General features: G+C 45.0%; 1 protein-coding gene across 4 annotated transcripts; it reads right to left on the bottom strand.

Annotated features, from left to right (window-relative positions):
• Positions 1-317: 317 nt before the first annotated feature.
• Positions 318-71,465, bottom strand: SLC19A3 (solute carrier family 19 member 3). Of its 4 annotated transcripts, XM_038752704.1 has the most exons (8): positions 71,266-71,465; positions 70,657-70,834; positions 47,731-47,799; positions 32,298-32,458; positions 21,855-22,689; positions 10,956-11,148; positions 8,067-8,208; positions 318-1,197 (listed from the first exon to the last, which is right to left on the bottom strand). In XM_038752704.1, the coding sequence occupies exons 4-8, from the start codon at positions 32,445-32,447 to the stop codon at positions 1,018-1,020; spliced, it is 1,500 nt and encodes a 499-aa protein (XP_038608632.1). In that variant the 5' UTR covers positions 32,448-32,458; positions 47,731-47,799; positions 70,657-70,834; positions 71,266-71,465; the 3' UTR covers positions 318-1,017. The 4 variants fall into 4 exon arrangements, with proteins under 4 accessions (XP_038608632.1, XP_038608624.1, XP_038608652.1 ...); XM_038752696.1 differs by lacking the exons at positions 47,731-47,799; positions 71,266-71,465 and having other exon boundaries at positions 70,657-71,261; XM_038752724.1 differs by lacking the exons at positions 47,731-47,799; positions 70,657-70,834; positions 71,266-71,465 and adding an exon at positions 70,518-70,563.
• Positions 71,466-101,767: the final 30,302 nt, after the last annotated feature.

The following is a 101,767-nucleotide window of genomic DNA, read 5'->3' as shown; positions in this document are numbered from 1 at the left end:
TTCAAATCCCGGCTCCGCCAATTGTCAGCTGTGTAACTTTGGGCAAGTCACTTTACTTCTTTGTGCCTCAGTTACCTCATCTGTAAAATGGGGATTAAGACTGTGAGCCCCCCGTGGGACAACCTGATCACCTTGTAACCTCCCCAGGGCTTAGAACACTGCTTGCACATAGTAAGCGCTTAATAAATGCCATCATTATTATTATCTACTTAAAACAGGCAACCCAAATGCTAATACTAGTTCAGGGTCAGGATGAACTATCTACTCATCAGGGTTAAAAAAGGAGCTGGGATTTTGGAACTATCCGTCAGTCTTAATCAGTTAATACTTTCTCCTTTTATTAAAAGATCATTCACTCTTCCAAATACTGACTTTTTATCATTCATCATACGATACTACGTAGCTCCAAGTTATGCCATTGAAAAGTGAAGTTTCACAGAAGAGACGTTTCAAGAAGTCTTCCACCGTGAATGCTTAAATGAATACTTTTGGAGGATGATCTTAAAATATACAGCGCTCCTTGATGTTCAAAGAAGTTTCTACCAGTGATGGAATCCCATCCATTTTGGGGGAGTGCAGGGTGGTGACGGATACCCAGTGTTGTTTCTCTGCTGCTGTGCAGCCCATGCCAGGTGTCGGCCAGGTTATGTAGTTTAACAGATGAATGGTCCAGGCAGGATTCCTAGAGGGAAAGGTAGGGATGTCAGGCTTCCATGAGGATGGAAGTCTAAGAGATTCCTCCGTTTCCACGGTCAGAGGCAGAATCCTGGGTTTGACTGAACTCCATCATTCTTGCCAGGCCAAACAACAGTCGGAAGTGATGAATCCCCCATTTTCTGAAGGCAACCAAGTTCGATCCTTAGAGCAGCTGTGCTAGAGCGTCTGGATTTTGGTTAAAGTATCATATAAGCCTTGTCATCCGAGAAGATTAGAAATAACAACTGAGCGAAGCACCGTACGTTTTCAGTCCGACGAACCCGGAGAGCTGCCCGGTAGGTACTGGGAGGCTAGTGTTAATTAAGCGGTGAAGCCGGCTTGGATTTGCGCTGTCGGTTCTCCTGATATTTGGTCGTGTGAGTTCTGGCCTGTGAGAGGGATCGATCTTTCTTTTCCACATTTGGCTGAAATGATGATGTAAATACTTCTCCCTAAGAAAATTCCAGCTACGACTGCAAAGTAGCCGCCGTAAACTAGAAACTGAGAAAACACAAGTGCAATTAAGCAACAACCTGAATTGCGTGCATTTCGTTCCCTGCTCCTCCCCCACCACGAAGATAGTATAAGGTTGATATCATTTCATTAAGCAATTGACAAATCATTCATTTAAAAAATGACGAATACTGCTGCCCTCATTATATATCGTGAAATTCCCCTCGTTCAGCATTTCCGTCTAGAAAACAGAACAAAAGCAGGAACTAGCAGCATCAGACAAGAAAGAAAGGTTTCCAAGGGAGTAGATTTACATTTTGTCTCCTTTAGCTCCCAAGTTCAACACACTAGGCCAAGTCTTTTTTGAGGGGGCTTTGTCAATGTAAATTAATTTTCCTCCCACTTTTCTCCCACGGATTTTACAAACCATCAAATCTTGCTAATTTTCCCAAACAGAAAACATTAAAAACCCAACTATCTGAAGCATCAGAAGCTCTACTGCCAGAGGTATTATGCATAGATAGGTCTTTGCCATCTTTAACTCTCATTTTGTAATTTCTCAACCCTGGTTGGAAACCCGGGCACCTATTATACAGGAAGAAAATGGAAAGAAGGAGAATCCCAAGCAGTTTTCATTTATTTAGGTTGCTGTGGTTTTCCTTCCATTGGCCTGATCCTTCCTTTTCTCTGCTGGAGATGTAAAGTACGTCTTCAGCAGAGAACAATTTAACCCAAGCCCTCCCTGGATCCGCCTCTGGAACTAGGCATAGGAAATCATTCATCATCATCATCATCAATCGTATTTATTGAGCGCTTACTGTGTGCAGAGCACTGTACTAAGCGCTTGGGAAGTACAATTTGGCAACGTATAGAGACAGTCCCTACCCGACAGTGGGCTCACAGTCTAAAAGGGGGAGACAGAGAACAAAACCAAACATACTAACAAAATAAAATAAATAGAATAGATATGTACAAGTAAAATAGATAGAGTAATAAATATGTACAAACATATATACATATATACATTCCCTTGAAGCTGGTTAAACTCTTTCCCCTCAAGTGCAAAAGCAACCAACGAGGCAGCCCTGCCAGCCCCAGGTTTGGTAGAATGAGTTGACTAGGCATTGGAGAGGGCAGTTCCTGCCCAGGGCACTCTGAGTGCCAGGGGGTAAAGCTGGAGAAGAATCTTTAGTACTTTCCAAGCGCTCAGTACAGTGCTTTGCACACAGTAAGCTGATGGTTACTGCATTATGACTGTTTTGACACCTGTCTACATGTTTTGTTGTCCGTCTCCCTCTTCTAGACAGTGAGCCCGTTGTTGGGTAGGGACCGTCTCTATATGTTGCTGACATACTTCCCAAGTGCTTAGTACAGTGCTCTGCACACGGTAAGTGATCAATAAATATGATTGAATGAATAAGCGCTCAATAAATGCGATTGAATAAGCGCCCAATAAATAGAGTTGAATGAATCTTTCATCCCTCAGAAATCTGTGCTGAGGCCAGACGACTACCTTCCTGAAATTTCAATTAGGTCTGGCATATTAGCCACATTTGCTAACGGTGGGGAATGTAGTAGATTGAATAGAGAAGCAGCGTGGCTTAGTGGAAAGAGCATGGGCTTTGGAGTCAGAGGTCATGGGTTCAAATTCCGGCTCCACCACATGTCTGCTGTGTGACCTTGGGCAAGTCACTTCTCTGAGCCTCAGCTACCTCATCTGTAAAATGGGGATTGACTGTGAGCCCCACGTGGGACAACCTGATCACCTTATATCCCCCCCAGCACTTAGAACAGTGCTTTGCACATAGTAAGCGCTTAACAAATACCATAAAAGAAAGAAAGAAAGCCTTACAAAAGCAATTCCTTTGGCCCAGTATTCAGTGACAACTGCAAATTTAATCGGAAGAAAATGCAAACTCATTTTCCCCACGGTTAACTCATTTCAGAAACCTGGATACAATCATGTACGAAAAGATCAACTTCATGTCGTTCATCCAGAAATACTGGGTAATACCACTGGCTGCAAATCAGTCTTAATCTTTGTGAGTTCAGCTTTGACTAAGCTATTTTCCCACCCTATCTGGGAGTAGAAATTGTTTCGCTTCACTTTCCATTTTTGAGTATATTCTCTGGAGAGGAACAGAGGGTGGGCATTTGCAAATATCCTTGCCAAGAGGAAATCACCTGAAAATGGACTGTCTGGTATAAACCTGGTGACTGCCCCCCTAGCTATTTAGACAGGATGCTGCTGCAATTTCAATGAATGACAATACCTTTTAAGAAGGTATTTTTTTTTTCCAAACAAAAACCTGCCCAACCATAAAACCATTTGCCATCAGTATTTCTGGATGAATGAGATGAAATCAATCTTTTCTTACATGATCTAGGTTTGTGAAATGAGTTACCTGTGGGAAAATGAGGCCGCATTTTCCTCTGATTTCATTTGTAACTGTCACTGAGTAATGGGCAAAAGAAATTGCTTTTCTCCGACTGTTCTGAGCATAGTTTCTTCTCAAACTTTTTAACAGGCTTCCTTTCTTTTCCTACTTCCCAAAAGCTTAGTACAGTGCACTGCACACAGTAAGTGCTCAATAAATATGATTGAATGAATGAATGAATGTTCTTTAAAATGTTTCTTTTCTTAGCCGAGAGGCTTCCATTCATTCATTCATTCAATCATATTTATTGAGCACTTACTGTGTGCAGAGCACTGTACTAAGCGCTTGGGAAGTACAAGTTGGCAACACATAGCCAGCCTCATTTAGAACCCGCACCCTTACAGTTTCAATCAATCGGATGTATTTATTGAGCACCTACTTTCATTCATTCATTCCTTCAATCGTATTTATTGAGCGCTTACTGTGTGCAGAGCACTGTACTAAGCGCTTGGGAAGTCCAAGTTGGCAACATGTAGAGACGGTCCCTACCCAACAGCGGGCTCACAGTCTAGAAGGGGGAGACCGACAACAAAACAAAACGTATTAACAAAATAAAATAAATAGAATAAATTTGTACAAGTAAAATAGAGTAATAATAAATATACAAACGTATATACAGGTGCTGTGGGGAGGGGAAGGAGGTAAGGCTGGGAGATGAGGAGGGGGAGAGGAAGGAGGGGGCTCAGTCTGGGAAGGCCTCCTGGAGGAGGTGAGCTCTCAGTAGGGCCTTGAAGGGAAAGTCCTTCTGTGTGCAGAAGCCCTTCTGTGTGCAGAGCACCATACTAAGTACTTGGGAGAGTGCAATATAAAAAAAAATTGTGGTATTCATTAAGCACTTACTATGTGCCAGGCACTGTACTAAGCACTGGGGTAGATACAAGATAATCGTCTGGACAGTTTTCACTTTAATTCTTTCCCCTGCCCTTTCCACTCCTTCAATGATTGCCACTCATCAGAGTTAGAGATGAGCAAATTCATTCATTCATTCATTCAATCGTATTTATTGAGCGCTTACTGTGTGCAGGGCACCATACTAAGCGCTTGGGAAGTCCAAGTTGGCAACATATAGATATGGTCTCTACCCAACAGTGGGCTCACAGTCTAGAAGGGGGAGACAGAGAACAAAACAAAACATATTAACAAAATAAAATAAATAGAATAAATATGTACAAGTAAAATAAATAGAGTAATAAATAAGTAAATAGAGTAATAGAGCAAGTGGTACAGCAGCTGGAGCAGGCGAGAAGAGGGATTACTGCTGCTGTCGCCATTGGTGCTGATCACCTGGGGTCCATGTGATCCATGTATTACAGTGGTTACCGGGCCGCTTCTTGCTGAGGTCAGGACTTGGAGGAATAGTCTGCAGGTTTTTTTTTTTTTATTTAATGGCATTTATTAAGCGCTTACTATGTGCAAAGCACTGTTCTAAGCACTGAGGAGGTTACAAGGTGATCAGGTTGTCCCACGGGGGGGCTCACAGTCTTAATTCCCATTTTACAGATGAGGTAACTGAGGCACAGAGAAGTGAAGTGACTTGCCCAAAATCACACAGCCGACAATTGGCGGAGCCGGGACTTGAACCCCTGACCTCTGACTCCAAAGCCCGGGCTCTTTCCACTGAGCCACGCTGCAGTTGCTCTCACTCCTACCGTCTCTGCTTCTTGCTGAGCACTCACCATCCGTAGCGAGAGACCGGAAACTCGTCTCTAGACTGTAAGCTCATTATGGGCAAAGAACGTGCCTACCTACTCTGATTTTTTTTTATGGTATTTGTTAAGCCCTTTCTAAAATGGTATCAAGTGCTTACTCTGGGCCAGGCACTGTACTAAGCGCTGGGGTAGATACAAGATCATCTTCTAGATTGTGAGCTCATTGGGTAGGGATTGTCTCTGTTGCCGACTTGTAATAATAATAATAATAATAATGTTGGCATTTGTTAAGCGCTTACTATGTGCAAAGCACTGTTCTAAGCCCTGGGGGGGGGGGGGGGTAACAAAGTGATCAGGTTGTCCCACGTGGGGCTCACAGTCTTAATCCCCATTTTACAGATGAGGTAACTGAGGCTCAGTGAAGTTAAGTGACTTGCCCAAGGTCACACAGCAGACATGTGTGGAGCCGGGATTCGAACCCATGACCTCTGACTCCAAAGCCCGTGCTCTTTCCACCGAGCCACGCTGCTTCTCCTCAAGCAAGGGACTTGTACTTCCCCAAGCGCTTAATGCAGTGCTCTGCACACAGTAAGCACTCATTAAATACGATTGAATGAATGAATTGGATTGGACATAGTCTATGTCCCACATGGGGCTCACAGTCTTCATTCCCATTTTACAGATGGGGTAACTGAGGCCCAGAGAAGTGAAGTGACTCACCCAAGGTCACCCAGCAGACAGGTGGCGGAGCTGGGATTAGAACCCAGGTCCTTCTGACTTCCAGTCTACCAACCCTGTTGTATTTTCCCAAGTGCTCAGCATACAATGTGCTCAATAAATTAATTAATGATGGTATTGTTAAGTGCTTACTATGTGCCAAGCATTGATTGATTGTAAGGGCTGCTATTCCTGCAGCTACTCCCCTTCAACACTTGCTCCATCCTTGAAAACCTCTGTTGCAAAGACTCAGCTACTGAAATAGATACTTCAAGTGGTTCTTAATATACTTGACCATATTTTTAGTCTGTACTTTACAGAGGTTTCCCTTTAAGTTTATCCTTTCCTGCTTAACTCTGCCCTCTCCTCTGCCAGGCAAAACTATTTCTCCTCCCTTGTTGATACCAGTGCCCATCATCCCCGTCAGCTGTTCCGCACATTTAACTCCCTTCTCAGGCCCCCTGTTCCTGCCCCTCCTCCTCCCCTCACCCCCAACGATTTGGCCTCCTACTTCATTAGTAAAATTAACACTATCAGGTCTGAGCTCCCCAAAGCCACCCCTCCCCCTTCTCCATCCCCCCCCCCCCCCCCCCCCCCCAGCTTTCAACCCTCTCCGCTAGTCTCCCATCCTGACTTTGGGCAAGTCACTTCTCTTCTGTGTGCCTCAGTTCCCTCATCTGTAAAATGGGGATTAAGACTGTGAGCCCCAAGTGGGACAACCTGATCACCTTGTATCCCCCCAGTGCTTAGAACAGTGCTTTGCACATAGTAAGCGCTTAACAAATACCATCATTATTATTATTATTATTATTATTATTATCCTTCCCAGCAATATCTTCAGATGAGATCTCCTCCCTCCTCTCAAGTGCTTCTCCGGCCACCTGTGCTTCTGACCCCATTTCCTTTCATTTTATGAATTCTCTCGCTCTGTCCCTCCTCCCCTCCTTCACTTCCATCTTCAACTGCTCACTCTCCACTGGTTCCTTCCCCTCTGCCTTCAAACATGCCCATGTCTCCCCCATCCTAAAAAGACCCTCTCTTGACCCCACCTCCCCTTCTAGTTACCGCACTATCTGCCTCCTACCCTTCCTTTCCAAACTCCTAGAACGAGTCGTCTACACTCGCTGCCTCAAATTCCTCAATGCCAACTCTCTCCTTGACCCCCTCTAATCTGGCTTCTATCCCCTACACTCCACCAAAACTGCCCTCTCAAAGGTCACCAGTGACCTCCTTCTTGCCAAATCCAACGGTTCCTACTCTATCCTAATCCTCCTCGACCTCTCAGCTGCCTTCGACACTGTGGATCACCCCCTTCTCCTCAACACGCTATCCAACCTTGGCTTCACAGACTCCATCCTCTCCTGGTTCTCCTCTTATCTCTGGCCGTTCATTCTCAGTCTCCTTTGCGGGCTCCTCCTCCCCCTCCCATCCCCTTACTGTAGGAGTTCCCCAAGGTTCAGTGCTTGGTCCCCTTCTGTTCTCAATCTACACTCACTCCCTTGGTGAACTCATTCACTCCCATGGCTTCAACTATCATCCCTATGCTGGTGACACCCAAATCTACATCTCTGCCCCTGGCTGTCGACCTCTGGCCCACATCCTTCCCCTGGCCTGGAATGCCCTCCCTCCACACATCTGCCAAGCAAGCTCTCTTCCTTCCTTCAAAGCCCTACTGAGAGCTCACCTCCTCCAGGAAGCCTTCCCAGACTGAGCCCCCCTTTTCCTCTCCTCCTCCCCATCCCCCCCGCCCTACCTCCTTTCCCTCCCCACAGCACTTGTATATATTGTACAGATTTATTACTCTATTTTATGTGTACATATTTACTATTCTATTTATTTTGTTAATGATGTCAATCTAGCTTTAATTCTATTTGTTCTGACAATTTTGACACCTGTCTACATGTTTTGTTTTGTTGTCTGTCTCCCCCTTCTAAACTGTGAGCCCGTTGTTGTGTAAGGACTATCTCTATATATTGCCAACTTGTACTTCTCAAGTGCTTAGTACAGTGCTCTGTACACAGTAAGCGCTCAATAAATATGATTGAATGAATGAATGAATGAATAACCCAGCCATGAACAGGTACAATAGGAGAACAAGAGAAAAGAAACTTACCTGAAGGTTAATATCAAGGCCCAGGCCTTTGGGGTCAACTATAATCACCGTTATAATAGTCTGGATCACCAAGGCAGCAAAGGTGTTGACTCCAAACACTAGTGCGTAGCGTTCCATGCTTAGATTGACCGCGATCTGAAACCTAATATTGAACACTAGATGAAAATGGCAAAAGATGAATAAAAAGATAATATTCTACTCACATAATCCCATGTGGGAAAGTGACTGTGTTTGAACTAAGTAACTTGTATCTACCCCAGTGCTTAGTGTTTGACACATAGTAAGCACTTTGCAAATACCATAAATAAGGGCTTTGCACCATAAAAAAAGATAACCATGGAAATGAAAATGGATACATAAAAATTTGCACCTAAAGTCAACACTGTATTTCCTAATGATTTGCCTTTGTTAGTCTGAGTTGGGTGTTTTCCTTTGGAAGTTCCGTTTTTCACTACTAAGTATGATGTCTTCTAAACTGTGAGCCCGTTGTTGGGCAGGGACCGTCTCTATATGTTGCCGACTTGTACTTCCCAAGCGCTTGGTACAGTGCTCTGCACACAGAAAGCGCTCAATAAATACGATTGAATGAATGAATGTCTGTTAATTTTCCCATTTCCTGAATTTCTTCCAGCTGCCTAAAGGCAATCGGGTGTAGGAAAATCAGAAAACTTAAACTGGTGAGAGTTCTATTTAGAAATACCCTGGAGGTAGGAGGAAATGCTTAGTACAGTGCTCTGCACACAGTAAGCGCTCAATAAATATGACTCAGTGAATGAAACGCAAGATTGCAGAGACAGAGAAAGTTTGGGGCTGGTGAGGTAGTTTTGGGAGAAGGAGCGGGGCTCAGTGGAAAGAGACCGGGCTTTAGAGTCAGAGGTCATGGGTTCAAATCCCAGCTCCGCCAACTGTCAGCTGTGTGATTTTAGGCAGGTCACTACACTTCTCTGGGCCTCAGTTCCCTCATCTGTAAAATGGGGATTAAAACTGTGAGCCCCCAGTGGGACAACCTGATCACCTTGTAATCTCCCCAGTGCTTAGAACAGTGCTTTGCACATAGTAAGTGCTTAACAAATACCATTATTATTAATATTATTCTGCAGAGGTGATCACTGAAGCCTTAAGAGCCGATGAGTTCACAAGGGAGTGAAAAGAGAAAGAGGCCCAGAACAGAGCCCTGAGGGGACTAACGGTTTTTAAGGAGTGAGAGGCAGAGAAAGAACATGTTGAAAGAAACAGAGAAGGGATGGCCAGCGTAAAAGGTGGTAGAACCAGGAGTGAACTATCAAAAAAACTAAGGTTACGTGGTTTTTTCAGGAGAAGGGAGTGGTCTGCCGTGTCTGAAGTAGCCAAAGAGCCTGTTAAATTCAGTGGGGAGAGGGTCATTGATAATCTAGCCCCTTGTGGGCAGGGATAGTCTCTATTTGTTGCTGAATTGTATTTTCCAAGCGCTTAGTACAGTGCTTTGCACACAATAAGCACTCAATAAATACGAGTGAATGAGTGAATCTTGGAAAGTGCAGTCTGTGGAGTGCTCTCTATTCACCCATTTTTTTTTTTTTTACCTCTATTCACCTTTCTTTACCCTTTATTGCCCCATTTATTCCCCACACCCTCAGCCCCACACCACAAGCGCATATCCATAATTTTTAATTTATATCAACGTCAGTCTCCTCCCCTAGACTGCAAGGTGGTTGTAGACAAGGAAAATATCTACTAACTGTTATATTGCACTCTCCCATGTGCTTTATACAGTGTTCTGCACACAGTAAGTGCTCAATAAATACCATCAATTGATCAATTGGAGCGAAGGGGCGAAAGACAGAGGATAACGGCTGAAGAAGGGAGTTGGAGAGGGAATGGAAGCAGCAGAGGTATACGACCCATTTGAGGAGTTTGGACAGGAATGGGATGAGGGAAATGGGGTCATAGTTGGAGGGAGCAACTTTGCGGGGATAGGGGAAATGTGAGCATGCTTGAGTGCAGTGGGGAAAAAAATCAACAGAGTAGTGGTTGAAGATATCAGGAAGGGAAGGAGAGGTGTTTAAGGGTTGTAGAAGGTGAGGAGGGATGAGTTTAGGGGCACAGGTGGAGAGAGGGTAGCTATACTGACCATTTGTCTGGGACACCTCAAAATTTGCTGGAAAATTTTCTTTCCCGTGCCATTTTTTGGTTTAATATGTGTAGGCTGGTAGCATAAATAGGTTTTAATTAGCACCTCCGATAAGAAAAGCTGAAGTTACAGTGGATCATACAGAGGAATAAAGAAACTGAGGGAATATAGGGAAGGGTGTTTTATTCAGTCAATCAGTCAATGTATTGAACACTTACTGCATGCAGAGCACTGTACTAAGTGCTTGGGAGTGTACAATATATGTATATATGTTTGTACGTATTTATTACTCTATTTTACGTGTACATATCTATTCTATTTATTTTATTTTGTTAATATGTTTTGTTTTGTTCCCTGTCTCCCCCTTCTAGACAGTGAGCCCACTGTTGGGTAGGGACTGTCTCTATATGTTGCCAACTTGGACTTCCCAAGCACTTAGTACAGTGCTCTGCACACAGTAAGCACTCAATAAATACGATTGATTGATTGATACAATATAACAAAGTTGGTAGACTATTCCCTGCCCTCAGGGAACTTCTAGACTGTGAGCCCGTTGATGGGTAGGGACCGTCTCTACATGTTGCCAACTTGTACTTCCCAAGAGCTTAGTACAGTGCTCTGTACACAGTAAGTGCTCACTAAATATGATTGAATGAATGAATGAACGAATGAACTTACAGCATAGGGGGGTTGACAGACATTAATATAAATATGTATTATTGAATTGGAATTAGGCAGAGTTGATTTAGAATTAAAAATAAAAAATAAATACTACTTACACGGCTATTGTTATCAGAAGGGTATAACCTGACTTGAAAATCAAGTACCCAGCATAGCATTCCCAGATGTTTTTAGTGAAATGCATGAGAAATAGGGCACCGGCATTTATTGCGGAGAAGATTCCCAAGGCCAGCTCTCCCAAAAGATCCCAGTTGACATGCACATATCCTACTGCAAAGGCTGCCAAAGCACCTGGAAGAACAAGGAAATAAATATCTGGTGATATTATGTCTGGCTGTAGGCAGTCTTCTCACCAGCCACAAGCCCAGTAGTCAGTCAGCGATTGTATTTACTGAGCGCTTACTGTGTGCAGAGCAGTGTACTAAGCACTTGGGAGAGAACAATACAACCATAAAGGATAGTAATTCTATTACTATAGAACTCCGACCACACGGGCTCCTCCTCCCCCTCCTATCCCTGTACTGTAGGGGTTCCTTAAGGGTCAGTTCTTGGTCCCCTTATGTTCTCCATCTATACTCACTCCCTTGGTGACCTCATTCGCTCCCACGGTTTCAACTATCACCTCTACGCTGATGACACCCAAATCTACATCTCTGCCCCTGCTCTCTCTCCCTCCCTCCAGGTCCGTATCTCCATTTGGATGTCTGCCCGTCATCTAAAACTCAATATGTCCAAGACTGAGCTCCTTATCTTCCTTCCCATACCCTGTCCTCTCCCTGACTTTCCCGCCACTGTAGACGGCACTACCATCCTTCCCGTCTCATAAGCCTGCAACTTTGGTGTCATTGTCATCCTCGACTCCGCTCTCTCATTCACCCCACACATCCAATCCGTCACTGAAACCTGCCGGTCTCGCCTCCACAACATCGCCAAGATCTGCCCTTTCCTCTCCATCCACACCGCTACCCTGCTTCTTCAATCTCTCATCCTTTCCCGACTGGATTACTGCATCGGCCTCCTTTCTGATCTCCCATCCTCCTGTTTCTCCTCGCTTCATTCTATTCTTCACTTTGCTGCCCGGATTATCTTTCTACAGAAACTCTCTGGGCATGTCACTCCCCTCCTCAAAAATCTCCAGTGGTTGCCTATCAACCTTCAAATGAAGCAAAAACTCCTCACTCTAGGCCTCAAAGCTCTCCATCACCTTGCCCCCTCCTACCTCACCTCCCTTCTCTCCTTCTCCAGCCCAGCCCGCACACTCCACTCCTCTGCCACTAGCCTCCTCACTGTGCCTCATTCTCGCCTGTCCCGCCGTCGACCCCTGGCCCACGTCCTACTTCTGGCCAGAATGCCCTCCCTCCTCACATCTGCCAAACTAGCTCTCTTCTCCCCTTCAAAGCTGTACTGAAAGCTCACCTTCTCCAGGAGGCCTCCCCAGACTGAGCCACCCCCTTATCCTCTCCTCCTCCTCCCTCCTTCTGCCCTCTCCCTTCCCCTCCCCACAGCACTAGTGTATATTTGTACATATTTATTACTCTATTTTATTAATGATGTGTATATAGCTATATTTCTATTTATTCTGATGGTATTGACACCAGTGTACTTGTTTTGTTTAGTTGTCTGTCTCCCCTTCTAGACTGTGATCCTGTTGTTGGGTAGGGACCGTCTCTATATGTTGCTGATTTTTACTTCCCAAGAGCGTAGTACAGTGCTCTGCTCACAGTAAGCGCTCAAAAAATACGACTGAGTGAATGAATGACCGCAGAGTGATCCCCTTAGATTTGAATTTATCTTCCAGATTTTTTCTAAAATGTAAAATATTACATTGGCCCCACATAAAATTATTCTTTAAAATAGCTCCAAGTTCACCCAAACCTTACTGATTTTGTCGGCACTGAGTTCTTTGTGAGCAGCGATCATACATATTCTAATGATTTCATCAGTCAAATCCTTCCATTTTATAATCTACTCTCTCTCATCACTCACTCATCTTCAAGGTCCTGTTCAAATCACAACTCCTCCAAGAAGCCATCCCTGACTAACTTCTCATTTCTGGATCCTACTCACCCTCTTCTCCGTTTTGCCTAAGCACTTGGAATCTGTACCTCCTTGGAATCTGTACCTTTTAAGCCATTTGATATTCACCCACTCCCAGCTCCCCATCACTTTTGTCTTGTGCCTTTGAGTCGTCTCCGGCCCGTAGCAATACCATGGACACATCTCTGGGCACTTCTCCTATCTGCAATTTAATGATGATATTTGTTAAGCCTTTGCTATGTGCAAAGCACTGCTCTAAGCACTGGGGAGGTAATAAGGTGATCAGGTTGTCCCACAGAGGGCTCACAGTTTTAATCCTCATTTTACAGATGAGGTAACTGAGGCACAGAGAAGTTAAATGACTTGCCCAAAGTCACCCAGCTGGCAGGTGGCGGAGCTGGGATTTGAACCCACGACCTCTGACTCCAAAGCCCGGGCTCTTTCCACTGAGACACGCTGCTTCTGCAAAATTAATTAATTACTTTTAATTTATTTTAATGTCCATCTCCCCCTCTAGATTGCAAACCCTTTGTGGGCAGGAATCATGTCTACCAACTGTAGTTTCTCAAGCACATAGTACAGTGCTCTGCATACAGTAAATGCTCAATAAATACCACTGATTAGCTGATTATATACTGAGCATAAAATACCAAACTTCTTCTGAAAGTAGTCTCCATTTTCTGCCTCTACTTTGTCTTCTCCAATTTTCTCCTTGACCCCTCGACCCCCAAATCTAATTTCCACCCCCTTTACTCCACAGAAGCTGTTCTCATTAGGGTCAATAATGACTTCCTTCTTGCCAAATCCAATAGCCTCTATTCTATCATAAACCTCCTCAACCTCTTAGCTGCCTACAGCATTGTAGACCCCTCTCTTCCCCTGGAATCACTATCTAACCTTGGTTTCACTGGCATTGTCCTCTCCTGGTTCTCCTCTTATCTCTCCGGCCATTCATTCTCAGTCTCCTTTGCGGGCTCCTCCTCCTCCTCCCATCCCCTTACTGTAGGGGTACCTCAAGTTTCAGTTCTGGGTGACCATCTGTTCTCCATCTACACTCACTCCCTTGGAGAACTCAATTCACTCCCGTGGCTTCAAGTACCATCTCTACATGGATGATTCCCAATTCTACCTCTCCAGTTCTGACCTTTCTCTTTCTTGGCAGTCTTGCATTTCCTTCTGCCTTAAGGGCATCTCTGCTCAGATGTCCCGTCGACACCTCAAACTTGAAGAGGTCGAAACGGAACCCCTCATCTTCCCTCCCAAACCCTCTCCTCCCCGTGTCTTTCCCATCACCTTCACCTTCTCCACTGTACTCAACTCCCTCGCTCCTCTGTCCCTTCTCCAATCTCATATCACTAACATGCCCCCCGGATCACCTCCATAGTACACCTCCTCTGCTCCTGTGCTTGAGCTGCAGAGGATGGTTAGTGGAGGTCCAGACATCAGTCTGATCTTGTCCACCTTAAATTCATTCTTGTCTTATGCCGTCGAGTCGTTTCCGACCCTTAGCAACACCACAGACACATCCCTTCCGGAAAGCCCCGCTCTCCATCTGCGATCGTTCTGGTAGTGGATCCGTAAGACTTTTCTTGGTAAAAATACAGAAGTGGTTTACCATTGCTGCCTTCCACGCAGTAAACTCGAGTCTCCGCCCTCGACTCTCTCCCAGGCCACTGCTGCTCAGCATGGGTGAGTTTTGACTTGTAGCAGATTGCCTTCCACTCACTAGCCACTGGCCACTGGCGCTTAGTACAGTGCTCTGCACATAGCAAGCGCTCAATAAATACGATTGATGATGGCCAAGCTAGGAATGGAATGGGTAGGCCTCTGCTTGACTCTCTCTCCCATAGCCTGGACTGGTAGAGGAGTCACGGTCTAAATTTGTACTGAAAAACCAAGATTAAGTGAGCTTTTGCCCTTCTATTCCATGGGAGGATTCGGCCCTCCCTGAGCTCACCTTAGCATTCATTCATTCTTACCTCCTTCCAATTCTGCCCTCTCTTCTCCCTGACAATACTTCTTCCTAATTCACTCCCATACCTACTGCCCCCACCAGCTGTTCCAGACATTTAATTCCCTCTTCAAACCTTCTGTCCTACTGCCCCCTTTTCTGCCAATTGTCAGCTGTGTGACTTTGGGCAAGCCACTTAACTTCTCTGTGCCTCAGTTACCTCATCTGTAAAATGGGGATTGACTGTGAGCCCCCGTGGGACAACCTGATCACCTTGCAACCTCCCCAGTGCTTAGAACAGTGCTTTGCACATAGTAAGCGCTTAATAAATGCCATTATTATTATTATTATTATTATTATTATCTCATTCCCCTAATGAACTGGCCACACATTTCATTAAGAAAATCGAAACCATCAAGCATGATCTCCTTAAAATATCTCCTGATTATCTTGTGCCCGCCCCCCCCCCCCCCCACCTTTGACTTTCCCTATTTCAGTCAATGGTATTTATTGAGTCCTTACTATTTGCAGAGCACTGTACTGGGTGCTTAGGAGAGGATCACAGCAGGATTAGCAGACATGTTCCCTGCCCATAAGGAGTTTACAGTCTAGAGGGGAAGACAAACATTAATATAAACAAATAAGTAATTTATAACGTAACTTAAAGGTATGAACGTAAGTGCTATGCTTCCTGCAGTATCTCAAGAACACATCTCTTGCCTCCTCTCAAAACCTACCTCCTCCGCCTGTGCTTCTGACCCATTCCTTCATGTCTTATTAAAACAATCTCCCACTCCCTTCTTCGCTCCCTGACTGCTGTCTTCAACCATTCTCTCTCCAGTGGCTTCTTCCCCGCTGCTTTCAAACACGCTCATGTCTCCCTTATCCTAAAAAAACCCTCCCTTGACCCCACGGCTCCCTCCAGTTTTCGCTCCCATCTTCCTCCTACCATTCCTCTCTAAACTTTAGAGAGTTATTTACATTTACTGTCTCTACTTCCTCTCCTCCAATTCTCTCCTTGATCCCCTCCAATCTGGTCTCCAACCCCTTCACCTCCCTCTCGAACGTCACCAATGACCTTCTTCTTGCCAAATCTACTCTATCTTAATCCTCCTCGACTTCTCAGCTACCTTTGATGCTGCGGACCACCTCCTTCTCCTGTAAACTTCATCCAACCCTGCCTCCACTGATACCGTCCCCTCTTGGTTCTCCTCCTGGCTCTCTGACTGCTTCTCCTCAGTCTCTTTTGCAGGCTCCTGTTCTTCCTTCCACCCTTTGACAGTGGGTGGTCCCTCTTGAAGAACTAAATCGATCCCGAGCCTTCAACTATCATTTCTACACAGATGATTCCCAAATCTACAACTCCAGCCCTGACCTCGCTCTTTCTCTGAAGCCTCACATTTCCTCCTCCTTAAACTAAACAATAATAATAATAATGGCATTTATTAAGCGTTTACTATGTGCAAAGCACTGGGGAGGTTACAAAGTGATCAGGTTGTCCCACGGGGGGCTCACAGTCAATCCCCATTTTACAGATGAGGTAACTGAGGCCCAGAGAAGTGAAGTGACTTGTCCAAAGCCACACAGCCAGCATTTGGTGGAGTCAGGATTAGAACCCATGACCTCCGACTCCAAAGCCTGTGCTCTTTCCACTGAGCCATGCTGCTTCTCTAAACTAAACACGCTTCTAGGCTCTAAACTGTTTCTCTTAACTAGTGTCCAAGACAAAACTCCTTATCTTCCCAACCAGTGTCCTCCCTGTCTTTTCCTGTCTTTCCAGGCCTTTCCAGACTGAGCCCCTTCCTTCCTCTCCCCCTTGTCTCCCTCTCCATCCCCCCATCTTACCTCCTTCCCTTCCCCACAGCACCTGTATATATGTATATGTTTGTACATATTTATTACCCTATTTATTTATTTATTTATCTTACCTGTACATATCTATTCTATTTATTTTACTTTGTTAGTATGTTTGGTTTCATTCTCTGTCTCCCCCTTCTAAACCGTGAGCCCGCTGTTGGGTAGGGACCGTCTCTATATGTTGCCGACTTGTACTTCCCAAGTGCTTAGTAGAGTGATTTGCACACAGTAAGCACTCAATAAATACGATTGATTGATTTCCCATCGCTGTAGACAATATCACTATCCTCCCTATCTCATGGGACTGTAACCTTGGCGTGTCCTCGACTCATCTCTCTCATGCAACCCACATACTCCATCTGTCCCCAAATCCTGCAGCATTACTAAAACCTACCCTTTCGTCTCCATCCAAACCGCTACTACACTGATCCAAACATCCTATCTCACCTTGATTCTTGCATCAGCCTTCTGGCTCACCTCCCTGCCTCCTGTCTCTCCCCACTCCAGTCCATACTTTGCTCTGTTCTTGGAATCATTTTTCAAAAAAACAGTCTAATCGATGCCTCCCCTTTCCTCAAGAACCTCTAGCAGAGCCCATCCACCTCCGCATCAAACAGAAACTCCTTACCATCGGCTTTCAAACACTGTCAGCTCATCCCCCTCATCCTTTTCGTCATGTATTTCCTACAATAAGCTTGCCGGTATCCTTCACTCCACTAATGCCAATCTATTCACTGTACCTCAATCTTGACTATCTCATTCACAACCCCTGGCTCCCTCCCGCTTCATATAAGCCACCACTTTCTCCACCTTCAAAGCCTAATTAACATCAAATCTCCTCCAAGACTAAACCCTCATTGCCCCTACTCCTTCTTCCTTCTGCATCGCCCTTGCATTTGGATCTGTACCCTTTAAACACTTGATATTAGCCCCTCCTTTGGCCCCACATAAATTACGTTCCTACCTGTGATTTATTTTATTAATAATAATAATAATGATAATGGCATTTATTAAGCACTTACTACATGCAAAGCACTGTTCTGTATCTGTCCCTCTAGACTATAAACTCCTTGCGGTCAGGGATCGTGACCACGAGATTGTACTCTCCTAAGTTCTTAGTACAGTGCTCTCCACACAGTAAGTACCACTGCCTGATTGTTGGAGCACTATGTGCAAATCACTGTACTAAGCACTTTGGGAGTACAGTAGAGTTAGAAATGGGAATCAGCATGGCCTAGTGAAAAGGGTCATGGGAGTCAAAAGGCCAGCTCTACCACTTGTCTGCTGTGTGACTTTGGGCAAATCAATTGCCTTCTCTGGGACTCAGTTTCCTCAATTGTAAAATGGGGATTCAATACCCGTTTTCTCTCCCACTTAGATCATGAGCCCCAGGAGGGACAGGGATGATGTTTAATTCCCTCCTGCGTATTTTCTCCCAGCACTTAATAGAGTTCTCTAAACCCTCTAAGTGCTTAATAGATACTTATTATTGCCATCTGATTAACTTGTATCTACTCCAGGGCTTAAAACAGTGCTTGACACATAATAAATGATTAGCAAATAGCATAGAAAAAATGATCCCTGCCCCTAAGGAGTTTACAAACTTGCTCTTAGTACAGTGCTCTGCATACAGTTGCTTGGAGCTGTACTCAGGTAGCCAAAATGGCACAGAGAAAACTGAGCCCATTATTGGGTAGGGACCGTCTCTATATGCTGCCGACTTGTACTTCCCAAGCACTTAGTACAGTGCTCTGCGCACAGTAAACGCTCAATAAATATGATTGAATGAATGAATGAGTGTGGATTGGAAAAACCATGATTAGCTAGAAGGCATGTATTAGTCATTTTGATTTTAGTACTATATCAACTATCTAAATTAACTTCATCCTCTAGACTGCAAGTCATTGTGGGCAGGGAATGTATCTGTTGTTATACTCTCCCAAGTGCTTAGTGCAGTGCTCTGCACGTAGTAAGCGCTTACTAAATGTGATTGAATGAATTGAATGATTGAATCATGAAGAGCCGCAAAAGTTTGACTGCTTCATGTCTACAAAAGGCTGAGGAGTCAATATTGATGTGCATATAGCCATAATTCTATTTATTCTGATGATTTTGACACCTGTCTACATGTTTGGTTTTGTTGTCTGTCTCGCCCTTCTAGAATGTGAGCCCGTTGTTGGGTACCGTCTCTATATGTTGCCGACTTGTATTTCCCAAGTGCTTAGTACAGTGCTCTGCACACCGTAAGCGCTCAATAAATACGATTGAATGAATGAATGAATATTTATCAGCTCTTACTGTGTACAGAGCACTGTACTAAGTGCTTGGGAGAGAACAATACAACAGAATTAGCAGACCCGTTCCCTGAAGGGAGGAGATTGGTTTACTCCTGTTTTCCCTTTACTTTTAGGTGGAGTTTTACAAAAAGACCTCACCAGTTCCCAGTTCCCAGTTGTAAATCAGGAGCTGTTCCCCAAAATGGTTCTCCCTTCACCTTCCTCTTGCTTGCCTAGGGGTGTGCTCTTCTATCATTTGTTGAGCACCTGTTCTGTCTTTTTCACACCCTTTCCTTCCCCCTTGGCCTCCCCATTATAGAGAAATTTGAAAGAGAGGGAATAGAAAAACAATTTCCTCTCATAGTCAGCAACATCATCTTCAAACCAAAGGGAAATTCCAGACAACTCCTTTCCTTAAGGGCCACCTACATGTATGTATACATGCGGGCATGAACACACACACACTTTGTTTTTCTGTCTCCATATGAAAAAGATGCCGATGAGCATCCATCAATATCAAGAAGTAGAAGTTTTACATTTCGCTTTCCGTTTCTGCATGTCTCAGTGAAGAACAGGCACATTGGGGAAAACAACAAAACTCTAATTACAACGAAGACATTTTCAAGGAGTATTTTCTGTGCGTAACATTATATCTGGCAAAAGTTAAGTAAAATATGCAACTGGCTAGGATCTTAAATAATAACAATAATAATGATGATGATACTAATTGTTAAGTGCTTACTATGTGCCGAGCATTGTTCTAAGTGCTGGGCCCACTGTTGAGTAGGGACCGTCTCTATATTTTGCCAACTTGTACTTCCCAACCGCTTAGTACAGTGCTCTGCACACAGTAAGTGCTCAATAAATACAATTGAATGAATGAATGAACAAGGTGATCAGATTGTCCCACATGGGGCTCACAGTCTTCACCCCCATTTTACAGATGAGGTAACTGAGGCCCAGAGAAGTGAAGTGACTTGCCCAAAGTCACGCGGCGGATAAGTGGCGGAGCCGGGATTAGAACTCATGACCTCTGACACCCAAGCCCGGGGTTTTTCCACTGAGCCATGCTGTAAAGCCCTTCTCCAACCCCTTACAGTACTTCAAGATGCATTTCCTTCTTGAGAGTTTTGTGGGAGGGTCAGATATGGGGGTAGCCATTTGGCCAGATGCTGGGGGTTTTTTTTTATGGTATTTGTTAAGCGCTTACCATGTGCCAGGCACTGTTTGAAGTGCTAGGGGAAAAATATAAAGTAATAAGATTGGGCACAGTCCATATCCCACAGTCATTCATTCTTCTGCACATTAGAGAAGCAGCGTGGCTCAGTGGAAAGAGCCCGGCCTTTGGAGTCTCAGGTCGTGGGTTCGAAACCTTCCAGACTGTGAGCCCACTGTTGGGTAGGGACCGTCTCTATATGTTGCCAACTTGTACTTCCCAAGCACTTAGTACAGTGCTCTGCACACAGTAAGCGCTCAATAAATACGATTGATTGAATCATGGCTCTGCCAATTGTCAGCTGTGTGACTTTGGGCAAGTTACTTCACTTCTCTGTGCCTCAGTTCCCTCATCTGTACAATGTGAGCCCTCCATGGGACAACGTGATCACCTTGTAACCTCCTCAGCGCTTAGAACAATGCTTTGAAAATAGTAAGCACTTAATAAATGCCACTATTATTATTATTATTCAGTCGTATTTATTGAACGCTTACTGTTTACAGAGCACTGACTCACAGTCTTAATCCCCATTTTACAGCTGAGGTAACTGAGACACAGAGAAGTTAAGTGACTTGCCCAGGGTCACACGGCAGAAGAGTGGTAGAGTGGGGATTTGAATCCAGGTCCTTCTGACTCTGATTACTAGGCCATGCTGCTTCATGTGCTGGGTTAACTCCTTTTTTATAATAACCCCCTCTGCTAAAACGTATTCAGTTTCGAGATTAATTTGAAATTCATCTTTCAAAGCAAGCCGCAGTGTTTTCTACCAGATGACGACAATGAGGAAACAGCCTCAACTTCTACTGAAACAAATCGCTAAACCAAAGGTCGAGGCATTTTCTAGACTGTGAGCCCACTGTTGGGTAGGGACCGTCTCTATATGCTGCCAACTTGTACTTCCCAAGCGCTTAGTACAGTGCTCTGCACACAGTAAGTGCTCAATAAATACCATTGAATGAATATTCAAGTAGTTACTGATTTTTATTAGTCTGATAATATTTGCCATTTACTCTAACGGATTAATTCAGTGCCTCTGAAGAGGACAGTGGGAAATAGCAATGTCACTCTGGGCAGGGAATGTTACTGTTTATTGTTGTACTATACTTTCCCAAGTGCTTAGTACAGTGCTCTGCACAGGGTAAGTGTTCAATAAATACAATTGAATTAATGAATGAATGAATAATGTCTCCATTTTGCAAGGATTGTGGTTGGCTTGGTTTTAAGTCAGTGTGTAGCGGGCATGCACACACGTACATAAACCCACACAAATGCACTTTCTCTCTCTCTCTCTGTCTCTGCATCCTTCTGTTATTTCTATAACTTTTATTTCAATGAATGAATGAATGTATTCATTCAATTGAATGAATACAATTCATTCAATTGTATTTATTGAGCGCTTACTTGGGATTTTCTTTCATTCATTCATTCATTCAATCGTATTTATTGAGCGCTTACTGTGTGCAGAACACTGTACTAAGCGCTTGGGAAGTACAAGTTGGCAACATATAGAGATGGTCCCTACCCAACGGCGGGCTCACAGTCAAGAAGTCATCTTTCCAACGAGCACCGCCTCAGCTCCACGCCGAAAGCGTCGAGAAGTGCCCGGGGAGGGTGTTCTGTCATCCTCTAGGCAAAGAAAGGAAAAACCGCGTGCACCTACTGCAAAATGTTGCAATGGCTTCCACTGCTCCGTTATAGACGGCGGCGTTTTGAGACGGTGCCTTGTGATCCCACAAAAGCTGCACGTAATTCACCACTTGATTGTAGCCCGCGGTGGCTGCTGCCCACCACAAAGACCAGAAAAAAAGATGCTTCGTGCAGTAGCATTCCTTTATATCTTGGCACCAATGTAGAAACACTCTCAACACAGGGCCCCGTCTCCGGGAGTCGTTCTCACACCCTTCTTGCCCACTCCCGTCCTGGGCGGGTGATCCAGAGGTGACTTTATCCCGTAGGCTCGGAGGCTGACCGCCAGAATCAGAGCCGCGTGATACTAGGTCGCTGACCGTTGGCAGCTCCTGGCAGATCTCTGGGGTGGATTTTCGATGGAAGAACATGCTTTTACTGGGCATCGGTAGAAACAACGAAAGAATAAATGCCACAGATACAGAGGCCAGGCTTATGGCGTTGAGGTAAAAGTAAGAGACGCCCGCTAAGGAGACCAACACCTGTCCCAGCACCGAACCCGTAGTGTAGGCAACCAAAGTGACGGTTCTACAGTAGCTAGTCACTTTCTGGTAATGGTCCGAGCTGACCACGCTATAAATGTAGGAATAGTAGGCCACTTCTGTGGCTGTGACCACGCCATAGAAAAACTCCACGGCTTGCATGGCCAGGACTCCTGGGGCCAACAGGAGCAGCAGCCAGGTGATTATGAAGCTGATTCCCTGCAAAACGATGACGGGCTTATAGCGCACGTAATCCGTGAGGACGAACACGGGGAGCAGCAGCAGCAGATAGGAGTATGTCCACACGGGGAAAACGTGATTGGTAAGCTGCAAGTTAAAACAGACGACAAACGGTGAGAGTGAATGAGCTGGAAGGGAAAGGAACCTTGTAACCTCCCCAGCGCTTACAACAGTGCTTTGCACATAGTAAGCGCTTAATAAATGCCATCCAAAAAAAAAAAAAAAGGAACGAGTCTGAGGATGCAGAAATCGAGGGAATTCTGAACAGGAAGATGCTGGAATGTGTCTGTTATAGTGTTCTATTGTATGCCCCCCATCTTACCTCCTTCCCTTCCCCACAGCACCTGTATATATGTATATATGTTTGTACATACTTTTTACTCTATTTATTTTATTTGTACATATCTATTCTATTTATTTTATTTTATTAGTATGTTTGGTTTTGTTCTCTGTCTCCCCCTTTTAGACTGTGAGCCCACTGTTGGGTAGGGACTGTCTCTATATGTTGCCAATTTGTATTTCCCAAGCGCTTAGTACAGTGCTCTGCACATAGTAAGCGCTCAATAAATATGATTGATGATGTTGATGATGATGATGCTCCCCAAGCACTTAGTACAGTGATGATGATGATGATGGCATTTATTAAGTGCTTACTATGTGCAAAGCACTGTTCTAAGCGCTGGGGAGGTTACAAGGTGATCAGGTTGTCCCACGGGGGGCTCACAGTCTTCATCCTCATTTTACAGATGAGGGAACTGAGGCCCAGTGAAGTGACTTGCCCAAAGTCATACAGCTGACAATTGGTGGAGGCTGGATTTGAACCCATGACCTCTGACTCTAAAGCCCGGGCTCTTTCCAGTGAGCCACGCTGCTCTGCACACGGTAAGCTGACTCACCGACTGACCGAAAAGCATGGGATTTTTGGTTCTGGAGAAGCGGCGTGGCCTAGTGAAACAAGCCTGGGGCCTGTACTTCAGGGGACCCGGATTCGGGCACTTGCCTGCTGTGATACTTTGGCAAGTCTCCCAACTTCTCTGTTCCTCAGTTACCTCATCTGTAAAATGGGGATTCAATACTTATTTTCCCTCCAATTTAGATAGCAAATCCAGTGTGTCTGATCTGATTATCTTCTATCTATCGTATTAGAGAAGCAACGTGGCTCAGTGCAAAGAGCCCGGGCTTTGGAGTCAGAGGTCATGGGTTCAAATCCCGACACCACCAATTGTCAGCTGTGTGACTTTGGGCAAATCACTTAACTTCTCTGGCCCTCAGTTCCCTTATCTGTAAAATGGGGATGAAGACTGTGAGCCCCCGTGGGACAACCTGATCACCTTGTAACCTCCCCAGCATTTAGAACAGTGCTTTGCACATAGTAAGCGCTTAATAAATGCCATTATTATTATTATTATTACTCAGTCCAGGGCTTGGCACGGGTACTTGCTTAACATTATTATAATATATTATATTATTATTATTAATATTGTTGTTCTTGTTGTTATTTCATTTGACACCAGCGCTTAGAACAGTGCTTTGCACATAGTAAGCATTAAATAAATGCCATTATTATTATTATTATTATTATTATACCTGACAGGAATGAAAGAAAGCTGATTTTCAAGGCTGTAAATCTGCTGTGCTGGGCAGCAGCGGCATGGGAGAGAACCAAGGACGGAGACTCAAGCTTACTGCGTGGAAGGAGGCAGTGGTAAACCGCTTCCATATTTTTTCCAAGAAAACTCAATGGATCCACTATCAGAACAATTATAGATGGAGGTGGGGCGTTCCGGGAGAGATGCGTCCATGCCACTGCTATGGGTCGGAATCGACTCGACGGCATAAGACAAGGCAAGGCAGTCTTATTGTTTGGAAAACAAAGGTTGGCGGTTATGCAAAGACAGCAATGCAGGAGGGGTTACTCTTCTAAAATATCTCTTCTTCCACCCATCCTGAATTCTCCGTAATCATTCTGGCTCTTAGCAGGTGTGGCGCCTAGTCCCCGAGCTGAGTTTCCTTATCCCTACTGTCTCATGTCTCTCCTGATCTTAACCTTCTCTAACTTCTCCTGTCTTCCCTGGTGTAGAGAGAGTAGAGAGCCAGCACTGACCCTGAGGATTCAGCCTCCCGGCAGTATCCAGGGATGGAGGGGCAGGGAGGCCTGTCCCTTACCCTCGTTAACCCAATCCTTAGCATCATCAACCCCCATGCTCCACCTTCAGCGAGACCAGAATCGACAACCCTCTGTCTCTGACGCTCCAAGCTGTGGGGAGATCGCAGTAACCAGAGCCTCTGGGGTTAGTCTGGAAAGGTTTCGCGGAGGACGAGGGGGCTTTTTGGGAAGGGAGCGATCAAACTCTGGGCAGGCAGCTGTGGGAGGTTATGGATTCACCGCCCTTAGAGGAAACGTTGAACCCCTGGGTGGAGTTTCCACTTATTATTATTACTGTGGTATTTGTTGAGCGCTTACTATGTGCCAAGCACTGTTCTAAGCACTGGGGTAGATACAAGGTAATCAGGTTGTCCCATGTCCCATGTGGGGCTCCCAGTCTTAATCCCCATTTTGCAGATGAGGTAACTGAGGCACAGAAAAGTTAAGTGGCTTGGCCAAGGTCACACGGCAGACAAGTGGCGGAGCCGGGTTTAGAACCCATGTCAGGAGGCCTTCCCAGACTGAGCCCCCTCCTTCCTCTCCCCATCACCCCCCTCTCCTTCCCCCCGTCTTACCTCCTTCCCTTCTCCACAACACCTGTATATATGTATATATGTTTGTATATATTTATTACTCTATTTATTTTACTTGTACATATCTATTCTATTTATCTTATTTTGTTAATATGTTTGGTTTTGTTCTCTGTCTCCCCCTTCTAGACTGGGAGCCCACTGTTGGGTAGGGAACTGTCTCTATATGTTGCCAACTTGTTCTTCCCAAGCGCTTAGTACAGTGCTCTGCACACAGTAAGCGCTCAATAAATACGATTGATTGATTGATTGATTGATTGTTCTCTGAGTTCCTAGCCCAGGTTCTTTCCACTAAGCCCCACTGCTTCTCTATGACTTTATCAGAAAGTCCTGGAGATGCACTCCTGGAGATAGGTGCTGAGGGGGAGCATTGTTACTGAAGATGCACATACTACATCAGCAACCAGAGGGTCTTTCCTTTCTAATAATAATAATCATGGTATTTGTTCAACACTTACTACGTGCCAAGCATGCACTAAGTGCTGGGGTAGATATAAGGTCAGACAGAGTCCCAGTCCCATAAGGGATTCACCAAGTAGGTGGGTGATCAGGAATTTAATCCCCATTTTACAGTTGAAGAAATCCAAGCCCAGAAAAGTCAAGTGACTTGCTCAAGGTCTCACGGCAGGTAAGTGGGAGAGCCGAGATCAGAACCTGGGACCTCTGACTCCCAGGTTCCCGCCTGCTTTCTGCTTCCAGCCTGGCAGAAGCTAGGTGGGATCGCAGCATCAACGAAGGAAATAGCTATGCTGCTCCTTAAGTTCCCCCGACAAATTCTTGTCCATTTGTGGGGGCCCACAGTTGGGGAAGTAGTGAATAAATAATAATAATAATGATGGCATTTGTTAAGCGCTTACCACGTGCGAAGCATTGTTCTAAGTGTTGGGGGGGATACAAGATAATAATAATAATGGCATTTATTAAGCGCTTACTATGTGCAAAGCACTGTTCTAAGAGCTGGGGAGATTACAATCAATCAATCAATCAATCAATTGTATTTATTGAGCGCTTACTGTGTGCAGAGCGCTTGGGAAGTACAAGTTGGGAACATATAGAGACAGTCCCTACCCAACAGTGGGCTCACAGTCTAGAAGGGGGAGACAGAGAACAAAACCAAACATATTAACAAAATAAAATAAATAAAATAGATACGTACAAGGTGATCATGTTGTCCCACCGGGGGATCACAGTCTTAAGCCCCATTTGACAGATGAGGTAACTGAGGCCCAGAGAAGTTAAGTGACCTGCCCAAAGTCACACAGCTGACAATTGGAGGAGCCGGGATTTGAACCCATGATCTCTGACTCCAAAGCCCAGGCTCTTTCCATTGAGCCACGCTGCTTCCCTAATTCCCTAATATTATTCATTCATTCAATCGTCATTATTGAGTGCTTACTGTGTGCAGAGCACTATATTATTACTATAATTACTATAATTATTATTATAATAATTATATTACTATATTATTATTTATTACTCTATTTATTTATTACTCTATTTATTTATTTATTACTCTATTTATTTATTTATTTTACTTGTACCTATCTATTCTATTTATTTTATTTTGTTAGTATGTTTGGTTTTGTTCTCTGTCTCCCCCTTCTAGACTGTGAGCCCACTGTTGGGTAGGGACTGTCTCTATATGTTGCCAGCTTGTACTTCCCAAGCACTTAGTACAGTGCTCTGTACACAGTAAGCGCTCAACAAATATGATTGATTGATTGATTGATATTAAGCGCTTGGAAAATACAGTTCGGTAACAAAAACAGACAATCCCTGCCCAACAATGGGCAAGATGATCAGGTTGTCCCACGTGGGGCTCACAGTCTCCATCCCCCTTTTACAGATGAGGTAACTGAGGCCCAGAGAAGTGAAGTGAGTTGCCCAAAGTCACACAGCTGACAAGTGGCAGAGCCGGGATTAGAACCCGTGACTTCTGACTCCCAAGCTTGATTGATCCAGACCCATAGCCTCATCCCACTCTTTAGGTGGGGTCCGGGTAGTGTTATAATAATGGTAACAGTTACAGGGCACGGTAGACCTGGGAACCTGGTCTGGGAACTTCACTGGGGTGACCCCTCAGGGCTGACCTGATGGGGAAAGCGGGTCAGGTCTCCCCAATCAATCAATCAATCAATCAATCCTATTTACTGAGTGCTTACAGTGTGCAGAGCACTGTACTATGCACTTGGGAGAGTTGGTAGTCACGTTCTCTGACCACAACGAGCTGACCCTCAGTGTTCCTCTCCTGTTAGACTCAAACCAACCCCTAGAACCCTCAAATATTGGATCCCGGGAGGGAGTTTGGAGACTCACATTTTCACGCTGGGACTGGAGGGGAGCCCCGGGAGATTCTCGGGATTGACCAGAGGCTATAGTCTGAGCGGGTCTTGGGACGGTCCCCTCTCCACAAGCACCCCGAGGCAAGTGGGTGCCAATGAGGTATCACCCTAGCCTATGAGGGGTGTCATCAGGAATGGGTGCCCGGAAATATGGAGGCTGCATAAGGGACCACTGAAAGAGGGCCACTTAATAATAATAATAATAATAATAATAATAATGGCATTTGTTAAGCGCTTACTATGTGCAGAGCACTGTTCTAAGTACCGGATAATAATAATAGTGGTAATAATTATGGTGTTTGTTTAGCACTTAGAATGTTCCAAGCACTGTTCTAAGTGCTGGGGTAGATAATAATAATAATAATAATAATGGCATTTATTAAACACTTACTATGTGTAAAGCACTGTTCTAAGCGCTGAGGAGGTTACAAGGTGATCAGGTTGTCCCACGGGGGGCTCACAGTCTTCATCCCCATTTTACAGATGAGGTCACTGAGGCCCAGAGAAGTGAAGTGACTTGCCCAAAGTCACACAGCTGACACCCTCCCCCCCCACCCCGCCCTTCTAGACTGTGAGCCCACTGTTGGGTAGGGACCGTCTCTATATGTTGCCAACTTGGACTTCCCAAGCGCTTAGTACAGTGCTCTGCACACAGTAAGCGCTCAATAAATATGATTGATTGATTGATTGATTGATAAGTGGCGGAGCCGGGATTTGAACCCCTGACCTCTGACTCTAAAGCCCGTGCTCTTTCCACTGAGCTACGCTGCTTCTCTATAATAATAATAATAATAATAGTAATAGTAATAATTATGGTGTTTGTTAAGCACTTAGTATGTTCCAAGCACCGCTCTATGTGCTGGGGTAGATGCAAGGTAATCATGTTGTCCCACATGGGGCTCACAGCCTTAATCCCCATTTTACAGATGAGGTAACTGAGGCACAGAGAAGTTAAGTGGCTTGCCCAAGGTCACAGACAACAGACAAGCGGTGAAGCCGGGATTAGAATCCACATCCTCTGATTCCCAAGCCCGTGCCCTTGCTAGACTGTGAGCCCGCTGTTGGGTAGGGACTGTCTCTATGTGTTGCCGACTTGTACTTCCCAAGCACTTAGTACAGTGCTCTGCACACAGTAAGCGCTCAATAAATACGATTGATTGATTGTTTGATTGCTGCTAAACCGCTTTGCTTCTTCTCCTGCTTGGTAACCAGTTCTATAATGGGGAAGGTTCTGCAAGTATATTAGGGCTGGAGTCAGTGACCTGACAAATGAAAATCAGGCCAATGTAGTTCCATATAAAAGAAATGGCTTAAAGGGATTATTTCCAAGCCTTTATCAAGATGTCTTTTGCATCCCTTGTAACTTGAGGACTCAGAACTTGGGGATGATTTTCTATTTGGCAAGGAGCAAATGAGAAAGACCTTATTCTCCCTCCCTTTCTCCTTGCCTACACATCTGGCTCCGCATCCCCTAAGTAATAATAATAATAATGATGGCATTCATTAAGCACTTATAATAATAATAATAATAATAATGGCATTTATTAAGCGCTTACTATGTGCAAAGCACTGTTCTAAGCTCTGGGGAGGTTACAAGGAGATCAGGTTGTCCCACAGTGGGCTCGCAGTCTTAATCCTCATTTTACAGATGAGGGAACTGAAGCACAGAGAAGTGAAGTGACTTGCCCAAAGTCACACAGCTGACAAGTGGCGGAGCCGGATTAGAACCCACGACCTCTGACCCTCAAGCCCGGGCTCTTTCCACTGATCCTCACCCCACCCCAATTCCTACAGTATTTATTGAGTGCTTATTATGTGCAGAGCACTGTACTAAGCATTTAGGAGAGTATAATAGAACAGAGTTAGTAGATATGTTTCCTGCCCACAGCGTGCTCACAGAACTTACATACAATCATATTTATTGAGCGCTTACTGTGTGCAGAGCATTATACTAAGCACGTGGGACAGTACAATATAAACTCTATTTTACTTGTACATATTTACTATTCTATTTATTTTGTTAATGATGTGCATCTAGCCTTATTTCTATTTGTTCTGACGACTTGACGCCTATCCACATGTTTTGTTGTCTGTCTCCCCCGTGGCTCAGTGGAAAGAGCCCGGGCTTTGGAGTCAGAGTTCATGGGTTCAAATCCTGACTCCGCCAACTGTCAGATGTGTGACTTTGGGCAAGTCACTTAACTTCTCTGGGCCTCAGTTACCTCATCTGTAAAATGGGGATTAAAACTGTGAGCCCCCCCGGGGACAACCTGATCACCTTGTAACCTCCCCAGCGCTTAGAACAGTGCTTTGCACATAGTAAGCACTTAACAAATACCATCATTATTATTATTATTCTAGACTGCGAGCACATTGTTGGGTAGGGACCGTCTCTATATGTTGCCAACTTGTACTTCGCAAGTGCTTAGTACAGTGCTCTGCACACAGTAAGCGCTCAATAAATGTGATTGAATGAATGAATGAACAACATAACAGATTCCCTGCCCACAGTGAAGGAGAGACAGACATTGATATAAATAATTACAGTAATGTACATAAATGCTGTGGGGCTGGGAAGGGGAATGAATAAAGGGAGCAAGTCAGGGTGATGCAGAAGGGAGTGGGAGAAGAGAAAAGGAGGGTTTAGTCAGGGAAGGTCTCTTGGAAGAGATGGGCCTTCAATAAGGCTTGGAAGGTGGGGAGAGTAATTGTCTGTCGGATATGAAGAGGGAGGGCATCCTAGGACAGAGGCAGGACTTGGGTGAGAGGTTGACAGCGAGATGGGGAAATCGAGGCACAGTGGGAAGGTTGGCCTTAGAGGAGGGAAGTGTGTGGGCTGGGTTGTAGTTGGAAAGTAACATGGTGAGGTAGAAGGGGGCAAGGTGATTGAGAACTTTAAAGCCAATGGTGATAAGTTTCTATTGGATGAGGAGGTGGATGGGCAACCACTGGAGGTTCTTGAGGAGTGGGGAGATGTGGACTGAACTTTTTTTAGAAAAATGATCCGGCTGGCAGAGTGAAGTATGGACTCTAGTGGGGAAGAGACAGGAGGCTGGGAGGTCAGCAAGGAGGCTGATACGGTAATCAAGGTGGACTAGGATAAATGCTTGGATTAAAGTGGTAGTAGTTTGGATGGAGAGGAGAGGATGGATTTTAGCAATGTCGTGGAGGTTAAAGCGACAGGATTTAGTGATCGATTGAATATGTGGGTTGAATGAGAGAGAAGAGTTAAGGATAATGCCAAGGTTATGGGCTTCTGAGACAGGAAGGATGGTGATGGTGAATGTCTATAGTGATGGGAAGGAATGGGTTTGGGTGGGAAGATAAGGAGTTTTGTTTTTGACATATTAAGTTGGAGGCGATGGCAGAACATCCAGGGAGAGATGTCCTGAAGGCAGAAGGAAATGTGAGATTGCAGAGAGGGAGAGAGATCGGGGCTGGAGATGTAGTTTGGGGAATCATCTACATCAAGGTGGAAGTTGAAGCCGAGTGAGCGAATGAGTTCTCCAAGGGAGTGGGTGTAGATGGAGAATAGAAGGAGACCCAGAACTGAACCCTGAGGGACGCCCACAGTTAGGGGGAGGGAGGCAGAGGAAGAGCCTGGGAAAGAGACTGAGAGTGAGTGTCCAGAGAGACAGGAGGAGAACCAGGAGAAGAAAGTGTCAGTGAAGACATACGTATCCTTAAATTCTGTTGCTTTCCCTACTGGTAATATTTTTAATGTCTGTATCCCTCGCTAGATTGTAATCTCCGTGAGGGCGAGGATGTATCTACCAACTCTATTGAACTCTCCTGTGTACATCAATCAATCAATGGTATGTATCGAGTACTTACTGTGTGCAGAGCGCTATACTAAGAGCTTGGGAGAGTACAAAACAACAGAGTTGGTAGACACGTTCCCTGCCCGCAAAGAGCTTCTAGTCTAGAGGGACATAGTACAGTGCTCTGTCCTCAGGAAGCGCTCCTGCAAACTGCTCCTGACCTAAAGGGCAAGTTGGGCAGAAAGGCAAGGTAAGCTCGTTGTGGGCAGGGAATGTGTCCTTTTATTGTTATAGTGTACTCTCCCAACCGCTTAATGTGGTGCTTTGCACACAGTAAGTGCTCAATAAATATGAATAAAGCACTCTCCCCACCGCTTAATATAATAACATTTATTAAGCGCTTACTATGTGCAAAGCACTGTTCGAAGCGCTGGGGAGGTTACAAGGTGATCAGGTTGTCCCACGGGGGGCTCACAGTCTTAATCCCCATTTTACAGATGAGGTAACTGAGGCCCAGAGAAGTTAAGTGACTTGCCCAAAGTCACACAGCTGACAAGTGGCAGAGCCGGGATTTGAACCCATGACCTCTGACTCCAAAGCGCATGCTCTTTCCACAGTGCTTTGCACACCCAATAAATATGAATGAAGCTATTTAAGAATGATATGGGAATTCTGGAAGGGGGGAAGCAGCTGGAGCAGGGTTTAGAACAGTGCTTTGCACATAGTAAGCACTCAGTAAATGCCATTATTATTATTATTATTATTATTATTATTATTATTATTATCTCACATAAAGATGGGTAAGGCCCCGTGACCTACTGATGTGTGGCCGGATGACCTGTTCATGTTTACTCACCTCACTGAGGGTCAGATTTTTATCTGGCCCGGTTAAATAAGGAGTGAGAAATGGCTCGGATGGTCTCATCATGGAGAAAAATCCAAATAAACAGAGGATGGTCGTGGGGAAAATCCAGCTGCTCCTCTGAACTCTCTTGCAGCAATCCATGTTTGGCCAAACTGAAACAAAACAAACGGGCATGAATGGCTAGTTGGGGTGGGACACACTTAAACAGGTTCACAAGTTCCTCCAGCCCCTGCCAGGCAAAATTTGATCTCCCTCTGGGCTGTGAGATCACTCTGGGCAGGGATTGTGTCTGTTTGTTGTTATATTGTCCTTTCCCAAGCGCTTAGTATAGTTGTACTTCCCAAGCGCTTAGTACAGTGCTCTTCACACAGTAAGTGCTCAATAAATACGATTGAATGAATGAATGAAAACAGATTTATTACTCTATTTTACGCGTACATATTTACTATTCTATTTATTTTATTTGGTTTATATGTTTTGTTTTCTTGTCTGTCTCCCCCTTCTAGACTGTGAGCCCGCTGTTGGGTAGGGACCGTCTCTAGATGTTGCCAACTTGGACTTCCCAAGCGTTTAGTACAGTGCTCTTCACACAGTAAGCGCTCAATAAATACGATTGAATGAATGAATGAATACAGAGTTATTACTCTATTTTACGCGTACATATTTACTATTCTATTTATTTTATTTGGTTTATGTGTTTTGTTTTCTTGTCTCTCTCCCCCTTCTAGCCTGTGAGCCCGCTGTTGGGTAGGGACTGTCTCTAGATGTTGCCAACTTGTACTTCCCAAGCGCTTTGTACAGTGCTCTGCACACAGTAAGTGCTCAATAAATACGATTGAATGAATGAATGAATGCTCTGCGCACACACACACACACACACACACACACACAAGTAAACGTTTGAGAAATAGGATTGACTGACTCCTCTGCCTTCTCTTCCCCTCTTCTGATGAAGGGTGTTCCCCACACCTCTCTCAGTCCCCCGTATCCTCAGCCGCGTCTGAAACTAATTCATTGTAATCTTCCGCTAAGGACTCACTATGAAACCCCAAGAAAATCCTTCTACCAGACACTTTTCTTAAAGATTCCATTTTTATATTTCTCTGTGTCTCCCCCATTACAGTATAAGTTCCTCGTGAGCAGGGAATGGGTCACTTTTTACTTATGTACTTCCCAAATGCTTATTATAGTGCACTAAATGAACAATACTATTACTCATAATAATTATTTCATTTCATTTTCTCTTATCCATCCTGTGCCTATATCACATAGTCATTCATTCATTCCTATTTATAGAGCGCTTACTGTGAGCCCATTGTTGCAGAGGGACCGGCCCTCTGTGTGGCCAACTTGGACTTCCCAAGCGCTCAGTACAGTGCTCTGCACACAGGAAGCGCTCAATAAATATGACCGTCGCTAGGTGTTACTGACTTGTACTTCCCAAGCGCTTAGTACAGTGCTGTGCACACAGTAAGCACTCAATAAATAATGATGATGGCATTTATTAAGTGCTTATTATGTGCAAAGCACTGTTCTAAGTGCTGGGGAGGTTACAAGGTGATCAGGTTGTCCGACGTGGGGCTCACAGTCTTAATCCCCATTTTACAGATGAGGTAACTGAGGCACAGAGAAGTTAAGTGACTTAATAATAATAATGATGATGATGGCATTTATTAAGCGATTACTACATGCAAAGCAGTGTTCTAAATGCTGGGGAGGTTACAAGGTGATCAGGTTATCCCACAGGGGGCTCACAGTCTTCATCCCCATTTTACAGATGAGGGAACTGAGGCACAGAGAAGTTAAGTGACATAATAATAATAATAATGGCATTTATTAAGCACTTACAATGTGCAAAAAAGTGTTCTAAGCACTGGGGAGGTTACAAGGTGATCAGGTTGTCCCACGTGGGGCTCACAGTCTTAATCCCCATTTTACAGATGAGGGAACTGAGCCACAGAGAAGTTTTGACTTAATGATAATAATAATGATGGCATTTATTAAGTGCTTACTATGTGCAAAGCACTGTTCTAAGCCCTGGGGAGGTTACAAGGTGATCAGGTTGTTCCATGGGGGGCTCACAGTCTTCATCCCCATTTTACAGATGAGGGAACTGAGACCCAGAGAAGTGAAGTGACTTGCCCAAAGTCACACAGCTGATAAGTGGCGGAGCCGGGATTTGAGCCCACAACCTCTGACTCCAAAGCCCGGGCTCTTTCCACTGAGCCACGCTGCTTCTCTACTACTACTACTGTTGTTACTATTATTCTTACTACTATTACTTCTACAACAAAAGCCCCCTCTGTCATATCTCCCTTTAACTCTTCCTCGTTTTTTTCCTCTGGCAATTTTGGGATAGCGACTCTCACATTAGTTCTCTCCCCCGCCCCTCGAATCCTGTCTTGTCTTATGCCGTCGAGTAGTCTCCAACCCATAGCGACGCCACGGACACATCTCTCCCGGAAGGCCCCACCTCCTTCAGCAATTGCTCTGGTAGTGGATCCAGAGGGTTTTCTTGGTAAAAATATGGAAGTGGTGTTACCATGGCCTCCTTCCGCGCAGTCAACTTGAGTCTCCGCCCTCGACTCTCTTCTGTGCTGTTGCTGCCCAGCACAGGGGAGTTTTGACTTGTAGCAGATTGCCTTCCAATCAATCAATCAATCAATCGTATTTATTGAGCGCTTACTATGTGCAGAGCACTGTACTAAGCGCTTGGGAAGTACAAATTGGCAACACATAGAGACAGTCCCTACCCAACAGTGGGCTCACAGTCTAAAAGGGGGAGACAGAGAACAGAACCAAACATACCAACAAAATAAAATAAATAGGATAGAAATGTACAAGCAAAATAAATAAACAAATAAGTAAATAAATAGAGTAATAAATATGTACAACCATATATACATATATACAGGTGCTGTGGGAAAGGGAAGGAGGTAAGATGGGGGGATGGAGAGGGGGACGAGGGGGAGAGGAAGGAAGGGGCTCAGTCTGGGAAGGCCTCCTGGAGAAGGTGAGCTCTCAGCAGGGCCTTGAAGGGAGGAAGAGAGGCTAGCATTCCACTCACTAGCCACTGCCCAAGCTAGGAATGGAATGGACGGGCCTCTGCTTTACTCTTCCTCCCCTAGTCAAGACTGGTAGAGGACTGGAAACTCGCCAGGTGTGACCCTGAGAGGGGCTCTAACCCTAGAAAAACCCAAGAATATTCTCATTTTTCCTCCAGAACAGCCTCTCTTTCCCTTCTGTCTTGCCCCTTTCTGCTTTAGGGTGTGGCCACCCCCTCTCAAAGAACTTCCCCTGGGTCCTAGGAAGAGGTGAGGTCTAGGGATGAATTTATGCTTACTCTCCCTCCCTTCCTCATTTTCCCCTCATCTGACTGATTACCCTCTATTTGCTCCCTTTCCCTGCCATCCTTTCTGCACAGGAAAAAGCTTTCTCCACAAGTCAATCAATCAATCAATCGTATTTATTGAGCGCTTACTGTGTGCAGAGCACTGTACTAAGCGCTTGGGAAGTACAAGTTGGCAACACATAGAGAGAGTCCCTACCCAACAGTGGGCTCACAGTCTAAAAGGGGACTTTTACAAGTCTACAAGTCCTCTTGGTTTCTTTCCCTGAAAATCCTCACCTCACCCCTTTCCTCCCCTTCTCTTTGAGATGTGCCTGAAGCCCTTGGCTTTCTGATTCTTTAGGTGACAAACATGACTTTGAATTATAGCAGTAAATATTAGTCAATCAATCAATCAATCGTATTTATTGAGCGCTTACTGTGTGCAGAGTGCACAGTCAATGATAATATAATAATCAAGAATCGAGAATAATAGAATGAATAGAAATCAAATCTTTAACTTATTTTATTTCCTCATTCCACATGTACTGGACTGGCCATCTACTCTGAGAAGAGCATTCAATCAATTATATTTATTGAGCGCTTACTGTGTGCAGAGCACTGTACTAAGCACTTGGGAGAGTACGGCATAACACAATTGTACTGGGCATCTACTGTGTGTAGAGTGCTGGACTGGGAATTTTTGCCAAGAAGAGAAGGGATGATTGGATAATATTACTGGTTATTAACTAAGAGTGGGACCATTGCCATAGATGGCAAGCTTGTTGTGAGCAGGGAACATCTACCAACTCTGTTATAATGTAATAATAATGGCATTTATTAAGCGCTTATCATGTGCAAAGCACTATTCTAAGCGCTGGGGAGGTTACAAGGTGATCAGGTTGTCCTACGGGGAGGCTTACAGTCTTAATCCCCATTTTCCAGATGAGGGAACTGAGGCACAGAGAAGTGAAGTGACTTGCTCAAAGTCACGCAGCTGACAATTGGGGGAGCCGGGATTTGAACCCCTGACCTCTGACTTCAAAGCCCGGGCTCTTTCCACTGAGCCACGCTGCTTCTCCATGGATGGAAAGGAGATGGGGAGGCAGAGGTGGGGCAAGGAGGAAGTGGGAGGAAGGGGCTAAGTGTAGAGGAGAAAAGAGATGGGGGAAAAGGAGGAGTACTTGCCCAAGCACTTAGTACAGTGCTCTGCGCACAGTAAATGCTCAATAAATACCACTGATTGATTGAGTAACCTGACCAGATGAAAGTCTGTTCCTGCACTGAGAAAACCTCTATCTCCAACGGACTCCAACCGAACCAGCAGTGTGCCCTAGGGCTTGGAAGTCAGAAGGACCTGGGTTCAAATCCTGGTTCCATCACTTGTCTTCTGTGCGACCTTGGGCAAGTCAGTTCACTTTTCTGTGCCTCAGTTCCCTCATCTGTAAAATGTGGATTAAGACTGTGAACACTATGTGGGACAGGGACTGTGGCCAACCCGATTACCTTGTATCCACCTCAGCGCATAGAAAAGAGCCTGGCATATAGTAAATGCTAAACAAATTCAATCATTCATTCAATTGTATTTATTGAGCACTTACAGTGTGCAGAGCACTGTACTAAGCGCTTGGGAAGTACAAGTTGGCAACATATAGAGACGGTCCCTACCCAACAATGGGCTCACAGTCTAGAAATGCCATAAATGCCATAGAGAAGCAGCATGGCTCAGTGGAAAGAACCCGGGCTTGGGAGCCAGAGGTCATGGGTTCTCATCCCGGCTCTGCCACTTGTCAGCTGTGTGACTTTGGGCAAGTCACTTCACTTCTCTGGGCCTCAGTTCCCTCATTTGTAAAAAGGGGATTAAGACTGTGAGCCCCACGAGGGACAACCTGATCACCTTGTATCCCCCCCCAGCACTTGGAACAGTGTTTTGCACATAGTAAGCGCTTAACAAATGCCATCATTATTATTAATACTACTACTAATAATAATAACACCCCTGGGAACATTTACCACCTTCGTATAGCAGCATCCAGTGCCCCGCTCTTCAATGCCTGTATAGATAGGGCAGCAGGGATTTAAGGAGGAGCATGTTGGGGCCGCTACCCACTCAAGAACGTGGGGAAGCTCTGATCATGACTGGAGCCAGGTGGGAGCATCCTAAAGGGCCCCTTTACCCCTGCCCTTGTTGGACTCTGTATTTTATACTTTCTTTCATATGTCATATATAATATTATTATCATGCATATTATCATAATTAGATATCATCATGTGTTATTACAATTATATCATATATTATTATGTATTATAATGTAATAATATAATATATTATAGTATACATTATATAATATATGCTACATATCAATATTATATTGTGCATTAATTATTATTGTGTTATGATTATATAAAAATAGAATTATATGTAATGATGATTAATATGTGATATAATTATAACATTACAATGAATAATATTAAAACACCATGTCAGTATTTATTATATGTTATTATGACATTATGATTGTATTATATATTGATTATTATATTATTATAAGCCTATGAATATATAATTATATGTATTGTATAATAATAATAGTAAAGCACATTTGTTAAGCGCTTACTATGTGCCAAGCACTGTTCTAAGCACTAGGGAGGATACAAGGTGATCAGATTGTCCCACGGGGCGCTCACAGTCTTCATCCCCATTTTACAGAGGAGGGAACTGAGGCCCAGAGAAGTGAAGTGACTTGCCCAAAGTCACATAGCTGACAATTGGAGGAGCCGGTATTTGAACCCATGACCTCTGACTTCCAAGCCTGGGCTCTTTCCATTGAGCCGCACTGCTTCCCTAATTTTATACTATGTACTATATTATATATAATAATTATATAATAATGACATTTGTTAAGCGCTTACTATGTGCAAAGCACTGTTCTATGAATTATGTCATCTTTCCTATCTGGTCTGCGGCCAAACCTTTCCCCATTTTATTCTTCAACTGCTAGGCCCTGGATGCCAGGCACCTAATCTTTTTGTCACTGGTCTGTTTATTCTCATCCCTTCATACTGTGTGGCATCATCATCATCATCAATCGTATTTATTGAGCGCTTACTATGTGCAGAGCACTGTACTAAGCGCTTGGGAAGTACAAATTGGCAACATATAGAGACAGTCCCTACCCAACAGTGGGCTCACAGTCTAAAAGGGGGAAGTACTGCATGCAGTGAGTCTTTGATGACCACTTTAAACACTTGATAAACATTTAACTTTGCCTTCTGTGTGACCTTGGACAAGTCACTTAACTCTTCTGTGCCTCAGTTACCTCATATGTTGCCAACTTGTACTTCCCAAGCGCTCAGTACAGTGCTCTGCACATAGTAAGCGCTCAATAAATACGATTGAATGAATGAACGAATGAATCTGTAAAATGGGGATTAAGACTGTGAGCCCCTTGTGGAATATGGTCTGTTTGATTAATTTATATCTTCTCCATCGCTCAATACTAACAATAATAATAATTCTGGTATTTGCTAAGAGCTTACTATGTGCCAGGCACTGTACTAAGCGCTGGGGTGGATCCAAGCAAATTAATTTGGAGAAGTAGTGTGGCTCAGTGGGAAAAGTGTGGGTTTGGGAGTCAGAGGTCATGGGTTCTAATGTCGGCTCTGCCACTTTGTCAGCTGTGTGACTCTGGGCAAGTCACTTCACTTCTCTTTGCCTCAGTGACCTCATCTGTAAAATGGGGATTAAGACTGTGAGCCCCACATCGGACAACCTGATTACCTTGTATTCCCCCCCGCCCCCCGCCAAGTGCTTAGAGCAGTGCTTGGCACATAGAGCTTAACAAATACCATTAAAAAAAAAGTTGGACACAATCCCTGTCCGAAACAGGGCTTACAGTCTTCATCCCCATTTTACAGCTGAGGTAACTGAGGCAGAGAGGAATAAAGTGAATTACCCAAGGCAGGCAAATTGCAATGTAGGGATTAGAACACATGACCTTCCGACTCCTACGCCTATGCTCTATCCACTATGCCATGCTGCTCCTCAGTATAGAACACACAGTAAGTGCTTAACAAATACCATTAAAAAATTATTATTATTATTATTATGGTATTTATTAAGTGCTTACTATGTGCCAAGCGCTGGGGTAGATACAGGGTAATCAGGTTGTCCCATGCTGGGCTCACACTTTTAATTCCCATTTTACAGATGAGGTCACTGTAAATGAGGTCAGATGAGGTCACAGCACTGTACTAAGCGCTTGGGAAAGAACAATACAACAATGAGCAGTGACAATCCCTTCCCACAAGGAGCTCACAGTCTTTGAGGGTGGAGTAATAATAATGATGATGGCATTTATTAAGCGCTTACTAGGTGGAAAGCACTGTTCTAAGCACTGGGGAGGATCCAAGGTGATCAGATTGTCCCACGGGGGGCTCACAGTCTTCATCCCCATTTTACGGATGAGGTTACTGAGGCACAGAGAAGTTAAGTGACTTGCCCAAGGTCACACAGCAGACAAGTGCGGAGCTGGGATTAGAACCCACTTCCTCTAACTCCCATGGTCTTTCCACTAAGCCATGCTGCTAAACAACACACACATACACACACACACACTAGGGTTAGGGTTAAGATTAGTTTAGGGATGAGGTAATAGGTAAAGATGGAGCTAAAGATTTGGTTTTAGGTTTGGGGTTAGGATTAGCTCTTGCAGGAGTGGAGAAGCCTCAGGGCTAAAATCTAAAACCTAGACCGTAAATTCGTTGTAGACACGGAATCTTTCTATTCATTGTTGTATTACACTCTCCCAAGAGTTTAGTACAGTGCTCTGAATAATAATAATAAATAATGATGGCATTTGTTAAGTGCTTACTATGTGCCAAGCACTGTTCTAAGCGCTGGGGTGGGGAGGGAAATAACAAGGTAATCAGGTTGTCCCACATGGGGCTCACAGTCTTAATCCCCATTTTACAGATGAGGTAACTGAGGCCAGAGAAGTGAAGTGACTTGCCCAAAGTCACACAGCTGACACGCGGCGGAGCCGGGATTAGAACCCATGACCTCTGACTCCTAAGCCCGTGCTCTTTCCAGTGAACCACGCTGCTTCTCTGAACACTGTAAGTGGTCAATAAATTCGATTGAAGGGATGAATTATTTATTCGTATTGATGTCCGTCTCCCCCTCTAGACTCCCTATGGGCAGCAAATGTGTCTGCTAAATCTGTTGTAATAATAATAATAGTGATGGAACTTATTAAACGCTTACTATGTGCAAAGCAGTGTTCTTCTAGACTGTGAGCCCACTGTTGGGTAGGGACCGTCTCTATATGTTGCCAACTTGTACTTCCCAAGCACTTAGTACAGTGCTCTGCACACAGTAAGTGCTCAATAAATATGATTGATTGATTGATTCTAAGCGCTGGGCCCACTGTTGGGTAAGGACTGTCTCTATATGTTCCCCCCCTTCTCCAACCCCCCGGCTCTCAACACTCTCTGCTACTCTCCCATCCTTCCCAGCAGTATCCTCAGAGGAGCTCTCCTCCCTGCTCTCAAGTGCTACTCCGGCCACCTGTGCTTCTGACCCCATTCCCTCTCATCTCATGAAATCTCTCGCTCCATCCCTTCTCCCCTCCTTAACTTCCATCTTCAACCACTCACTCTCCACTGGTTCCTTCCCCTCTGCCTTCAAACATGCCCATGTCTCTCTCATCCTAAAAAAACCCTCTCTTGACCCCACCTCACCTTCTAGTTATTGTCCCATATCCCTCCTACCATTCCTTTCCAAACTCCTTGAACGAGTGTCTACACGCGCTGCCTCGAATTCCTCAACAACACTCTCCTCGACCCCCTCCAGTCTGGCTTCCGTCTCCTACATTCCATGGAAACTGCCCTCTCAAAGGTCACCAATGACCTCCTGCTTGCAAAATCCAACGGCTGATACTCTATCCTAATCCTCCTCGACCTCTCAGCTGCCTTCGACACTGTGGACCACCCCCTTCTCCTCAATACGCTATCCGACCTTGGCTTCACAGACTCCGTCCTCTCCTGGTTCTCCTCTTATCTCTCCGGTCATTCTTTCTCAGTCTCTTTTGCAGGCTCCTCCTCCCCCTTCCAGCCCCTTACTGTGGGGGTTCCCCAAGGTTCAGTGCTTGGTCCCCTTCTGTTCTCGATCTACACGCACTCCCTTGCTGACCTCATTCGCTCCCACGGCTTCAACTATCATCTCTACGCTGATGACACCCAGATCTATATCTCTGCCCCTGCTCTCTCCCCCTCTCTCCAGGCTCACATCTCCTCCTGCCTTCGGGACATCTCCATCTGGATGTCTGCCCACCACCTAAAACTCAACATGTCCAAGACTGAATTCATCATCATCATCAATCATCAATCGTATTTATTGAGTGCTTACTATGTGCAGAGCACTGTACTAAGCGCTTGGGAAGTACAAATTGGCAACATATAGAGACAGTCCCTACCCAACAGTGGGCTCACAGTCTAAAAGGGGAGACAGAGAACAAAACAAAACATACTAACAAAATAAAATAAATAGAATAGATATGTACAAGTAAAATAAATAAATAAATAAATAGAGTAACAAATATGTACAAACATATATACATGTATACAGGTGCTGTGGGGAAGGGAAGGAGGTAAGATGGGGGGATGGAGAGGGGGACGAGGGGGAGAGGAAGGAAGGGGCTCAGTCTGGGAAGGCCTCCTGGAGGAGGTGAGCTCTCAGCAGGGCCTTGAAGGGAAGAAGAGAGCTAGCTTGGCGGATGGGCAGAGGGAGGGCATTCCACGCCAGGGGGATGACGTGGGCCGGGGGTCGATGGCGGGACAGGCGAGAATGAGGTACGGTGAGGAGATTAGCGGCGGAGGAGCGGAGGGTGCGGGCTGGGCTGGAGAAGGACAGAAGGGAGGGGAGGTAGGAGGGGGCCAGGGGATGGTCAGCCTTGAAGCCCAGGGTGAGGAGTTTCTGCCTGATGCCCAGATTGATTGGCAGCCACTGGAGATTTTTGAGGAGGGGAGTGATATGCCCAGAGCGTTTCTGGACAAAGATAATCCGGGCAGCAGCATGACATATGGATTGAAGTGGAGAGAGACACGAGGATGGGAGATCAGAGAGAAGGCTGATGCAGTAGTCCAGACGGGATAGGATGAGAGCTTGAATGAGCAGGGTAGCGGTTGGGATGGAGAGGAAAGGGCGGATCTTGGCAATGTTGCGGAGCTGAGACCGGCAGGTTTTGGTGACGGCTTGGATGTGAGGGGTGAACGAGAGAGCGGAGTCAAGGATGACACCAAAGTTGCGGGCTTGTGAGACGGGAAGGATGGTAGTGCCGTCAACAGAGATGGGAAAGTCAGGGAGAGGACAAGGTTTGGGAGGGAAGACAAGGAGTTCAGTCTTCGACATGTTGAGCTTTAGGTCTTTGTCTTCCCTCCCAAACCCTGCCCTTTCCCTGATTTTCCCATCTCTGTTGACGGCACTACCATCCTTCCCGTCTCACAAGCCCACAACCTTGGTGTCATCCTCGACTCCACTCTCTTGTTCACCCCTCACATCCAAGCCGTCACCAAAACCTGCCGGTCTCAGCTCCTCAACATTGCCTAGATCCGCCCTTTCCTCTCCATCCACACCGCTACCCTTCTCGTTAAAGTTCTCATCCTCTCCGCCACTCCTCCACCGCCAATCTCCTCACTGTACCTCGTTCTCGCCTGTCCCACCATCGACCCCCGGCCCATGTCCTCCCCCGAGCCCGGAATGCCCTCCCTCCCTCTGCCCATCCGCCAAGCTCGCTCTCTTCCTCCCTTCAAGGCCCTACTGAGAGCTCACCTCCTCCATGAGGCCTTCCCAGACTGAGCCCCTTCCTTCCTCTCCCCCTCGCCCCCCTCTCCATCCCCCCATCTTACCTCCTTCCCTTCCCCACTGCACCTGTATATATGTATATATGTTTGTACATATTTGTTACTCTATTTATTTATTTATTTATTTTACTTGTACATATCTATTCTATTTATTTTATTTTGTTAGTATGTTTGGTTTTGTTCTCTGTTTCCCCTTTTTAGACTGTGAGCCCACTGTTGGGTAGGGACTGTCTCTATATGTTGCCAACTTGTACTTCCCAAGCGCTTAGTAAAGTACTCTGCACACACTAAGCGCTCAATAAATACAATTGATGATGATGATGATGATGATGATATGTTGCCAACTTGTACTTCCCAAGTGCTTAGTACAGTGCTCTGCACACAGTAAGCGCTTAATAAATGCGATTGATTGATTGATTGATTACAAGGTGATCAGGTTGTCCCATGGGGGCTCACAGTCTTAATCCTCATTTTACAGATGAGGTAACTGAGGCCCAGAGAATAGTAATAATAATAATGGCACTTATTAAGCACTTACTATGTGCAAAGCACTGTTCTAAGCGCTAGGGAGGTTACAAGGTGATCAGGTTGTCCCCCGGGGGGCTCACAGTCTTAATCCCCATTTTCCAGATGAGGGAACTGAGGCCCAGAGAAGTGAAGTGATTTGCCCAAAGTCACACAGCTGACAATTGGCGGAGCTGGGATTTGAACCCCTGACCTCTGACTCCAAAGCCCGGGCTCTTTCCACTAAGCCACCCGGCTTGTACTCTCCCGAGTGCTTAGTAAGGTGCTCTGCACATCTTAAGTGCTCAAAAATACCATTGATTGATTGATAAAGTGAGAATTGGGTTTAGGGTCAGACCAGCTAAATAACCAAGATTAGTTTGATGCAAATAAGTCTCTCTTTGGAAGGGTCAGGCATTACCATTCCTATCAGATGACTATTAAGCTCTGCTCCTAAGGACCCTCAGGGCAAAATTCCTTCTTATGGGAATGGGGTGGGGAGCGCGCACCAGTGGGGGAGGGTAGTCATTCATTCTTTCACATCCAATCAATCGTATTTCTGAAGCGCTTACTATCAATCAATCAATCGTATTTAATGAGCGCTTACTGTGTGCAGAGCACTGTACTAAGCGCTTGGGAAGTACAAGTTGGCAACATGTAGAGACAGTCCCTACCCAACAGTGGGCTCACAGTCTAAAAGGGGGAGACAGAGAACAAAACCAAACATACTAACAAAATAAAATACATAGATCAATCAATCAGTCAATCAATCGTATTTATTGAGCGCTTACTGTGTGCAGAGCACTGTACTAAGCGCTTGGGAAGTACAAGTTGGCAACATAGAGAGACAGTCCCTACCCAACAGTGGGCTTACAGTCTAAAAGGGGGAGACAGAGAACAAAACCAAACATACTAACAAAATAAAATACATAGAATAGATATGTACAAGTAAAATAAATAAATACATAAATAGAGTAATAAATATGTACAAACATATATACATGTGCAGACCACTGTACTAAGCGCTTGGGAAAGAACAATACAACAATGAGCAGTGACAATCCCTGCCCACAAGGAGCTCACAGTCTGGAGGGTGGAATAATAATAATGATAATAACAATGATGGCATTTATTAAGCGCTTAGTATGTGCAAAGCATTGTTCTAAGCGCTGGGGAGGTTACAAGGTGATCAGGTTGCCCGGGGGGTGGGGACTCACAGTTTTAATCCCCATTTTTACAGATGAGGGAACTGAGGCACAGAGAAGTGAAGTGACTTGCCCAAAGTCACACAGCTGACAGTTGGCAGAGGCGGGATTTGAACCCATGACCTCTGACTCCAAAGCCCGGGCTCTTTCCACTGAGCCACGCTGCTTCTCCAATAATAATAATGATGGCATTTATTAAGCGCTTACTATGTGCAAAGCACTGTTCTAAGCGCTGGGGAGGATCCAAGGTGATCAGACTGTCCCACGTGGGGCTCACAGTCTTCATCCCCATTTTATTCATTCGTTCATTCATTCATTCAATTGTATTTATTGAGCGCTTACTGTGTGCAGAGCACTGTACTAAGCGCTTGGGAAGTACAAGTTGGTAACATACAGAGACGGTCCCTACCCAACAACGGGCTCACAGTCTAGAGGGGGAGACAGACAACAAAACAAAACATGGAGACGGGTGTCAAAATCGTCAGAACAAATAGAATTAAAGCCATATGCATATCATCAACAAAATAAATAGTAAATATGTACAAGTAATAAATAGAGTAATAAATCTGTGCAAACATATATACTGGTGCTGTGGGGAGGGGAAGGAGGTAGGGCGGGGGGGATGGGGAGGAGGAGAGGAAAAAGGGGGCTCAGTCTGGGAAAATCTTGGATCATCTTGGAGGACTTCACCAGATAACAGGGTCAGAGTTTGTGACGGTAATCCTTGGGGAGCGAAAATATTTCATAAATTATGTAACTGTCCTCTTTGTTACGATATTCGTCAAGCGTTTATTATGCTAGACTGTAAGCCCGGTGTGGGCAGGGATTATCTCTCTTTATTGCTGAATTGTACTTTCCAAGACCTTAGTACAGTGCTCTGCACACAGTGAGTGCTCAATAAATATGACTGACTGAATGAATGAATGTGCACGCACTGTACTAAGCACTGGGGTATGTACAAGATAACCAGATGGGACACAGTCCACGTCTTGCATGGGGTTCAGTCTTAATTTCCATTTTACAGATGAGGTAACTGAGGCATAGAGAAGTTAAGCAGCTTTGGGTGATGGGAATGTTGCTTGGTTAAACTGAGGTGGGAGAGCTTTACAGAGGAGAGAACTGAGGCCCTGAGAAGTGAAGTGACTCGCCCAAAGTCACACAGCTGACAAGTGGAGGGGTCGGGATTTGAACCCATGACCTCTGACTCCCGAGCCAGGGAGTCAACCAGCGCCCCCCAAACCCCAACTTGTCCCCAGCACTTTTTTGTGGTATTAAGCGCTTACAATGTGCCGGGCACTGTACCAGGCGCTAGGGAAAATACAAGCAAATCCAGTTGGACACAGTCCCTCTTTACGTAGGGCTCACAGTCTTCATCCCCATTTTATAGATGAGGGAACTGAGGCACAGAGAAGCGAAGTGACTTGAAGTTCGCACAACAGACATGTGCCCTCCTTCCCTCTTTCTGGGATTCATTCATTCAATCGTATTTATTGAGCGCTTCCAGACTAAGCGCTTGGGAAGTCCAAGTTGGCAACATATAGAGATGGTCCCTACCCAACAGTGGGTTCACAGTCTAGAATATTACTCTGTTTATTTATTTATCTTACTTGTACATATCTATTCTATTTATTTTATTTTGTTAGTATGTTTGGTTTTGTTCTCTGTCTCCCCCTTCTAGACTGTGAGCCCGCTGTTGGGTAGGGACCGTCTCTATGTGTTGCCGACTTGGACTTCCCAAGCGCTCTGCACACAGTAAGCGCTCAATAAATACGATTGATTGATTGATTGATTAGAAGATGAAACCATATAGCTCTCAGAGCCATTGGCCATTCAGAAGTGCATTTCACTCTGCCCTTGGGGACCCCAATGATAAATTCCTTCTGAGAGAAATGGGGTGTCCTCCTCCCCCGGCCTATCCAAGTTCAGGGGTCAACCAGGCCCCCAGGCCCCCAACTTACCTCCTTGTCTCCAGATCCTTCTTCTCTTTGTCTGGGAGGGATCAACAAACCACCCAAAGCCACTTGTTTTCCCATCAGGTGATCATTTCACCCCGCCCCTAGGCCCCCAAGCCAAAATGCCTTCTGAAAGAAATCGGGGGACGTGGGGTGAATGTAACCTCCAACTACTGTGAGCTTTTCATAACTGCCACTATGATAGATCTGAGTACAGAAGCTGTGTTGTGTGGCCCAGTGGAAAGAGCATCATCATCATCATCAATCGTATTTATTGAGCGCTTACTGTGTGCAGAGCACTGTACTAAGTGCTTGGGAAGTACAAGTTGGCAACATATAGAGGCAGTCCCTACCCAACAGTGGGCTCACAGTCTAAAAGGGGGAGACAGAGAACAAAACCAAACATACTAACAAAATAAAATAAATAGAATAGATATGTACAAGTAAAATAAATAGATAGAGTAATAAATATGTACAAACATATATACATATATACAGGTGCTGTGGGGAAGGGAAGGAGGTAAGATGGGGGGAAGGAGGAGGGAAGGAGGGAAGGAGGTAAGAGCACTCACCTGGGAATCGGATAATGTGGGTTCTTGTCTGCTGTGTGATCCTGGGCAAGTCACTTTGCTTCTCTGTGCCTTAATAATAATAATGATGGCATTTGGTAAGCGCTTACTATGAGCAAAGCACTGTTCTAAGCGCTGGGGGGATACAAGGTGATCAGGTTGTCCCCGGGGGGGCTCACAGTCTTAATCCCCATTGACAGATGAGGGAACGGAGGCTCAGAGAAGTGAAGTGACTTGCCCAAGGTCACACAGCAGGCATGTGGCGAAGCCTGGATTCAAACCCACGACCTCTGACTCCAAAGACCGTGCTCTTTCCACTGAGCCATGCTGCCTTAGTTCCCTCGTCTGCCAAATGGGGATTCAATACTTGGCTCAGTGGAAAGAGCCAGGTTTGGGAGCCAGAGGTCATGGGTTCTAATCCCAGCTCCGCCATGTGTCTGCTGTGTGACCTTTGGCAAGTCACTTAACTTCTCTGAGCCTCAGTTACCTCATCTGTAAAATGAGGTTGAAGACTGTGAGCCCCACGTGGTACAACTTGATCACCTTGTATCCCCCCCAGTGCTTAGAACAGTGCTTTGCACATAGTAAGCGCTTAACAAATGCCATTATTATTACTTAGCCTGTGGGCCCCATGTAGGACCTGATTGCCTTATGTCTACCCCAGCATTTAATACAGTGCTTGGCACATAGAAAATGATTAACAAATACCACAATTATTATTATTATTATATATTTCTCACTTTTGTCTCATCTTAGGGTTATGTTTCAAGATATTTTCTAGGCTGGTCACTAAGAGGGAAGGATATTTGTTAGCTGGTAATCCCTTGAGGTCAGGGATTTTGTGGTAGTCTTCCAATAAACTGCTTCCAAGAGAAGCAGCGTGGCTCAGTGGAAAGAGAATGGGCTTTGGAGTCAGAGGTCATGGGTTCAAATCCCAGCTCTGCCAATTGTCAGCTGTGTGACTGTGGGCAAGTCACTTAACTTCTCTGTGCCTCAGTGACTTCATCTGTAAAGTGGGGATTAAGACTGTGAGCCCCCCATGGGACAACCTGATCACCTTGTAACCTCCCCAGCACTTAGAGCAGTGCTTTGCACACAGTAAGCACTTAATAAATGCTAATATTATTATTAACAGCATGGCCTAGAGGATAGAGTATAGGCCTAGGAATCAGAAGGACCTGTGTTCTAATCCTGGTTCTGCCACTTAAAAAAAAAAAGTAGTATTATGGTATTCAGTACACGCTTACTATGTGCCACACTCTTTGATACAGGCTAATAAGGTTGGATATTCTGCTGTATTGCCTTAAATCACACAATAATAATGATAATAATAATAATTTTGGTATTTGTTAAGCACACACTATGTGTCTGGGAATTGTACTAAGCGCTGGGGTGGTTACAAGCAAAATTGAGTTGGACACAATCCCTTTCCTACGTGGGGCTCACAGTTTCAATCCCCATTTTGCAAATGAGGTAACTGAATCCCAAAGAAGTAAAAAGACTTGCCCAAGGTCACACAGCAGACAAGTGGTGGAGGAGGGATTAGAACCCATGACCTTTTGATTCCCAGGCTCAGCCTCTGTCCATTAGGCCATGCTGTTTCCAACACGGCATAACTTCTCTGTGTCTGTTGCCTCATCTATAAAATGGTGATTAATAATAATAATAATAAGGATGGCATTTGTTAAGTGTTTACTGTGTGCCAAGCACTGTTCTAAGCACTGGGATGATACAAGGTAATCAGGTTGTACCACATGGGGCTCACAGTCTTAACCCCCATTTTCCAGATGAGGTAACTGAGGCCCAGAGAAGTAAAGTGCCTTGCCCAAAGTCACACAGCTTACAAGATGCGGAGCCGGGATTTGAACCCGTGTCTCTATATGTTGCCAATTTGTACTTCCCAAGCGCTTAGTACAGTGCTCTGCACTCAGTAAGCGCTCAATAAATATGATTGATTGATTGATTGATTGATTGACTTCCAAGCCCGGGCTCTTTCCACTGAGCCACACTGCTTCTACTTCCCAAGCGCTTAGTACAGTGCTCTGCACACAGTAAGCGTTCAACAAATACGATTGATTGATTGATTGATTGACTGGATTAAGATTGTGAGGTCGCATGTGGGACATGGACTATGTCCAGCCTGATTAGCTTGCGTCTATTTCAGCACTTAATACAGTGCCTCGAACATAGCATTAAACAAATACAATAAAAAAGAGTTTTGCCCAGCACTTTGTACACAGTATGCACTCGATAAATTCTACAGAGTGATTGATTGTTGTCCAGACCCTGCCAATCCCAGGGCATTAATAAGAACTGTGTTATCAGCTAGGCACCCATTGTGTACCAAATTATGTGCTAATCACTGGGGTAGATACAATGCAAACAGTTAATGATAATAATAATTGTGGTATCTGTTATGTGCTTACTATGTGCCAGGCACTGTACTAAGCACTGGGGTGGATTCAAGCAAACCGGGTTGGACACACTCCCTGTCCCACATGGGGCTCACAGTCTCAATTCTCATTTTACAGATGAGGTAACCGAGGCACAGAGAATTAAAGACGGTGAGCCCACTCTTCTAGACTGTGAGCCCACTGTTGGGTAGGGACTGTCTCTCTATGTTGCCAACTTGTACTTCCCAAGCGCTTAGTACAGTGCTCTGCACACAGTAAGCGCTCAATAAATACAATTGATTGATTGATTGATAAAGTGACTTACTCAAGGTCACACAGCAGCCAAGAAGTAGAGTTGTATTTATTGAGCGCCTACTGTGTGCAGAGCACTGGACTAAGCGCTTGGAAAGTACAAATCGGCAACATATAGAGACGGTCCCTACCCAACAATGGGCTCACAGTCTAGAAGGGGGAGACAGAAAACAAAACAAGTAGATAGGTGTTAATACCATCAGAATAAATAGAATTATAGCTATATACACATCATTAATAATATAAATAGAGCAATAGGTATGTACAAATATATACAAGTGCTGTGGGGAGGGGAGAGGGGTAGGGCAGAGGGAGAGAGAGGGGCGACGGGGCGGGGAGGGGGAGGAGAGGAAAAAGGGGATTCAGTCTGGGAAGGCCTCCTGGAGGAGGTGAGCTCTCAGTAGGGCTTTGGAGGGAGGAAGAGAACTAGTTTGGCAGATGTTTGGAGGGAGGGCATTCCAGGCCAGGGGGAGGACATGGGCCAGGGATGGATGGCGGGACAGGAGAGAACGAGGCCCAGTGAGGAGGTTAGCCACAGAGGAGTGGAGTGTGCAGGCTGGGCTGTAGAAGGAGAAAAGGGAGGTGAGGTAGGAGGGGACGAGGGGATGGAGAGCTTTGAAGCCGAGAGTGAGGAGTTTTTGCTTGATTCGAAGACTGATAGGCAACCACTGGAGATTTTTGAAGAGGGGAGTGACATGCCCAGAGTTCTTCTGTGGAAAGAAGCGCTCCCCAATTCCCTAATTCCCTAAAAGCACATAATAAAGGCCTTAATGAACATAATGATTTAGTGTTTTCTTCAAAGTGCGTAGTAAAGCCCCATGCTATGAAGGAATCGGATGTAATATACATATAATATAATATATAATAATAGAATAATAATAGAATATAATATATATAGCCTCCTTTAAATATAATTTGTGTCTTATGCAAAACAAAAAGTAATATTCTCATAATCCATTAGGATATGGTTCCAATATTAATGAATAAAAACACCTCGGGTTAACATCTCAAATCTGTGCCCTGTCAGTTTTAAACACCTAGTCATCAGCACATGAGGAAATAATTTTCTGTGTTTCTATCTCAACAGAGCCTATTTACTTTAGAAGGAAAAAAATGATCCTAAATGGTTCAGATAATCCAGCTAGCAAGTACACAAATTAACATGTAATAAGAATCAATTCTCCAATCAGATTTTTCTCCCTGCTGGATGGAGTCCATTATTTTAGCCTCTTTGACTTCTGGTCTGACCATCTAATTTTAACCCAGTCTGAAGATGAGGAAATGGGCCATACCTATGGACTATCATTTTTCTTAAACTGAAACTAATATATACCTCTATAGATGGAGAGTCCAACCTTCGATGAATCCCATATGCACTACGGAGCTTTCTTAAATTTATTCAGTTACACTAGTCTACCATTCCATAACACTTTCCAAAAGATCTTCCAAAGAACAGCAAGGACTGTCCCCATAGAATGGAACTCATATTATGACACACATGAAGAAATCGATTTAAAAGTGTTATGTCCTGCTCAAGTCAAAATTGAGAAGTCAAGAGACTGACTTCGACTTCTACACTGATTCATGGTGATTGAGATGAGGACAATACTACCTAAACCCTTCTTTCCAGGAAATCGCTTCACTTATCTGTTTCTCAGTTTCCTCATCTGTAAAATGGGGGCTAAATACCTAGTATCACTTTTGTCTTAAATTGAGCCCCATTAGAGACAGGGACTATGTCCAATCTGGTTTTCTAGTAGCTAGCCCAGCAGTTAACAAATATCACAATTATGACTATTTTTATTATGGACGGATTGATGGGCTGACAACCAAAAGCCCCGGATTTCTAGTCTTGTCCTTGCTGCAGTTAACTGTATCACCTGAATTCTTGCAGTGATATACAGCAATGCTCTTCAGTTTGTGATTCTTGTATTATCTGGCCTACAGATAAACCACTATTTGTTTTCCTAGGGAGGATAGGGGATAGACTGCTAATTACTTATTCGCTTTAGATACTGAGGAACCTCCCTGTAAATGATGTTTACTGTTAAAATTTGCTATATTCCTGGAACTCTATCCATTCCCAACACTGGATTTCCCTACTGAGAATGGGAAGGAGGGGGTCTGCAATGACTTTATCTGGTGGTATGGAATGTAAGTGGTACCCTCCGAAAAAGAAAAGCACTTCTTCGCAGAAATGTATGCAATATAATCCTCTAGAGTGTTGTGAGGGTGAAAAAAAGGGTAGTTAAGAACTTAAGAAAAGCATTATATTCATTCATTCATTCAATCATATTTATTGAGCGCTTACTGTGTGCAGAGCACTGTACTAAGCACTTGGGATGTACACATTAGCAACATATAGAGATGGTCCCTACCCAACAGTGGGCTCACATTATACAACTATAACTACTGGTAAAAATGAACATTTTTCCCTCAGGGAACAATGGCCCTATTACAATTTCAGTCTTCTGTAGGCAAATCACTTAACAGTATACAGATGGATTCTCAAGCTCCTGTAGCTACATTCCCACACATCCCATTCCATTTCCACTGCTGAACAGAACTATTACAAGACACTCTGCACACCGAAACACTCAGAGAGATTTCTTGGCTGGTTAAGCAGTGTCCAATTTTCTCAGAACAATGAAGGCCTCATACCATTTTTTATGGTATTTTATCCACTGCTGAACAGAACTGTTATAAGACACTCTGCACACCGACACACTCAGATAGAGAGATTTCTTGGCTGGTTAAGCAGTGTCCAATTTTCTCAGAAAAATGAAGGCCTCATACCATTTTTTATGGTATTTTATCCACTGCTGAACAGAACTGTTATAAGACACTCTGCACACCGACACACTCAGATAGAGAGATTTCTTGGCTGGTTAAGCAGTGTCCAATTTTCTCAGAAAAATGAAGGCCTCATACCATTTTTTATGGTATTTTAAAGTGCTTACTGTGTATCAAGTACTATTCTAAGCGATGGGATAGATAGAATTAAATCAGGCCAGGCACAGTCCCTGTCCCACACAGGGCTCTCAGTCGAGTAGAAGGAATAACAGGTATTAAATCCCTGTGCTACAGTTGAGGAAACTGAGGCACAAAGAAATTAAGTGCCTTGCCCAAGGTCACCCAGCAGGTAAATGACAGAGGCAGGACTATTTTATTTAGCTCAGAACCTTTCCGAAACAGGGAAATTTGGGATGGTAAATATTAATGTGTCAGAGGCAGGATTAGAACCCAAGTCCTCTGGCTCCCAAGCCCATGCTTTATCCACTAGGCTGTGCTGCTTCTCACGAGTCGTGGAAATCGTCAATTCCTACATACGGAAACAAAGCTAAGAAGTCTATGGGAAGGGGAAAAGGAGCTGGAAGGCACACTTGGGGTTGTCAGCTCAGAAGGGAATTCACCCCTTGTCACTCTCTGTGTCCCTTGTTCCTTCCTTCAACAGCTCCAGTTCGGAAGACCATGTTTCCGACCATGGTTGCCAACCATCTACGAGTTCATGGGTGTCCTGTGAAAATGAACTACAATTGCACATGCCTGTACAACCCGCAAAAAAAGTGTCTGTGTCCGAGAAAGGGGAGGCTGCCATCCCAGGATAGCGGCAGGAGGGATCCCAGGACCATCACCGCTCCCGCCTCCACATCCCAATTGGCGGGTGTTCGAGGCCTTGCTACACTTCGCTGTGAGTTTGACTGGCTGCTCCCACGTGAACAGCCGTTCCCCCTTGCCCACCTGCTCTGCGCTGCTCATGATCTGTCAGCAAACGTGTTTGAGAGTCAGTAACATGAATTTGTACTGTACAGAAATTATTTTCAGCAGTTGGCATCCCTGTTACTTTTCAAAAGTACAGATTTATTACTCTTTATTTTGTACATATTTACTATTCTAATTTGTTAACGATGTGCATGTAGCTATAATTCTATTTATTCTGATGGATTTGACACCTGTCCCCATGTTTTGTTGTCCGTCTCCCAATTCTAGATTGTGAACCCGTTGTTGGGTAGGGACCGTCTCTATCTGTTGCCAACTTGTCCTTCCCAAACGCTTAGTACAGTGCTCTGCACACAGTAAGCGCTCAATAAATATGATTGAATGAATGAGTGAAAAGCCACGGTTTGATCTCAAAGCCAAAGTTTCTTTTCCCTTTTGCCACAGGTGAGTCTTGAAAACCCAGTGTAACTCTCATTTCCAAATCTCAATTTTTGATTGTAATTCAAGTAAACCCATGATCCCGGGCCCGTGCTCTAGTCACTGCACTGTGATGCTTCTCGTAATACATACTTTTCATTTTCGTTCATTCAATCGTATTTATTGAGCACTTTGTGCAGAGCACTGTACTAAGCACTTGGGAAGTACAAGTTGGCAACATGTAGTGATGGTCCCTACCCAACAGTGGGCTCACAGTCTAGAAGGGGGAGACAGACAACAAAATAAAACATATTAACAAAATAAAATAAATAGAATAAATATGTACAAATAAAATACATAAATAAATAAAGTAATAAATACATATACACATATATACAGGTGCTGTGGGGAGGGGAAGGAGGTAAGGCGGGGGGATCAATCAATCAATCAATCAATCAATCGTATTTATTGAGCGCTTACTGCGTGCAAAGCGCTTGGGAAGTACAAGTTGGCAACATATAGGGACAGTCCCTACCCAAACAATGGGCTCACAGTCTAGAAGGGGGAGACAGAGAACAAAACCAAACATATTAACAAAATAAAATAAATAGAATAGATATGTACAAGTAAAATAAATAAATAGAGTAATAAATATGTACAAACATATATACATATATACAGGTGCTGTGGGGAAGGCAAGGAGGTAAGATGGAGGGGATGGAGAGGGGGACGAGGGGGAGAGGAAGGAAGGGGCTCAGTCTGGGAAGGCCTCTTGGAGGAGGTGAGCTCTCAGTAGGGCCTTGAAGGGAGGAAGAGAGCTAGCTTGGCGGATGTGCAGAGGAAGGGCATTCCAGGACAAGGGGATGACATGGGCCGGGGGTCGACGGCGGGACAGGCGAGAACAAGGCACGGTGAGGAGATTAGCGGCAGAGGAGCGGAGGGTGAGGGCTGGGCTGGAGAAGGAGAGAAGGGAGGTTAGGTAGGAGGGGGCGAGGGGATGGACAGCCTTGAAGCCCAGGGTGAGGAGTTTCTGCCTGATGTGCAGATTGATTGGTAGCCACTGGAGATTTTTGAGGAGGGGAGTAATATGTCCAGAGCGTTTCTGGACAAAGACAATCCGGGCAGCAGCATGAACTATGGATTGAAGTGGGGAGGGACACGAGGATGGGAGATCAGAGAGAAGGCTGATGCAGTAGTCCAGACGGGATAGGATGAGAGCTTGAACGAGCAGGGTAGCGGTTTGGATGGAGAGGAAAGGGCGGATCTTGGCAATGTTGCGGAGCTGAGACCAGCAGGTTTTGGTGACGGCTTGGATGTGAGGGGTGAATGAGAGAGCCAAGTCGAGGATGACACCAAGGTTGCGGGCTTGTGAGACGGGAAGGATGGTAGTGCCGTCAACAGTGATGGGAAAATCAGGGAGAGGGCAGGGTTTGGGAGGGAAGACAAGGAGTTCCGTCTTGGACATGTTGAGTTTTAGGTGGCGGGCAGACATCCAGATGGAGATGTCCTGAAGGCAGGAGGAGATGCGAGCCTGGAGAGAGGGGGAGAGAGCAGGGGCAGAGATGTAGATCTGGGTGTCATCAGCGTAGAGATGATAGTTGAAGCCGTGGGAGCGAATGAGGTCACCAAGGGAGTGAGTGTAGATCGAGAACAGAAGGGGACCAAGAACTGAACCTTGGGGAGGGAGAGGAGGGGGAGAGGAAAGAGAGGGCTCAGTCTGCGACTCAGAGTCGAAGGATGAACCAAACAGATAATATAATCCTTGTTTTACAGATGAAGAAACTGCAGCACAGAGAAGTTAAATAACTTGTCCAAGGTCACACAAGAGGCAAGTGGAGGAGATGGAATTATAATAATGATGGCATTTATTAACCGCTTACTATGTGCAAAGCACTGTTCTAAGCACTGAGTCTCCTGACTCCCTGCAGTCATCTGTGCACCTTCCAAGAAGCCATGTCCCTTCTCTAGAGCAAGGTGTTTACTGGGAAGCAGCATGGCTCAGTGGAAAGAGCTTGGGCTTGGGAGTCAGAGGTCATGTGTTCGAATCCTGCCTCAGCCACTTGTCAGCTGTGTGACCCTGGGCAAGCCACTTAACTTCTCCATGCCTCAGTTACCTCATCTGTAAAATTGGGATAAAGACTGTGAGCCCCACATGGGACAACCTGATCACCTTGTATCCCCCCCAGCGTTTAAAACAGTGCTTTGCACATAGTAAGTGCTTAACAAATGCCATTATTATTATTGGGAGTAAACTGAAGCTGATCATAGTAATATTTACCATCCCAAATTTCCCTGTTTTGGAAAGGTTCTGAGCTAAATAAAATAGTCCTGAACCCATTCGGGGAGTTGTATGGTCAGAGAAAGCACACAACAGAAGTTTTTCTGGATTCATTCATTCATTCATTTAATCGTATTTATTGAGCGCTTACTGTGTGCAGAGCACTGTACTAAGCGCTTGGGAAGTACAAGTTGGCAACATGTAGAGAAGGTCCCTGCCCAACAGTGGGCTCACAGTAACTCTCTACCTGAACTAAACTGGATTTGTGGGAGACATTTACAGAGGAGAATCATCATCATCATCATCATCAATCGTATTTATTGAACGCTTACTGTGTGCAGAGCACTGTACTAAGCGCTTGGGAAGTACAAGTTGGCAACATAAACAGTGGGCTCACAGTCTAAAAGTAGAAGGACCTGGGTTCTAATCCCAGCTCTGCCTCCTGCCTGCAGTGTGACCCTGGACAAGTCACTTTCCTTCTCTGGGCTTCAGTTCCCTCATAATAATGATGGCATTTGTTAAGCACGCTGGGGAGGTTACAAGGTGATCAGGTTGTCCCATGGGGGGCCTCACAGTCTTAATCCCCATTTTACAGATGAGGGAACTGAGGCCCAGAGAAGTGTAGAATGGGGATTAAGACTGTGAGCCCCATGTGGAGCAGGGACTGTGTCCAACCTGATCTGCTTCTATCCACCCAAGTGCTTAGTACAGTGCCGGGCACGTAGTAAGCACTTAACAAATACCACAATTAGGAGAAGAGTGTCCCACCAGTCAGGCTGCTGTGGGTTATTTGGGGTGTGACTGCCTTCAACAGTCTCTCATCGCTCACAGAAATCCTACTGAAAGTCCTTCAGAGATGCTACTACTACTAATAATAATAATGGTATTTGTTAAGTGCTTATTATGTGCAAAGCACTGTTCTAAGCACTGGGGGAATACAAGGTGATCAGGTTGTCCCATGTGGGGCTCACAGTCTTAATCCCCATTTTACAGATGAGGGAACTGAAGCACAGAGAAGTTAAGTGACTTGCCCAAGGTCACACAGCTGACAAGTGGCGGAGTTGGGATACTGCTCTGACAGTTCTACCTTCATCACATCTCTAGATTCCTCCCTGTCCTCTCCATCCCAAAAGCTGTCACGCCGATCCAAGCACTTATGACATCCCACTTTCACTACCGGCTCACCCTCCTTGCTGACCTCCCTGCCTCCTGTCTCTCCTCTCTCTATTCCAAACTTCTCCACTGGGATCATTTTTCTAATAAAAAAAAAAAAAGGTTCAATCCAAGAACCTTTTGGGGTTGTCCATCCACCTCCACAACAAACAAAAACTCCTCACCTTCAGCTTCAAGGCACTCAGTCATCTCTACCCCTTCATCATCATCATCATCATCAATCGTATTTATTGAGCGCTTACTGTGTGCAGAGCACTGTACTAAGCGCTTGGGAAGTACAAATTGGCAACATATAGAGACAGTCCCTGCCCAACAGTGGGCTCCCCCCTTCTGCTTTTCCTCACTGATCTCCCAATACAACGCAACCCACGCACTCTGCTACTCTAAAGCCAACTCACTCTCTGTTCCTCGATCGCATCTATCCCACTGCTGACCCCTGTGTGGCTTTGGGCAAGTCACTTAACTTCTCTGGGCCTCAGTTACCTCATCTGTCAAATGGGGATTCGTTCATTCATTCAATCGTATTTATTGAGCGCTTACTGTGTGCAGAGCACTGTACTAAGTGCTTGGGAAGTACAGGTTGGCAACATCTAGAGACGGTCCCTACCCAACAGTGGGCTCACAGTCTAGAAGGGGGAGACAGAGAACAAAACAAAACATATTAACAAAACAAAATAAATAGAATATGTACAAGTAAAATAAATAAATAGAGTAATAAATACGTACAAACATATATACATATATACAGGTGCTGTGGGGAAGGGAAGGAGGTAAGGCTGGAGGGATGGAGAGGGGGATTAGAAGTGTGAGCCCCCCGTGGGACATCCTGATTACTCTGTATCCTCCCCAGCGTTTAGAACAGCACTTTGCACATAGTAAGTGCTTAACAAATCAATCAATCGTATTTATTGAGCACTTACTGTGTGCAGAGCACTGTACTAAGCACTTGGGAAGTACAAGTTGGCAACATCTAGAGACAGTCCCTACCCAACAGTGGGCTTAAAGTCTAGAAGGGGGAGACAGAGAACAAAACCAAACATATTAACAAATGCCATTATTATTATTATTTTTATCTTTCTTTTGGTCGGAACTTCCTCCTCCTTCATATCGACTGTCTGCCGCTCTCTCCACCTTCAAAACCCTCCCAAGCAAATCTCTTCCAAGAGGTCTTCCCTAACTCAGCCCTCATTTCCCCCACCCACCTCCTCTTCTGCATCACCTATGTACTCGGCTCTGCACCTCTGAAGTACTTTGACACTCAGCCCACCCTCAGCCCCACAGCATTTATGTATATCTTATACTTTCCCATTTCCCCCTTCTGAATATATTTTAATATCCGTCTCCCACTCTAAACTGTAAGGTCCTTGTGGGCTGGGATTGTGTGTACTAAGAAGCGCTTGAGGAGAGTATAACGCAAAGAATTGGTAGACACGTTCCTTGCCCACTAGGAGCTACATGATACATGAATAATAGTAATAATAATAATAATAATAATGGTATTTGTTAAGCGCTTACTATGTGCAAAGCACTGTTCTAAGTGCTGGGGGGATACAAGGTGATCAGGTTGTCCCACATGGAGCTCACAGTCTTAATCCCTATTTTCCAGATGAGGGAACTGAGGCACAGAGAAGTTAAGTGACTTGCCCAATGTCACACAGCAGACATGTGGCAGAGCCGGCATTCGAACCCATGACCTCTGACTCCAAAGCCCGGGCTCTTTCCACTGAGCCATACTGCTTCTAGTGGCTAATGGCTTCTAATAGTAATGGTATTTGTTAAGTATTTATTATGGGCCAAGCACTGTTCTAAGCACTGGGGTAGTTACAAGGTCATCAGGTTGTCCCACTCTCATTCGAATCCCAATCAGCCACATGTCTGCTGTGTGACCTTGGGCAAGTCACTTAACTTCTCTGAGCCTCAGTTGCCTCATCTGTAAAATGGGGATTAAGACTGTGAGCCCCACGTGGGACAACTTGATCACCTTGTATCCCCCCCAGTGCTTCGAACAGTGCTTTGCACATAGTAAGCACTTAACAAATGCCATTATTATTATTGTTATTATTATTATTAATCCCCATTTTACAGATGAGATAACTGAGGCACAGAGGAGTTAAGTGACTTGCCCAAAGTCACACAGCGGACAATTGGTGGAGCCGGGATTTGAACCCATGACCTCTGACTCCAAAGCCCGGGCTCTTTCCACTGAGCCATGCTGCTTCTCTGATCGGGATCAGTCGTCATGGTCTGATCAGAAGGAGTGTGACCTAGTGGAAAAAGCACCCATCCTTGGATTCAGAGGACCTGGGTTCTAATTCCGGCTCTGCCGCTCCTCTGCTGTGTGACCTTGGGCAAACGATAATAATAATAACAATAATAATGATGGCATTTGTTAAGCGCTTCATATGTGCCAAGCACTGTTCTAAGCACTGGGGAGGATACAAGGTTACCAGGTTGTCCCACGTGGGGCTCACAGTCTTAATTCCCATTTTACAGATGAGGGAACTGAGGCACTGAGAAGTGATTTTATTACATCTATGCTAGCGCTAAGCACAGGCCTAGGCACATAGTAAGAGGTTAACTAATACCACGAATGTAATAATAAACAATGAAGTGTTAACATACATACACATAAACCCCCGCATAGTTGTCTTCACCTTGATCCAGACTGAGCCCCTTCCTTCCTCTCCCCCTCGTCCCCTTCTCCATCCCCCCATCTTACCTCCTTCCCTTCCCCACAGCACCTGTATATATGTATATATGTTTGTACATATTTATTACTCTATTTATTTATTTATTTTGCTTGTACATATCTATTCTATTTATTTTATTTTGTTAGTATGTTTGGTTTTGTTCTCTGTCTCCCCCTTTTAGACTGTGAGCCCACTGTTGGGTAGGGACTGCCTCTATATGTTGCCAATTTGTACTTCCCAAGCGCTTAGTACAGTGCTCTGCACATAGTAAGCGCTCAATAAATACGATTGATGATGATGATGATGATCCCACCAAACCCCCAATTTTGCATATATTGATTTGATACTCACCTGAATCCGGGCGCTTCCGTCCGTCGAATTCAAATGCCAAATTTAAGCTTTGTGACCTTTGCTACTAGCAGCAACTGACACTGGTTTCACTCCCACTGATTAATTAACCCATCAATGGCATTTATTGAGTGTTCACTATGTGCAGAGCACTGTATTAAGCGCTGGGGAGCGCATAATACAACAGAATTCGTGAACACTACATTCATTCAATCGTATTTATTGAGCGCTTACTGTGTGCAGAGCACTGTACTAAGCGCTTAGCACTGTATATCCTCCCTTTCCCAGGGTCACTGCTCAGAGAGCCCTGACTGCTGCCAAGCCAGATTCTGGATTCCTGCAGTTTTCCAGCAAACTATGTTGCATTCTGAGATTGGCGTTGAGGTCACCGCGTCCTTGTGACTTCAGGCATTTCTATTCAAGAGAAAACGACAGCACGGTTCTGAATTCATTCAGTCGTATTTATTGAGCGCTTACTGTGTGCAGAGCACTGTACTAAGCGCTTGGAAAGTCCAAGTCGGCAACATATAGAGATGGTCTCGACCCAACAGCGGGCTCACAGTCTAGAAGGGGGAGGCAGACAACAAAACAAAACATATCAACAAAGTAAAATAAATAGAATAAATATGTACAAGCAAAATAAATAAATAATACAGTAATAAATACGTACAAACATATATACATATACACAGGCGCTGTGTTGACATCTTGTTTCAGCTTCACATTACGTCAGTTTCAAATTTCCAATAATAATAATAATTATGGCATTTGTTAAGTGCTTACTATGTGCCGGGCACTTGACTAAGCGCTGCGGGGGGTGGATACAAACCACAGTGAAGCAGCGTGGCTCAGTGGAAAGAGCACGGGCTTTGGAGTCTGAGGGCATGGGTTTGAATGCCGGTTCCACCACGTCTGCTATGTGACCTTGGGCAAGTCACTTAACTTCTCTGAGCCTCAGTTCCCTCATCTGTAAAATGGGGATGAAGATTGTGAGCCCCACGTGGGACAACCTGATCACCTTGTATCCCCCCTAACGCTTAGAACAGTGCTTTGCACATAGTAAGTGCTTAACAAATGCCATCATCATCATTATTATTATTATTATTATACAAACAAATCAGGTTGGACACAGTCCCTGTCCCATGTGGGGCTCACTGTCTCAATCCCCATTTTACAGATGAGGTGACGGAGGCACAGAGAAGTGAAGTGACTTGCTCAAGGTCACACGGCAGACAAGCGGTGGAGGTGGGATTAGAACCCATGACCTTCGGCCTCTCAGGCCCGGGCTCCATTCACTAGGCCACGCGGTTTCTCAGCAACACTCCCCTTCTTCATGACACTAGCCCAGGCGGTGCGGTGGAACTGAGGGCCATGTGGGAGTCATGAAGAAATTCATTCATTCATTCAGTCATATTTATTGAGCGCTTACCGTGTGCAGAGCACTGTACTAAGCGCTTGGGAAGGACAAATCAGAAACATATAGAGACGGTCCCTACCCAACAACGGGCTCGCGGTCTAGAAATGGGGAGACAGCTTTGAAAAAACTGCAGTCAGCCGGAGAACCGGTGGCGAGAGGGAAGGAGAATATTTGGGAGTCGGGGGAAGTAAGAGAAGCTTAACAGGGGGTTATGGAAAGGGATGCTTTGACAATCTGCTGGAGTTATCAGAAAGGGTGGACCCACCCATTTCACTTCTGATGAACTTCTTATACTCACTATAAATAATTCATTCATTCATTCAATCGTATTTATTGAGCACTTACTGTGTGCAGAGCACTGTACTAAGCGCTTGGGAAGTACAAGTTGGCAACATACAGAGACGGTCCCTACCCAAAAGTGGGCTCACAGTCTAGAAATCATCATCATCATCATCATCAATCGTATTTATTGAGCGCTTACTGTGTGCAAAGCACTGTACTAAGCGCTTGGAAAGTACAAATTGGCAACATACAGAGACAGTCCCTACCCAACAGTGGGCTCACAGTCTAGAAGGGGGAGACAGAGAACAAAACCAAACATACTAACAAAATAAATAGAATAGATATGTACAAGTAAAATAAATAAATAAATAGAGTAATAAATATGTACAAACATATACACATATATACAGGTGCTGTGGGGAAGGGAAGGAGGTAAGATGGGGGGATGGAGAGGGGGACGAGGGGGAGAGGAAGGAAGGGGCTCAGTCTGGGGGAAGGGGCTCAGTCTGGGCCCCTATAATAACATATAATAATAATAATAAATAATAATAATAATCGCATGTATTAAGTGCTTACTATGGGCAAAGCACTGTTCTAAGCGCTGGGGAGGTTACAAGGTGATCAGGTTGTCCCACGTGGGGCTCACAGTCTTAATCCCCATTTTACAGATGAGGAAACTGAGGCACAGAGAAGTTAAGTGACTTGCCCAAAGTCACACAGCTGGCAATTGGCAGAGCTGGGATTTGAACCCGTGACCTCAGACTCCAAAGCCCGGGCTCTTTTCACTGAGCCACGCTGCTTCTCAATACATTAATGCAGCTATGTTACTCATCGGTAATTGAGTGCATTGTTCTGGGTAATTTTGGAAAAACTAAGGTATCCTACCTTGGTTCAGAAACCAATCCTCCATTAATAATATTTCTCCTCTGAGCAAATTGGTTCTGACTTTAGACATTTTGACTTTAGAAACAGTTTTCAGAGACCGAGTGTGTTGTAAATCCAAAGATTTCTGTACTGTGTTGGGGTAACGGCAGTGCTAAATTCAGGATCCTTGTGTGTTACTCTAGACGATAAGCTGGTTGTGGGCAGGGAACCTGTCACCAACTCTGTTGTGCTGTACTCTCCAAAGCGCTTAGTACAGTTCTTGCATACAGTTAGCACTCAATAAATATGATTAATTGATTGATTGCTGCTGGAAGGCAACAGCCTAATGGACTGCACATATTCTGTGCCCAGAACCCAAATATACTGTATAAATACCCATTTATAGAGAAGCAGTGTGGCTTAGTGGATAGAGCACAGGGTTGGGAGTCAGAGGACCTGGGTTCTAATCCCGACTCGGCCACTTGTCCTCTGTGTGACCTCAGGCAAGCCACTTAACTTCTCTGTGCCTCAGTTACCTCATCTGTGAAATGGGATTAAGACAGTGAGCCCCACGTGGGACAATCTGATTACCTTGTATCTACCCCAGTGCATAGAACAGTGCATGGCACATTTTCAGTACTTAACAAATACTATTATTATTATTATTATTATTATTATTATTACTGTTGGAAGTGCATATGTGTCCCTACAGAGTGCTAGAGTGAAGTGAAGGAGTGTGGTGCACTATTGTAATAATAATTATAATTTTCGTGCTTGTTAAGTGCTTACTCTGTGCAAAGCACTGTTCTAAGCACTGGGGAGGATACAGGGTGATCAGGTTGTCCCATGTGGGGCTCACAATCCTAATCCCCATTTTACAGCTGAGGTAACTGAGGCCCAGAGAAGTTAAGTGACTTGTCCAAAGTCACACAGCTGACAAGCGGCGGAGCCAGGATTTGAACCCATGACCTCTCACTCCCAAGCCCATGCTCTTTCCACTGAGCCAAGCTGCTTCTCTATTCATTCATTCATTCATTCATTATTCATTCACTATTCACTATTCAGTCATTCATTCAGTCGTATTTATTGAGCACTTCCTGTGTGCAGAGCACTGTACTAAGTGCTTCGGAGAGTACAATAAACAGACACATTGTCTGCCCACAACAAGCTTCAGTCTAGAGGGGGATGATAGGGATGTTGTAGCCGGAGGTAAGGGTGATAATAATTGGTGGTATTTGTTAGTGATATTTAATGAGTGTTTATTATGTGCAGAACATGTACTAATCTTTTGGTAAACAGAGTTGGTAGGCATGTTCTCTGCCCACAATGAGCTTTCAGTGAGATGAACTTACAAATTAGAGATGAGTTTTGTTGTCTGTCTCCCCCTTCTAGACTGTGAACCCGTTGTTGGGTAGGGACTGTCTCTATATGTTGCCAATTTGTACTTCCCAAGCGCTTAGTACAGTGCTCTGCACACAGTAAGTGCTCAATAAATACGATTGAATGAGTGAATGAATGAATCTAGTGTTAAGTTCATTCAATCGTATTTATTAAGCACTTACTGTGTACTTACGAGGTGCTAAAAACTGAACTAAGCACTGGGGCAGATGCAAGATAATCAGGTCAGACCCCATCTCTGTCCCACATGGGGCTCAGAGTCCAAATAGGAGGGGGAAACAGATATCGAATCCCCATTTTATAGATGAGGTAACTGAGGCCCAGAGAAGTTAAGTGATTTGCCCAGGTCACACTGCAGGCAACTGCCAGAGTTAGGATTGGAACACAGGAGCTCTAATAGTAATGTTAATAATGGTATTTGTTAAGCACTTTATGTGTGCCAGGCACTATACTAAGCGCTGGGGTAGATGCAAGCAAATTGGGGTGGACACAGTCCCTGTCCCACAAGGGGCTCACATTCTTTAATCCCCATTTTACAGATGAGGTAACTGAGGCACAGAGAAGTTAAGTGACTTGCCCAGGGTCACCCAGAAGGCTTGTGGTGAAACCAGAATTAGAACTTAGCTCCTTCTGACGACCGGGTATGTGCTCTTTCCATTAATAATAATAATAATGATGGCATTTATTAAGCGCTTACTATGTGCAAAGCACTGTTCTAAGTGCTGGGGAGATTAGGTCACACTGCTTCTCCCAGACTTTTTCTAAACCTCGTGGCTTAGTGGAAAGAGCACAGGCTTGGGAGTCAGAGGGCGTGGGTTCTAATCCCGGCTCCTCCACTTGTCTGCTGTGTGACCTTGGGCCAGACACTTTAATTTTCTGTGCCTCAGTTACCTCATCTGTAAAATGGGGATGAAGACAATGAGCCCCACGGGAGACAATCTGATTCTCTTGTATCTACCCCAGCACTGAGAACAGTGCTGGGCATATAGTAAGCCCTTAACAAAAGCCATAATTATTATTATTATAAACCTCCACTAAGGCCATGGTACTGAGGGGGTGAAAAAGATACTTATCTACTGAACGTATTTCCGGAGCAAGAGTAATTAAGTTCCTTCTTCTCAGTTTCAGTCTGGTGGACAGAGACGGATGGCTCCAGTGGGGTGGGATTTTGAGGCAGAGGAAGGATGGGGAAGAAGGGCTCTTAGGTGAGGACAGCAGTTTGGATGGAAAGGGAGGTCTTGGATGAAACGGAGGCAAAACCCGAGTCCCATTGCTGACGTGAGTCAGACGAACCCCGTCTCCCTCCCCCAGTCCGTCGACTTGCGGAAGCATGGCCTGTGACTTCGGGCAAGTCGCTTAACTTCTCTGTGCCTCAGTTACCTCAGCTACAAAATGGGGATTAAGGCCCACGTGGGACAACTTGATTACCTTGTATCTGCCCCAGTGCTTTGAATAGTAAGCGCTTAACAAATACCATTATTATTATTGGCTAGAAAATGGGCCTGGGGGTCAGAAGGATCTGGGTTCTAATCCCTTGCCTGCTTTGTGACCTTGGGTGAGTTGCTTCACTTCTCTATGCCTCAGTTACCTTATTTGTAAAATGGGGATTAAGACTTTGAGCCCCATATGGGATGTGGATTGTGTCTAACTTGATTAGCTTGTATCTAGCTCAGCACTCAGTACTGTGTCCACCACATAGCAGGTAATTAACAAATACTGTAAAAACGATAACAACAACAACAAGAAAAAAAAACCTCTTCTTATTTTTCCAACTGGACCAACACAAAATGCAGAAGTGGGATTGGAAGCTGCTGGGGAGTTTTTGGGATAAGCTAGCTAGAGCCTAGGCATTTAGAGCCTGGTAGAGTCCCATGTCCCATTCAGCTGTGCATTGGACTCAGAAATGCTTTACCTATCAATCTATCAATAAATTCATCGTATTTAATGAGCATCTGTGATGTACAGATGAAGAAGCAGTGTGGCTCAGTGGAAAGAGCCCGGGCTTTGGAGTCAGAGGTCATGGGTTCAAATCCCGACTTCACCAATTGTCAGCTGTGTGACTTTGGGCAAGTCACTTAACTTCTCTGGACCTCAGTTACCTCATCTGTAAAATGGGGATTGGGGATTAAGACTGTGAGCCCCCTGTGGGACAACCTGATCACTTTGTAACCTCCCCAGCACTTAGAACATGCTTTGCACATAGTAAGTGCCTAATAAATGCCATCATCATTATTCTTATTATTACAGAACACTCTACTATGAGTAGGTAGAGAAGCAGCGTGGCTCAGTGGAAAGAGCCCGGGCTTGGGAGTCAGAGGTCATGGGTTCTAATCCCAGCTCCATCACATGTCTGCAGTGTGACCTTGGGCAAGTCACTTAACTTCTCTGAGCCTCAGTTCCCTCATCTGTAAAATGGGGTTTAAGACTGTGAGCCCCACGTGGGACAACCAGATCACCTTGTAACCTCCCCAGTGCTTAGAACAGTGCTTTGCACATAGTAAGCGCTTAACAAATGCCATTATTATTATTATTATTATTATTATTATTATTATTATCATTATGTTTCCTGCCCATCAAGAGCTTACCAGTCTATCTCCCACCACAAGGACATGAAATATTCAACAGCATACAACATTCCTTGCCGCATGCCTGGCTGACATAAAGTGTTATTTGCAAGGGAGCTTACTTGGGCCCCACTCATATAGTTTCCATGAATCTATATGGGACAGTTCTGCCATGTTTTGTTTATTAATTCTACTGAACCAAGATGTAACTCCAAGTCTCTGTAGCTGGTCCACTGAGAGAAAATTAACCCAAGCCTTACTACATCTGGCAGACAAGTACGTTCGGTTTTCCATTAATATGAATCCTCTATTTCTGCCAAAGCCCTTGTTAATGTCACTCTATCATCATCATCATCATCATCATCATGGCATTTATTAAGTGCTTACTATGTGCCAAGCACTGTTCTAAGCGCTGAGGAGGTTACAAGGTGATCAGGTTGTCCCACGGGGGGGCTATACAGTCTTCATCCCCATTTTACAGATGAGGGAAGTGAGACCCAGAGAAGTTAAGTGACTTGCCCAAGGTCACACAGCAGACAGGTGGCGGAGCTGGGATTCGAACCCACGACCTCTGACTCCCAAGCCCATGCTCTTTCCACTGAGCCACGCTGCTTCTCTGCATGCGCCTTGACCAACGCACACCCATTTTTTCTGACACCACATGGCCTTCTATTCAGTCAGATGCGTGTTGGAAACACATTCACTATAGGAGAAGCAGCGTGGCTCAGTGGAAAGAGCCCGGGCTTTGAAGTCAGAGGTCATGGGTTCGAATCCCAGCTCTGCCAGTTGTCAGCTGTGTGACTTTGGGCAAGTCACTTCACTTCTCTGGGCCTCAGTTATCTCATCTGTAAAATGGGGATTAAGATTGTGAGCCCCCCCGTGGGACAACCTGATCACCTTGTAACCTCCCCAGCGCTTAGAACAGTGCTTTGCACATAGTAAGTGCTTAATAAATGCCATCATTAGTATTATTATTATTATTCACTAATTCTCTACCACTTTTCAATCCAAAATGATAATGAAGCATGCATTATGGCAGAACTGAATGTATATTTTTCTCTGACCCCTTTCTGCTGCCCCTTTTCAACATTTTAGGCTGTCTCGTTGTCTAGAGTCCTTGATTTCTCTCCCTCCTTTACCTTGCCGGCACCTCCATCTGAGACCTGACAATCCTCAAAAATTTCCAGTGGTTGCCTATCAACCTTTGTATGAAGCAAAAACTCCTCACTCTCGGCTTCAAGGCTTTCCATCCCCTCACCCCCTCCTACCTCATCTCCCTTCTTTCCTTCTCCAGCCCAGCCTGCACTCTCCATTCCTCTGTCACCACTAACCTCCTCACTGTACCTCGTTCTCGCCTGTCCCGCCATCGACCCCTGGCCCACGTCCTTCCCCTGGCCTTGGCATATCTTGGAGGGCTCTTTGACTTCCCTACGGTCAAACAGCAGACAGGTGGTGAAGCTTTGAGTAGAACCTGGATCCTTCTGTCTCCAAGACCCATGTTCTATCCACTAGGCCATGCTTCTCACATCAACTTCCCTCTCTCTCCTGCTTATTCATCATCATCATCATCATCATCAATCGTATTTATTGAGCGCTTACTATGTGCAGAGCACTGTACTAAGCACTTGGGAAGTACAAATTGGCAACATATAGAGACAGTCCCTATCCAACATTGGGCTCACAGTCTAAAAGGGGGAGACAGAGAACAAAACCAAACATACTAACAAAATAAAATAAATATGTACAAACATATATACATATATACAGGTGCTGTGGGGAAGGGAAGGAGGTAAGATGGGGGGGATGGAGAGGCACACACCATCCCTCTATCCACATCTCCAGCTCACCTAAGGCTCGGGAACAGATGGACTTTCCTACCCAACTCAGGGACTTCCAGCAGAAGGGAACCAGAGCCAGGGGGCCGGGCGTGGGTCTGGAGGAAGAGAGATCCTGGTGGGTTGGGAGAATCGGAGGAGCCCGAGTGGGAGAATCTGTTATTCCCTGGAAATGACTCCTCCTTATTTCTGCTTCTTCCCTTTGTCTTCCTCCACCCTTCCCCTCTTTTCCCTTAGCTGGCCTCCCCTTCGTCCATGTCAGCCACCTTGTGAGGCATTTCCTGCTACCTTGAGCTTCCGGGACCTTCAGTTCATCCCGGAACCCCAAAGAGCTCTATTTAGGGTTACAAGTTAAGCGATAATGTCCTTGCAGAAGAGATTAACAGCCTATTCAGCTACCGGTCATTGGGTGAGGACACTATTTTTCTAAGTGTCATCTCTGGATGGCTAATCTTTTCTCTATGTGAGAAGAGATTCCCTCATTTTCTCCATTTTGATCCACGAGAAGCAGCTTTGGCCTAATGGAACAGCACAGACCTAGGAGTCCAAGGACCTGGGTTCTTCTCCTGGCTCCGCCACTTAATAATAATAATGATGATGGCATTTATTAAGCGCTTACTATGTGCAAAGCACTGTACTAAGTGCTGGAATAATAATAGTGGCATTTGTTAAGCTCTTATTATGTGCCAAGCACTGTTCTAAGCTCTGGGGTAGATATAAGACAATCAGGATGGACACAATCCCTGTCCCACATGGGGCTCACGGTCTCAATTCCCTTTTTATTGAGGTCACTGAGGCACAGAGAAGTGAAATGACATGCTCAAGGTCACGCTTGCCTGCTGGGTGGCCCTGGGCAAGTCGCTTCACTTTATTGTGCCTCGGTTTCCTCATCTGTAAGATGGGGATTCAATACCTGTTGTCCCTTCTGCTTGGATTGTGACAGGAACTGTGGCTACCCCAACTCTACCCCAATGCTTGACATGTAGTAAAATGCTTAACCAATGTCTTTATAATAATGAAGGAACATATAAGTGTTTTAACGCCGCAGTGGAGACCAACTAGTCAGAGAAAAAGAAAATTTCCAAGTAAGGTTTTGTACCTGGAGTGAAGGCTAGCTCCGCCTGTTAGTGAATCCATATGGTCTTAGTAGCCACAGCAACAGGGTAAGGTAGACCAGCCGTTCCAGTGTACCGTGTCAAATTCCTCACGGACCAGCTAAATACAGCAGCTGCGCTTACCTTCTTGTTCTGTCAGCCAGCCGGGCAATCCTCTGAAGAGAACATACAGCAAGTAGCCTGAGTTTTCTGCTCCACTGATTTATCCTGACATCGCACAAATCAGAACTCCCGCTTGTCTCGATGTCCCCACCGGGGAAGCGGACCAAAGAACGTGGGCCGGCAAATTTCGATCCCAAAGCTGAAAGATAAATGATTGTAAGTTTCTTGGGATTCTTTGCTAGGAAGGCAGCTCGTAGGTATTGTCGCTGTCAAAACTCTGGCAGCCCAACCTATGGGCTTCTGGTCTGAGAAGTTTCTGGATTCCCTCTGCCCTTTACTCGTGAGTCTTTGAAACGAAGCTTCCAAGACCATGCAATCCTCTTACTGACTGCAGTGCACTAATGGTCACGGAGCTTAATCCCTCTTTATTTTCTCTTCCCCGTGAAACAGCAAACAGGCAGTCCACACTCCAGCTCAACCAGAGTTTGGGCTTCTCAAGAGGCCACGAAGAGCTGAGTTCCAAGCATTTCCCCACTTCTTCTCTTCTGCAGACTGCGGTCTTGATTCATAACCTACTTCAAGGAGATGACTCTTTGAGAATTCTGATTTGATGTCCATTCTGACACCTACCTCTTTTCCTCATCCTTATTATTTTAGATTGCTCCGAATTTCCACTGAAGACAAATTTGGTTGCCGTGTCCTTTCCGGTTTTTAAAATATTCCTTGTTAATGTTTCTCCTTTATCAGCCTACATACGTTTTTCTCTCCCTTGGACCAGAGTTCAAACTTCACTCCCCGCTTTACTTCCATTAATGTTGTTGCCCAACTTCTAACGCACTGTTTAACCACCTCCTTCAAAGGCTTTCCAAAGTGGCTTCACGCCAGTATTCTGCTCCGTGGGAGCGCGACTTGAAGAGAATTTCATTTAAATGAAAGCCTGATCCAGAAAGAGAGGCCCTGAAGTTCAAAGCGCTTAAAATAGAAATCCGCTTATTTATTTGTTGCCACCTTCAGAAGCCTGGCTGAGGGGTGGGTCAAAGAAATGTTTCTAGTGCCTGGGTCACTGCATCAGTCACTGGGAGATAGTGCTGGAGCTAAATCAACCAGTCAGTGATATTTATTGAGCACTTACTATGTGTAGAAAAATGTACTAAGCGCTTGGGAGAGTACAAATTGATAGATAGGTCCCCTGTCCATGAGGAGCTTACAGTCTAGAGCTAAAAGCAGATCGAATGGATGGTCCTCTAGATTGTAAGTTCGATGTGGGGAGGGAATGTGTCTGTTACATGGTTATATGGTACTTTCCCAAGAGCTTAGTATAGTGCTCTGCATAGAGTAAGTACTCAGTAAATACAACTGACTGACTGACATGCCATCCCAAGACTTCCCATCGCTGCAGCATTGGAAAGACCACTAGCCTAGGAGTGAGAGGATGTGGTTCTGATCCTAGCTCTGCCACTTCATCATCATCAATCGTATTTATTGAGTGCTTACTATGTGCAGAGCACTGTACTAAGCGCTTGGGAAGTACAAATTGGCAACACATAGAGACAGTCCCTACCCAACAGTGGGCTCACAGTCTAAAAGGCCACTTGTCTGCCACTTGTCTGCTGTGTGACCTTAGGCAAGTCACTTAACTTCTCTGGTGCTCAGTTCCCTCATCTGTAAAAAGGGAATTAAAACTGTGAACTCCATATGGGACAGGGATCGTGTCCAACCCAATTATCTTGTATTAATACAGTGCTTGGCACATAATGAGTGCTTAACGAATCGTACAATTTTGGCACCTGTCGTGGCTCAGTGGAGGGAGCCCGGGCTTTGGAGTCAGAGGTCATGGTTCAAATCCTGGCTCTGCCACTTGTCAGCTGTGTGACTCTGGGCAAGTCACTTAACTTCTCTGTGCCTAAGTTACCTCATCTGTAAACTGGGGATTAAGACTGTGAGCCCCCGTGGGACAACCTGATCACCTTGTAACCTCCCCAGCACTTTTTTTTTAGAGAAGCAGCGTGGCTCAGTGGAAAGAACACGGGCTTTGGAATCAGAGGTCATGGGTTCAAATCCCAGCTGTGCCAATTGTCAGCTGTGTGACTTTGGGCAAGTCACTTCACTTCTCTGTGCCTCAGTTACCTCATCTGTAAAATGGGGATTAAGACTGTGAACCCCCTGTGGGACAACCTGATCACCTTGTAACCTCCCCAGTGCTTAGAACAGTGCTTTGCATATAGTAAGCACTTAATAAATGCCATTATTATTATTATGTTTTGTTGTCTGTCTCCCTGTTTCTAGACTGTGAGCCCATTGTTGGGTAGGGACCATCACTATGTGTTACCAACTTGTACTTCCCAAGCGCTTAGTAACAGTGCTCTGCACACAGTAAGCGCTCAATAAATGCAATTGAATGAATGAATTATTACTAGGTACCTTCAGTGCCTCCCCTTTCCATCACAATAGAGGGTCTTCAAGTGGCTGGTAATAATTATGTTTTTTTATTAAATGCATTCATTCATTCATTCATTCAATCGTGAAGCGAAGCAGCGTGGCTCAGTGGAAAGAGCTCGGGCTTCGGAGTCAGAGGTCACGGGTTCAGATCCCAGCTCCACCACTTGTCAGCTATGTGACCTTGGGCAAGTCACTTCACTTCTCTGGGCCTCAGTTCCCTCATCTGGAAAATGGGGATGAAGACTATGAGCCCCCCGTGGGTCAACCTGATCACCTTGTCACCTCTCCAGCGATTAGAACAGTGCTTTGCATATAATAATCACTTAATAAATGTCATTATTATTATTATCATTATTATTATTATTAGAAAGTACATACCATGTGCCTAAGTGCTGAGGTAGATACAGGACAGTCAGATGGCTTACACTCCCTGTTCCACATGGGGCCCACAGTGTAAAAGCAAGGGAGAGCAGGAATCTCATCCCCATTTCACAGATGGAGAAATCGAAACCCAGAGAGGTTATGACTTGCTCACGGTCACAATGATCGTGAACAGTGAAGTTCTGTAATGTAGCCAGTCTTCTATCCTGGAAACCATCCTTCTAGACAGTGAGCCCACTGTTGGGTAGGGACCGTCTCTGTATGTTGCCGATTTGTACTTCCCAAGTGCTTAGTACAGTGCTCTGCGCACAGTAAGAGCTCAATAAATACGATTGAATGAATGAATGAACAACGCAGGCCAGTTCCAGAGCTAGGATTGTCTTGTCTTATCCTGTCCAGTCGTCTCTGACCCAAAGAGATACCACGGACACAATGTGAGCCCGTTGTTGGGTAGGGACCATCTCTGTATGTTGCCAACTTGTACTTCCCAAGTGCTTAGGAAGTACTGTGTGCTCTGCACACAATAAGCGCTCAATAAATACGATTGAATGAATGAATGAACCCTTCCAAAATGCCCCACCTCCATCTGTAATTGTTCTGGTAGTGGATCCACAGCGTTCCCTTGGTAAAAATCCATAATAATAATAACAACAATAATAATAATAATAATGACATTTATTAAGCGCTTACTATGTGCCAAGCACTATTCTAAGCGCTGGGGAGGTTACAAGGTGATCAGGTTGTCCCACGGGGGGCTCACAGTCTTCATCCCCATTTTCCAGATGAGGGAACTGAGGCACAGAGAAGTGAAGTGACTTGTCCAAAAGTCACACAGCTGACAAGTGGTGGAGCTGGGATTAGAACCCATGACCTCTGACTCCAAAGCCTGCTTCCCTGCCTCCTTCCACACAGCAAACTCTAGTCTCCACCCTTGAATCTCTCCCATGCCGTTGCTGCCCGGCACCCGTGAGTTTTGACGTATAGCAGATTGCCTATTGGAGAAGCAGCGTGGCTCAGTGGAAAGAGCCCGGGCTTTGGAGTCAGAGGTCATGGGTTCAAATTCCGGCTCCACCAATTGTCAGCCATGGGGCTTTGGGCAAGCCACTTCACTTCTCTGGGCCTCAGTTCCCTCATCTGTAAAATGAGGATTAAGACTGTGAGCCCCCTGTGGGACAACCGGATCACTTTGTAACCTCCCCAGCGCTTAGAACAGTGCTTTGCACATAGTAAGCACTTAATAAATGCCATCATTATTACTATTATCATTTAATATTATTGCCTTCCACTCGCTAGCCACCGCCCAAGCTAGGAATGGAATGGGTAGGCCTCTGCTGGACTCTCCCTCCCATAATCGAGACTGATAGAGGACTGGAAACTCTCCAGGTGCAACCCTGGGAGGGGAGAGTTAGGACTAGAATGCGGGTTTTCTGATTCCCAACCTCACGCTGCTCTCTCAGTCAGCTTTCTTCTCCTACCTACTAACCTTACTGATCGCCTACTACAGTCCTGCACTCTCATTTCCCTGTCCTCTAACACACTTATTCCTTGTACCTTGATCTTGTCTAGTTATCCATCCTCCGTCTAGCCTGGGGAACACCCTCCCTGTTTATATCTGGCAGATCATCGCTCTCCCCACCAACAAAATCCTCCCAGAATCAATCTCCTCCAAGAGGCTTTCCCAGTCTAAGCCCAATTCATTCATTCAGTCAATCAATCAATCAATCAATTGTATTTGTTGAGTGCTTACTGTGTGCAGAGCACTGTACTAAGCGCTTGGGAAATACAAGTTGGCAACATATAGAGACAGTCCCTACCCAACTGTGGGCTCACAGTCTAAAAGGGGGAGACAGAGAATTTCAGTCATATTTATTGAGTGCTTACTGTGAGCAGAACACTGTACTAAGTGCTTGGAAAGCACAATTTAGCAACAGATAGCGTGGCTCAGTGGGAAGAGCCCGGACTTTGGAGTCAGAGGTCATGGGTTCAAATCCCAGCTCCACCACTTGTCAGGTGTGTGACTTTGGGCAAGTCACTTCACTTCTCTGGGCCTCAGTTACCTCATCTGTAAAAGGGGAATTAAGACTGTGAGCCCGCCGTGGGACAATCTGATCAACTTGTAACCTCTCCAGTGCTTCGAACAGTGCTTTGCATTTCATTCATTCATTCAATCATACTTATTGAGCGCTTTCTGTGTGCGGAGCACTGTACTAAGTGCTTGGGAAGTACAAGTTGGCTACATATAGAGACGGTCCCTACCCAACAGTGGGCTCACAGTCTAGAAGGGGGAGACAGAGAACAAAACAAAACATATTAACAAAATAAAATAAGTAGAATATGTACAAGTAAAATAAATAAATAGAGTAATAAATATGTAAAAACAGTTCTTTGCACATAGTATGTGCTTAATAAATGCCATTATTATTATTATTATTATTATATATACATATATACAGCTGCTGTGGGGAAGGGAAGGAGGTAAGGTCGGGGGGATGAGAGGGGGAGGAGCATAGTAAGAACTTAATAATAATAATAATAATAATAATTATTATTATTATTATTAATCCCTGCCCAACAATGAGCTCACAGTCTAGAAGGAGGGAGACAGACAGCAAAATAAAACAGACAGGCATCATTAGCATAAAAATAGATAAATAGAATTATATTTCCCCTATTTGCTCTCCTCTCTGCATCATCTATGCACTTGGCCTTAAGCACTTTGATATTCATCCCAGTCCCATAGTACTCATGTAAATAGTCAACCAATCAATCAATCAATCAATCAGTGGTATTTATTGAGCTCTTACTATGTGCAGAGCACAGTACTAAGTGCTTGGGAGAGTATAATGCAAAAGAATGAGCATCTTATACTTTACTATTTCCCCTGTACGTAATTGATCGTAATGCCTGTCTCATCCTGTAAACTATATGCTCTGTAAGGGATCTTGTCTACCATCAGTTCACTCTGCTTACTGTAAATGCTCAGTTAATACCACTTATTGATTAGCCCCACTGACTTAGAATGTAAATACTACATCTTGCTCTCCTCTTAACTGTCTTAGAGTAACCTGGTCAAGTGTCAGGAAGCAGCAAACCTCCCAGCTGTCTTGCTTCTGGGTTCCCCCGAAGAAGGACCTGGGCTCCCATCCCAACTCTGCCACTACTCTGCTGTGTGATCTTGGGCAAGTCACATAACTTCTCTGTGCCTCAGTTCTCTTGTTGGTAAAATTCATTCATTCATTTCATCGTATCTATTGAGCGCTTACTGTGTGCACAGCACTGTACTAAGTGCTTGGGAAGTACAAGTTGGCAACGTATAGAGACGGTCCCTACCCAACAGCAGGCTCATAGTCTAGAAGGGGGAGACAGACAACAAAACAAAACATATTAACAAAATAAAACAAATAGAATAAATACGTACAAGTAAAATAAATAGAGTAACAAATATGTACAAACATATATACATATATACAGGTGAGGATTAAACGTGGGAGCCCCATGTGGGACATGGACTATGTCCAATCTGATTAGCTTGTATCTACCCTAGAGCTTAGTACAGTGCCTGGCACGTAGTAAGTACTTAACAAATAACATTAAAAAAAAAGCCTTAGTAGAAAATAAGTCTTTTGGCTCTTTTCCCTGGATACAGAAGCTGAGGGCATTTCCTGCTCTGGGGTTGGTTCCTGCCCTGAATTTTGAGAATTTTGGGCAACAGGAAATGAGTGAGGGGGAGGGTGCCCCTGGACTAAATAGTAAATGTCTTTTGCATCAGATTGGTGGGTTTAGTTAAGATTAGGCTGACCGTGGGTCCCAGTTTGCCAGGACAGACTTGATTCGGGAGGACTGTCGCTTTACTCTGGCTGATGGGGAGGGAAGCTTAAAGTGTATTCTAAAATTCTAGTTTGAGCCAAGCTGCCCAAGGGACCCAAAGCAGCAATATTTAACAGTCACTAAAGCTGCTGCCATCCCTGAACTGGTTATTCAAGGCTATTAATAATGCCAATCGGTGAAAGCCCAACATATAGACTTCTGGATTCCACTGTGACCAGGCCAAAGCAGTCTTCTGTCAGCTGGCCTGAAGAATGAGATTACTGCCAAGCCAAGATACAAAGATTCTCCCCACACAAAAACCTCCCCCTCCCACCTTGCTGTTTTCAGCAAACTTTGTGTGACTGGGTTCAAACGGTGGGGTTATGTGTGCTTTAAGAAAAAGACAGAATCTGTGAGTGAAGGGAGTTAGGGTAAATACTGCAAATTCTCGAGCCCTGCCCTGCTTTGATTTCTGGTATTGGTGGAATTTGGGGTGCCCAGGTTAGTAGAGAAAATTTGTGAATAATTGGAGAAACAGAGTGGCTTAGTGGGAAGAGCTTGGGCCTGAGGGTTAAGGGGACTCTGCCACCTGTATTTGTGTCACCCTGGGCAAGTCATTTAACTTCTCTGGTCCCCAGTTATCTCATCTGTAAAATGGAGATTAAGACTGTGAGCCCCAATGAGGGACATGGACTGTGTCCAACCTGATTAGCTTGGATCTTTAAATTATTTATTATAAATTACTTTTTATTCATATTAATGTCAGTCTCCCCCCTAGAGTCAGTCATTCAGTAAGTCAACTGTATTTACTACTAATAATAATGATGGCATTTGTTAAGCACTTACTAGGTGCAAAGCACTGTTCTAAGCACTGGGGGGGATACAATGTTAACAGGTTGTCCCACGTGGGGTTCACAAGTCTTAATCCCCATTTTACAAATGAGGTAACTGAGGCCCAGAGAAGTGAAGTGACTTGCCCAAGTTTACACAGCAGACATGTGGTGGAGCCAGGATTAGAACTCATGACCTCTGACTCCCAAGCCCGGGCTCTTTCCACTGAGCCATGCTGTTTCTCTATTGAGCACTTTCTGTGCACAGAGCACTGTACTGAGCACATGGGAGAGTACGATATAACAATATGACAGACACATTCCCTGCCCACAATGAGTTTACAGTCTAGAGGGGGACACTGACATTAATATAAATAAATAAAATTATAGAATGTACATAAGTGCTGTGGGGCTGAGAAGTGGGATGAATAAAGGGAGAAAGTCAGAGTAATGCAGAAGGGAGTGGGAGAAGAGGAAAGAAACTCATTATGAGCAGGGAATGTTTCTGTAAATTCTGTTGCACTCTCCCAAGTGCTTAGAACAGTGCTCCACACATAGTAAGTACTCAATAAATACCACTAATTAATTGAATGATTGATCTTCTCCAACACTTAGCACAGTGCCTGGCACCCAGTAAGTGCTTAACAAATGCCATTAAAAAGAAATACATAATTTTAGCCTGCCAGCCTTCCTCCATTAGATTGTAAGCACCTCCAGAGCAGGGAATATGTGTCTCATTTCTATTGTACTCTCCCAACTGTTTAGTTCAGTATTTCTCGTTTAGTCGTCCATACCACTGATCCGTCAGTTGACCATCACAATAAACAGCCCACAGTCTGACAAACTGGTTTCACCATTTGTTTTGTCATCTGCCTCCCCCTTTTAGACTGTGAGCCCGCTGTTGGGTAGGGACCATCTCTATATGTTGCCAACTTGTACTTCCCAAGTGCTTAGTACAGTGCTGTGCACACAGTTAGCGCTCAATAAATATGATTGAATGAATGAATGAATGAAAGAACTCCTGGAGGTGTGGCAGGAATGTCCAGGAATCACTTCTGAGTTCAATATTTACACTGGGATCCTCAGAGACTAGTACTGCTCAGTGTTGTCTTATCAGACAGGGTGAGAGTCATGGTTTTGTACAGCATTCAAAACCCCTGGGATTGATCCAGATTTGTTTGATCTGGACAACTGCCAGGAGACATCACAAGATCAACTGCCCTTGTGATGAGACTTTTACTCCCTGTTCCTGGACACTTGCCAGGATAGTTTTTCCCAGGGTGCGCTCAGCTCCCAAGTTACACAGGAGAGACATATTAATCTGGATATTGAATAACTTGGAGGAAAACGCCTTGCTTTTTCTGTACTGAAAGTACTTTGTAGATTGATTCTTTTCTTCTTTCCTACCTCATTATTTTTTTTTTTTTGTTCTGTTGGAACACTGGCCCAAGCCCCAAGCACACATTTCCAAAGAGCAGAGTTGGAAGGACTTTCTGTTGGGACAATTGTCTGTTTCCAGATGTCAGGTGATGTGGTGGTGCCCCTGACACACTCTGTAGGGCTCTGCAGGATTTTATGCCCACCGTCTCCAGGTGGACTTTGACTTAAACCATTCCAGAAAGTTGGGTCTCATGGATTCGATGCCTCCTAGAGAGGAGAAACACTTTCTCTTATTTGGAACAGGTCTCTGTTGGTTTTCCCCGCCGTGTTCATCATGGGACGTGACCCTTTACCGCATTCTTCAGGATGGCCTTGGCTCCTCATTTCCACATCTCTCCCAGGCAAAGAGAAATCCACCATCACCTGGATAGGAATGTAGCCCAGCGGCGTGTCCCATGATGGACGGAAGGGAAGATGAACAGAGAGAACTGTTCCAAATAAGAGACCGTTACTCCTCTCTAGAATCAGTCAGCCAGTCAATCGTATTTATTGAGCACTTACTGTTTGCAGAGCACCCTACTAAGTGCTTGGAAGAGTACAAAAAAAAATAACTGACCCATTCCCTGCCCACAACAATGCTATACAAAACCGTGACTCTCACTCTGTCTGATAAGACAACACTGAGCAGTACTAGTCTCTGAGGATCCCAACGTAAATATTGAACTCAGAAGTGATTCTTGGACATCCCTGCCACATCTCCAGGAGTTCTTGAGCTGGTGAAACCAGTTTGGCAGACTGTGGGCTGTTTATTGTGATGGTCAATTGATGGATCAGTGGTACTGATGATTAAATGAGAAACACTGAACTAAACACTTGGGAGAGTACAAGAGAAACGAGACACGCATTCCCTGCTCTGGAGGTGCTTACAATTTAATGGAAGAAGGCTGGCATTCTTGAGGGACAGACAGGCATCAACATAAATAAATAAATAAAATTACAGATACGTACATAAGTGCTGCGGGGCTGTGGGCTGGAGGGGGTGAATGAAGGGAGCAAGTCAGAGAGACGCAGAAGGGAGTGAGAGAAGAGGAAAAGAGGGCTTAGTCTGGGAAGGCTTCTTGGAGGAGATGTGCGGGCCCAAGTCTGCTGCCATGGTGTCTGGAAAATTTGGGCTGTCGTGGAAGCTTGGCCCAGCCAGGGGCTGTGAGGAAATCAAGGAACAGCCCCTCCAGTCAGTAATAATAATAATAGCATTTATTAAGCACTTACTATGTGCAAAGCACTGTTCTAAGCATTGGGGAGGTTGCGAGGTTGTCCCATGTGGAGGCTCACAGTCTTAATCCCCATTTGACAGATGAGGTAACTGAGGCACAGAGAAGTTAAGTGGCTTGCCCAAAGTCACACAGCTGGCAATTGGCAGAGCCGGGATTTGAACCCATGATCTCTGAATCCAAAGCCCGGGCTCTTTCCACTGAGCTACGCTGCTTCCCTGAATATTGCACTTCTCTGTATTCGCTACTTCTCTGCACAAAGTAAGCACTCAGTAAATACGACAATGAATGAAATGAATGAATTCATTCCTGTTAGACCCTGATGGATACTCAGACTCCCTGATTTTCCTCTTTTCCTTTGGCCTTGGCTACAACCCAGGCAGTCCACATGTGAAGACTATTAAGGGTCTACGAGATATTCGGTACAAATAGTACCTAATGGTATATTCACAGGGCTCAGACAGTCAATCAATAAGCTGGTCAGTTGTGTTTATTGAGTGCTTACCATGTACAGAGCACTGTACTAAACTCTTGGGAGAGTACAGTATAGCAACATAACACACCAATTCCCTGCCTGAAATGAGTTTACAGTTTAGAGGGGGAAACAGACCATTAATATAAATAAATACATTACAGTGGTGTACTTAAGTGGTGTGGGGCTGGAGAGGGGATGACTAAAGGGAGCAAATCATCATCATCATCATCATCAATCGTATTTATTGAGCGCTTACTATGTGCAGAGCACTGTACTAAGTGCTTGGGAAATCAGGGCGTTTCTGTGTGATGCAGAGATGGATTCATTCATTCAATCGTATTTATTGAGCACTCGCTGTGTACAGAGCACTGTACTAAGTGCTTGGGAAGTCCAAGTCGGCAACTTATAGAGACGGTCCCCACCCAACAAGCGGCTCATGGTCTAGAAGGGGGAGACAGATGGCAAAACAAAACATGTAGATGGGCAACCACTGGAGTTTTTTTGAGGAGCAGGGTGACACGTCCTGGACGTTTTTGTAGAAAAAGGATCCAGGCAGCAGAGTGAAGTATGGACTGGAGTGGGGAGAAGCAGGAAGCTGGGAGGTCAGCAAGGAAGCTGATAGAGTCAGCAAAGCAGCTGTAAGGATCAAGGCAGCAGTACAGCTGAATCACCAGACATGAGAAAGAATGAGAGAAAGCTGATGGTAGAAGCTATCAGGGGATCTCCATCCATGGCCAGACCCCCGCTAGACTCTTCCTGGCCTGACCACTGAAGAAAGTTTTTAGCTATATACTTCTGAAATTGCAAATTGGCTTTTCCCTGCTGATGGTCTAAGGGAGTTCCTTCCCCCCCAGAGCGCTTGATAGCATGGCCCTTGGGTTTCCCCCTCTTTTTTAAAAATGGTATTTGTTAAGCACTTACTATGTGCCAGGCACCGAACTAAGCACTGGGTAGACTTATAATAATAATAATAATAGTATTTGTTAAGCTCTTACTATGTGCCAAGCACTGTTCTAAGCATTGGGGGAGATACTGTTGGGTAGGGACTGTATCGGTTGCCGAACTGTACTTTCCAAGCTCTTAGTACAGTTCTCTGCAAACAGTAAGCGCTCAATAAATACAATTGAGTGAGAGTGAGAGCGACTACATATGCTCTTGGCTGCAGATCAGATCCAGTCCTAGAAATGGAGGAATGATAATAATTGTGGTTTTGTGGGTTGTTCCTTTAAATGGTGTTTGTTTTTTTTTAAATGACATTTATTAAGTGCTTACTATGTGCAAGGCACTGTTCTAAGTGCTGGAGAGGTTACAAGGTGATTAGGTTGTCCCACGTGGGGCTCACAGTCTTAATCCCCATTTTACAGATGAGGTAACTGAGGCCCAGAGAAGTGAAGTGACTTGCCCAAAGTCACACAGCTGACAAGTGGTGGAGCCTGGATTTGAACCCATGACCTCTGACTCCAAAGCCTAGGCTCTTTCCACTGAGCCATGCTGCTTCTAAGTTTGTTAAGTGCTTACTATGTACCAGGCACTGTCCTAAGTGCTGGGCTAGATAGATAGATTGAACACAATCCATGTTCTACATAGGGCTCACAGTCTTAGTCCTTGTTTTACAGATGAGGTAACCGAGGCGCAGAAAAGTTAAGTGACCTCACCCAAGGTCACATATAGGTAAGTGTGTAAGAGCTAGGATTAGAAACCCAGGACTTCTGACTCCCCAGCGTTCTTTCTATTAGATCGAGGTTTCTATACAATGTTCGGAGAGCTTATGAGACATCTGGAACTCCTTTCCCCTTCACGCCTGACAGTCCACCCTCTGCCCACTTTCAAAACCCTCCTAAAAGCATATCTCCTCCAAGAGGCCTTCCCTGATTAAACTCTCATTTCCCCTAGTTGCCCTTCCCTCTGAATCACCTATGAACTTGGCTGTGCCCCCCTTAAGCACATTGAAACCCCAGCCAACACTTATGTCCATATTCTGATACTCTGTTTCCCCCGATCTGAAATTTATTTTAATGTCTGCCTCCCCCTGTATACCTTAAACTCTATATGGGATTTTATCTACCAACTCTATCGTATTGTACTTTTCCAAATGCTTAGTACAGTGCTCTTCACCCAGTAAGTACTCAATAAATACCACTGATCGATTGATTTGCCATCATCGGAAGGCCTGAAATCCGATAACCCTGGACACCGCTGGGAAGCAGCATAGCGTAGTGGATAGAGCACGGGCCTGAGAGTTAGCAGGTCATGGGTTCTAATCCCGGCTCCACCACTTGTCTGCTGTGTGGCCTTGGGCAAGTCACTTCACTTCTCTGTGCCTCAGTTAACTCAACTGTGGAATGGGGATTAAGACTGTGAACCCTATGCAGGACAGGGATTGTGTTCAACCCTATTTGCTTAGATATAAGTGCTTAACAAATATCATAATTATTATTATAACCCCTGAGAAACCTGTTTTAGGGGCCAAATCATAAACAGCAGCTCTAACAATCACCTTATCCTATTCAACCCTTTTTCCAAGACAACAGAAGCAACCCAGGGGGGATGAACTAATCTTCCATGTGATTCCCATCCCACGCAGTCCTCCCTACTCATTTCTTCAACCCTGACTCCCATGGGATTTTAACCCAGCCTGCTTTCCCTCCCAGGAACAAGCAACAACCCTCTTCTAGAAATCCCGACCTCTGGCCACATGTATCTTAGCAGTAGCCTCGACTCAACTGAACAGTAGTCATCCAGCCAAGGTAAATCCTAACCGTTCTCCTGCCTGAGTGAGATTCTTCAGCTCTAAATCAGAAACTCAGCATAAGTGTTCTCCAGGAACTTAGCCTGTGGAGGGACAATCAGTCAATCAATCACATTTATGAAGCTCTTATTGTGCACAGAGTTTTGTACTAAGAGCTTGGGAGAATATACTACAACAGAGTTGATGGGCACATTCCCTGCTCACAAGGAGCTGGGACACAGGAGGGGACAGACATTACATAAACAATAAGTAAATACATTATTATTTACTAAATTTACTATTATTTACTAAAGTAAATAAATTACAGATATGTACGTAAGTGCTGTGGGGCTGAAGGAGGGGTGAATAAACAATGCAGATCCATATGCAAGGGTGATGCAGATGGGAGTGGGAGAGGAAGAAATGAAGGGTTAGTCCGGGAAGGCCTCTTGGAGGAGATGTGCCTTTAATCATTCATTCATTCAATCATATTTATTGAGCGCTTACTGTATGCAGAGCACTGTACTAAGTGCTTGGGAAGTACAAGTTGGCAATATATAGAGACGGTCCCTACCCAACAACCGGCTGGCTTTGAAGGTAGGGAGAATGACTGTCTGTCAGAGTTCCAGGCTAGAGGCAGGACTTGGGTGAGGGGTCAGCAGTGAGATAATAATAATAATGGCATTTATTAAGCTCTTACTATGTGCAAAGCACTGTTCTAAGCGCTGAAGCACTGTTCTAAGTGCTGATAGATGAGATCGAGGTACAGTGAGGATGTCCTTATTCTTGAGGGCCTTCTCTTCCAGCCCATCTGCTTAGGTGGTTAGAGAGATAAAGAACTCTCAGTAAAGACCCCTATTCAGAGTCCAGAGAAATAATGACTGGAAAGTTTTCCGAGTGGGGAAACAACTCATTCACGCATAGAATCAGCTTGTGTATATAGAGTGAATGCCAGTGGAAACCATTCTTGGCATAGTATTGCTATTAGTCAATACCACTGGCTTGATCTCTAACATAATAATGGTATTACCACTGGCTTGATCTCTAACATAATAATGGTATCTGTTAAGCACTTGCTCTGCGCCCAAGCACTATACTAAATACTAGGTCAGATAAAATAGATGCAAATTGTACATAACCCTTATCCCACATTGGAATCGCTGCTGAGGGGGAGGGGAACAGATATTTAGGGAAGCAGCGTGGCTCTGACTTGGGAGTCAGAGGTCAGGGGTTCTAATCCCAGCTCCACCACATGTCCGCTGTGTGACCTTGGGCAAGTCACTTAACTTCTCTGTGCCTCAATTACCTCATCTGTAAAATGGGGATTAAGACTGTGAGCCCCACATGGGACAACCTGATCACCTTGTATCCTCCCCAGCACTTAAAACAGTGCTTATAGTAAGTGCTTAACAAATGCCATTATTATTATTAATCAATACATTGATTGTATTTATTGAACACTTACTGTGTGCAGAGCACTGTCCTAAACACTTGGGAGAATACAGTAAAACAATATAGTAGATACATTCCCTGCCCACACAAAACTTACAGTCTAAAGGGGGATAAATTAATTACAGAGATGTACGTAAGTGCTGCGGGACTGGGAAGGGGGATTCATTCATTAATTCATTCAATCGTATTTATTGAGTGCTTACTGTGTGCAGAGCACTGTACTAAGCACTTGGGAAGTACAAGTTGGCAACATATAGAGACGGTCCCTATGCAACAGCAGGCTCACAGTCTAGAAGGGGGAGATAGACAACAAAACAAACCATATTAACAAAATAAAATAAATTGAATAAGTGTGTACAAATAAAATAGAGTAATAAGTATGTAAAAACATATATGCATATATACAGGTGCTGTAGGGAGGGGAAGGAGGTAAGGCGGGGGGATGGGGAGGGGGAGGAGGGAATAAAGGGAGAAAGTCAGGGTGACACTGAAGGGAGTGGGAGAAGGGGAAAGGAGGGCTTAGTCAGGGAAGGCCTCTTGGAGGAGATGTGCCTTCAATAAGGCTTTCAAAGGGGGGAGAAAAATTGTTTGGTGGATATGAGGAGAGAGGGCATTCCAGGCCAGAGGTAGTACATGGGCGAAAGTTCGGGAGTGAGATAGACAAGATCAACAGTGAGTAGGTTGGCATTAGAGGCACAGAATTTATGGGCTGGGTTGTAGTAAGAGAGTAGTGAGGTGAGGTAGGAGGGGGGCAAGGTGATTGAGTGCTTTAAAGCCATTGATGAGGGGTTTTTGTTTGATGCAGAGATGGATGGACAACCACTGGAGGTTCTTGAGGAGAGGGAAACATGGACTGAATGTTCTTGTAGAAAAATGATCCGGGCAGCAGTGAAGTACGGACGGGAGTGGGGAGAGACAGGAGGTCAGCAAGGAGGCTGAAACCATAATCAAGGCTGGATAGGATAAGTGCTTGGATTAAGGTAGCAGTTTGGAAGGAGAGGAAAGGGCAGATTTTAGCTATATTATCAATCAATCAATTGTATTTATTGAGTGCTTACTGTGTGCAGAGCACTGTACTAAGCGCTTTGGAAGTACAAGTTGGCAACATATAGAGACAGTCCCTACCCAACTGTGGGCTCACAGTCTAAAAGGGGGAGACAGAGAACAGAACCAAACATACCAACAAAATAAAATAAATAGGAAAGAAATGTACAAGTAAAATAAATAAATAAATAAATAAATAAATAAATAGAGTAATAAATATGTACAACCATATATACATATATACAGGTGCTGTGGGGAAGGGAAAGAGGTAAGATGAGGGGGATGGAAACGGGGACGAGGGAGAGAGGAAGGAAGGGGCTCAGTGTGGGAAGGCCTCCTGGAGGAGGTGAGCTCTCAGCAGGGCCTTGAAGGGAGGAAGAGAGCTAGCTTGACGGATGGGCAGAGGGAGGGCATTCCAGGCCCGGGGGATGACGTGGGCCGGGGGTCGATGGCGGGACAGGCGAGAGCTAGGGACAGTGAGGAGATTAGTGGCAGAGTAGTGGAGGGTGCGGGGTGGGCTGGAGAAGGAGAGAAGGGAGGTGAGGTAGGAGGGGGCGAGGGGATGGACAGCCTTGAAGCCCAGGGTGAGGAGTTTCTGCCTGATGCACAGATTGATTGGTAGCCACTGGAGATTTTTGAGGAGGTGATTAATATGCCCAGAGCGTTTCTGGACAAAGACGATCCGGGCAGCAGTATGAAGTATGGATTGAAGTGGGGAGAGACATGAGGATGGGAGATCAGAGAGAAGGCTGATACAGTAGTCCAGATGGGATAGTATGAGAGCTTGAACGAGCAGGAAGGTTATGAAGGTTGAACGGACATGATTTAGTGGTAGACTGATTATGTGGGTTGAATGAGAGAGAGGAGTCAAGGATAACACCAAGATTACCAGTTTGTGAGACAGGAAGGATGGTGGTGCTGTTTGCAGACTAAGCCCTGTTTTCCTTTTCTTCCACTCCCTTCTGTTTCACCTTATTTGCTTCCTTTACTCATTCCTCCACGCAGCCCCACAACACTTCTGTACACAGCTGTAATTTTATTTATTTATATTAATGTCTGCCTCCCCCTCTAGATTGTACGCATGTGGGGGGCATCAAATATGTCTGTTTTATTGTTATATTATATTCTCTCAGGCACTTAGTATAGTGCTCTGCACACAGTAAGCACTCAATAAATATCTGAGTCACAGTGTGGCTCAGTGGAAAGAGCACGGGTTTGGGAGTCAGAGGTCATGGGTTCTAATCCCGGCTCCGCCACTTGTCGGCTGTGTGACTTTGGGCAAGTCACTTCACTTCTCTGGGCTTCAGTTCCCTCATCTGTAAAATGGGGATTAAGATTGTGAGCCCCATGTGGGACAACCTGATCACCTTGTATCCCCCCCAGTGCTCAGAACAGTGCTCTGCACATAGTAAGTGCTTAATAAATGCCATTATTATTATTATTACAGTGATGGGAAAGTCAGGGGAAGGACAGGGTTTGGGTGGGAAGATGAGGAGTTCTGTTTTTAACACTTTAAATTTGAGGTGATGACAGGACATCTGGTAGAAATGTCTTGAAGGTAGGAGGAAATATGAAACTTACAAATGAGAAAACATGGAAAAGTTAAATGCTTTACCCAAGGTCACACACCAGGTAAGTGGTGGAACAGGGTTTAGAACTCAGGCCCCCTAACTCCCCTCCTGCTTCTTGTATTTCCTATAACCGGGTGTTTTGGGGGCCGCCTTTTCCTGTCTCCTTGTCATCTCAGCATTTGTCCATCAAAGGATTTTTTACAACCCTTTTGTCCTGTCAGAGTTTTTGTATCAAGTTTGTGACCAGTTTCCCTGAGCCCCAGTTCATCTAGATTGGTTTCTTTGAAATGCATATGAGTCCTATCCTGCTGGGAGGCCTTATTGCAGTCATTCTTTTCCCTTCCCACTCTGAGTTCTATTCCTTAATTCCAACCTATTCAGTTTATTCCAGTCCCATTCCCCACCGGAAACAACTAATATCCGTGTCTGCCCTAAATTTGGGTAGTTGCTTTTCCCAGGCCAAGATGCTCCTTTTTTCCAGCGACCCAATCCATCAGGACTCTCAGAAGCCCTTTCTCCAGTAGGGTTATTGTGGTTGTTAGGACTTTTGGGACTCAGAACAGTACTCCCGGAGTGATGGGCAAATTGAAACTCTTTTTCTTGTTAAACGGTATTTCTTAAGTGCTTCCTATGTGCCAGGCACTGTACTAAGCACTGGGTTATGTGTGAGTTAATAAGTTGGACACAGTCCGTGTCCCATATAATAATAATAACGATTCATTCATTCATTCAATTGTATTTATTGAGCGCTTACTGTGTGCAGAGCACTGTACTAAGCGCTTGGGAAGTACAAATTGGCAATATATAGAGGCGGGTCCCTACCCCAACAGTGGGCTCACAGTCTAGAAGGGGGAGACAATTGATGGCATTTGTTAAGCGCTTACTATGTGCCAAGCACTGTTCTAAGCGCTGGGCTCACAGTCTTAATCCCTATTTTGCAGATGACGTAACTGAAGCCCAGAGAAGTGAAGTGACTTGCCCAGGGTCCCCAGCAGAGGAATGGGAAAGTCAGGATTAGAACCCAGTTCCTTCCAACTTCCAGGCCATGCTGCTTCTCAGTATCCCTCATTGATTGCTCCTCTAGCTGCAAATCTTTGGTGCACTCTGATCTTCATCCAGACTGTTTTCTCCAGTGTTTAGTACAGTGTTTGACACACGGTAGGCCTTTACTAAATACTATTGAATGAGAGAATGTATAAATGACTCTGCAATAATATGGCTGATCACATGAGAATGGAAGAGAAGCTGGATTTGTACTCTGGAAGCCCTGAGCAGTGCCTTGAAAGCCATGGACTGTACCCTGGAAGTCCTGAGCTGTTCCCTGGAAGCTCAGGAAATCCAGGAACAAGTTCTTGAATGTTAACTGTGGTATTTGTTAAGCGCTTACTGTGTGCCAGGCACTGTACTAAGCACTGGAAGTAACAGGCTGTGCCCTGAAAACCCTGGACTGTCCTCTGGAAACCTGGCCTGTGCCCTGGAATAATAATAATAATAATAATAATAATAATAATGACATTTATTAGGTGCTTACTATTTGCAGAGCGCTGTTCTAAGCACTGGGGAGGTTACAAGATGATCATGTTGTCCCACAGGGGGCTCACAGTCTTAATCCCCAATTTACAGATGAGGGAACTGGGACCTAGAGAAGTTAAGTGACTTGCCAAAAATCACACAGCTGATAATTGGTGGAACTGGGATTTGAACCCATGACCTCTGACTTCTGCTTGCTTGTTATCATTCAGGAGCCAGTCGTGGCATAAGAGCCATGTGTTTCTAGTCCCTGCCCTAGTTGCATCAACCCAACGGCCTCCCTTAGCACATATGCATTTCAGTCTTATCCCTGCACTTTGGTAATAATAACAACAATAATGATAATAATAATAATGATGATGTTGGTATTTGTTAAGCGCTTTCTATGTACCAAACACTGTTCTAAGTGCTGGGGTAGATACAAGGTAATCAGGTTGTCCCCATGTGGGGCTCACAGTCTTAATCCTCATTTTCCAGATGAGAGAATTGAGGCACAGAGAAGTTAAGTGACTTGCCCAGAGTCACACAACTGATGAGTGGTGACGCTGAGATTAGAACCCACGACCTCTGACTCCCAAGCCCGTGCTCTTTCCACTAAGCCACGCTGCTTCTCTACATATGCATATTTCATTTGTGTATTCAATTATTTAATCAGTCATTTCATCCCGATGCAGTTGTTCAGGGTATTCAACAATGCAGCCTGGCTATGTTCCTTGAAAATGCGGCTTTATCGCCAATGTCTATAGAGAAGTATGTGTTCACCAAGACTGGTACGCAATAAGTTAGGTTCAGAACAAATCACAGTGCCTTGTGGGAGAGTCTCCTAGTTTGGGGGTTGTGAGGGAGGATGTGGCTGAAGTCCTAATAATAATAATAATAATAATAATAATGGTATTTGTTAAGCACTTACTATATGCCAGGCATTGTACGTAAATAAACTAAAACTAAATGATGGTATTTGTTAAGTGCTTACTATGTGCCAAGCACTGTTCTAATGCTGGGATAGATACAAGGCTATCAGGTTGTCTCACGTGGGGCTCACAGTCTTAATCCCCATTTTACAGATGAGGTAACTGAGGCCCAGAGAAGTTAAGTGACTTGCCCAAAGTCACACAGCTGACAAGTGGTGGAGCCGGGATTCAGTCTCATCTCTGATCTCCCATCCTCCTGTCTCTCCCCGCTTCCGTCTATACTTCACTCTGCTACCCGGATTATCTCTGCACAGAAACGCTCTGGGCATGTCCCTTCCCTCCTCAAAAATCTCCAGTGGTTGCCTGTCAACCTACGAATCAAGCAAAAAACTCCTCACTCTCACTGTCCATCCCCTCACCCCTTCCTACCTCACCTCCCTTCTCCTCCTTCTCCAGCCCAGCCCGCACCCTCCACTCCTCTGCCTCAACTAACCTCCTCACTGTGCCTCGTTCTTGCCTGTCCCGCCATCTACCCCCCGGCCCACGTCCTTCCCCCTGGCCTGGAATGCCCTCCCTCCACACATCTGCCAAACTAACTCTCTTCCTCCTTTCAAAAGCCCCTACTGAGAGCTCACCTCCTCCAGGAGGCCTTCCCACACTGAGCCTCCCATTTTCCCTCTCCTCCTCCCCCATCCCCCCTCTGCCCTACCTCCTTCCCCTCCCCACAGCACTTGTGTATATGTATTTTGTTCAGATTTATTACTGTATTTATTTTACTTGTTCATATTTACTATTCTATTTATTTTGTTAATGATGTGCATATAGCTATAATCCTCTATATTCTGACGGTTTTGACACCTGTCTACATGTTTTGTTTTGTTGTCTGCCTCTCCCTTCTTGACTGTGAGCCTATTGTTGGGTAGGGACCGTCCCTATATGTTGCCGACTTGTACTTCCCAAGCGCTTAGTACAGTGCTCTGCACACAGTAAGCGCTCAATAAATAGGATTGAATGAATGAATGAATTAGAACCTACGTCCTCCCGGCCTCCAAGTCCGGGATCTTTCCACTAAGCCATGCTGCTTCTCAGGTTGTCCCCAACAGACTAGCAGCAGAGCCGGGATTAAAATCTAGGTCCTTCTGACCTCCCGAATTTTATTGTTTTTGTTTTGTTTAGTGCACAAAATTTATTGTTTTTGTTTTTGTTTTATCTGAGCCCCAAGAACAGCTATTCCATTCCATTCTGCTGCTGCCCCATACTTCATGCTGCTGCCCGGATTATCTTTGTCCAGAAACGCTCTGGGCATATCACTCCCCTCCTCAAAAATCTCCAGTGGCTACCAATCAATCTGCGCATCGCATCAGGCAGAAACTCCTCACCCCTGGGCTTCAAGGCTGTCCATCCCACTGGCCCCCCTCCTACCTCCCCTCCCTTCTGTCCTTCTCCAGCCCAGCCCCGCACCCCTCCGCTCCTCCGCCGCTAATCTCCTCACCGTACCTCGCTCTCGCCTGTCCCGCCATCGAACCCCGGCCCACGTCATCCCCCGGGGCCTGGAATGCCCTCCTCTGCCCATCCGCCAAGCTAGCTCTCGTCCTCCCTTCAAGGCCCTGCTGAGAGCTCACCTCCTCCAGGAGGCCTTCCAGACTGAGCCCCTTCCTTCCCTCTCCCCCTCTCGTCCCCCCTCTCCATCCCCCCCCATCTTACCTCCTTCCCTTCCCCACAGCACCTGTATATATGTATATATGTTTGTACATATTTATTACTCTATTTATTTATTTATTTATTTTATTTGTACATATCTATTCTATTTATTTTATTTTGTTAGTATGTTTGGTTTTGTTATCTGTCTCCCCCCTTTTAGACTGTGAGCCCACTGTTGGGTAGGGACTGTCTCTATATGTTGCCAATTTGTACTTCCCAAGGCGCTTAGTACAGTGCTCTGCACATAGTAAGCGCTCAATAAATACGATTGGTGATGATGATGATTCTAGGCCACAATGTGATAATGTTAACATGTCATTAACATTAACTAGAATGTCACTAACATTCGACTGTGAGTCCACTGTTGGGTAGGGACCGTCTCTATATGTTGCTGGATTGTACTTCCCAAGCACTTAGTACAGTGCTCTGCACACAGTAAGCGCTCAATAAATACGATTGATTGAATGAATGATTGAATATACCATTATGTGGAAGTTAGCCAGAACCCTGGCCAATGGGGAGAGTCCCTCTGGGAGATCTTTTGACTCTCCCACTTGCTCCAGACCGGTTGCATTCTCCCTCCCAGGTCTGTGTGAACTCTAATGCCTCACAGAAGCCAGGAGGGAATCTACTTATGCTCTTGATTTGTCTCTGACACATAGCGGACGCCACGGTCAAATCTCTCCCAGAAGGTCCCCCCTCCATCTGCAATCATTCTGGTAGTGGATCCATGGAGTTTTCTTGGTAAAAATCTGGAAGTGGTTTACCATAGCCCTCCTTCCGCACCGGAAACTCAAATCTCCACCCTCGGACTCTCTCCCGTACCACCGCTGCCCAGCACAGGGAAGTTTTGACTTGTAGATGATTACCTTCCCCATCGCTAGCCACTGGCCAAGCTAGGAATGGAATAGCTGTTCTTGGGGCTCAGATAAAACAAACAAAAACAAATGGAAGCATCCAATTCCGTATCGGTACCAGACAGGAGTTTTCAGCTACCCCAGGATGGCAGATCCCAGCAAATCAGGTTGGACATGGTCTCTGTCCCATGTGGGGCTCACAGCCTTAATCCCCCACTCAACAGATGAGGAAACTGAGGCACAGAGAAGTTAGACTGTAAGTTTGGGCAGGAAACGTGTCTACCAACTCATGTTGTGTTCTCCCAAGCACTTAATATGGTGCTCTGCACACAGTAAGCATTTGATAAATACCATTGGTTGATCTGGAAATATCTATAATTCTATTTATTTATATTGATGCCTATTGAAGCCTGTCTACTTGTTTTGTTTTGATGTCCGTCTCCCCCACTTCTAGGCTGTGAGCTCACTGTTGGGTAGGGATTGTCTCTATGGTGTTGCCAAATTGTACTTTCCAAGTGCTTAATACAGTGCCCTGCACACAGTAAGCGCTCAATAAATACGATCGAATGAATGAACACTGTTGTGTTGCTGAAAACTGGACTGCTTGGAGGAAAACTAGCCAATGCCCACCTGCCTAACGTTTGAGGAAAGGAGCCAGAGCTGGGACTAGGAACCTGACCTCTGGGAGGGACCCAAGTGCTTGGTATTCAACCCAACCCCTCAACCACAAAGCACATAATTTATTATTTCTACTAATGTCTGTCTCCCCCCTCTAGACTGTAAGCTCTTTGTGAGCAATGAATGGAACAAGCCACTCTGTTGCATTGTACTCGCCCTGGGTGTTTAGTACAGGGATCTGCATATAATAATATCTCAGTAAATACCCACTGATTGATGGACTCTGGAAACATTTTTCTGCTTCTCTTCTTCTGGTGGTGGACGTGTGACTTGTGTGGATGCTATAATGTCCATTGGTTTAAAAACAACCCGAGAGAACGAAGAGGGTGCAGGGGAAAACAAGGGAGGGTGGTGGTCTGAGTGTGTGGAACATGGGAAGAACAGGAAGAAAAAGGGCAGGGAGCAAATCGATTTATCATTCACGGTATTTGTTGAGCATTTACTGTGTGTGCAGAGCACTGTACTAAGCACTCGGGAGAATACCAGTTTAATTTTGGGGACGGGGCTTGCAGACGGTGGGGCACGTCAGCAATTCATGTGTGATAATATGGATAGAGAAGTAGCGTGGCTCTGGGGAAAGAGCATGGGCTTTGGATCAGATGTCATGGGTTCAAATCCTGGCTCCGCCACTTGTCAGCTGGGTGACTTTGGGCAAGTCACTTCACTTCTCTGTGCCTCAGTTCCCTCATCTGTAAAATGGGGATGAAGACTGTGAGCCCCACGTGGAACAACCTGATCACCTTGTATCCCCCCAGTGCTTAGAACAGTGCTTTGCACATAGTAAGCGCTTAACACATACCATCATTATATTATTAATGTATCTCCGGGTTGCATGTATTGTGGGGTGGCCCTTCCTTTAATAACCTTGTTTCTTCTTCCTTTCCCTCCATTTGCAAATAACTTTTGTCTGTGTCTCTCACCATTAAATTGCAAGTTCCTTTAGGGCAGAGAACGTACGTTTTGTTTCTCCCAAGTGCTTACTGCAGTGCTTAATAGATACTCAATAAATACCAATTATCAATGGATTGATTGAGAAGCCATTTGTCTGGAGAAGGCAGATGCAGCAGCCTGAACCTGGCAAACCTTACATAATAATCACTCTATAATAATAATAATGACATTTATTAATAGCTTACTATGTGCAAAGCACTGTTCTAAGCGCTGGGGAGGTTACAGGGTGATCAGGTTGTCCCACGGGGGGCTCACAGTCTTAATCCCATTTTCCAGATGAGGAACTGAGGCACAGAGAAGTTGAGTGACTTGCCCAAAGTCACACAGCTGACAATTAGCAGAGCTGGGGTTTTGAACCATTACCTCTGACTCCAAAAGCCCCGGGCTCTTTCCACTGAGCTAGTCTATCCATGTTATTTATTGAGCATATACTGCATGTAGTTACAATACACAACCAAGGCTCTCTACTGGTAAACCCGAGCTGAAAGTGGTAACATTACTGAATAATAATAATAATAATAATGATAATAGTACTTGTTAAAAGCTTACTTTGTGCCAAGCACTTGTACAAAGCGTCGGGGCGGAGTTCCAGGCAAATCAGGTCCCATCTAGGGCTCACAGTTTCCATCCCCCATTTACAGATGAAGGAACTGAGGCCCAAGTAAAGTGACTTGCCCCACCGGTCCACGCAGCAGACATGTGGCAGAGTCAGGATTAGAACTCACAACCTTCTGATTCCCAGGGCCGGGCTCTATCCACTAGGCCAGGCTGCTTCAAATGGACTGAACGTTACCTGAAACTTAATCAAGAAAGCTAGTGCGTGTCCTCTGGGAGACAGTAACTCTACCTCAAAATTAAGACCAATCTAAAAGCGAACACCTCGCTGTGCACAGGGAATGTGTCTGTTATACCTGTTGTGTTGTAATCTCCCAAGCACTTAGTACAGTGCCCGGCATACAATAAGGGCTCGATAAATACGACTGATTGATTGGTTGATTGAACAAGGGACCTTGTGGTTTTCCCAACATTATTTTCTGGCTGGGAGTCCGTCCACTGTGTGGAGCGAAAACATTGTTCCCTCCCAAGGGCTTTGTACAGTGCTCTGCACTCAATAAGAGCTCAATAAATACCTACTGATTGATTGATTGATTTCATCAACCAAAAACCTTTTTTAAATTAATGAGGGCTCTCCACACCCTTCCATGTCTGATTCTCACTGTGTCTTCTTTCCCAGAGCTTAGTACAGTGGCTCTACACCCTGTAAGCACTCTAATAAGCACTACTACTTACTTTGGGCAATTAGCTCACATCAGATGGCAAGAAGATGACCAGCTCTAGGGCTACAGCCCTACCCCCTCTCCATTTCCCCCACCTTACCTCCTTCCCTTCCCCACAGCACCTGTATCTATGTATATATGTTTGTACGGATTTATTACTCTATTTATTTTACTTGTATATATCTATTCTATTTTATTTTGTTAATATGTTTTGTTCTGTTCTCTGTCTCCCCCTTCTAGACTATGAGCCCACTGTTAGGTAGGGACTATCTATATGGTTGCACCAACTTGGACTTCCCAAGTGCTTAGTACAGTGCTCTGCCACACAGTAAGCACTCAATAAATACGATTGATTGATTACAGTGCTAGCCATCCTGTCTGGGGGAGTGGCGAGAGCAAACTGAGTAACAATTCAGGGACTGATAATAATAATAATGATGGCATTTGTTAAGCACTTACTATGTACAAAAGCACTGTTTTAAGTGTCGGGGGAGGATACAAGGTGATCAGGTTGTCCCATGCGGGGCTCACAGTCTTAATCCCCATTTACAGAGATGAGAGAAACTGACGCACAGGAGAAGTGAAGTGACTTGCCCAAAGTCACACAGCTGACAACTTGGTGGAGCAGGGATTTGAACTCATGACCTCTAAACTCCCCAAGCCGTGCGCTTTCCATTGAGCCACGCTGCTTCTAAATAATAATAAATAATGATAGGCATTTATTAAGCACTTACTGTGCAAAGCACTGTTCTAAGTGCCTAGGGAGGGTTACAAGGGGATCAGGTTGCTCCACGCGGGGCTCACAGTCTTAATCCCCCTTTTACAGATGAGGGAACTGAAGCACAGAGAAGTGAAGTGACTTGCCCAAAGTCACACAGCTGACAATTGGTGGAGCCGGGATTTGAACTCAATGACCTCTAACTCCCAAACCCGTGGCACTTTCCATTGAGCCACGCTTGCTTCTACACAAGAAGCAGCGTATACTGTCGGATAGCATACGGGCCTGGGAATCAGAGGGCCTAGGTTCTAATCCCAGGTCGGTCACTTGTCTGCTGTGTGACCTTGGCACCAAACCACTTCACTTCTCTGGGCCTCGGTTTATCTCATCTGTAAAATGGGGATTAAGACTGTGAGCCCCATGAAGGGCATGCACTGTGTCCAGCCTGATAACTTGGATCTATCCCAGTGTTTAGAACAGTGCCCTGGCACTTAACAAATACCATAAATCAATCATTCATATTTGTTGAGCACTTATTGTGTGCAGAGCACTGTACTAAATACTTGGGAGAGTACAACAGAGTTGATAGACATACCCCCTGCCCACAGGGAACTTATGGTCTAGAGGGGGGGTCATTTGGGAATTGTTTTCCGAATGGTTTTGGACTGTGGCCCCAAAGAATGTTACAGGGAGAGGGAGAGAGAGAGAGAGGAAAACTAAACCAGGTCTAAATTAAAAACCACACTCCTAGATCCAAGATCCCACCAACCTTCTATCAACGAGAAGCAGCGTGGCTTAGTGGATAGAGCACAGGCCTGGGAATCAGGAAGGACCTGGTGTTCGAATCCTGGATCTGCCACTTCTCTGCCTGTGTGACCTGGGGCAAGCCACTTCACTTCTCTGTGCCTCAGTTTCCTCATCTGTAAAATGGGGACTTAATCCTATTCCCTCCCAACTAGATTTGAGCCCTGTGAGGTACAGGGACTGCGTCCAACTCGATTTGCTTGCATCCACTCCAGCGTTTAGTACAGTGCCTTGTGCACAGTTAGCACTGCACAAATGCCACAGTTATTTTTAACGGACAAACTCGTATTTTTATCCCCAAGGGCCCTTAAAGACCTTAAAGACAGACACGAGGGTGTACTCACGAATATGGCAGGACCTTCTCAAGACCATCAGGAGAGCTCAGCAGCAGCGCAAGCAGAGAGAGAGGGGAAAGCCAAGGGTGACATAGAGCCTGGCCCGCCCAAGTCTTTAATTTAAAGGCTCCACCAGACAAGGTTGACTCCCGCTTCCAGATAATTCTGTGAAAATGTAGGGTTTTGTAGTTCCTGGACGGGGGCCCTACTTCCCCTTCAGCCCCTTGACCTCGGCTCTGTCTCTAATGGAAGGCCCGAACGTAATCGCAACCAACCACGGACGGCAATACGGCGAGATCTTGGAATGCGGTTGGTTTACTGATAGTGAAGCAATGCTCATTACAAAACGCCTTTGGTGGGTGGTTGGAGGAGGAGAATAGGTGACAGCCTTTTTGAGGTGAGTTGAAATGGAAGTCGCGGTAAAAATAGGGCAGACAGAAGGAATGTTTTCAGCGTACAATGGAGCCCCAAACTCAAACACTGTGGCCCGAAACTGGGCAAATGGGCGACAAGTCAGAAGCTGGCCGGTTCAGAGTTTTGGCAATCGGAGTGGAGCGACTGGCAAGAGTAGTGACTTCAGGAAGATTATGATCCTGAGAGGGAGAGACCAGAAAGTTTGCCAGGAACTGTGGATAACAGATACAACAGCCGATCAGGTGTATTTATTGAATACTTACTGTGTGCAGAGAACTGCCTGTCTACTTGTTTTGTTTTGTTTTCCGTCTCCCCCTTCTAGACTATAGCCCTGTTGTTGGGTAGGGACCCGTCTCTATATGTTGCCGGTACAGTGAGGAGGTTGTGGCGGCAGAGGAGCGGAGGATGCGGGCTGGGCTGGAGACGGAGAGAAGGAGGTGAAGGTAGGAGGGGGCCAGAGGATGGACAGCCTTGAAGCCGAGATGAGGATGTTCTTTGCTTGATTTGTAGGTGACAAGCAAACACTGGAGATTTTTGAGGAGAGGAGTGACATGCCCAGAGTGTTTCTGTACAGAGATGACCCGGGCAGTAGAGTGAAGTATAGACTGAAGTGGGGAGAGACCAGGATGATGGGAGATCAGAGAGGAGGCTGATGCAGTAATCCAGTCGGAAAGGATGAGAGATTGAACCAGGCAAGGTAGCCGTTTGGATGGAGAGGAAAGGGCGGATCTTGGCGATGTTGTGGAGGTGAGACCGGCAGGTTTTAGTGATGGTTTGGATGCTGTGGGCTGTGAACGAGAGAGCAGAGTTGAGGATGAAACCAAGGTTGCAGGCTTGTGAGATGGGAAGGATGGTAGTGCTGTCTACAGTGATGGAAAGTCAGGGAGAGGACAGGGTTTGGAGGGAAGATAAGGAGCTCAGTCTTAGACCATTTTGAGTTTTAGATGGCTGGCAGACATTCTGATGGGATATCCTGAAGGCAGGAGGAGATGCGAGCCTGGAGGGAGGGAGAGAGACAGGGGTGGAGAATTAGATCTGGGTGTCATCAGCGTAGAGATGATGGTTGAAACCGTGGGAGCAAATGATTTCACCAAGGGAATGAGTGCAGATAGAGAACAGAAGAGGACCAAGAACTGACCCTTGAGGAACCCCTACAGTAAGGGGATGGGAGGGAGAGGAGGAGCCCGTAAAGGAGACTGAGAATGAATGGGCACAGAGATAAGAGGAGAACCAGGAGAGGATGGAGTCTGTGAAGCCAAGGTTGGATAGCATGTTGACGAGGAGGGGGTGGTCCACAGTGTTGAAGGCAGCTGAGAGGTCGAGGAGGATTAGGATAGAGTAGGAGCCATTGGATTTGACAAGAAGGAGGTCTTTGGTGATCTTTGAGAGGGCAGTTTCGGTGGAGTGTACGGGATGGAAGCCAGATTTGAGGGGATATAGGAGAGTTGGAGTTGAGGGATTAGAGGCAGCAAGTGTAGCTGACTCATTCTAGGAGTTTGGAATTATAGCTATATATACATCATTAATAAAATAAATAGAATAATAACATGTACACAATATAACCCAAATGCTGTGGGGCTGGGGGGTGGGTAGAGTAGAGGGGGGGAGTACGGGGCAAAGGGGAGGGAGAAGCAGAGGAAAAGGGAGTCTCGGTCTGGAAGGACCTCCTGGAGGAGATGAGTTGAGTGCTTACAGTTTTAATTCTCTATTCAATAGGCCATGCTACTCAATCAATCCAATCAATCAATCAATCATTCATTCATTCAATCATATTTATTGAGTGCTCTACTGTGTGCCAGAGCACCTGTAAAGCGCTTGGGAAGTACAAGTGATGATGATGATACCAAGTGGGCAACACTTATAGAGATGGTCCCTACCCAACAGTGGGCTCACACAGTCTAGAAGGGGAGACAGAGAACAAACAAAACATATTAAACAAAATAAAATAAATAGAACAGATATAGTACAAGTAAAATAAATAAATAAATAGAGTAATAAATACGTACAAACAATATATACATATATACTCCTCACCTAATTGCACATGTTTCTCTCACTTCCACCACACATTCCCCTTCTACCTCTTTCAGAAGGAAACTCCAAACCTTCTCACCGTGCCTCGATCTCGCCTGTCTCACGGCCAAACCTCTGGCCCACATACCTGCCACTGGCCTGGAAAAGTCCTCCCTCCTCAAATCCGACAGACAAACTACTGTCCCCGCCTTCAAAGCCTTATTGAAGGCCCATCTCCTCCAAGAGGCCTTCCCAGACTAAGCCCCACTTTTTCTCACCTCCCACGCCCTTCTGCATTGCTTGACTCCACTCCCCCTTTGCTCTTTCCTCCTTTCCCCAACCCCCACAGAAAACCTTCCCCTAAGCTGTTTATCTTTAATTCAATTTTTTTGTATTGATGTCACTTCACTTCTCTGTACCTCAGTTACCTCGTGGGCAAAATGGGGATTAAAACTGAGGGACAGGGACTGTGTCCAAACCTGATTAACTTGAATCTACTCCCAGAGCTCAGCTGCAGTGCCCTGGCACACAGTAAGTGCTTACAAATACCCCAGATAAGTAGTTACGTAGAAAGAAGGGAGGAAGTTCATTCATTCAATCATATTTATTGAGTGCTTACTGTGTGCAGAGCACTATACTGAGTGTTATTAAATATCTAGAGAAGCAGCGTGGCTCAGTGGAAAGAGCACGGGCTTTGGGGTCAGAGGTCAGGGGCTCAAATCCTGGCACCGCCAATTGTCAACTGTGTGACTGGGCAAGTCACTTAACTTCTCTGTGCCTCAGTTCCCTCATCTGTAAAATGGGGATTAAGACTGTGAGCCCCATGTGGGACAACCTTGATTACCTTGTATCCATCCCTTCCAGCGCTTAGAACAGTGCTTGGCACATAGTAAGCACTTAACAAATACCAACATTATTATTAACTTCTCTGTGCCTCAGTTACCTCATCTGTAAAATGGGGAGTAAGACTGTGAGCCCCCGTGGGACAACCTGATCACCTTGTAACCTCCCCAGCACTTAGAACAGTGCTTTGCACATAGTAAGCACTTAATAAATGCCGTTATTGTTATTATTATTTTATTACACAATGCAACAATTATTATACACATTTATACAAATACAATTATTAAATATCTTTAATTTATTTGTATTTTATTTAATTTGTAAGACTGTGAACTCACTGTGGGCAGGGAATGTCACTTTTTATTGTTGCATTGTACTTTCTCTGCATGTAGTAACCACTTAATAAATATGATTGAATGAATGAGTGAATAAAATAGAGGTAAGGAGGAGAACCAGTTCCCCTTTCCACAATATGACGAGCATGTATGGGACGTTCACTATGGGCAGAACCAAGCAGAGTGGCCTAGTGGAAAGAGTCTGGGCTTTGCAGTCAGAGGTCATGGGTTCTAATCCTGGCTCCGCCAATTGTCTGCTGGGTGATCTTGGGCAATTCACTTCACTTCTCTGGGCCTCAGTTACCTCATCTGTAAAATGGGGATTAAGCTGTAAGTACATGTCCTATATCCAACCCGATTATCCTGCATTTATCCTAGTGCTTAGTA

The sequence above is a fragment of the Tachyglossus aculeatus genome, chromosome 1 (genome assembly GCF_015852505.1).
Source record: "Tachyglossus aculeatus isolate mTacAcu1 chromosome 1, mTacAcu1.pri, whole genome shotgun sequence".
NCBI classification, from domain to species: domain Eukaryota; kingdom Metazoa; phylum Chordata; class Mammalia; order Monotremata; family Tachyglossidae; genus Tachyglossus; species Tachyglossus aculeatus.
This window is presented reverse-complemented; position numbering and strand designations above follow the sequence as displayed.

Coding starts and splice junctions, on each gene's coding strand:
- SLC19A3 (XM_038752704.1), bottom strand. CDS start 32,447: ATGGATTGCTGCAAGAGAGTTCAGAGGAGCAGCTGGATTTTCCCCACG. Junction 22,690..32,297: donor AAAATCTGACCCTCAGTGAG/GTGAGTAAACAT, acceptor TTTAACTTGCAG/CTTACCAATCACGTTTTCCC. Junction 11,149..21,854: donor AGCCATTGCAACATTTTGCA/GTAGGTGCACGC, acceptor TTGTTCTTCCAG/GTGCTTTGGCAGCCTTTGCA.